The 142,059-nt window shown below is 40.0% G+C and overlaps 9 protein-coding genes and 3 long non-coding RNA genes across 30 annotated transcripts; 6 read left to right on the top strand and 6 right to left on the bottom strand.

Moving 5' to 3' along the window:
- Window positions 1-52,368: 52,368 nt before the first annotated feature.
- Window positions 52,369-68,169, top strand: LOC121984722 (serine/threonine-protein kinase TIO-like). Of its 3 annotated transcripts, none has more exons than XM_042537823.1 (24): window positions 52,369-52,703; window positions 54,500-54,642; window positions 54,753-54,827; window positions 55,994-56,086; window positions 56,168-56,242; window positions 56,390-56,482; window positions 57,373-57,436; window positions 57,869-57,953; window positions 59,161-59,233; window positions 59,322-59,390; window positions 59,482-59,562; window positions 59,647-59,682; window positions 59,767-59,830; window positions 59,947-60,078; window positions 62,520-62,658; window positions 63,327-63,498; window positions 63,688-63,786; window positions 63,861-64,391; window positions 64,771-65,907; window positions 66,006-66,242; window positions 66,561-66,704; window positions 66,799-66,879; window positions 67,391-67,579; window positions 67,705-68,169. In XM_042537823.1, the coding sequence occupies exons 2-24, from the start codon at window positions 54,553-54,555 to the stop codon at window positions 67,948-67,950; spliced, it is 4,005 nt and encodes a 1,334-aa protein (XP_042393757.1). In that variant the 5' UTR covers window positions 52,369-52,703; window positions 54,500-54,552; the 3' UTR covers window positions 67,951-68,169. The 3 variants fall into 3 exon arrangements, with proteins under 3 accessions (XP_042393757.1, XP_042393756.1, XP_042393758.1); XM_042537822.1 differs by having other exon boundaries at window positions 59,767-59,860; XM_042537824.1 differs by lacking the exon at window positions 52,369-52,703 and having other exon boundaries at window positions 54,552-54,642; window positions 54,748-54,827; window positions 59,767-59,860.
- Window positions 68,170-69,882: 1,713 nt separating this feature from the next.
- Window positions 69,883-71,518, bottom strand: LOC121984721 (cyclin-D3-2-like). The gene is made up of 3 exons (XM_042537821.1): window positions 70,558-71,518; window positions 70,362-70,471; window positions 69,883-70,264 (listed from the first exon to the last, which is right to left on the bottom strand). Exons 1-3 carry the CDS (start codon window positions 71,297-71,299, stop codon window positions 70,019-70,021), a joined length of 1,098 nt encoding a protein of 365 aa, XP_042393755.1. The 5' UTR covers window positions 71,300-71,518; the 3' UTR covers window positions 69,883-70,018.
- Window positions 71,519-73,766: 2,248 nt separating this feature from the next.
- Window positions 73,767-77,778, bottom strand: LOC121984720 (probable beta-1,4-xylosyltransferase IRX14). The gene is made up of 3 exons (XM_042537819.1): window positions 76,913-77,778; window positions 76,346-76,834; window positions 73,767-74,155 (listed from the first exon to the last, which is right to left on the bottom strand). The coding sequence occupies exons 1-3, from the start codon at window positions 77,605-77,607 to the stop codon at window positions 73,948-73,950; spliced, it is 1,392 nt and encodes a 463-aa protein (XP_042393753.1). The 5' UTR covers window positions 77,608-77,778; the 3' UTR covers window positions 73,767-73,947.
- Window positions 77,779-78,848: 1,070 nt separating this feature from the next.
- Window positions 78,849-81,155, top strand: LOC121984716 (pentatricopeptide repeat-containing protein At4g16470-like). The gene has a single exon (XM_042537816.1). It carries the CDS (start codon window positions 78,874-78,876, stop codon window positions 81,142-81,144), a length of 2,271 nt encoding a protein of 756 aa, XP_042393750.1. The 5' UTR covers window positions 78,849-78,873; the 3' UTR covers window positions 81,145-81,155.
- A 623-nt stretch (window positions 81,156-81,778) lies between these two features.
- On the bottom strand, window positions 81,779-86,287 carry LOC121984718. The gene is made up of 3 exons (XR_006112975.1): window positions 85,994-86,287; window positions 85,111-85,912; window positions 81,779-84,968 (listed from the first exon to the last, which is right to left on the bottom strand). It is a non-coding gene; the product is annotated as an uncharacterized LOC121984718 (long non-coding RNA).
- On the top strand, window positions 85,303-87,690 carry LOC121984717 (AP2-like ethylene-responsive transcription factor TOE3). 2 transcript variants are annotated; one of them, XM_042537818.1, is made up of 10 exons: window positions 85,303-85,814; window positions 85,910-85,935; window positions 86,015-86,045; window positions 86,119-86,206; window positions 86,285-86,430; window positions 86,526-86,570; window positions 86,649-86,740; window positions 86,825-86,958; window positions 87,044-87,163; window positions 87,237-87,690. In XM_042537818.1, exons 1-10 carry the CDS (start codon window positions 85,303-85,305, stop codon window positions 87,447-87,449), a joined length of 1,407 nt encoding a protein of 468 aa, XP_042393752.1. In that variant the 3' UTR covers window positions 87,450-87,690. The 2 variants fall into 2 exon arrangements, with proteins under 2 accessions (XP_042393752.1, XP_042393751.1); XM_042537817.1 differs by having other exon boundaries at window positions 86,523-86,570.
- Window positions 87,691-87,844: 154 nt separating this feature from the next.
- Window positions 87,845-89,751, bottom strand: LOC121984719. 2 transcript variants are annotated; one of them, XR_006112976.1, is made up of 3 exons: window positions 89,643-89,751; window positions 88,480-89,530; window positions 87,845-87,990 (listed from the first exon to the last, which is right to left on the bottom strand). It is a non-coding gene; the product is annotated as an uncharacterized LOC121984719 (long non-coding RNA). The 2 variants fall into 2 exon arrangements; XR_006112977.1 differs by having other exon boundaries at window positions 87,845-87,981.
- Window positions 89,752-91,756: 2,005 nt separating this feature from the next.
- Window positions 91,757-96,732, bottom strand: LOC121984715 (NF-X1-type zinc finger protein NFXL1-like). The gene has a single exon (XM_042537815.1). The coding sequence runs from the start codon at window positions 95,204-95,206 to the stop codon at window positions 91,946-91,948; it is 3,261 nt and encodes a 1,086-aa protein (XP_042393749.1). The 5' UTR covers window positions 95,207-96,732; the 3' UTR covers window positions 91,757-91,945.
- Window positions 96,733-97,538: 806 nt separating this feature from the next.
- On the bottom strand, window positions 97,539-104,999 carry LOC121984712 (ESCRT-related protein CHMP1). The gene is made up of 2 exons (XM_042537813.1): window positions 104,189-104,999; window positions 97,539-97,685 (listed from the first exon to the last, which is right to left on the bottom strand). The coding sequence occupies exon 1, from the start codon at window positions 104,812-104,814 to the stop codon at window positions 104,200-104,202; it is 615 nt and encodes a 204-aa protein (XP_042393747.1). The 5' UTR covers window positions 104,815-104,999; the 3' UTR covers window positions 97,539-97,685; window positions 104,189-104,199.
- Window positions 104,884-105,533, top strand: LOC121984713. The gene is made up of 2 exons (XR_006112974.1): window positions 104,884-105,022; window positions 105,093-105,533. It is a non-coding gene; the product is annotated as an uncharacterized LOC121984713 (long non-coding RNA).
- Window positions 105,534-106,383: 850 nt separating this feature from the next.
- LOC121984711 lies at window positions 106,384-109,112 on the top strand. Its single transcript, XM_042537812.1, has 4 exons — window positions 106,384-107,183; window positions 107,620-107,690; window positions 108,273-108,486; window positions 108,561-109,112. Exons 1-4 carry the CDS (start codon window positions 107,097-107,099, stop codon window positions 108,762-108,764), a joined length of 576 nt encoding a protein of 191 aa, XP_042393746.1. The 5' UTR covers window positions 106,384-107,096; the 3' UTR covers window positions 108,765-109,112.
- Window positions 109,113-109,332: 220 nt separating this feature from the next.
- On the top strand, window positions 109,333-115,822 carry LOC121984710 (GDSL esterase/lipase At5g45920-like). 15 transcript variants are annotated; one of them, XR_006112970.1, is made up of 12 exons: window positions 109,334-109,532; window positions 111,107-111,234; window positions 111,943-112,035; window positions 112,296-112,396; window positions 112,477-112,516; window positions 113,854-113,925; window positions 114,008-114,088; window positions 114,185-114,241; window positions 114,710-114,746; window positions 114,807-115,019; window positions 115,123-115,190; window positions 115,275-115,309. XR_006112970.1 is itself a non-coding variant. In XM_042537810.1 (10 exons), exons 6-10 carry the CDS (start codon window positions 114,642-114,644, stop codon window positions 115,664-115,666), a joined length of 639 nt encoding a protein of 212 aa, XP_042393744.1. In that variant the 5' UTR covers window positions 109,337-109,532; window positions 111,107-111,204; window positions 112,296-112,516; window positions 113,854-113,925; window positions 114,008-114,088; window positions 114,185-114,641; the 3' UTR covers window positions 115,667-115,822. The 15 variants fall into 15 exon arrangements, 6 of the variants coding, with proteins under 6 accessions (XP_042393744.1, XP_042393739.1, XP_042393740.1 ...); XR_006112966.1 differs by lacking the exon at window positions 111,943-112,035 and having other exon boundaries at window positions 111,107-111,204; XR_006112971.1 differs by lacking the exon at window positions 111,943-112,035 and having other exon boundaries at window positions 112,300-112,396.
- Window positions 115,823-142,059: the final 26,237 nt, after the last annotated feature.

The following is a 142,059-nucleotide window of genomic DNA, read 5'->3' as shown; positions in this document are numbered from 1 at the left end:
AGAGCCAACGCGCAAGTTTGTTTGCATCACTTACAAACCAGTAATGGAGACCATGGGATTTACTTAAAAATCCCTCTCCCACTTAGTTATTTATAAATGAGGAATTTTAACTATGCTAGCCTACTAAACTTGTAAACTAACATGCACACACAGCACAATATAAAAGCAATAAATAGAAAATCTAATTTTCAACTATTATGGCTTTTATCTTTAATTATCCTCCGTGTGTTGTCATCCGAAGCTGCTGCCATATTTGGCCACCGCCACCGGGTCTAACTGTCGCATCCATCTTACTCCGAGTTTCGCTGCGCCTCTGGTCCTTAGAAGGTTCCACGCTTTGCAAGATCCGATCCGCGACATAAATAGAATTTTACATTTTGATCCTATATTCCATAAAAGGAATGTACATTTATCTAGATCAAAATAAAATCCTAATAAAACTAAATACAACTCCTGCTGTATTTTAATACAATCATGCACACACATATAAATTGCCCTTGACATGTCCAAGGGTCCAATCACACACATAATTAACTAAAAGCCATAATAGTTGGATCCTGCATCCATAGAGTTAGCACATCCTACTATTAACCTGCCTAAATTATGTATGACATGTGCATAATTAAACTAAATACCAAATACACAGAGGCAAAACCCTAGCTCTGATACCAATTGTTGGTTGCTACTCGGAAAGCCTATAGGTTCCACTGTACAAAATTTTGTACAAAGGTCTGAACCTTTTCCTAGCTACCATGTGTTCTTTTAAATTAAATTTTGGATCGCCTGCGGAACTTAACACGTTTGATCCAAAACTTAATCTATTTGTTCTTTTAGGTTTTGACTTGGATCTCCTGCGGAACTTAACACGTTCGACCCAAGTCTCCTTAAGTTATTAATTCCATTAAATATTAATTTCCATAAAAGGTTCCCAGTACTGACGTGGCGAGGCACATGGCCTTCTTGGATATGGGAGCAACCACCACCGACTAGACAAAACCTTTAATAGAAAGCTAATATTTAATTTCCTAAAATAACTTTAGGTTAACCAAAGAGAACAATCAAATCACAAGGAAAAGAAAGAAACAAAAGAACACAACTTGAAAAACATATTCGAAATACTAGAGCGTAAGCCTCTTGTATTTGGTATTATTTCCATAAATAACTAGCATGATGCGGAAATAGAAATTACTAGTTATACCTTGTAGAAAAACCTCTTGATCTTCTACCGTATTCCTCTTCTAACCTCGGACGTTGTGTGGGCAACGATCTTCCAAGATGAGAAACCACCAACCACCTTCTTCTTCTCCAAGCAAGGTTCGGCCACAAAAGAAAAGCTTCACCAAGGAGAAAAACCAAAATACTAACCAAGCTCCAAGAGATGCTAGCTTTCTCTCCTTCTTCTTCTTCTTCTCCAAGTAGTATCCGCCACCACAAGAGCTCCAAGGGGGAGAGAGGTTCGGCCACCACAAGAGGAAGAGAGGAGAGGATGGCCGGCCACACCAAGGAACAAGAGAGGGAGAGGAATAATAGATGTTGTGTCTTGTGAAGGCACCCTCACCCCTTCTTTTATATTCCTTGGCCTAGGCAAATTAGGAAATTTAATTACAATAAAATTTCCTTAATTTCCTTGACATGATTTATTTGAGAAAAATAAAATAAAATTTCCCAAATAAACTCTAATGGTCGGCCACATCAAGAGGAAGCAAATTGGACAAGTTTTAATCAACAATTAAAACTTTCCTTATTTGTTTCCAGAAATTTTAAAAATAAAATTTCTCTTTAAAAATCTCTTCATGGTTAATAAAAGGAAATATCTATAATTTTAATTTTATTAACATGTGAATAATTTTAAAGAGAAAATAAAAACTCTCAATCTACAAATAAGGAAAGAGATCTAATCTCTTTCTTTAATCTTTGTAAATCTTTTACAAGAGAGATATTTTAATTTTAATTCTCTTTAAAATATATCTTCCACATAATAATAAAATCTAAAATTAAATTTCTTTTTATTTAATTATGGCGGCCCTACTAGCTTGGGTTCAAGCTAGGGCCGACCACCAAGCTTAGGCCGGCCCTAGCTTGGTTCCTAAGCTAGCTTGGCCGGCCCCTTTAGGTGGGTATAGAAGGTGGGTATATGTGGGTATAGTACTCTATAAATAAGAGGCTACGATAGGGACCGAGAGGAGGAATTGGTTTTGGTCTCCGATAAAATTAAGCATCCCGTGTTCGCCCGAACACACAACTTAACTTTATCAATGATAATTCATTACACTAGAGAACTATCATTGAACTACCGCACCAATCCCAAATTACATTTTGGGCTCCTTCTTATTATGAGTGTGTTAGTCTCCTGTGTTTAAGATATCGAATGTCCACTAATTAAGTGAGTTCTTGACAACTCATTTAATTAATATCTAAGTCCAAGAGTAGTACCACTCAACCTTATTATCATGTCGGACTAAGTCCACTGCGAGGTTTAACATGACAATCTTTATGAGCTCCTCTTGAGGACATTATCAACCTAGTATCACTAGGACACGGTTTCCTTCTATAATCAACAACACACACTATGAATGATACCATTTCCCAATTTATCGGGTTTATTGATTCATCGAACTAAATCTCACCCATTGATAAATTAAAGAAATAAATATCAAACATATGTGCTTGTTATTATATTAGGATTAAGAGCACACACTTCCATAATAACTGAGGTCTTTGTTCCTTTATAAAGTCAGTATAAAAGGAACGACCTCAAATGGTCCTACTCAATACACTCTGAGTGTACTAGTGTAATTATATAGTCAAGATAAACTAATACCTAATTACACTACGACCTTCTAATGGTTTGTTCCTTTCCATTCTGGTCGTGAGCTACTGTTTATAATTTATAAGGTACTGATAACATCATCTTCTGTATGTGACACCACATACTATGTTATCTACAATATAAATTAAATGAACAACTACAAAACAAATGTAGATAATTAGACCAAATGTGATTCTTTATTCATAATGAATGTTTACAAAGCTTAGGCTTTCAGTATACACTCCAACAAGCTCATTATAAATACATGCATAGTTTGGGCACACAGCTCATCATAAATAGCATGCATAATTTGGGCACACAGCTCATCATAAATAGCATGCATAATCTGGGCACACAGCTCATCATCATAACACACAGCATAGCATAAGGGTTACCATCATACATAGGTCATAAGTGTACATAATTAAACATAGAAGCATAGCAAGCTCTTACCACATCATAAAACATTGCATGTGAGATACATGGGAATCATATTTAGATTTCTAACCCTAATGTCATATAGTGGCCGAAACATATAGTTGGGATTTAGGTAAAAAAAACTACATACAAGCATGTAAACCCTAAACCAATATCATATCATATACCATAAGGAAACATCATGAGCATGTTTAGGTAGGGTTCTAGGTTTCTTAAGCTTATAAACTTATCATGGCCAAATCTTATCAAGCATTACATTGGGTTAAAATCATCATTCAAACATGTGAACCCTAAACCAATTTCGTAGCAAATATTACAAGGAACATCATGAGCATAATTAGGTTAGGTTCCAAGTTTCCTAGGCCCTTAAACTTGTTGTGGCCGAAACCCTTAAGGCTTAGAACTAGGTTTCAAGTGTCCTAAAAACATGGAAACCCTAAACCAATTTCATAGCAATTATTACAAGGAACATCATGAGCATAATTAGGTTAGGTTTAGGGGGCGTTTGGTTTAGGGTAATAGGGGTGGGGAATGGGAATGGGAATCATTGATTCCCATTGTTAATGTTTGGATTATAGGAATAGGAATACAAATAAGGGAATGAATCCTTGAAATTGGGTAATAACTCATTCCCATGTACCCCCCTTCAATGAGTCATTACCCTATTTTCATCAATCAAAATATTCCCTTATTCCAAAAATACCCTTGACTTAAAACTAAAATTTTCTCCATTAATATCAAATATCAAAATATATTTATTTATTTATTCTTTCATATCACTTATCTCTCCTTATTCTCTCTCATTATATTTTCTCTCTCATCATTTTATCACACACTTTCTCTCTCCTTAATCTCTCCTATCACACTCTCTTTCCTCATTTTTTCTCATTACGCTTTCTCTCTCATCATACTTTCTCTCTCCTCAATCTCTTCCATCGCATTCTCTTCCTTTTTTTCCTCATCATGCTTTCTCTCTCCTCAATCTCTCCCATCACACTCTCTTTTTTCTCATCACACTTTCTCTCTCATCATACTTTCTCTCTCCTCAATTTCTCTTATCACACTTCCTCCTTTTTTCCTCAACACACTGTCTCTCTCATCATACTTTCTCTCTCCTCTTATCTCTCTTATCACACTTACTTCTTTTTTCCTCAACACACTTTCTCTCTCATCATACTTTCTCTCTCCTCAATCTCTCTTATCACACTTACTCCTTTTTTCCTCAACACACTTTCTCTCTCATCATACTTTCTCTTTCCTCAATCTCTCCCATCATATTCACTGTTCTCTTTTTCTCTCACTATACTTTCTCTCTCCTTAATCTCTCTCATGACACACTCTCTCCTCATTTTTTCTCACTATATTTTCTCTCTCTTTATTCTCTTCTATCATACTTTCTCTCACATCATATTTTCTCTCATCATGCTCTCTCCAATCACACTCTCTTTTTTCATTTTCTCTCATCACACTTTCTCTCTCTTCATTCTTTCTTATCACACTTTCTCTCTCATAATACTTTATCTCTCATCATTCTCTTTCATCATATTTTTCTCTCACATTCATCTTTCTCTCACATCTAATTTTTTCTCTTATTTTCCTTTAAGGGTAAAAAAGGAAACTTTGATTTATTCCGATAGAAGATATACAACCAACCAAACATTGCTTTTAAGAGTGATATCCATGCTCATACCTATTCCCATTCCACAATACAATGATTCCCATTCCGATTCCTATTCCTAGGAAAGAACCAAACGCCCCCTAAATTTTCTAGGCCCTTAAACATGTTGTGGCCAAGACTTGTAAGGCTTGAATCTAGGGTTCAAGTGTCATAAAAGCATGAGAACCCTAAACAAATTTCATAGCAATTATTTCAAGGAACAACATGAGCATAATTAGGTTAGGTTCTAAGTTTCCTAGGCCCTTAAACATGTTGTGGCCGAGACTTGTAAGGCTTGAATCTAGGGTTCAAGTGTCATAAAAGCATGAGAACCCTAAACAAATTTCATAGCAATTATTTCAAGGAACAACATGAGCATAATTAGGTTAGGTGCTAAGCTTCCTAGGCCCTTAAACATGTTGTGGCCAAGACTTGTAAGACTTAAAGCTAGGGTTCAAGTGTCATAAAAGCATGAGAACCCTAAACAAATTTCATAGCAATTATTTCAAGGAACAACATGAGCATAATTAGGTTAGGTGCTAAGTTTCCTAGGCCCTTAAACATGTTGTGGCCGAGACTTGTAAGACTTAAAGCTAGGGTTCAAGTGTCATAAAAGCATGAGAACCCTAAACAAATTTCATAGCAATTATTTCAAGGAACAACATAAGCATGTCATATTAATTTCATAACTTGTCTTAAGGAGGATCATGGCATAATTAGTTTAGGTTTAACAATTTTTCTAGGCCCCTAGTCCTATCATGGCCGAATACATATGAGCATGGAATGAATTTTAATCATCATATAGGCATGAGCATATCATGTTAACAACTTCCTCATCATGAGGCACATATCATAAACAAAAATAAGAAACATGCTTGGTTTGAGTCTTAACTTACCTATTTCCTTTGTTCATGTTTGGCCGAGAGTCTAGGGGTATGACTCTAAGTTCTAACCAAACATTCTAGCATATGAACATTAGATAAATCCCTACCATAAGATACATGTTACAAGAAACATGTTGAGCATGTCAAAATTTAGGTCTTTACATTTCCTAGGTCCTTCTTTTTAGTCTTGTCTTGGCCGAAAATTTCATAAAGGTATCCTAGGTTTTTAGGCAACCAAATCTCATAAAAAAAAATACACAAGCTATTGTACCACAGGTGAGGGAAACTTACATCCTTTCGCTTGTGGTTTTTCTTAAGGAAAAAGGTATCCTAAGTGCCAAGAAAGGAGAAAGCTTCTTCTTCTTGTACCTCCTTTTGCTTCTTTTGCTTGGAAGGGATAGAACTTGAAGGCTTCTTCTCGAACTTTAGTTTTCTTGGAGAGGAACTTAGCTTAGCTTTTGGAATAAGGAGAGGGAAGGGCTCTTGGTTTCGGTGAAGAATGAGAAAGGAGAAGGAAGGAGGAAGAAAAAGATTTAATCTCTTGTTTTTTTTTCTTCTCCCAATCCAATTTATTCCTATGTAAATGAAGCATGTCTTCATTCATTCCCTCAACTCCTCTTTTCCCTCACTCCTTTAATTCCCACGAAAAATAGAGAGAGGGAGGAAAGTAGGCAATTCATCTTTTGCTTGCTTCTTTTCTTAACCAAGAGGTAAGGAAGGTGAGCAACTTGGTTTTCTCTTGCTCTTTTGCTTAGTTTTTCTTTTATTTTCTTCTCATCTTTAACTAAATTTTCATTCCTTCCTATCCATATATTATTCATTATTCTAGTGGTTATCATACATCAATTTATCTCCATTATTTGTGGGAGGTTCAAGGTTCAATCCTTGACCTCACCTCTTCTTTTTCTATTTTCCCTTTTCTCTTATCCTTTTTATTTCTATGTTCTAAAGAAAATAATACCCATATATTTATCTTATAATTTCGTGGGTGTTACATCTAAGCCGCGAGCCTTCCATGCAGTCTTGAGGGCACCTCCAACAAGATTGGAGGCGCCTTCCATTCAGAGGCGCGAGGGCGCCTCCAACTTTGTTGGAGGCACCTTCCACAAGGTAGATCTGAAGTCAGCTCCATCTCTCTCGAGCCTTCTTCTTGTGGATAATGCTCCGGTTTCCAGAATTGAGTTCACCCGAACCCAATTCTGACTTTCTCCTCGAATAGGTTTTCTCCCCAATTTCTCATCCCTCAAACATCGCGCACAACTTTCTCATCCAATGGTGTACTCTTCCGCAGTACTTCGTCCCTCGAATGCATCGAGTCCATCGACTCGCTCCCAGTGTCATCTTTCTCGCTAGCTACCTGTTCTGCTAAACTTCTTGTGCTCTTAAGTTCCTGCACACTTAGACACAAGGTCTCAAAACAGACAAGACGTAACTTAACTCGATTGACCATATCAAAACTACCATGGGGTACTTACGGGGAGATTATATTTCTAACTTAAGGTCACATTTCTAACTTCTGAAAATATTTTAATTTTTTTAAAAAAAAAATATTCTGAAAACTACTTTAGTTGTTATTTTAATTTTGATGAACTCCTAAGACACATAGAAAGTTTTCCTTGTGCAAAGGGGAGTCCGCTATACAATACTCGCTCGACTCTTGTCCGAAGGGGAGTCTGCTACCGTAACTTTGAGGATCTCAACACTGACTATGTTTGAGTCGGGGGAGTGTAGGCCCTGAAAAAGACAAGGCGATACAGTACTCGCTCGACCCTTGTGCGACAGGGGTCCGTTACTGCAACTTGAAGGATCTCGACCCCAACTATGTCCAAGTTGGAAGAGTCTTGACCATGAAAATGATGCGATGATATGATATGTGTTCGACCCTTGTATGAAGGGAAGGTTATTATCACAGTTGAGAGGATTTTGACCCCGATTATGTCCGAATCAAATGAGTTTGGGCCCTTAAAAAGACATTTACTGATGAAAATTGTTGGTCTTAAATCAAAAGAAATAGTCGGTGGTCACGATAAAGTATCTTCAAGTAAAGCTACAAGGACGAGCTAAATTTATATTTAAAGTATAGAACTAAATGTGCTCAAACCTGTTGTCCAATTTTGAGATGACCACCCCACAACTATCTGGAAGATAATAGGTCAATCTCTCGACTCCCGAATACCTGTGGAGTCAAGGAGAATATAATGAAGGGGTACAATGAACCGACCCAAGCTGTGGATTGATATTCAAGCCATGCTTTAGCACATAACCATGAATATGTATCTTCCTTAGGAGATCCCAAGTGCTTCTATCATGACTCATGCACGGAGTGTTAAGATTTGTTTCCAGAGTTTGTTGAGTTGGGCATCGATAGCAACACTGATCAGCATCTTCCAAGACACTAGATCCAAGTCGAGGGCACTATGCATGCTGGAGAACAACAGAGAGTGAATACAAACTCATCATGCAGAAAAACCATAAAATTCAGGTGATGATTAACTTGTTGCAACCAATTCACAACTTAATTGGGGCTTAGTTTTCATTAAAAAAAAACAAATAGTAGTGCCAAGGCCAGGTACTACTGAGAAAAAATAACAATGCAAGAATTTTGACAATGATTTTCATGCATCTTCCAAGATATATAGATCAACACTGGTTAGAACTTTATGCTGCTCCAGGTTAATGCAAGCGAAAGACAAATTAAGTAATTCAATTATTCTGCTAAGAGCATATCCAATAGCCGGGCAAGAAGATAATCATACTAGATATGTTTATATCGATTTGAGGAAAAATATTTCATCCACTAAATATATCAACTGTCGAGTGATGATGTTACAAAAGCTAAATAAGGTAATGCAAAAAATAAATGACTTATCTTGCCAAGGATATTCCTTGAGACTTCCATGTTGTTCAACAAGAAACAAGTTTTGACCAACAATGTGGTCTAAATCCTTCCTCAAATCCTCCAAGCTATCGGAGTTTTCTTCTCAGAATAAGGAATTTGAAATTTAGAGGAAGGCAACTTGAACGCCCCAAGACTTCAGCGATTCACAAAGCATGAGGGAGTAATGAAGAAAAATTTTAAGGGTGCGTTTGGTTAGGGGTTATCTTTGATAACCTTGGTTATCCATCCAAGGTTATCAACAAAAACCTTGTTTGGTTTAGGTAATCGATGATTCCCGAGTAATGTTTCATGCCTGACACGTCAGCAAAAGGGGCATGCAACTAGGAATCGGAAAATTCTGGAAAACTGAGGTTTTTCTTGATTCCGGGGTCATCGATTTTTTTTACCCAAAATACCCTCAGATAAAAGAAAAATGTGAAAAAAAAAATAAAATGTAAAGGAAAAAATGGGAAATATAAAAAAATAGAATAAAAAAATAACGTAAATTTTTTTTAAGAAAATAAAAAATCATTACAAATAATAAAAAAATAAAAAATGGTAAAAAAAAACTTTAAAAAAATTTAAAAAATAGAAAAAACCATTAAAAATTAAAAAAAATACAAAAAACATTAAAAAAAATAGGAAAAAATAAAAAAATAGAAAAAAACATTAAAAAATACAAAAAAAAACATAAAAAATACAAAAAAAAACGTAAAAAATTTAAAAAAAAATGTTTAAAAACATTACAAAAATTAAAAATAGAAAAATGTAAAAAACCCTAAAAAATAAAAAAGTAAAAAAAAATATAAAAAACTTAAAAAAATAAAATAAAAATAAAAATAAAAAAACATTAAAAAATAAATAAATAAATAAAAATATATATATAAATAAAAAAATATGAAAATATAGTAAACTATAATAGAGTTTAAATAATAATAATAATAATAATAATAATAATATTATTATTATTATTATTATGTATAGTTGGTTTTGTAACTAAGGGTAATCTAGTAAAATACTAAACTAGATTATTCATTAAAACCTTCAAACAAACATATTTTTGTTGCATTACCTAGATTGAACCTTCAAACAAACAACATTTAGTTATATTTAATTCCCTATAATCTTAATTATGTGATTACCTCGTAATCACATAACCAATATTATACATGACAATTTGAATCAAACACATCCTAAGAGATGATATGATCTACAGCAAGTGAGCGACGCATCCAACGTAAGTCAAATTTTCATTTGGTTCGGACTCACAAAATCTTGGAAAACAGATCATGTGCAAGAGTCCATCAAATGACGATCTAAAAACCATGACTCGTTGGACTTTTTGTGGGTAACCATCAGGATGACAAACTTTATCAGTTTTCTAGTGTTGGATCAAGAACCACAACTCGTCGCTCAACAGAAGGGGAGAAAATAGTTCTGGCAGACGCCGGCGCGACAACAAGGATTTGGGGGTGGGCGCAAAGAGCGATGTCTTGAATCACGTTAACAGGTTATGAGTACCTTTTGAATAGCACGATGTTCTTCCCTCTAAAGAATTTCATGCTGGAGAAACGAGGCACCTGTTTGGGCAGTAGAAACGGGGACAAGGATCTGGGTTTCCTGCAAAGGATGCATAGTTGGGGCAGAGATGAAGTGCTAGTTGTTGTTTGTTGTTATTATTTCGGAATAGTTTTGATGTGATTAATCGAGTTAAGTTAGTGTTAGAATTTTGGGACCATAATTATAATTATAAATGTCTAATGTCATCAATTAAAGAAGTCATAGTTTAATGTGATCTAATTTATGATTAAGTAATATGACTTAAGAGTTTAATTGTTATGAATAAATTAATGTAGATACCATGTGCAATTTCTAATTTGTTGAGGGGTCAAATTAGAAATAAGCAACTTAGGCTTCTATAAATAAGGGTTATGGTCCCAGTTTGCAGATGACGCTTTTGTTTTGTTTCCTCATCGACAAAACTCTTTGGATACTAAGGAAGATCTGCAAATTGAAGATCTTGCCCAAAATCAATTGCATACTATGGATTCTGGTACGCTTCCGTAATTTTCTGTCTCTCTAATTTATAATTTCTTAAGAATTTGAATAGAATGCATAAGATTTGTGTTGATATTTCTCAACTCAATTATTTTAACAATTGGTATCAGAGCCATCTATTTCCAATTCTTAAGCAATTATTCTGTTTTGATAAACATACGCAACTATTCTGTCTTTTCCTCGTTCAATCGTCTGCATCGATGACATTCCAAATTTTTTGGATTTTGGCCTGCCTAAATAAGGAACTTGTCGAAGGTTGATTTCCTGTGGCATACTGTGACCCTTACAGTAGCGGCCATGAGGGGACGAGTGTTTGTCGAAAACTGTAGGGTTGGAACGAGTAGTTGTCGGAAATTGCTTCTGTGATTTTCTAACAAATTAGGTGCTGGTGACGACGCGGTGGTGGTCGTTCCCTTATGGGCTGTCGTCGTAATCATTCCCTTATAAGATGTCGTTTGATTATGGTTCGGCCGGAAGGGACGACAGCGGTGGGGAATCATGGTTTAAAAAAAAAAATGCGTATGTATTTTTTGTTTTTTGGGAGACGATGAACGGTTACATGGTTTCAATAACTTACGTGGATAAACAGTGATTTCAGAAAGTGGTCACGTTCAATTTTCACAAAAATTTTTCTTTTTTTTTTTTGTGAATGTCACGTTCTGTTGTCACGTTTTGTGAATGTCACGTTCTATTCATTTTTAAATCAATACTATAAAAGCATTTAGTTAAGTAAATAAATTATTTAAATATTATTTATTTACTTAATTAAATAAACGTAACAGTTAATGCATATTTTCTTAAATTGTCTTTATTTTATCCCCTTTAATGAAATTCCATTAAATTTAATTATTTGGATAAAATAATTTAATTAAATTATTTTATAAAATTAAATTTTAATTGGTTTGTATGGATTCTATTAATATCTATTATTTTAAATTAAATTAAATTCGAATTATATGTCACCAAAGTGACCTCTATTGTTTGAATTTAATTTAACTTGAAATATTAAGATATTATTGAGGTATTAAATAAAGTGTAAATATATATATTTATGTGAGTATTAATCGGCCCAAAGGAAGATTTATACTTAACAAATTATACATTTACTTGTGATAATAAACACGTAACAATTATCGGGTTTTATTTGTTATGTTTCATGCATATAATAAATCGATCCAAAGATAGGTTTATTATTTGTCATGCATTATTGTTAGTGTTTGATTATTACAGAAAGAGTACCATTTGCAAATAATATTACTGTCCAAAGACTTGATATTGTTGCTGCACTAGGTATCTTTAGATGAGATTAATCATTTATTTTAATTGATTCAAAATGAGCATGTTATTTATGTTATAATTCTTGTGTTCTCTTTTCACCAAGTGTTGCTACTATTTCTGCTAACTTAAATTCAGTGCCGATCCTTAATGGTACAAATTTTAAGGATTGGAATGAGAACATTTTAATTGTTCTTGGCTGCATGGATCTGGATCTTGCGCTTAGGACAGAGCAACTGTAATGCCCGAAAATTCTCAAAACTATATTAGAAATATTGTATGATTTTTCTGGAATTTTTAGATATTTTTCCGGAATTTTTAGAGTAGCGGAAGTAGCAAAAACAAATAGAAAACGAAAACGGCCTAAGCGGGAATTGAACCCGAGACCTATGGTTTACGGATAATGTTAGTGACCAGTTGAACCCAGCAGGGCCGTGCTGAAAGGAAAGGGAGGCAATAATATTTAAGTTTAAGTTGGGTCGAAATACCCACTTAATATAAATAGGGAATTAATAGGTGAATAGGTGAAGAGTTATTTGGGTTAACGTGACTTTTCTCCTCCCTCACCCTAATTCCGCCGATCCCCTCTCCTCCTCCTTCTCTCGGCGCCAACCGCAAGAGGGCTTAGGGTTCCTCTCCTAGGACTCCAAGGGCACTTTCCGGCGACGACTTCGACACGAGGACGCTCCCCTCCGCGAGAAGAACACGTAGACGCGAGAGGATCGTCGAGAAGATCGTCCCCACCGGAAAACTAGAGACTAGAATCGTAAGAAATTACAAATAGGAGGTAAGAAACCCCTCACCTGCAGTATAAGTAGCTTTCGCTTGATTGCATGCCTTTAGTTTAGCTATATGCAGATTTTTCGGCACTTAGGGTGTGTTTAAACCCTCCTCGCAGATTAGGGATCTAGTTGAGCACCTCTAGATGGGCCAGACATGTTGTTCTCCTTCAGTTGGAGGCTCTAGACGTTGTCGGGTGCCTAGAGGTGGTCTCCCTATTAGAGGGGAGAGTTGGAGCACACCAAGTGTTCGACAAAATGATTAGTGTAGCTAAATACTACCTCAGATATTTTTAACAGCTCAGTTAAATGCATTAGTAGCATTTAAATCAGTATATTAGTCTAGTTTCAGCTTACATGGGACTACGGTCCAATGGGTGGGCTCCCACAGTCGCCTCTAGGTTTAGATAACCTAGCTCTAGGTTCAGATAACCTAGAAACAGCAAAATAAATTAATTAGCTATGATTCAGTATTTTATTTTCAGTTAGGGCACTGTACAGGATTAGATATCCATTGGGCTGAGCTCCCATAGTCGGTCCCTAGGTTTAGATAACCTAGTAAACCCTACTAAATGCGGAACTTGCAAACCCGAGTCTAGTTAGGGATGCGCGCACAGCAGGTACAGTTGCCGGGCCCAACAGCACATGATTATTATTTTGATCTATTATGCTATTAGTTTTCAAAACTCATAAAATCAGTTATGTTAGTTGAGTTTGATTTCAGCTTCAAGTTAGTTTCAGTTAGCTTAGTTCTCTATTATTGTTCTGTGTGATTAGCCTGCTATGCCATGCTTCAGCTTACATGTTCAGTTATTTCAGTTTATGCTTGCAACCAGAGTATGTCATGCCAGTACATGTTTTCAAATAGCATTCTTTAAAAGCATGTTTGCATCGTTGCATGTTTTAGTGAGGTAGTTGGTTTCTTACTAAGCTTTAAGCTTACAGATTCTACTTTCCTTATACTGCAGATAAAGGTAAAGGGAAAATGGACTAGCAGAGGAAGCTGGAGTTCAATGCAAAGATGGTGTGTGTGGCAGAAACTGGAATAAAAGATCCTCAGGGGTTTTAGCAAGCTTAAATATTTGAATTCTTAGTATTTCTTCTTTCATGCATTTTTAGACCTTAGAATGTTTAAACCGTGGGAGATTTATTTAGTTTGTTAGTAATTATGTTAGAATGTTGGTTAATAGTTGCTAGAATATATTCCAATTGATTTTAGAATTGTTGTGTGCGGTTTTGGCACGCCAGAGTGCTGAAATCAGAGTTCCAATGCGAAATCAGAAACTCCGATCGATCTACGAATCGATCAGAGTTGAGTTGTGCCACTGGATCGGTCAGCTGACCGATCCAGTCGCGAACAGAGAGTTAGCATCTGTTATGGATCGGTCAGCCGACCGATCCAGATGCGAACAGTGAGTACAGAGGCTCACTGATCGGTCAGCCGACCGATCAGTGAGCCACTGGATCGGTCAGCCGACCGATCAGCGTGCTCCTGAATCGGTCGGTAGACCGATCCAGCCGCATACAGAAGCGTTAGAGCCACTGGATCGGTCTACCGACCGATCAGTGTGCTCCTGGATCGGTCAGTAGACCGATCCAGCCGCATATAAAAGTTTTATGGTTTATGGATCGGTCAGCCGACCGATCCAGAGCCTTCTTCCGTGCCAATATCAAGCTGGATCGATCATGGGATCGATCCGACAGCCCAATCGATCCATGGATCGATTGAAATGCCTGATTACAGCTAGCAGGACATCCGAAAGGCATAGAATATCTCCCCTAGCATGTGTACGACTCCTAGGTACACCTAGAATATTAAGTTCAGTTTACAGTAATTAGTTTAGTAAAAATTTTAATCAATCTAGATTTTCCGCAATAGTAATTTAGCACAGCATTACGTAACGATCGGCCTCGCAGCCTAGTCAGTAGGAGGCGGGTCGTTACAGCAACCCACTGCTCCTACAGATACTAGTTCCTCTGAACAGAGAGCTAAATATGAGAAGTGGGATCGCTCTAACCACATGAGTCTTATGATCATCAAGCGTGGCATACCTGAGGCTTTTAGGGGCGCGGTGTCTAATAGTGTCACCTGTTAGAGTGTATACTAAAAGTCTAGCTTTTGGTATAAACATTTATCTAGAAATAAGAATCACATTGGTCAAATAACTACATTTATGATAAAAGTAGTTGTTCAATTAATTTATATTGTAGATAACATGGTGTGTGGTGTCACACACAGAAGATCATGTTATCAGTACCTTATAAATTATAAACAGTAGCTCACGACCAAAATGGAAAGGAACAAACCATTAGAAGGTCGTAGTGTAATTAGGTATCAGTTTATCTTGACTGTATAATTACACTAGTACACTTAGAGTGTATTGAGTAGGACCATTTGAGGTCGTTTCTTTTATACTGATTTTATAAAGAAACAAAGACCTCGGTTATTATGGAAGTGTGTACTCTTAATCCTAATATAATAACAAGCACATATATTTGATATTTATTTCTTTAATTTATCAATGGGTGAGATTTAGTTCGATGAATCAATAAGCCCGATAAGTTGGGAAATGATATCACTTATAGTGTGTGTTGTTGATTATAGAAGGAAACTGTGTCCTAGTAATCTAGGTTGAGAATGTCCCCAAGAGGAGCTCATAAGGATTGTCATGTTAAACCCTGCAGGTGGACTTAGTCAGACATGACGATGAAGTTGAGTGGTACTACTCTTGGAGCTAGATATTAATTAAGTGAGTTGTCAGTAACTTACTTAATTAGTGGACATTTGTTATCTTAAACACAGGGAGACTAACACACTCATAATAAGAAGGAGCCCAAAATGTAATTTGGGATTGGTGCGGTAGTTCAATAATAGTTCTCTAGTGGAATGAATTATTATTGATAAAATTAAGTTGTGTGTTCGGGGCGAACACGGGATGCTTAATTTTATCGGGAGACCAAAACCAATTCCTCCTCTCGGTCCCTATCGTAGCCTCTAGTATATAGAGATTTATACCCACCGCATACCCACCTTCTTACCCATCCAATGGGGCCGGCCAAGCTAGCTTGGAACCCAAGCTAGGGCCGGCCAAGACCAAGTGGATGAGTTAAGTTGGTGGCCGGCCAAAGCTTGGGTCCCAAGTTTAGGTGGCCGGCCACTAGAATATTAAAAAGGATTTTTATTAAAATGATTTCTTATGTGGATATCATGTTTTTAAAAGATAGTTTAAAAATTAAAAATTTCCTTTTATAGCTTTCTACAAAAGATTAAGAGAAGAGATTAATCTCTTTCCTTATTTGTAGTTTAAAAGGATGGTTTTAATTTTTGGTAAAAACTTTCCTTATTTGTAAATCATCTACATGTTTAAAAGAGAGTTTAAAATTTGAAATCTTTCCTTATTTGTTGATTAAAGGAGGATTTTAAATTTTAAGAAAACTTTCCTTTTAAATCATGTTCATGATTTAAAGAAAGTTTAAAATTAAATATTCTCTTTTATAAGTTTCTACAAGAGATTAAGAAAAGATTTGATATCTTTCCTTATTTGTAGATTAAAAGAGATTTTAATTTTTAGAGATAACTTTCTTTTATCCACATGTTTAAAAGAAAGATTTTAATTTATTAAATTTCCTTTTATAAACCAATCATGAAGGATAAAATTATTGAGAAATTTTTATAAATTTCCGGAAGCAAATAAGGAAGTTTTAATTGATGTTTAAAATTTTATTTGCTTGGAAATTCTATGGTGTGGCCGGCCAAATAAATTGGAGAAGGAAAATTATTTTTGATTAAATAATTTTTTCCTTTTCATGGCAAAAGAATTAAGGAAGTTTTTATTAAATTTTCCTTATTTGCCAAGACCAAGGATTATAAAAGAGGGGTAGAGGAGGCTTCAAAGCTAAAAAATCTATTCTATTTTTCCTCTCTTTTCTTCTTCTTGTGGCCGGCCCTAGCCTTTCTCCTTTCTTCTCTTTTGGTGGCCGAACCATACATCTCTTGGAGCTCTTGTTGGTGGCCGGACCTAGGAAGGAGAAGAAGAAAAGGAGGAAGCCTCATCTTGAAGATCCCTTGGAGTATTGGTGGTGATCAAGTTCTTCTTCCTTGGAGGTGGTTCTTCTTGTGGCCGAACCTTGCTTGGAGAAGAAGAAGGTGCGTGGTGGTTCTCGTCTCGGAAGATCGTCGCCCACACGACGTCCGGGATAAGAAGAGGAATACGGTAGAAGATCAAGAGGTTTTTCTACAAGGTATAACTAGTAATTTCTATTTCCGCATCATGCTAGTTATTTATGGAAATAATACCAAATACAAGAGGCTTACGTTCTAGTGTTTCGAATATGGTTTTTCGAAGTTGTGTTCTTTTGTTTCTTTCTTTTCCTTGTGATTTGATTGTTCTCTTTGGTTAACCTAAAGTTATTTTAGGAAATTAAATATTAGCTTTCTATTAAAGGTTTTGTCTAGTCGGTGGTGGTTGCTCCCATATCCAAGAAGGCCGTGTGCCTCGCCACGTCAGTACTGGGAACCTTTTATGGAAATTAATATTTAATGGAATTAATAACTTAGGGAGACTTGGGTCAAACGTGTTAAGTTCCGCAGGAGATCCAAGTCAAAACCTAAAAGAACAAATAGATTAAGTTTTGGATCAAACGTGTAAAGTTCCGCAGGCGATCCAAAATTTAATTTAAAAGAACACATGGTAGCTAGGAAAAGGTTCAGACCTTTGTACAAAATTTTATACAGTGGAACCTATAGGTTTTCCGAGTAGCAACCAACAATTGGTATCGAGCTAGGGTTTTGCCTCTGTGTATTTGGTATTAGTGTAATTATGCGCATGTCATACATAATTTAGGCAGGATAATAGTAGGATGTGCTAACTTTGTGGATGCAGGATCCAACTATTATGGCTTATAGTTATTATGTGTGTGATTGGACCCTTGGACATGTCAAGGGCATTTTATTATGTGTGCATGATTGTATTATAAAATACAGCAGGAGCTGTATTTAGTTTTATTAGGATTTTATTTTTGATCTAGATACATGTACATTCCTTTTATGGAATATAGGATCAAAAATGTAAAATTCTATTTATGTCGCGGATCGAATCTTGCAAAGCGTGGAACCTTCTAAGGACCAGAGGCGCAGCGGAACTAGGAGCAAGATGGATGCGACAACTAGACCCGGTGGCGGTGGCCAAATATGGCAGCAGCTTGGGATGACAACACACGGAAGACAACTAGAGATAAAAGCCATAATAGTTGAAAATTAGATTTTCTATTTATTGCTTTTATATTGTGTTGTGTGTGCATGTTAGTTTACAAGTTTAGTAGGTTAGCATGTGTAAAATTCCTCATTTATAAATAACTAAGTGGGAGAGGGATTTTTAAATAAATCCCATGGTCTCCATTACTGGTTTGTAAGTGATGCAAACAAGCTTGCGCGTTGGCTCTGAGTGCCTTCCTCCATAACGGATGAGCTTGTTTGTGGATCACTAGAACAGACTTCCATTTTTGGATGACTATAGGAAATTAATTAAGAGCGTGTGATCTTCCCCAACGGAAGGGGCATAATCTTATTAGTGGACTTAGTGTCAAGTAATGGTATACACTTAGACACATCTAATAGTATCCTCCCCAACGGAGTCACTATTATTATTTGTGTGACCAAATGAAACCAACTATTAATTTGTCATAAAACTAGGTTGACAAGATAATAAAATTAAAGGGTTAAAACCCCTCTTACAAATGATTGATTTTGTATACGTCCACACTAACGTGGCATACAAAATTAACGGTGTTTGAGATAATTTTATTTGTCATAAAGTTACGTTGACAAGATAGTTAATGGGTAAAACCCTCCTCTTACAAATGTTGATTTTGTATACGTCCACACTAACGTGGCATGCAAAATTCACGGTGTTTTAAGGTGTTGGTAAATTTAAATAGTATTGTTAGAGGAATCAATATTATTTTAAATTTAGAGTCTTGACCAAATATTTGATTAAAGATAGACCAACTATTAATTTTATTCGTCATAAAGTAAGGATGACGAGATAATAAAATTAAATGATAAAATTTCCTCTTTGAATTTGTATACGTCCACACTAACGTGACATACAAAATTCATGGGATTTTTAAGGAGTTGGTCTTAACCAAATATTTTTGTGATTCTTAGGATGATGGTCAATCCCTAGCTGATATACTTTAGGATAGGCTTAGTGGTCCCAATTATAATTGATTGGAAATAGGATTTGGACATTAAGGTAGACTGTCCTCTTAGAACTAAGAACAATATAGGTGAATTTTATTCATTAGTTGAAACATGTTTAGTGGAGTTATCTACCGGTACCTGGTGTGTAGATATAGGAGCCACTGATCATGTCTGTAATTCATTACAGGGTTCCAGGAAACCCGACAACTAAATGAAAATAAAAAACACCGTCCACATGGGCACTGCTGCAAAAGTAGCAGCTATTGCAGTGGGAGAGGTTTATTCTCTAAAAGGAATAAAATTTGGAAATTGTCTTTACGTACTAAGTTTAGAAAGAATCGATTTCAGTTTCTAAACTATTATAGAATAGATATTGTGTCTATTTTGATAACAAAGTCATTATCAAGAAAAATAGGAAGTTATCAATTCCGGTATGTTGGTTGACAATTTATAATCCAATAACTCCCACGATGTAATAAATGGAAATTATAACACATCTTCTAACTTTAAGAGGAAGCAACCTTCGGAGATGAACCAATTATATCTTTGGCATCTAAAGCTATGTTATATTAACTTAAGTAGGATTCATTGGTAGTTGATGAACTTTTGGGTTCATTAGTAGTGGAAATCTTTCCAACCTACGAGTCTTACTTGGAAGGAAAAATAACCAAGAAGCTTTTAAGTCAAAGGGGTATGGAGCCAAAGATATGATGGAATTGGTTCATTCTGATTTATGTGATCCTATGACTATCCAGGCAAGAGGTAGTATCGAATATTTCATCTATTTTATAGATAAGTATTCAAGATACAAATACATTTACTTAATGTGCCGCAAGACTAAGTACTTTGATTAGTTCAAAGTGTACAAGGCTGATGCGGAGAAACGTCAAAGTAAAAAGACACTACGGTGAGATCGTAGTGGCAAGTACCTCTTGGGAGAATTTAGGAGTCACTTATCAAAAGTAGGGATTCAATCCCAACTAACTACACCTGGTACACCCCTACAGAATGGTGTAGAAAAAGGAAGGTATAAAGCTCTTATGGAATAATTAGATCGATGATGAGTTATTACCAAATTTGTTTTAAGGATATACACTAGAAACAGAAGTGAACATAATACCTTCTAAAGTCAGAACTCTCTACTCCCATAGAATTACAGAATGGGCGTAAGCCTAGTCTGAAGTATATTCGGATTTGGGTGGTCTAGCACATAAGAGACACTGATAAGTTGGGCAAGAGTTCACTTGTTTGTGAGTTATCCTAGAGAAACAAAAGTAGGTTTATAGTCTTAAAAAAATCAGAAGGTCATTATCAATGACCGATTTTTAGAATAGGACTATGTAATAAACCACATGCCCATAAGTAAATTTGTTCTTAAGGAAATAATAAAGGACATGTCTAATCTAGTACCAACTGTACAAGATGAAATATCACAAGAAACTGCAACACGTATCATAAAAGATACACAATTACAGATAGTGCCTCTTCGTAGTGGGAGGGTTGTCAAGCAACCTAAGAGATTCATGTTTTAGGAGAGTCTTTGGACTTGATCCCAAATGAACATGAGCTTGATCCCGGACATATGATGAAGCACACCAAGATAAAGATTCAGCATCTTGGCAAAGAGTAATGAATAACAGAATTAGAATATATATATTCTAATAAAATCTGGAAGCTTGTAGAACCACCAGATGGTGTAAAAGCCTTTGGGTGTAAAAAGGTCTATAATAGGAAAAGAGGGATAGACAGGAAGGTAGAAACTTTCAAAAGCAAGGCTTGATGAAAAAGGAAACTTTTTCAGCCATGTTTAAGTCTATCCAGATTCTTTTATCTATTTGGCAAGTGGATGTCAAGGCAGTATTCCTTAATGGAAGTCTTGAAGATAGCATCCACATAAAGCAACCGAAGGGTTCATTATAAAGGGCTAAGAGCATCTTGTGTGAAAGCTCAATCAGTCTATGGACTGAGGCAAAGCTTCAAGGTCTTGGAACATCCGGTTTATCAAAGTAATCCAGACCTTTGGATTTAATAAACGGATAAGTCTTGTGTATACAAATGGTGTGATGGAAACGTGGTGGTGTTTCTTGTACTATACGTAGATAACAATTTTGGTAGTTGGAAACAATATCAAAATGTTGTCAGAAGTAAGGGTATGGTTGTCCAAATAATTCGATATAAAGGACTTGGGAGAATGTATATATTTTTGTGATCAAAGTAATAAGGGATCGCAAGAAAAATATATATAGATATATCCCGAGTTTAATATATCGAAAAAATCCTTACTCGTTTTTAGCATGCAAAACTCCTAGAAAGGTTTCTTACCTTTTAAGCATGGAGTGTTTTTATCTAAAGAGATGTCTTCGATGACATCAAAGGAGATTGAGGACATGTAGGCAGTTCTTTATGCTTCGGCAGTTAGACAACCTAATGTATGCTATGCACGAGATCAGAAATCTGTTTTGCCAAGGGCATAGTTAGCAGATATCAAAGTAACCCTAGACAAGGACATTGATTGCAGAAAGCATATAAGTACCTTAGAGGCACTAGAGATTATATGCTAGTTTACAAGGCAGTTATTTTGGTCCCTGTGGGTTGCATGGATTTTAACTTCCAATCGGATAGGGACAATATTAAGTCAACCTCGGGGTTTTGTGTTTACTTTAGGAGGTAAAGTCATAACTATGGAAGAGTGATAAGCATAGGTGTTTATCTGGACTCCACCATAGAAGCTTAGTATATGGCAAGCCTCTAAGGTAGCCATAAAAGCTGAATGACTCAATAACCTCAAGATAGATTTAGAGATGATTTCTGGTTTGTCCAAAGATTATTACAATTTATTGTAATAATGTTGGTGCAGTAACAAACTCGAAGAAACCATAAGTCTATAAGGCAAGTAAACACAATAGAGCGCAAGTACCACCCAATACGAGAAATCGTATAAACGAGGAGAAGTTGTTGCCGCCTAGATTGCATCAGATGATAAACTAAGGTCCTTAAGGCAAGAGTTTTTTGAAAGGCATGGGAATCAGATGTATGGCAGCAGATATGGCAGCTTAGTCTTTTAGTATAAGTGGGAGATTGTTAGAGTGTATACTAAAAGTCTAGCTTTTGGTATAAACATTTATCTAGAAATAAGAATCACATTGGTCAAATAACTACATTTATGATAAAAGTAGTTGTTCAATTAATTTATATTGTAGATAACATGGTGTGTGGTGTCACACACAGAAGATCATGTTATCAGTACCTTATAAATTATAAACAGTAGCTCACGACCAAAATGGAAAGGAACAAACCATTAGAAGGTCGTAGTGTAATTAGGTATCAGTTTATCTTGACTGTATAATTACACTAGTACACTTAGAGTGTATTGAGTAGGACCATTTGAGGTCGTTTCTTTTATACTGATTTTATAAAGAAACAAAGACCTCGGTTATTATGGAAGTGTGTACTCTTAATCCTAATATAATAACAAGCACATATATTTGATATTTATTTCTTTAATTTATCAATGGGTGAGATTTAGTTCGATGAATCAATAAGCCCGATAAGTTGGGAAATGATATCACTTATAGTGTGTGTTGTTGATTATAGAAGGAAACTGTGTCCTAGTAATCTAGGTTGAGAATGTCCCCAAGAGGAGCTCATAAGGATTGTCATGTTAAACCCTGCAGGTGGACTTAGTCCGACATGACGATGAAGTTGAGTGGTACTACTCTTGGAGCTAGATATTAATTAAGTGAGTTGTCAGTAACTTACTTAATTAGTGGACATTTGTTATCTTAAACACCGGGAGACTAACACACTCATAATAAGAAGGAGCCAAAATGTAATTTGGGATTGGTGCGGTAGTTCAATAATAGTTCTCTAGTGGAATGAATTATTATTGATAAAATTAAGTTGTGTGTTGGCGAACACGGGATGTAATTTTATCGGAGACCAAAACCAATTCCTCCTCTCGGTCCCTATCGTAGCCTCTAGTATATAGAGATTTATACCCACCGCATACCCACCTTCTTACCCATCCAATGGGGCGGCCAAGCTAGCTTGGAACCCAAGCTAGGGCCGGCCAAGACCAAGTGGATGAGTTAAGTTGGTGGCCGGCCCTTGGGTCCCAAGTTTGGGTGGCTGGCCACTAGAATATTAAAAAGGATTTTATTAAAATGATTTCTTATGTGGATATCATGTTTTTAAAAGATAGTTTAAAAATTAAAAATTTCCTTTTATAGCTTTCTACAAAAGATTAAGAGAAGAGATTAATCTCTTTCCTTATTTGTAGTTTAAAAGGATGGTTTTAATTTTTGGTAAAAACTTTCCTTATTTGTAAATCATCTACATGTTTAAAGAGAGTTTAAAATTTGAAATCTTTCCTTATTTGTTGATTAAAGGAGGATTTTAAATTTTAAGAAAACTTTCCTTTTAAATCATGTTCATGATTTAAAGAAAGTTTAAAATTAAATATTCTCTTTTATAAGTTTCTACAAGAGATTAAGAAAAGATTTGATATCTTTCCTTATTTGTAGATTAAAAGAGATTTTAATTTTTAGAGATAACTTTCTTTTATCCACATGTTTAAAAGAAAGATTTTAATTTATTAAATTTCCTTTTTATAAACCAATCATGAAGGGATAAAATTATTGAGAAATTTTTATAAATTTTCGGAAGCAAATAAGGAAGTTTTAATTGATGTTTAAAATTTTATTTGCTTGGAAATTCTATGGTGTGGCCGACCAAATAAATTGGAGAAGGAAAATTATTTTTGATTAAATAATTTTTCCTTTTCATGGCAAAAGAATTAAGGAAGTTTTTATTAAATTTTCCTTATTTGCCAAGACCAAGGATTATAAAAGAGGGGTAGAGGAGGCTTCAAAGCTAAAAATCTATTCTATTTTCTCTCTCTTTTCTTCTTCTTGTGGCCGGCACTTTCTCCTTCTTCTCTTTTGGTGGCCGAACCATACATCTCTTGGAGCTCTTGTTGGTGGCCGGACCTAGGAAGGAGAAGAAGAAAAGGAGGAAGCCTCATCTTGAAGATCCCTTGGAGTATTGGTGGTGATCAAGTTCTTCTTCCTTGGAGGTGGTTCTTCTTGTGGCCGAACCTTGCTTGGAGAAGAAGAAGGTGCGTGGTGGTTCTCGTCTCGGAAGATCGTCGCCCACACGACGTCCGGGGTAAGAAGAGGAATACGGTAGAAGATCAAGAGGTTTTTCTACAAGGTATAACTAGTAATTTCTATTTCCGCATCATGCTAGTTATTTATGGAAATAATACCAAATACAAGAGGCTTACGTTCTAGTGTTTCGAATATGGTTTTTCGAAGTTGTGTTCTTTTGTTTCTTTCTTTTCCTTGTGATTTGATTGTTCTCTTTGGTTAACCTAAAGTTATTTTAGGAAATTAAATATTAGCTTTCTATTAAAGGTTTTGTCTAGTCGGTGGTGGTTGCTCCCATATCCAAGAAGGTCGTGTGCCTCGCCACGTCAGTACTGGGAACCTTTTATGGAAATTAATATTTAATGGAATTAATAACTTAAGGAGACTTGGGTCAAACGTGTTAAGTTCCGCAGGAGATCCAAGTCAAAACCTAAAAGAACAAATAGATTAAGTTTTGGATCAAACGTGTAAAGTTCCGCAGGCGATCCAAAATTTAATTTAAAAGAACACATGGTAGCTAGGAAAAGGTTCAGACCTTTGTACAAAAATTTTGTACAGTGGAACCTATAGGTTTTCCGAGTAGCAACCAACATCACCAAAGCTAAAGAATATCTCGATGAGATTAAAAAGCGCTTTGCCAAAAGCGATAAGGCGGAAACAAGCACAATTCTGAAGAGCTTGATTTCCGTGAAGTATAAAGGCAAGGGAAATATTCAGGAATATATCATGGAAATATCCCACCTTGCATCGAAGTTGAAGGCACTTAATCTTGAATTGTCGGATGACATGCTTGTGCATTTAGTGTTTATTTCTCTTCCGAACCAGTTTAGTCAGTTCCAAATCAATTATAACTGTCAAAGGGAGAAATGAACTCTTAATGAGCTCATTTCATACTGTGTTCAAGAGGAAGAGAGGTTGAAGCAAATTTAGGCTAAAAGTGCCTATTTGGCAAGCACCCCTAAATATAAGGGCAACAAAAGAAAGAATGAAGCTACTAAAGATCCTTATGTGAAGAAACAAAAGCAAGATACAGACAAGAAAGGTTGTTTCTTCTGTAACAAGCTGATCATGTCAAGAAAGAATGTCCTAAGTACCATGCATGGCGTGCGAAAAAGGGTATATTTTTCACTTTGGTCTATTCTGAAGTAAATTTAGCTTCAGTACCTAGAAACACTTGGTGGTTAGACTCTGGTGCTACTACTAACATCAGTGTTTCAATGCAGGGTTGCCTGAGCTACCGAAAGCCAACTAATGCTGAAAGATGCATTTATGTGGGTGATGGCAAGTCGGTTGAGGTGGAAGCAATAGGGCATTTTAGATTGTTGTTAAGCACTGGTTACTATTTAGACTTAATAGATACTTTTGTTGTACCGTCATTTAGACGGAATTTGGTTTCTGTTTCTCATTTGGACAAATTAGGTTATTGTTGTTCGTTTGGAAACGGTCAATTTAGTTTATCTATTAATTCTACTGTTGTTGGAACTGGTTCACTTATGATTTATAACAATCTATATATGCTTGATATAAATGTTTCTTATATTGAAACCCTGAATGTGGAATCACGTGGTACTAAGCGTAAATTTAATAATGAAAATTCAGGTGTCTTATGGCACAAGCATTTAGGACACATCTCTAGAAATAGAGTTGAACGACTTGTATCAGATGGAATTTTACATTCCATTGATTTTTCAGACCTAAATGTTTGTATTGAATGCATTAAGGGCAAACAGACCAAAAGAAAGAAAGAGGGTGCATATAGAGCTACAGAAGTATTGGAATTAATACATACAGATGTTTGTGGACCATTTCCAACACCTTCTTGGAATGGTCAACAATATTTTGTATCATTCATTGATGATTATTCTCGATATGCATACCTATTTCTTATTTATGAGAAGGCTCAAACATTGGATGTTTTCAAATCATTTAAGGTTGAAGTTGAGAACCAACTAAACAAAAGAATTAAGAAAGTCAGATCTGATCGTGGTGGTGAATACTACGGTAGATATGACGATTCAGGTGAGCAACGTCCAGGACCTTTTGCTCAATACCTAGAGGAGTGTGGAATCGTCCCACAGTACACCATGTCAGGCTCACCAAGCATGAATGATGTAGCTGAACGACGTAATCGAACTCTTAAGGAAATGGTAAGGAGTATGATTAGTCATTCAACCTTACCAATGTCACTCTGGGGAGAAGCATTAAAGACAGCAGCTTACATTCTAAATCGAGTACCCACTAAAGCAGCTACCAAAATACCTTTTGAGCTTTGGACAAGGCGAAAGCCAAGTCTCAATCATTTTCATATTTAGGGATGTCCAGCTGAGGCTAGACCATATAGGCCACATGAAAAGAAACTGGACTCTAGAACAGTAAGTAGCTACTTTATTGGATATTCTGAGCGATCACGGGGCTATAAGTTTTATGATCCCAAAGTAAAGACCATCTTTGAGACGGGAACTGCAACGTTCTTTAAGGATATTGAGTTTGGGGGAAAGAATAAAGTAACAGATCTTGTTTTTGAGGAGGAATGTATTCCCACTACTCTTCAAGAGGAAATGGTTTATATTCCTATGATTGCTTCTAATAATGATCAGGATTTTATTCCTGTCAGTGATCAGAATGCAATACCAGAACAACAAGACATTGTTAATCAACTCCCAGAAGAACAAACTCAACAACCTCAAGAACCAGTGCATGTAGAACAAGTGCCTTTACGAAGGTCCACTAGAGAAAGGAGGAGTGCTATTTCGGATGATTACATAGTATTACTTCAAGAACATGAGGAAAATGATGGTATGGCGGAGGATGATCCATTCAACTTTCGTCAAGCCATGCAAGATTCAAATTCTCAAAAGTAGATTGAGGCAATGAATGAAGAGTATAAGTCAATGCAAGATAATAATGTTTGGGAACTTGTCCTATTACCAGAAGGTGTGAAACCCATTGGTTGTAAGTGGATTTTTAAAACCAAACGGGATTCAAATGGTAATGTGGAAAGGTATAAAGCACGTCTTGTAGCTAAAGGCTATACTCAGAAATATGGGATTGACTTTAAAGAGACCTTTTCTCCAGTTTCAACGAAGGATTCTTTAAGGACAATCATGACACTTGTCGCACACTTCGATATGGAACTTCATCAGATGGATGTCAAGACAGCTTTTCTCAATGGAGACATTGAGGAAACAATCTATATGGTGCAACCAGAATACTTTGTATTAGGAGATCCAAAGAGTATGGTTTGTAAACTTAAGAAGTCCATCTATGGGTTAAAACAAGCATCTCGTCAATGGTACCACAAATTTCATCAAATAATCATCTCATTTGATTTTGAGGTAAATGTGGTAGATGATTGTGTGTATCATAAGTTCAGTGGGAGTAAGCATATCTTCCTGGTCCTATATGTTGATGACATTTTGCTTGCCACAAACGATATAGGTATGTTAAATGATACCAAGAGATTTCTATCTAGATATTTTGAAATGAAAGATCTTGGTAACGCATCTTTTGTATTAGGAATCCAAATACATCGAGATCGTTCTCGAGGTATTCTTGGATTATCGCAAAAGAACTATATCGATAAGGTGCTTAAAAGATTTGGCATGCAAGATTGCAAGCCAGGTAATACCCCAGTCGCTAAAGGAGACAAGTTTAGTCTTAAACAATGCCCTAAAGGAAGCCTCGAGACTCAAGAAATGCAAAAGATTCCTTATGCTTCATCTGTAGGAAGTCTTATGTATGCTCAAGTTTATACGCGTACGGATATTGCGTACATTGTTGGAGTGTTGGGCAGATATTTAAGCAACCCAGGAATGGATCATTGGAAAGCAGCAAAGAGGGTAATGAGATATTTAAAGAGAACTAGTGATTACATGCTCACATATAAGAGGTCAGATACTCTTGAGATCATGGGATATTCTGACTCTGATTTTGCGGGATGCCAAGATAGCATGAGATCCACTTCAGGTTATGTTTTTCTGTTGGCCGGCGGAGCTATCTCTTGGAGAAGTGCCAAACAGGCATTGACAGCTTCTTCCACCATGACAGCAGAGTTTATAGCATGTTATGAGGCATCTAATCATGGAATATGGCTGAAAAATTTTGTCACTGGGCTGCGTATTTTGGGAAATGTTGAAAGACCACTGAAGTTATTTTGTGACAATCGATCAGCTGTATTGTATTCTAACAACAATAGGAGCTCGACAAAATCGAAGCACATCGATATCAAGTTCCTTGTTGTGAAAGAAAGAGTACAAAGTGGACAGATTTCGATAGAACACATAGGCACAAACTCCATGATTGCAGATCCTTTTACAAAGGGTTTACCACCCAATGTCTTCTATGAGCATACCACTCATATGGGTGTTATTCAGTTTGGTGAAATCTAGATCTAGTGGGAGTTTGTACTATATATGCTTTCTATATATGTTTGGTTATGTTGATGAAACATATGTATTTGGAGATTATCTGATCAGATATAAAGTTCAATGTCTACTTCATTACACTTTGTATAACTTAAGTTAAAGTTTTGATCTCACCTTGGTTATAAGGAGGACCAGTTGAAAATTGACATAAATAGATCACCTTGCATGTAATTTTCATGCCACATATTCATAATTGATCTATGTCATTTGATTATATTGATGTACGTAACCATTGATGGTTTAGCTGTGAAAGATACAACGAAGACTACATTGATCCTATGTCTATATAATTAATGGACGAGATTGTTAAGGAAACCCTACAGCTATGATGACAAAAGTTATGAGCTCATTAAGGTTAACATTTATAAGTTTACACATATGGTCCAGTGGAAGATTGTTAGAATTTTGGGACCATAATTGTAATTATAAATGTCTAATGCCATCAATTAAAGAAGTCATAGTTTAATGTGATCTAATTTATGATTAAGGAATATAACTTAAGGGTTTAATTGTTATGAATAAATTAATGTAGATACCATGTGCAATTTCTAATTTGTTGAGGGGCCAAATTAGAAATAAGCAACTTAGGCTTCTATAAATAAGGGTTATGGTCCCAGTTTGCATATGACGCTTTTGTTTTGTTTCCTCATCGACAAAACTCTTTGGATACTAAGGAAGATCTGCAAATTGAAGATCTTGCCCAAAATCAATTGCATACTATGGATTCTGGTACGCTTCCGTAATTTTCTGTCTATCTAATTTATAATTTCTTAAGAATTTGAATAGAATGCATAAAATTTGTGTTGATATTTCTCAACTCAATTATTTTAACAGTTAGGTCATGCAGATTTGATGTTTTATGTCTAAATGTACATGGACTTAGAAACACAAGAAGTTGAGCAAAAAATATAATGAACGAAAATGATAGTACAGAAAGAGAGTCGACGGATTCAGTACATCCGAAAAACGAGGAATTATGGAAAAGTACGCAGGTGGTCAAGAAAGACGCGCGTAGCGGATCCAAGGGACGAGAAGCTAGGGAGAAAGCCTACTCGAAGAGAAAGTTGAAGTTGGATTTGAATGGGCTTAATTTTGAATGACTGAAGCATCACCCAAGCAAGCGGGAAAGTGGAATGGTTAATGCTAAAATTGACCGTTCGATGAACAGACGCCTCAGATGATTCAAGGTGTCTTATATGAACAGTAGCCGAGGAGCCCTGGATTACTCAAGGCACCTTTAATCTACAAGATTAGAAAAGTGAATGTTGGTGTGGATAAATCTTTATCCACTTGGAGGTACCTCCAACTGTTCAAGACGTCTCGAGCTGTCACGTCAGCGAATGGTCATTTTTGACCAATGGGTTATAAATAGAGGACATGCTCTCTTAGTCCATAACACACTTTGAACTTCATTTCTATATTCGTTCTTTTTGAGTTTTCAAAGTCTGTAAGAGATTACTCCGCCTTCAACGAATGAGACCTTTCTAGTTGAACTTCCATTACCTTAGATTAATAACCTTCTCGATTGTAAATCAAGTAAATTCATTATATCTCTTACTTTATTTATATGTTATTATTTTAATAAATTAACTGTGTCCTTATCAAGAGTGTTCACTTTTTATTGTAAGCTATTACCCCTCTTTAGCTGGTCTATGTCGGTTCAACAAATGGTATCAGAGCTTAACCGTTTTAGAAGGACTAACCGTCAACTAAAGAGACAAGATGATGGTTGGATCAAGCATTCACCCATCGAAATTTAAGGGGGAGTTTGTACTTTGAAAGCATCGTATGGAGGTATTTTTCAAGACCGACATTGACATTCTTCTTACAATCAAATATGATTTTGTAACACTCAGAGATCACCACGGAGAAAAAAAGGAAGAACATCTCTAGAGCAAAAAGGAGCAGACTGACTTTATGGCCAACAACAAAGCATAGTTCCATCTACTGAGCATACTATCATCCCAAGAAGTCAACTGAATCGACACCTATGACTCGGCCAAAGAACTCTGTGAGAAGTTCTTAGAGCTTCACGAAGAAACATCGAAGGCCAAGCTAGCAAGACGGGACATCCTCCGAAATCAGATAACGAACCTCCGAATAGAAAAAGGAGAAACAGTAACTCAACTACACGCAAAGATTAAGGAGTTAATCATCGGATTCACTAACCTTGGAGAAACTATAACAAATCAAGACTTAATTCAATATGCACCCTTTTCGAGAACTCAAGAGTGAACATCAATAGTAGATGTCTACTACATCTCAAAAGACTTGGAGATAAGTACTTTAGAAGAATTATTTCAACTTTGGGATTACATGATTCAAGATATGTAGGTTTAAGAAAAGAAAGGGAGTCAAATCAGAACTAGCACTGAAATCCAACAAGAAGTATGAACCGGAGTCAGATTCCTCGAGTAACGAAGATGAAGAAGTATTTATGATAAGAAAGCTAAATAAGTTTTTTAAAACTAATAAATTTAATAGGACGCAGACCAAGAAGAAGTTGCTTCCGGAAAAAAGAAAAGTGAGATTCATATATCAAAGATAATTGTCCCAATTTAAAAGAAAAAGAGAAGGACAAAAGGTCAAGAAAGACCAAACAAATGAACCTCAAAGCAACGTAGGACGAGTCGTCATCAGAAGAGTCTGAACTTGAGTAGTATGCCGAACTAGCATTAATGGTAAGTCATCAAGAAGAGAGCATCGATGAAGGAGGAGCTACTTCAGAGGAAAGCAACGATGAAGAAGAAAACTCAAACTACGAGTCTAAAATGACAAGTGAGGTGCATCTTCTACCTCTTGACCAACTTTATCAATGTGTTAAACTGATGTCTAGGTCTTTATGCAAATTAAGGTCCAGTTATGTAAAATTTAAAAAGGATAACAATGATCTCAAAATTAAGTTAGCAATAGCATGTCCTTTAGAACAATTTGATAAACTTCAAATTGAAAATGAAAAATTAAAAAATCAAATAGAATTGTTAAAAAAGAAATTTTCATCCTCAAATTCAAATTCTATAAGAATTTTAAATTTTAGAAATATTGGAAGACTTAATTAATATTTGAAAAATCACAAAGATCAAATTGTAAAAATATCAAAAAAATGATATTTCATGAAAATACTTAATAAATCAGTAGGTAAAAATTTGTTTTAATACCAAAATTTATTTTGACTCATTAGATTTTTTTTGCTAAAAATAAATTTTATATGCATGTTTGAATTATTTTTGGAAAAATTAATTTTACATATTATCGGTTCTATTTTCCTATTAAGTATTTTTTTTTTTTGTGATAGACAAAAATGTTATATGTTAGCATACATATTTTTGAAAATTTTCATTCGATATATAATTCTTTATAGATTCTTTACTGAAAAATAAATGTTTAATATTAAAAAAATTTTAATATTGAATTTTGTAAAACTTAATTTTTCTATAAATAATCATTATACTTTCTATGTTAAAAAAATAGGAAGATTTTTAATAGTCCAAATTTATTTTTAAGTATTTAAATTCAAAAAATAATAATTTTTTCAAAAATATTAATTCTAGCTACTATTAAAAATTATTTTCTTTACCAAATAATTTTGATAAAAAAACACATTCTCATATAACGTGTTTACATCCCCAAGAAATATTTTCAAATATTTTTTTTCTTATTTTTCCTTATTATTTTGATATGATCAAATAGTGATCAAATAGGGACAAAAGTAAATTTAGAGGGAGGTTTTATTTAATTACAATTTAAATTAATACGTGTACTTAAATGTCATATTTAAGTTATAATTGTCTTTACAAATTTTATTTATTTTTTTGTACCCTAATCTTAACTCGGGTTGATCCACATAAAAAAGAGAGATATTGTAAGTACCTCCGGATAGTTTTGATATGATCAATCGAGTTAAGTTAGATCTTGTAGATTTGATGTTTGTGTCTAAGTGTGCAGGAATTTAGGAACATAAAAAGTCGAGCAGAAGACGCAGCGAGCGAGAAGGATGATACATGAAGAGAGTCAATGGGCTTGAACGATGGAGAGTTGTGTAAGAGTATACTGATGGATAAGAAGGATACGTGTGACGCATCCGAGTGACGAGAAGTTATGGAGGAAGCCTACTCGAGGAGAAAGTTAGAGTTAGGTTCGGCTGAGCTCAACTCTAAACGACCCGTGTAAGATATAGTAAATTTAAATAATAAGTGTTATTGGAGAAATAACTTTATTAGATTTTTCAAGAATTTTTAAATTTTTTTAGGATTTAAATAAAATCTATATGATACGTTTAAGGCGAGGAATCAATTAGACTCAAAAGAGGCCTGATTATGATACCTATTCCTGTCCGAAAGCTGAGTCGATGGGCGCTGGGGATGTGGCGCTCCCGCTGACTGGTCGAAGACAAGCATAGATCTCCCGCCGACATGGACCTGCAAGCACAATGCCGAGCCGGGGAGAGGTTCCCCGGCGATGGCCCTCCGACGCTTAAGTAAGATCTCCGACAGAAAAAAGTAGAGCAAAGGGGAAACGAGAACTGTAACTACAGTAAAGAAGTGAACATACCTCCGTCAAAGTCTGGGGGTCCTTATATAGGGCTCTCTAGAGGTGCGAGCACGCTCCCCGAGGTATGCACGCTCCTCAAAGCATACCTGGAATGGATGTGTTAGAAAAGCGTGTCTGACGCCATACCTCAATAGCACGAGCATATCCCTGATGAGACAGTAGAAACTTCCTCCGTATGATTCTCTGTCTGGTCATGCCACCGACCATGCCACCTGTCGACGACACTGGTCCCCAAGAAGATATCATCAACTGCTTCCTTTGTCCTCTACCGAGCTGAGCGGAGGGACCGTCCAGCTAGTGCTTGTCAGGCAACACTAGGGTCAGGCCGAGCGGGATCTCCGCTCGGCCAATTAGCCTATTATGTCACTAGGGTCGGACCGAGCGGCATGCTCGCTCGGCTAATCATCCTATTGTCTCGGTTCTGTCTCGCCGAGCGAAGAACCCGTATTTGCAGGAGTGAAGCTGCGCTCCTCGGTCGACCGAGCGGGGAGGTCGCTCGACCCTCGTTCCTCCTTGCTAGTCATGCTTGAGTCTTCTTAGCATCGGAAGCTCAGCATCAGGGCGAGCTGTAATGCAGAATCGAGCACACATATGTCCACTCGGTCGGATACTCACTGCGTTGACCGTTCACTTTCCATGTGTCATCGCCCCTACTTATTACCGGATCATATGCCTTCCCTTCAAGTATAGTCGAAGGAGGTCGGAGGTCCGACTGACTGGATGAAATTAGTCTAGTGCTCCGCCGGTCGCTCGGTCATGCTGCTGCAGAGGGTCCAACCGGCCTCGCTCCGTCATTCGGCGATACGTGTGTCGATACTTATGCAAAATTCACCATTTCGGGTCCTAGTCCACGGGCGGTCAAAGCTAACATCATCAGGATTTCCTTGGAATTCGCACAAAACACCTTCATTAAACCAAGCACGCGGCCATGCCCAATAATGGAGCTCATTAAATGCGCCCCTGTAGGTGAATGTCAAGTGGTGCTGCCGCCATCACCACTCAATTGATGCGTCAGAGATAATGTGATGTGCGGCGGTTCAAATTTGACGGTTGGATGCGTGCGTCGATTTTCGTGACCTAGATCGGATGACTCCGCTCGACCGAGCTTGATCTTTATAAGACCGCTTCGCCGACTTCTGTTCCATCGCTGCTGTTTTCGTGTTCGTGTGCTCCGGCGACTGCCCGCGTTCATTGCTCCGGCAATCTCTGACTTTCTACTCCAGCGCTCCCCTTTTTTGTAAGCTTCCACTTCTGTTCCTTCATTTTCCCTTCTCGCCCTTTAGCGCTTTTAGGCATTCCACCATTTTGCCCGGTGAATCTCCTGTCGATCCCGCTTTCTGGTTTTTCGGCAATTCCTTGCGCGAGTCCTTCCGCTTCTTCATTTTTCGATCATGGCCAGTTCCATCCAGCCAGTCGACCCCGTCCCTGGACTCTGGTATACCACCATGGAGATCAGGTTTGATGCGGGCGACGCGGCACACCCTATCAACGCCTTTGACATTCCGTCCGACCACGAGCTTATCCTGGCCGGACCGTCCGACCGGCCACACGACCCGCCGATCGGCACCATCTGTTTCTTTCGAGACCAGTTCGTGGCTGGTCTCCGGTTTCCTTTCCATCCATTCATAACTGAAGTTTGTAATTATTTTCAAATCTCGCTCGCCCAGCTCATCCCCAATTCCTCCCGCCTGCTGTGCGACGTGGTGGTGTTGTTCTGAGTGCACAACATCCCACTGACCCCTCGAGTTTTCCACTACTTCTACTACCCTAAACAGTCCAAGATGGGCACCTATCTATTCCAATTTTGTATTGGTCTGGTCTTCTTCGACAAGATGCTCTCCTCCAACAAACACTGGAAGGAGTACTTTTTCTATTTGAGACTTCCCGAGCGGCTCTATTTTCGAACCTAATGGCGGACTGCCCTGCCACCCCCGCCCGAGCTGAAGGGATATAAGACTCATTCGGATTACCTTCATGCTGCCAATATGTTGGTCGGGCTGAAGTTCAACATCCACAAGTTGTTGCTAGAGGGAGTGATGTACATGTTTGGGTTGAGTCTGAACCGAGTGAAGCTCCCGAGCAGTATAGGTATGAAATTTCTTAACCTTCTTCCTTTGGGTCTAACTGATTCTGTCTTTCTTTTGCAACCGACATTATGATGCGTGTCTGGGCGGCTGGTATAATGAAGGCTAAGCAGGCCGAAATTGAAGCAGCGGCCACCAAGGAGATGGAGCGACTCAGCCTGCCTCCCGTTGGCTCACAGGAAGACACAGCTGGGGAAACAGCAACTGCGGGCGACGAGACCGTTGAGCAGACGCCTAGTGCAGGAGGGCCGACCGATCCAAGATTGGTCCACGGAGCGCCTCATATCATTCCCGCTGAGGGTTCGAGCGATGAGGTACCGCTCTCTCGCAAGAGGCGTCGAACGGGCGTGCCTTCCCGATCCGCCACTTCAGCCATTCAGGCCTCTACGGGGAAAGGTGTCCCGTCTCCAGCTCTCACAACAGTGGAGGCTACTTCCTCCAATCGGACTCCATCAGTGGCCGAGCTACAAGAGCCACTCCCCATCCAGCCGATCATCTCCCTTCCTCCGGCTAGGCAGAGGATAACCCGATCCACCGTTCTTCCAGTCCCCCCTGCTCAAGCCTTCGGCCTGTCGGCCTCCGCTCAATTGGCGCCGAGCGGGAGACGATCTATCACTACCACCCTTCGCCTGCCGACTGAGGACCTTCTTGCGTCAGGCGATCAACCCAACTCTCCTCAGCATCAAGTCTACTTCCGAGGTCGGCTCGCCCGCATATGGGAAGAGGTGAGGGCAAGGATGACCATGAAAACCCCTGGCGCACTTGCTGACAACCATCTGGAGATGTCCACCAGGGTTAGTATTTTCAGTCGGATCACTTTACAAATTACCTCCAATCGGTGCTAATATTTGTTCGCAGTACTGGGTGGAGAACATCGTCATGTGCCAGCAGTTGGCACAAGTGGAGGATGAGTTGAAGAAGCTCAAACTTTTTGGAGAAGGATCCTCCTCCTAAGTACCACCGTCCTGTAAAATACCGAAAAATGGCAAATAATGATAAGGGAATTTTTCGGAATTTTTCGGAATTTTTAGAAATTTTCTGGGAATTTTTTGGAACTCGTATAGACGAGTTTACGGGGGAAAAAATAGGACCCGGGAAAGCCTGTTTAGGCTACCCCATTTAAGCGAGGAAAAGTTGGATTTACTTAATTATTTTCTTTTTCTTTTCTTTCTTCCTTGTTTTCGCCGAACGCTTCTATTTCTTCCCTGCCGCGACCCGTGCCCTAACCACCTCGCGCCGACGCCTCCTCCTTCTACTTCTTCCCCAGCCGATTTCCTCTTCCTCTCCTTCTTCCGACGCCGAGCAGCGTCGAGCCTAGCCTCTCTGCAGTCCCCAGCGCTGACCACCGCAGTGTCGCCGGCCTCTCCTCTGTAACCTAGCATCTCCGCCAACGCCACAAGTGAGTTGATCGACCGACGCCGTCCAACAACGCCAGCGTCAATTGGGTTGTGCCCTAGTGCCGCTGCCTCCCTTGCCCTATTGCGTTTTCCGGTCGCCACAGCCGATGCCGACGGACCAGAGCAACGTTGTGTCCTAGATTTGCAGCACCGCCGTCCCACTCTGCCCTAGCTATCTCCGACACTGCCCTCCTGCAGTGTCCTTCGCTCGCCACCGCCCTTATGATCTAGCGCCGGTCAGCTAGTCGTCGAGTGCCAGTAGCCACCTTGTTATCGGCTTGAGTTTCTGGCATTAGGGTTCCAGCAGCAGCCTTGTCCGGTCCTTGGTCGTTGCAAGCAGTAAAGGAAGAGGTAAAGTGCTCAGGTTATTTTGGAAATTAGGGTTGTGGTTTGATTCCTGTGGTTGATCTCAGTTCTTGATTCTTGCTTGGACAGTCGGTGGAGTTTCCTGCTTGAGCAGCAACCTCTGTCTCCAGCAAAATCTTTGGTCCAGCAACCCTAAGGTAAGGGTTTGGAGTGTGGTTGAGTTGGCACGTTCTTGATACATGTTGTTTTAGGTATGATTATTTTGGTTGTAGGTGAATTATACTGGATGGTTAGGTTGATTAGGGTTTACCCTAATTTAGCCTTAAGGATTTTAATTAGCCATTTCTTTGGATTGTAGCTAAAAAAAAATATACACATTGATATCACAGGACTTTGACGCGAGACGAGCATCTCGACGACGGATTTGGACCGATTTGGATCTTGTTATTTTGAGGCGGGTACCTCTTGACTTATCTTTTATGATATTGTCAATTGGATATGCATAGTATTTTATAGCTACATGCAATAATCATGATTGTCTTTGGTATGTCAGTTTGATATTCATAGCATGTTCTGTTTTGGCGCTTGTTAGGTATCCATGTTTATGCCTCGTGATTATTGCCATGAGTACCTTAGTTCCTAGAGTAAATGACATACCATGCTTTACTGAGGTTAGGACTAGGTTCTGGATTTTATTTCTGGCATGTGTATCTAGATTATCTGATACCTAGGTTTTTATACCATACCTGACTTGTGTACCTATATTTGTATATCATATATGATTGGTGTACCTCGACCCTTTTTCTTTGGTCGGTGCATATTGTTGGTACATATGTTATGGAGGGGGATATGTTCAAGATCTAGGTTGTTATACCATAGAGGACCTGTATACCCTAGATCAGTGGATTTGACTTACTGATACTATGGTACCCATATTATATATATATGGATATGGTTATGCTGATCAGTTTATGGCTATGCTTAGTGTCATGCATCATGATTGCATGTTGCGCGATTGTCCGTTCCACTATGGTTGAGCACATCGTCAGTTACATGTACTGCACACACCACCACTCATGGATTAGTGGTATATCAGGCAGGTGTGTGGCGGTTCTGCTGTTTGGCTCCGTTGGTCAGGTGACTCAGCGTGGTAGCCGGCAGACAGTTCCGCTCTGTTTGGCTCCGCTGGCATTTAGTGTAGCAGCGTGATAGCCGGCAGACGGTGGACTCTGTTTGGCTCCGTTGGTCAGGTGACTCAGCGTGGTAGCCGGCAGAGATACCTCCCCGTCCTCGTGTGTCGGGAGATGAGAGCATTGAGCTCCCCCATTTATGATTTGGGGTAAGAGGATAGGAGTACTCCGACAGCATCCCGTCCACTCGGTCACTCATCAGGAGCAGTGACGACAGAGTGCACGGTTGTCACAGCCCTACTCACTCGGTCTCGCCATTTGTGTGTGAGATGACTGACTGGCGTCAGGGGTGACAGGACGCATCATTAGCATCATATGCATTGATGCATTTATTTCTTGTGATTATGTTTGCTGCATTTTGGTTGGATGCATACCTTTGACCTGCATACAGGATTATTGACACTTTTAGTTTGACGACCCTTTTCTCTGGATAGGAGTTCCTGGTGAGTACAGCTTCCTCAGTTACCTTTCAGTTTTGTATATTCCCTATATATGATTAGGAAGCTGTAGTCCATGTTTATTGCTATTAGATATATCTTACTACTCATGTCCATTGGTATTCGCTGAGTTGTTGAACTCACCCCCGTTGACACTATCTTTTTCAGGTACCAAGTATTTATGGTGTCGCTTGGAGCATCCTGCCTGCTGGTCCCCACGTCACATCAGAAGACATGTCTCCGCCTTCTTGTTTATTTTATCTGGGTATATGATATGTGTGTTTTTGGCTTGGTGTGTTCCGGTTTTGTTTTCGGAGTATTGTGTCGTTGTGTGGTGTAAGCCTAGCCGGCTAGCAGTTTGTTGTTTTGTTTTGTATGAGCTTGTTTTTATGTATTTCTGCTGTGTTGGTTTTGGTTTCAGCCGAGTGGGCTGATAAAATATATATATATAACTGCGTGGTTGTGTATATATTCCAGCCGCATGTGGCTGATGTATATTGTGTCTGTAGAAATGCTTCAAATTGTCACCCGTACAGGGGAGGTGCTGCCGAAATTTCTTCGGACAGGGACATCCCCGGGGCGTGACACGTCCGCTCGGCTGAAAGCCGATCTGGAGAAGACCCAACGGCTTCTCACCGAAGAACAGTAGAAGTTGGCCGAGCAGACCAGTAGGACGGGCTAGATCAAAGCGCAATTGAAGACATATGATTATAAACTCAAGTTGGCTTTCAAAAGGAAGCAACGAGCCATCGCCGATCTGGAGGAAAAAAACAAGGAGGCCCGACAGCTAGCTGAGAAGTTGAAGAAGGTGGAGGACTTCCTGGTGGTCTAGCGGGAGAGTCATTCGGCCAAGGAGGCCGAACTTCAAGGCCAAGTGAAGCACCTTGAAGGGGAATTAGAGGCTTCGCGCGTCGTCTTGAAGACCTACCAGGAGGCTGAGCCGGGTCACTTTGCTGCCCTGAAACAACAGTACCTCCACTCGGAACCATTCTTGGAGAAGGTGACCAACCGGATTGTCCACTCATTCGAGCTGGCGATCGATGCTACGCTCCTCCAGCTCAAGACGAACGACCATATTTCTGAAGCTTTCTCCGACAAGGATGTCAATCGAGTTCAGCTTCTCGAGTCTATTCCTGATGAGGCTTTCGCATATATTGAGTGAACGAGAGGTCGATGGAGCCTGTTGTTTTTTTGTTTAAGCCTTGAATGTACCCTTGTCGTTCGGCAACGCTTATTAATGAAATCCTTTTGCGCCTCTTTCATATGACATCTGTTTGCCAAGTATTTGTCTATATAGTTCTGATCGGTTATCACCACACGTTCATATTATAATATTTGCTGGGATTTATAGTCGTCACTCAACTCTTAGATTTAACGTCGTCGCTCGACGATCTTCTAGGCGGGTTTTTTATAGTCGCCGCTCCGACTCTGGGATTTAATGTTGCCGCTCGATGGTCTTCAAGGCGGGGTTTTTATAGTCGCCTCTCTAACTGTGGGGTTTAACGTCGCCGCTCGACGGTCTTCTAGGCGGGGTTTTTATAGTTGTCGCTCCGACTCTAGGATTTAACGTCGCCGCTCGACGGTCTTCAAGGCGGGGTTTTTATAGTAGCCGCTCTAACTCTAGGGTTTAACGTCGTCGCTTGATGGTCTTTAAGGTGGAGTTTTTATAGTCGCCGCTCCGACTCTAGGATTTAACGTCGTCGTTCGACGGTCTTCAAGGCGGGGATTTTATAGTCGCCGCTCCGACTCTAGGGTTTAACGTCGCCACTCGACGGTCTTCTAGACGGGCTTTTTATAGTCGCCGCTCTAACTCTAGGGTTTAACGTCGCTGCTCGACAGTCTTCAAGGCGAGGTTTTTATAGTCACTGTTCCGACTCTAGGGTTTAACATCGCCACTTGACGGTCTTCAAGGCGGGGTTTTTATAGTTGCCGCTCCGACTCTAGGGTTTAACGTCACCGCTCGACGGTCTTCAAGGCAGGGTTTTTATAGTCGCCACTCCGACTCTAGGTTTAACGTCGCCGCTCGACGGTCTTCAAGGCGGACTGGCAGCTCGGTGATAACTTTGTAAACCTATGCTTTAGATTTTAATCTTGCAGCCGAAGGATGCAGAACAAATGAAGATTACACGGTATTAGTTACATCAGCGCACCTTTCACCCAACTCGGTATGGCTGGGGGTGGTTTGCACTCCATGGACGCTCTAGCCTTCACCCGTCCTCGTCCTCTAGGTAATAAGCACCCAACCAGAGCTTTTCCACAACCTTGAAGGGTCCGACCCAATGAGCCTCCAGCTTGGTGACATCCCCGACTAGCTTCACCTTCTTCCATACGAAGTCGCTGACCTGAAAAGATCTGGGTATTACCCGCCTGTTGTAGTTCTGGCGCATCCTCTGTCGGTAGGCCATCAGCCGGACGGATACTTTGGCGCGTGCTTCGTCCACCAAGTCCAGTTCCAGGAGTCTCCACTCAGCGTTGTCCTCGCTATACTGCTGCAGTAGATCAGATTCAACTCCGACTTTAACAGGGACGACTGCTTCACCTCCATAAACTAAGTGGAACGGTGTCACCCCCGTCCTCTCCTTTGGAGTCGTGCGGATTGCCCATAGCACGCCCAAAAGCTCGTCTGCCCAGCTGCCTCCAACGTGGTCGAGCCGAACTCGAAGAATTCACAGAATCTCCCAATTGGTGACTTCAGCCTATCCGTTGCTTTGGGGATATGCTACGGAGGTGAAAGCTTGCTGAATTCCGTACCCTTCGCACCATTCTTTGAGACATTATCCGACGAACTGTCTCCCGTTGTCGAAGACGAGCCGACGCGGAATTCCGAACCGACATATGATGTGTTGCCAGATGAATTTCTGAACCATCTGCTCGGTTATTCTTGCGAGCGGCTCAGCCTCAACCCATTTGGAGAAGTAGTCTACTACGACGAGCAGGAACTTTCGTTGGCCGGTCGCCATGGGGAAGGGCTCCACTATATCCATGCCCCACTAGTTGAACGGGCAGGACACTGCAGTGGCTCTCATTTCCTCCGCGGGTCGGTGCGAGAGGTCGTGGTACTTCTGGTAGGACAAGCAGGTGGATACTATCCGAGTGGCATCTGCTTGGAGGGTTGGCCAAAAATATCCAGTCAGCAGTACCTTTCTGGCCAATGACCGACCGCCCGGGTGTCCTCCACAAGTTCCTTGATGCACTTCCCGTAGAATGTAGTCGATGTCCTCTGGCCCGACGCATTTGAGCAGGGGTCGGGAGAAAGCTTTCTTGTATAGCTAATCCCCAATTAGCGTGAATCTTCCTGCCCTTCTTCTCAACTGGTGGGCTTCTTCCCGATCGGATGGCGTAATTCCTGATCGCAGGAACTCTATCAGCACTGTCCTCCAATCATTTGGAAAGGTGAGCCCTTCCATTCGATCGATGTGTGCTACCAGAGATACTTGCCCGATTGGTTGCGAGATAACGATCAACGATATGGAGCTGGCTAGCTTAGCCAGCTCGTCCGTCACTTGGTTTCACGCCCGGGGTATCTTCTGGATAACCACCGCCCGAAAGTCGGCCTTTAGCTTTTCAAAGGCCTCAGCGTAGAGCTTGAGTCACGTGTTGCTTATCTCGAATATCCGAGTGACTTGCTAAGTGGCTAACTGGGAATCCGAGTGAATCAAGACCTTGATCGCTCCGACATGCCGAGCGGCCTGCAGGCCTACTATAAGTGCCTCGTATTCGGCCTCGTTGTTAGTTGCCCGATATTCTAACCGAACGGACAAGTGCATCCGTTCCTCCTGGGGGGAGATCAGTAGTACATCGACTCTACTTCCTTGCCGAGTGGATGATCCGTCCACATATACCCTCCAAGTCGTTTCTGGCTCGAGATTCTGTACTTCAGTGATAAAGTCCGCCAAGGATTGTGCCTTGATGGCCATTCGGGGTTGATTCTGTATGTCGAATTAACTAAGCTCCGTTGTCCATTTGATCAGCCACTCGAACGCCTCTAGATTGAGGAGAACTCTTCCCAAAGGGTTGTTGGTCATTACCACGATCGTGTGTACGAGGAAATATGGGTGAAGCCTCCGAGCGGTGAGCACCAAAGCAAAGACGAGCTTCTCGAGACTAGTGTAGCGAGATTCAGCATCTTTTAAAATATGACTCAGGAAATACACTGGTTGTTCTTCGCTGTTAGACCGCACCAACACCGAGCCGACGACGTGCACGGTCGAGGACAAATAAATATGAAGCGGCTTGCCGGCAGCCGGCTTAGCCAATACAGGCAGAGAATTCAAATATGATTTTAATTCTTCAAACGCCATGTCGCACTCTTCGTCCCATTGGAACATGGTATCTCGGCGTAATATCTTGAAGAAAGGGAGGCTCCGGTCGGCAGACTTGGAGATAAATCGAAATAAGGCTGTTATCCGACCGGTGAGGCGCTGAGTTTCCTTCAAATTCCTTGGCAGCGGCATATCTTGCAGTGCCCTCACCTTACTATGGTTCACCTCGATGCCCCGCTTGGTGACGATATAGCCGAGGAATTTTCCACCCTTTGCGCCAAACAGACACTTGCTTGGATTCAGCTTAATTCCATATGCGCGGAGCATTTGGCAGGTTTCTTCTATGTCTGCACATAGGTCGGCAGTTTAGAGGGACTTGATGAGTATATCGTCGACATATACCTCCATGTTTCGTCCGATCTACCGCCGGAACACCTTATTCATGAGCCTTTGGTAGGTAGCCCCAGCATTCTTTAGTCCGAACGACATCACATTGTAGCAGTAGGTGTCATCCGTTGTAATGAAGCTCACCTTCTCTTAATCCTCACGGGCGAGCGGCACTTGATGATACCCCTGATATGCATCCAGCATGCATATTAGCTCGTACCCAGTCATGGAGTCCACCATCTGATCGATCCTCGGCAGTGAGTAAAAGTCCTTCGGGCAGGCCTTGTTGAAGTCTCGAAAGTCGATGCACACCCTCCACTTGTTCCCGGGCTTCGAGACCAGCACCACGTTCGTGAGCCAGCTCGGGAACTGGACTTCTCTGATGTGGCCAGCCTCCAATAGCTTCTCTACTTCAGCTTGGATGATCTGATTTTGCTCAGTGCTGAAGTCCCTTTTCCTCTGCTTTACCGGCCTAGCGCCCGGTCGGACATAAAGCTCATGCTATACTACGATCGGGGAAATGCCGAGTAGTTCATGGGTGGACCAGGCGAAGACATCATGATTTTGCTGAAGGCATCTAATCAGCTCGACCTTCTGCTCAGCTTGTAGGTCGGTCGCTATGAAAGTCATTGCCTCCAACCGGCTAAGGTGTATCTGCACCTCTTCTTTTTCTTCATAAACTAAAGTAGGAGGTTTTTCGATTATGACGTTTACCTCGAGTCAGGGAACTTTCCGAGCGGACTTAGCCTCCGCCTTCACCATCTCAACGTAGCAGTGCCGAGTAGCCAGTTGATTTCCTATAACTTCTTCGACCCGATCCTCCACGGGGAACTTGATCTTCTGGTAATAGGTAGAGACTACCACCCAGAATTCATTGAGGGTTGGTCGGCCCAGAATGACGTTATAGGCTGATGGGGCGTCAACGACGATGAAAGTGGTAGTCCTGGTCCTTCAGAGCGGCTCCTCTCCGAGTGATATGACCAACCTTGTCTAACCGATCGGCTGGACCACATTATCTGTGAACCCATACAAAGAGGTCGCCATCGGTAGCAACTCGGCCCAGTCGATCTGGAGTTGGTTGAAGGCCTTCTTGAAGATAATGTTGACTGAGCTCCCTGTGTCAATAAATATGTGATGAATAGTGTAGTTGGCGATTACCGCACGGATGATGAGGGCGTCGTTGTGCGGCACTTCAATCCCCTCAAGATCCCTAGGGCCAAAGCTGATTTCGGGTCCATTCGCCCTCTCTTGGCTGTATCCTACGGCATGGACCTCCAATCACCGAACATATGACTTTCGGGCTCGGTTGGAGTCCCTACTGGTTGGTCCCCCAGCTATGATGTTGATCTCACCCCGAGCGACGTTACTTCGGTTTTCCTCCTCTCGAGCGGAGTGTCTAACTCGCTCATGAGAGACTTGGGCACGGTCGTCATTTCTCTCTTGATGATAATGCTGCCGCTCAGGGGATCGCCTGGTCTCTTCTTGTCGCCCAGTGCTCGGCCGCCTGTATCGCATGTCGGGGGAAGGTGATCGGCGGTGATAACCCCTGGGCGTCGGCTGAACTGCCGTAGGGACTCCGCGACAGTGTCGGGTGTTGTGGGTTACCGATTGGTGAAAAACACAGAACATAGGGGTACATACCTTTCCCTTGGGTCTCGGTCGTTCGACAGTCACATGTTGGACGACGTGTGGCTTTACTTCCTGATGCGGTTGTGCCACATGGGATTGGGGCCCTCTCGGAGGCTGGTGGCTAGTCGACGACCTTCGTTCGACGTGCACCGTTGGTTCTGATGGTGCTTCCTTCCTTCGGGCCGCCTGAGCTTCCTTCACGTTGATATAATCGCTGGCCTTCTTCAGCATATGGTCATAATCGCGGGGCGACTTCCTGATGAGTGAGAGGAAGAAGTCCTCGTCGATAAGCCCTTTGGTGAAGGCATGCATCATAGTTTCAGACGAGACCGTGGGGATGTCCATGGCCGCCTAGTTAAAGCGTTGAATATAGGCTTGCAGAGTCTCTCTTGGCCCTTGCTTCATAGAGAACAGACTGACGCTAGTCTTCTGATAGTGCCTGCTGCTCGCGAAGTGGTGGAGAAGGTCGTTCGGAAGTCTTTGAAGCTCTAAATCGACCCGTCCGACAATCTTCGAAACCAACGTTGTGCCAAGCTGGATAACGTAGTGAGGAAGACTCGACACTTAACTTCATCTGTGTACTGATGAAGGGTTGCAGTGTTATCGAACGTGCCGAGATGGTCGTCTGGATCAGTCGCTCCATTGTATTCGCCGATCGCCAAGGGTGTGTAGTGCCTTAGCAAAGGATCTTGCAGAATTACCTCAGAGAATTGGCGGTTGATCCATTCAGGGGAGGAGTTAGCTCGGGGCACCTTGCCCTTTCTCGAGTCCTGAGTGGGACCTTCGTCAGAGGAAGACCGGCCTCGATTTGCTTCCGCGATTTTAGATGGCGTTTAGAACAAGGCATGATGGAATGGAATCGGGGCAGGTGGCACCTCTGCTTGCGTACCGGTCGGACCCTTGTTTTGGCCCCATATGGAGAGTTGTTCCGGTCGATCCTCGTGCGCCACTCGGCCTCCAGATGCTGAGGTTGCTTGTTGCGCCATCCGATCGGCTAGTGCCTTCTATTGCTGCTCTATTATCTTGGTCGCTCGTGCTTGTATGAGCTCGTCGAGCTCCTCTTGGGAGAGCGTCACACTGTGTTGACGTCCAGCTTCTTCCATGTCCTTGGCTCGGATTCAGGCGTGCTCCTACAGACGGTGCCAAATTTGTTCCTGTCCGAAAGCTGAGTCGATGGACGCTGGGGATGTGGCGCTCCTGCTGACTGGTCGAAGATAAGAGTAGATTTCCCGCCGACGTGGACCTGTAAGTACAATGTCGAGCCAAGGAGGGGTTCCCCGGCAATGGCCCTCCGACGCTCAAGTAAGATCTCTGGTAGAAAAAAGTAGAGCAAAGGGGAAACAAGAATTGTATTTACAGTAAAGAAGTGAGCATACCTCCGTCGAAGTCTGGGGGTCCTTATATAGGGCTCCCCAGAGGCGCGTGCACGCTCCCCGAGGCGTGCACGCTCCTCAAAGCATATATGGAATGGATATGTCAGAGAAGCGTGTCTGACGTCATACCTCAATAGCATGAGTATATCCCTGACGAGACAGTAGAAGCTTCCTCCGTACGATTCTCTATCTAACCATGCCGTCGACCATGCCACATGTCGGCGACATTGGTCCCCAAGAAGATATCATCAACTGCTTCCTTTGTCCTCTACCGGGCCGAGCGGAGGGACCGTCTGACTAGTACCTGTCAGGTGACACTAGGGTCGGGCTGAGCGGGATGTCCGCTCAGCCAATCAACCTATTGCGTCACTAGGGTCGGACCGAGCAGGATGCCCGCTCGACCAATCGTCCTATTGTCTCGGTTCTGTCTCGTCGAGCGAAAAACCCATATTTGCAGGGCCAAAGCTGCGCTCCTCGGTCGACCGAGCGGGGAGGCCGCTCGGCCCTCATTCTTCCTTACTAGTCATGCTTGAGTCTTCTTAGCGTCGGAAGCTCGGCATTAGGCTGAGCTGTAATGCAGAATCGGGCACACATAGGTCCACTCGGCCGGATACTCACTGCGTTGACCGTTGACTTTCCACATGTCATCGCCCCTACTTATTATCGGATCAGTACCCAAATTAAAGTGGGAGTTGTGGATTTGATTAACCTAAGGTTGTGATTAATTAACCTATGGTATAAAAACTAAAGCATTCCTAATTTCCTTCATTTCTCCCAATTTCCCCATCTCGCCGACACTTCTCTTCCTCCCCTTTCTCGGTCCCAATTTTGCCGATTGTCGACTGCCAGGTATCAACGCCGATGCCCATAAGGGGTCGACATCACTGCTCATGCAGCCTTTACTCCGCCACCCCGTCGAGCGCCAACGCCGAGATTCTTCTCCAGCCAAATCCCTATCTTCTTCCTAATTATTCTCCGGCTGAATCCCTTCCTTCTCCTTCGATCGCCAAAGCTCGAACCGCCGCCAATCTCTCTAAGTTTCCCTCCTTGCACGGGACTAGTTTTCAGCTAAGAGCGAGGAGGTGTCGTCGCTCCTCTCATAATCTGTTCCTGACACAAGCAGACATGGACATCAGCCACTGCGTTCACGATGCCGCACATTTAGTCGTCGCAGTGAGAGATGGGTTGAAGAAGACGACGTGAGATCATCTCCACATCCTCATCGTCGTGCACACAGATCACCGCATACTTACCCCTAGCCAATCGTGCCGGCACCACATGGTTACCGCCCTTTCCTTTGCCTTAGCTCGCCACCATCCTTCTCCGATTTACCCTCAAGACGGTGCCCTAACACTACTGTTGTCTTTTCCTCTATTTCGGTTAATCACCACAACACCACCGCGACACATAGATTTCATTCAAGAGGATGTGTGGATTTGACCTAGGGGTAAGTTGTTAGCTAAAGGTTGTGGATTATGAATTAGAATTGATTCTTAGATATGGATGTATTGATGGTGAATTGAAATGCTTGAATTGAAGGGGCAGCGGTTTCACCTTCTCCGACCATCAATACTGGCAGTGGTTTTCTCTGGCTGTGAATCATTGATTGGGACTTCAGATTTGGGTGAGTTTTAAAGTTGATTTTATTTCTATGGTGGATTGGATTAGTGTCATGATTAGTGGTGATTAATTATAGATTTGATTAATTGGGATGAATGAATTATGTAGGGTTGATGCATGATGTTTAGTAGTTGATACTAAGGGTTGAATGATGGGTGATTGATTAATTATTGGATTGATTCATGGGCTATGGATTAAGGATGGACTTATCATCTAATTGAATTTGGATCATTAGGTGAAATTAAACATGGTTACCTAATCGAATTATGATTGAGTCTTGGGTTTAGCTAGTTGTTGTACATGTGATTAGCTAAACTGTACATCATGTGATTTGTAGAACGTTGATTCGAGACATGCGTCTCAACGTGGGATTGTTTAGTATGATCGATAGATAAAGGTGGGTACTTCTTACCTTGATTTTTTAGTACTTTGACCTTAGTGCATGAGCTAGATAATTGGATAGATACTGTATTTATCTTGACTCCACTCGTATTTTTCCTAAGCTTGATACTTATCCACTTGATCTTTGAGCTGTTCGGTCTATACAGTCTCTCGTTGTCATCTATGATATTTAGTAGATACTAGAAACTATGTTTACTTTGATTGTTGTGTATTTATGTACCCTATTGAGCATACTGATTTTATTGTAGCATAGCTGATTGCTATTTATATATGTGATGACTGTTGCATTTTGCTCATCATGTCATTGCATTCATACCGATGACTATGTCTCTCTTGTGGTTGAGTGAGTCATTGGTCAGCGCCACACACTGGCCACTCATGGGTAGTGGTAGTTGGAACAGATGTCGTTTGTCTTGTCGTGCTCCACTAGGTCACTCATGGGTAGTGATAGTTGGAGTATATGTCGATTGTCTTGTCGTGCTCCCACTAGGTCACTCATGGGTAGTGCGCCTGGAGATGCGAGCAATAGGGACCCTATGCTATGTAGCTATTCAGCTACTACGCAAACTGTCCACTTGGTTGTTGGGACCTTGACGTCCGCTAGAGGGGAGGTGAATAGTGTCTCACATAAATCGATCGTTTTCTAATGTTAGTGCACATCAGAAATACAAAAATAAATCTAACAAATAGAATGTTAAATCTAGAGGTAATAACCAAGACAATCAAACCTCTAACACGTTTATGTAACGTGGTTCGGAGATCACTTACTCCTACTACACGACTATCTGTAAGGTGGACGATCCCGCTCCGTCGGTGGATGACTCCCCGGAAAACCTCCAGCTAGCTCAAGCTCCTTGTCGGTAGAGAAACCTCGCCACAAACACTTGGATACAAGCACACCGATCACACGAGGGCTTGGGAGACTCTAATAAGCTTTAACCAAGTCTATTTAGTCAACCTTAACCAAGCTTCCAATGCTTGGTTATATAGGCTACGAGTTGGAAAACCCCGCTAATCAGTCGGCTGCCAAAACCATTAGTCGACTTCCCTCTATGGAGATTCGATCGTTACAACCCAACGGCTCGATACCAGTCGATTGATACTTCCATCAGTCGACTGCTCCACACTAATCGAACGAATTGAAACATTCTGTCAGCTTCCAGTCGATTGCCCTGTCGACCGCACAGTCGACTGATGAAAACACCAATCGACTGCTACAGTGCTGCTGCAGTAATGCTACAGTAGCGCTGCAGTAAAACCCTAATCCTAGGATTTAACCCCCGAGTACATTCACTCAGCACTCGTCCTCGCCCAACCAACCTAGACCTAGCCTTTCAGCCTCCTCCATCAGCCTTGCGTCCTCGGATGTCTCCCCATCCTTCACGTCTTGCCTTTTGGAGCTTTCATTGTCCTTGTCATTGTTGTCGAGTCTTCCTTTGCCAAAAGGTAGCGCCTCCGGGACTTCATCCATTGTCAAGTCACACTTGGACTTACGTTGCCAAGACTACATGCTTGGACTTACACTACCAAGACTCATCCTTGGACTTTCCTCCTTTGCCAAGATTACCCTTGGACTTCCCTTGTTTAACCTGTATCCTGCACACTCATAATGCATATCAAATAAAACAATAAACCTAACTTAAACCTTTTCTCAAACATCAAAACCTAGGGTACCTAGATTGCTCCAACAATCGGTGACTCGAGAGTAGTGGCGGCTGGAGTGTTGTACAATTGTCATCGATCCGACCTTTTGACCATACAAGGGTCGTGGTGTAGAGGGGTGGACGGGGTGACCATCCGTGCATATACTTTTGTTATTATACTTGCTTATGTAGTTGTTTTATTATATCTATGTGATATGTTTACATATGTTGAGTTATATATCTATTGGATGTGGCTCGACACTAGCTTACTTATTGGTAGTATGTATATACCTTATATGTTACCCTTGTAGTTATGAGCAGTATTATTACAGAGCTTCACTACCTCTGACTTTCTATTACTAGCTTAGTATATGGATTCAGGTATAAACATTTATTATGATATCTTTATAGTTCATGATACTTTTCCTGATGAGACTATATACCTTTGACTCTCTAGATATATATTATGCTCATGCACTATCTGTCTATTACCCATTGAGTCTTAGTACTCACCACTCCATGAACTGATTTTCTTTTGTCAGGTAGTAGATAAAGGATTTATGAAGTCGCCTGGAGATCTTGTCCGCCAATCCCATGTCACATCAAGCGACTTCTTCTATTATTGCTTCCGTTCGTATTATTGGCAGTGGACTTGTTTATGTATATGTATCTTTTATGCGGAGTTTAGCTTTGTGGCTTCCTGTAATTATTTTGATGTGGTTGTGTCAAGCCGGGTGAGCTCGCAGTTAGTTGTTTTGTGGTTTTGCATTTGTTATTCTGTGACTTCCGCTGTGTTTACTTATAACCGTATGAGCTATTTATTATACAACTGCGTGGTTATGTTCTTTTTGTTCTAGCCGTGTGAGCTATGTATATAATTGCGTGGTTGTATGTTCCAGCCGTGTGGGCTATTGATTGTTTATGAGTAGCCTTGTAGCATTGTATACATGTTTCAATTGTCATTGTTACAGGGGAGGTACTGTCCGATTTTTGTCGGACAACCTTACCTTCGGGGTGTGACAATTTATTGATATTAGAGTCACATGTTTACGAGGCATGTTTGCTCGTGTTTTTAGATTTTAGTGATTTGTCTCCTCGATATGACTTTTTGAGTTTTAGGATCAAACAATGACGAGATTTGAACTCCTTGCAATATCAAAAATTCATAGGAACTGAAATGGATGCAATCAGAGCTCTTTAGGTCCATCAATAAGTTTCGATTGAAACACATCAATGAACTTAGAGAGCTCCGATTGCACATATTTCAGTTCCTGTGAATTTTTTAAGTTGCAAGGAGTTCAAATATGTTATTCATTATTTATTTCAAAATTTCCAAATGTATTAAAATATAATAAAGAATAATCGATAAAAATCTCTACGTTGGTACTGATATGAAATCATATCAAGTCCAACACGGATCTGATATCATTCCATATCAGACCCACGTTTGACCTGATATGATTTCATATCAGGCCAAACAACTTAATGAAATATGATATCTTAGCTCAATTATAGTTAGTTATTATGTGAAAGTATGAACTCTGCACTATAAACTTGAATGGATTATTCTATACAACCATGCATTTACAATCACAGATGAATTGTTGACAATTAAATTTGGAATTCATTAGCACTGAGCCTACCTCGTCAATAGTGAATTATTTTTTTTTACGTGTGAATTATTTAGAGGTGGAGGTGAGGAGCCTTGAATAGTTTAAGGGACGGCGTGAACATGATATGAAATCATATCAAACTCAATATTAAGTCTGACATGAATATTTTATTGATTCTTTTTCATTACATTTTAACACATTCGAAATGCCGGAATAAACAATAGATAGCATATTTGAACTCCTTGCAACCTCAGAAATCCACAAGAACTAAAATGGTGTAATGAGAGCTAATCCATTGTTTAATTTGATTTCTCAGAGGTGTTAATGTAATAAGAAAAAATCATAAATTTTTTTTACATTGGGTCTGATATTAAACCCTTATTACATTTTAATATATTTGGAGAAGCCGAAATAAACAATGTATAGCATATTTAAATTTCTTGCAACTCTAGAAATCCATGAAAATTAAAATAGGTATAATCCAAGATCTCTAAATTCCCTTCGGATGAGTCTAGTGGCTAGCGCATGAGGTGTTGTCATCATGAGGTCTAGGGTTCGAATCTCGTCAAAGCCGAGGTAAATGCTTCCTTTATGTGCTAGTCACTATTTCAAAGGCTAGTAGCCGCCCGTGATTTACCTCCTCCGTGTTGACCCTAGGACGGGTTGCTGGGGGCGAGTGTATCGCCTTTTTGCCATCATTAGTAAATTAATCAAGTCCCCTCGGATGAGTCTAGTGATTAATGCATGAGGTATTATCAATGAGATATGAGGTTCGAATCTCAACAAACCTTCCTTATGCTAATCCACAATTAGTGAATTAATCAAAATCCACTTATTAACCTATGGAGCTCCAATCCGTTTCAAATTGATTTGAATTTTGGAGTGAACGAGTAGCGAACCTATTCGGTTCACCGAAGAAATCGAGTCAATGATTTTAGTTAGGGTTTGATTGTATTTTTTTCCCGCTTAAATCCCTTCGAGACGTTCTTCTTCCTCAGTCGCTCCGATCTCCCCTCTCTCTTTTTACCCGATCGCGATATCTTCTTCTGCTCTCCGCCATCTCCCTCTCCAACAGCGAGCTCCTCTCCTGCTCCATTCTCAGATCCGAGCTGCAGTCAAGCCCCGGCACATCTCTCCTCCAGTGGTCCCTTCCGAAGTGAACGAGCGTCGTTGCCTCCTCACCGGCGTCAATATCTCCGCCGAGAACTTGAGATCTCAGTTGTCGTGGATCCTGTGATCCTGCGGGGAGAGAGCATCGGTGAGTAGTCTTCTCCCAGATTTCGGCAAGTGTCCTTTTCGATCTTTGGGGCTGGGGAGGCCGGCTGCCTATTCTCCTTGTTTCATTTTTCAAATTGTCTCTAGTAGCGGTGATTAGCCTTTTTTTTATTTTGGGTAAGTCTTCTAGATTGGTTGAAGCCTGTTTTGGTGTTGGAGCCCGTACTAGGGGTTAATTATCTGTGTATATTTTTTAGATGAGTTTTCTTTTGGCAGGATATTAGGTATTGATGGATGGGGGCTTGAGCAGTGTTGACCCATCTTACCCCTTTGCGGTTTGGGGATTGAGTTAAATTTTCCTCTGCCGACTTTAAATTTAGTTGATGTAATTTTGCAGTTCAAGGTCTGTCGTGGATTATATTTTGTAGATCTACCTTTGATGGATGTTGAGGGTGTCATTGATGCTGTTCAAGTTGGGTCGTTCTTGCTTGGTTTCTTTTTTAGCACCACTTGTGCATGATTAACATTTGTATAATCAATTAGTTTTAAGATTAAAAATTTGCTGATCTATTTTAAAAGAGGGGCTTAAAGTGATGATTTAAAGGTGGACATGGGAAATAATATGATGATCTTCTTGCCTACCTTAACGAGGTTGTAATCCTGGGAGGGGTTTACTTCAAAGATACTGTATGATTCTTGTCTATTGATACTTGCCTTTAGATTGCTTTGCCCTTTTAACTTGATCCTCGATTGATAGTCTTAATGGACTTTGGATAAAATGTTCTATAATGAATTGGTTATTTTAATAAAAACAAAATTAAGGGATAACTTAAGCAAGAGCTTGGTATTGACAAATCATGCAGGAACAATAAATGGAGCGTGACATGTTTTGAACACAAACATAACTGATAAAGTTACACCACATGGTGATTGTGGTAAAAAGAGGTTAATAATGTGAAACCTAAAACAATAGTAGTGAAAGAGCCAACCAATGAATCTAGGGCCTCACTCTCATGCATATGTCAACAAAGGGCTTTCAACCCTTATGCTCTTTAGTGCGGGTGTCAACCTATTCTTATATATATTGAAACTTCAAGGCATTGACCCATTTTTCACGTAATATGCTATGATTGGTGGAAGTGACTTTTTCATTACACCATAATAAAAATATATTAGTCGAGCACTAAATTGGACAATTGTTGCAGTATAATAATTGTTAAACTAGTAGATACTAAAACTGGGTACTGACAATAACCTTGAAATATATAAATAATGTTTAAAGATGCATGAAGTGGAGATAACTTTAATTTGCTACCTTCATTGAGTTCTTCTTAAGAGATATGATTTGTACACATGAATTTAGGATCAGCAAGGGGCTTGATTTCGGTATACCCTATAATTTCCTTCTCACGACATGATTACTTTGAACATAAATTTAGGCTCAGCAAACCAAAGTATCCAAATCTCCATGTCAAAAGCCCCCAGTTCTTTCTTCATTTATGCGTGTGAAGCAATTGGAGTAACATTAAGAGGAGTAGGTTGAGATCAATATCCCTAAAATCAGTTTTTCTTTAATTTATTGATTTAATATGCAGAGAAACCTCATTATTCTTTTTGGGGATTTCCACAAATTCTGATTTTTTGGGAAGCATGTACTCCTTTCAAAGAAAAGTCAGCTTTCTTCATTTGATTATGAATCTTTAGGTCCATATTGATTTTCATATATCATTGTCTCCGATTACTACCATTGCTCAAGTACATTTAAGTTTGGAAGAGAGTGTTTTTTTTTCTCTTTTTATATGGGGAAGTGGAGCCTTTAACATCCTTAGTTAATTTCAGTTGAGTTGGGGCAGAATTGTGATAACCACCGTGACAGCATTGGTTGATGTACTATGGGCGTGGAGGATTATCACGTGATCGAGCTCGTTGGGGAGGGTTCATTTGGAAAGGTGTATAAAGGACGACGCAAGTACACTAGACAGGTTCAATTTGGATCCTTTATCTCTCTTTTTGTGTGTGTGTGTGTGTGTGTGTGTGTGTGTGTGTGTGAAGATGATGATATTTGTAACTTTTGTTTGTTGCTTTAGTTCAGACTGTTGCCATGAAGTTTATTTTGAAGCATGGGAAAAGTGAAAAGGATATCCACAACTTGAGGCAGGAAATTGAGGTACTGTTTATAATAAGAACTAATTATTATTTCTCCATTTTTTAACATAGGCATTTCTGTCTTTTATAGTTGTTGCCTTTTACTTTCCATAGCCTCATTCAATGAGAGATAGTGCAATGCACCAATGAGGCAAGTTTGACGAAAAACTTTATCATCATATTCACCCAATTGCCAATACTCTGATCATTTATTGGAATTGATAACTCATCTGCAATCTTTAGTATATGAAATTGGCTATGGAAGATTTATCTTCAATGATGTCCTCTTAGATATTGCTTTGCAGAAAATGCAGAAAATACAGTGGCAGTAAACATTCTTGTATTCTGATAGCATATGATATTGTTGTTATTTCCTTGAGTAATCACATTTAGTTAGAAGAAGCACTATTCAAGTGCTGAACTTTGCTTTGAATAAAGATCAATGGAGTTGCTCCGCTTTAAGTGTTTTTTAATCAGAAGTCACTCCGGGATGCACTGTTGTTACATGCTGGAGCTTTGTTCTTGGTTGCTAAAAGTAAAAAAATATTTTACCAAAACATGCAGTCTTTTATCAACTCAGGAAAATATTCAGATATAGAAGCCTGCATTTAGTGCTGATATGCGTGAAGACTGATTTTGATTTTTTTTTATTTTCATGGAAAAATTATAAATGATCAAAAGAGAGCTTGCCTTGTAATGACCAAAATTAACTTGCTTCCATATCTTTCTTTGCTGGTGATTGCCTAATGCTTACATCTTTGAAGATATGATTGATATTGTATAAATACAGTAATGCCCCAGGTTAGTCCTATATTGTAAGTTGCAAACTAATTAGGGGGTTGATAATACTCTGATGAGTGAACTATGTTTAAGCATTATGTGCTGGACCTGCTGGTATTTGAGTTCGATAAGTTAATAAATTAATTCTCATATTTCAGTGTGTTATACCAAAGCAAGCCTAATTTCAGGCACAGTAAGGTGTTCCAATCTGAAACATCTGTCTTTGTTGGTGAAAGTAATAAGTTAATGAGCTAGTTCTATTTGTGTGGGATGCTTTAAATATTATCAAATGATGAAACCTACAGAAACTGATGTTCTCTAATTTATGCCTTATTTTATTGTTTATGTTTAATTATGTAGCATCATAGTGCTTTCACTAAAATGATATGTAATTTTAATTTGGAATAGATATTACGGAAGCTGAAGCATGAAAATATAATTCAAATGCTTGATTCCTTTGAGACACCTCAAGAATTTTGTGTTGTCACTGAGTTTGCACAGGTATGGATTTTCAACATAGTCTTTCATACAAAAAAAATCCATTTTGTGTTCCATGTATGTTCTAAAATTTTGTATTTTAAGGGAGAATTATTTGAGGTTCTTGAGGATGACAAGTGTCTCCCAGAAGAACAAGTTCAAGCAATAGCAAAACAATTGGTACTTTCTGCCAAGCTTTTGTTAACATAATCAGATTTATGAATTTAATTTATCTCTTTTGCTTTTCTTGCTTTTGTTAGTAAGTAATACAAGTGTCTAAATCTAATAAATAGTTACATTTGTTCATCTACATACTACACATTTTAGGTGAAAGCGCTGCACTACTTGCATACAAACCGAATCATTCATCGCGATATGAAGCCACAAAATATCCTTATAGGTGCAGGATCTACTATAAAGGTTAGTTCAGATTGGCTTATTTAATAATTCATGTTATTGTTGTACTTTATAGCTGGTCCCAAGCCCTAATAAAGGAGGAGGGTTGTGTTAGTTTGCTAGTCAGTATTAAACTATGACAAATGTTCCATGAATTGTTGTAGTTTAAATTTAATTTTTTGATGGAAAATGACACAAAACATTAATAGCTTTCTTTTTTCCCTCTGCAGCATCTGTTATTTTTCCTAGATGATTATAATCAACAATAATCTGCTATTCTTTTTCTTTGATGTTTTTCTTGTTTTTTTCTCACAAATTGGTAATTTGACATATCTACTTCTTTGTCCAGTTTGGTATTATAAATCGATATTTTAGATCTTATTGTTGTACTTTCACATAGGGGTGTTTTTTTTCTGAGATATCAATACATTCTACTATACTGTTAAATAATTACAAGTTGAATTTTTGTTGATATTTATTATGGTCCATGATAGATTAAAAGTTATGCTTCTTGTCTAAAAGCCAAGACCATCCTAGGCCTGTATTTATTTGTAGGTAATGTTTAAGAAGTCATCTTTGTATTTATACATAGTATAAATTGCATGGTGATTTGACAATCAAGTTCTACAATTGTACTTGTCCACTGTAGTAAAGTCATTTGTAAATTTCTTCATGCCTATTTAATAGTAGTTCCTTTTTCTTCCACTTGTTCTTCTTTTTGGTTGTCCTTCTATTTATATTCAAACAATGAGTTATCATTTTTATTCTCTATAAATATCATATTTTTTAAAATAAATAAAAATTTATTTATTTCTTCTATATTGAGATAAACTACCAGGAGTTTTTTTCCTCATTTCTTTAGTTTGAGTTGGTTTATGTGTTTTATGATCATTTCTAATCCCTTTTGTTGACAGCTTTGTGACTTTGGGTTTGCACGAGCGATGTCAGCAAATACTGTAGTTCTTCGTTCAATAAAAGGTAAGCTTCACTTCAGATCTTTTTTAATTTCCAACTCTTCCAGTACATGCTGCTGATATTTAGTTTGTTCCCATCTTATTCCACTTTGTGGAATATATAGCTGATTGGTTCATCCCTATTATTTGGAAAAATATTTGCACTCTTAGCTAAGGAAATCATCTTGCATGGAGGTGTTTCCTGCATAGTCAAAGGGCGAATAGAAGACACAGTCACAGTATTATCTTTTCAATTTCGTTAGGAAATTATTCAATAAATTTGGACATTCTCAATTTTGAGGAAGACATTCAACTAGTACATCAGTTGGTTAACTTTCATTACTTTACCTGAATTATTAATACATGAGGTTCATGTTTGCATTCATCTTCTGTGCTACAAGAATAGTTGATCTTCTTGAACTTGTCTCTTTCTTTCTTATGATTTGTGTATTTGTAGGTACACCACTTTATATGGCTCCAGAGTTGGTGAGGGAGCAACCATACAATCATACAGCAGATTTGTGGTCGCTTGGAGTTATTTTGTATGTCGTATTTCTATAAAACCTCTATAGTATCTTTTGCATCATGTCTCTTTTCATTTTCTAATTATGGAATTTGTGAGATCATAGCCTCAACTCTAATACTCTGGTTGCTTGAAGTAGTAACAAATGTTTGGATCAAATTGATATGCTCAAGGTGCCCATAACTTAACTCCCACTTCAATTCTTCAAATTCACCTTGATTAACTTCCAAGATTTCCATGATTAAATTCTTGGGTGTCACAATTCAGGCCGACTATACATCAACTCCCTTGATAAATTTGATCCTCACAATAAAATTGGATGTCACCTTCCTGTTATGGGTAGAAGATTTATTCTCCTGGTTGCTAATTTGATATCAGCTTTCTTGATACTTTTGATCATGTCCTCTTAGGAAGGTCTTTTAGTCTGTGGTTAGTGGAGGAAAATTGAATGAAGAAAGGGAAAAGAGAAGGGAGAGGGTGAGAGAAGGGGAGGGTTAAATAATTTTCACTTGGACAAGGAGGAAGGGGAGGTAAAAAATAGTAGATTGTGACGTGATAAATTTAATTGGCTAATTATTTATTCTAAAAACTTGAACTCTTAGGAAAGCAATCAATTTATAACGATGTGATGTTGGTTTGTGTCTTCTAATCTCTTATTCTCTCATACATTCGATTTATCACAACAGTCAGACTTCCCTCTTCCATTATGGAAACTATATCTAAGATGCTGTTGTAAGATGTCTCTTAAATTGGTGCCCTATGGCATATTCTCAGCAAGAAAATGATAGGTTATTACCTCAGTGAGTGAAATTTGATGGTTAAGCCTTGGTGTCATTATCATGCTCTATTTGCTACTTGGTATGCAGTCATGCGCTGCAGAAGTATGTTGATGCTCAAATATATACAATGATGATAAACTAGTATTTCTTTTTAAAAAGGTAGTTTGCCATAATTTAATATTTTTTAATGATGATTTTATTAATTTGCTTAGCTTTATTATCATCCGAACATGTGCTGAGGTAAATTATATTGTATATCTTATTTAAGGTGTATACAGTTCACTGTTAGGACTTTTGCTTCATCGCTATGTCAACTGAACAATGCATTCATGTTCTGTTGCTGATGTCTATTTCATTTTGTTTGAGTCAATATAAGCATCTGCCATTAGATAATTGTTGTAGACTTTTATAAATTAAATTTCCTTTTGTTTTAACATTCTGACACAGGTATGAACTTTTTGTTGGTCAGCCACCATTTTACACAAATTCTGTCTATGCATTGATTCGCCATATAGTCAAAGTCAGTGTATTTCTTTTCCTCCATTTGTTATCTTTCAAAAAATAAAGTGCATCCTTCGAACAGATATTAATTTTAAGGCTTCTACCAGGACCCAGTGAAATATCCAGAAAACATGAGCTCAAACTTCAAAAGCTTGTTGAAGGGCCTGCTTAACAAGGTCCTAGCCTCCCTGTTTTGTCAGTCTAGGCATATGATTGCCCTAGTATTTTCAGTCCGTATGCATTACACTTGTATTCTGCTGCTATCAGGTGCCACAGAATAGATTAACTTGGCCAGCTTTGCTGGAACACCCATTTGTAAAAGATGCTTCAGAGGAGCCAGAAACCAAAGTTAGTCTTCTTATTCCCACTAAAAAAAATTGAGAGATGGTCTTCCAAAAATAAAATACTCATCTCTATACTATCATATTCCAGCCAATTGTTGGTGCTGATGCAGTTAGTGGATCCAAAGTTAGTCTTCTTATTCCCACTAAAAAAAATTGAGAGTTGGTCTTCCAAAAATAAAATACTCATCTCTATACTATCATATTCCAGCCAACTGTTGGAGCTGATGCAGTTAGTGGATCTGAAGTCGGAATGCCAAATAGAGTTCACAAAGGTTCTGATTTCGTTATTGACAATTTGGAGGGTATTATTTACTTGAAAATGTTCTTCTCTACATTTCATATTGTAGTATTAGATGTCATATTAGGTATTTGATGCCCTTTATGACAGCAAAAGATAATTCTATTTCTTGGAGCAATAAAAAAGAGATTGAAAATGGCAAAAATGATAGTCCTTCACAAACAACTGACAATCAAGACAATGCATCTTCTGTGGGTGTATCAGGCCATGCTCATTCATCAGGTGTGGAAAATAATGCCATGACTTTATATTCTATACAGTTTCCATATTTGGGATTTATCAATACATAGGTAGTATATGTATGCATATACTTAGATTGTGCATTTGCATGGAGAATGTTCTTTTAAGGAACTATTGAATGGAAAGCAAACAATTATGTGCAATCTTTGATTACTTTTTTATACCATGGAGTTGGAAAATTAAATTAACCCCGATATGCTTGCTTACATTGATTGCAAAATGTTACTAAGATTTGTAAGAAAATCTTAGCATCTCTAGGAGTGGTTGTAGGCCGTACAATGGAGACTCTAAATATTTGGACGACATCTCTGTTCCCATAGCATAGAGACTTCCACACACTACTTGCATTTGATACTTCCTTGCTTTGTTAAAAGTAGGCCAAGGCTTATTTTTCACCAAGATCCTTTCTTGCATTCAATGCATCATGCGACATATCAATCTACAACAAAACAAGTTGCCCAACCTAATTATATAGGTTGTCCTTGACACATATCAGTCTGTAATATTTTAATAAATTGTTCTCCTCTGACTCAGAAATAAAAAAAAAAGTCGTAGCATATATCTTATTAACTGTTTTTATTACTGCTGCAGTGAGTGTTTTTAGTTTAAGCAAAATGTGCCTTCAACTGATCAGCACTTAGTGTTGAGATTTCGTTATTAGGTTTGTCTATCTTCCTTTTATTTAATAGACAAAGATGCATAATTTTCATTGTCATTATAGACAGCAGAAGCATATTAGGACTGTTATCCAAATAAGGAAAAGTTTGACAAATATAGGGCTACCATCGGCACGGTACTCCTTAAGGGAAGCATTTTTCTAGAATTGATAGAGTAAGCATAAGTTGTTGGTGCTATCAGCCTCCAGGGTTCCTATGATCCTACATAAGTGAGATTAGGGATTCAAATGAATATATTAAAAATCACTTAAAAGCATTACTTAACCTGATTTTTGTGAATCATTTGAATGATTTTTAGAGTAATAAATCTTTTTCCCATAACTTATGTTGCAGAACTGATCAAGGACGAAGAGGTGGAATTTAGTTTTTCAGATTCTATTCGCGAAGTATTAGAATGATTCTGTCAATTTGAAAGTCTGATATATATCATATATTCTTTGGTGTTCTGTACTAATATAGTTTCTATGGCCATTTACTAAAAGGCACACCTACAATTCAGAATTGACCAAAAGGCATCACAAACTTTGAAAATGCCCAAAAGCCACACTTTTTTCCACTTTACTCCTCTGCCCAATGGACCTTTTCTTTTCTCTCTCCTATGCATCCAACATCTCTTCTCTTCCCTCTCCTCTCTTCTTTCTTTTGCATGCATGCATAACTATTGTGGTGCTTATTTTTGAAAATCAGCACCATAAATTAATTACATTATCTTTTTCTCCGAAGGATCTAAATCGACACTACCACATGCTTGATTTCCCGAAGAGCATGACCATGTTCTAGCTGATTCTTCCAATAATATTTTAACACTTCCGGAAAAACCAAAATAAGCCATGGAGGACACCGTTAGACTCCTTGTGGCCTCAGAAATCTACCGAACTTGAATGAGTCTAATCAGACCTGTTTAGCTCCATCAGTGGGTTTCTGTTGGAGTCCAACGGTGCCCTCCGTTGCTTATTTCAGCTTCTCCGGAGGTGTTAAAATGTTAGTGAAAAAATCAATTAACGTTGACCTTGGTATGAACATATCAGCCCTAATGTTGGCTTGATATGAATCATATTAGGCACAATGCAGGCCAGATATGCACGTTGCGCCTGATATGTTCATATTAAGCCCAATGCTAGTTGATTCTTCCAATAACATTTTAACACTTCCAGAAAAGTTGAAATAAACAATGGAGGGCATCGTTGGACTCCTTACGATCTCAAAAATCCAAAGGACCAAAACCCACTGATGGGCCTAGACAGGTTTGATTGGACCCCTTTCAAATCTTGTGGATTTATGAGGCTGCAGAGAGTCCAACGGTACCTTCCATTGCTTATTTTGATTTCTCCGGAGGTGTTAAAATGTTATTGGAAGAATCAACAAGAACGTGGTCTTGGTCTCCGGCACATTAGGCCCGTGGTAGTGTCGATTCAGATCCGTAGGAGAAAAAGATTAGGAGAAAAAGATAATGTAATTAAGTTGTGGTGCTGTTTTTTTTAGAAATCAGTGCTACAATAGTTATGCATGCATGCAAAAGAGAAAGAAGAGGAGAGGTTGCATGCATAGGAAAGAGAAAGAATCAGATTTGGCAGAGGGGTAAAGCGGGACAAAAGTGCACCTTTTAGGTATTTTCAAAATTTGGGACGCCTTTTGGTCAATTCTGAACTTTGGATATGCCCTTTTGGTAAATTGCCATAGTTTCTACTACATAATAACTGTTTCTTATGTGACTTCAGAAATCCTACATTTTCTGTTTGCTTTCAGACAACCAAATTTTGGATGCTCTGGAAAAAGGTTCACGGACAGTAAAAGGTGCAAGTAATATCAGTCATGATATTGAAGCTTTATCAGTCATTTTACACCCTCTGCAAACTTGGACCAAGCGATCACCTAGTTCTCTCAGGCAAGCCCAGTCTTTTGATGTATTTTCATTTGATGTATGCTGGTTCTCTTTGAACAAAAATATTAGTTTCCATTCCTATCAAACATCATGTTTTCTATTAATATTAAGGTCTTTCAGACCTAGAAAATAATTTTATTAGGCTACAGAGCAAACTTTGATGAAGTCTAGTTAAATCTATAATTATCCGAAATACTATTAACAAGGTTAGACATGTCCTTTGGATCTTAGCTCTTTGTTAAACAGTCTTGTTCAAGAGTTTATTCTCATGTCAACACTCTTTGGCTAACTTCTCTTAACTGACACCATATTTCTGTTCTTTTATGCCTTGATCCTGCATTTTATGTTTGGTTCTATGGCATCATATGGTTTCCGAGAGTATGTTCGTTTTACAAAAAAAGATGCAATTTTTGAGCCAAAGAATCATGGCCATTTGCAGTGTATTAAAGAGCTGTTATGTCCTTCATTATTACTACAACTTATGATTTGATCAAACTTATCATGTTTTTAGCACCTTTTTTTAGTCTAGACATGGTAGTAGTTCAGTAAATTTTAAGATATAAAAATACTTTGATTATTTCATAGCATTCTTTTTAGTCACAATTCTGTGTTCTTTATAATCATAATTCTTGTTCTAATCAAACCTTTTGTGCCTTTTATTAAATTTCTAGGGATCTTAATATGGACAATGTGAGCCAGTCATTCAGAATCCTGACAAATCTAATTGCTTCTGGAACACTTCAACCGGGTACATCTTCTGACATCCTAATATGTGTGCTTCTTGAATTCACTGCTGCCCTCATTAAAGTGAAGATTGGGGATGCTCAAGGCGTATGCATTAAGGTCTTTCTGATCCTTGATAAGACATTTTTTTCATGATTAATGATAAGCTCAGTGTGGGTTTGTGACAGACAAAATTCATGTTCTATGGTTAACTATTTCTGTTTTGTCCATGCAGTTCATCACCATCAACAATTATTTCAATGTACACTGATCTTTTGGACTAAATTTTAGTATTTGATGATTCTGCAGAGCCTTTCTGTTTTGAAGAAGTTATTGGAAGTTACTGGTAGTGGAAGTCATGATTCTTTTTGTAAGCACTGGAGTGCTCTAGTGTATCTTTATTCTCAGGTGACTTCTGTTTGTCCTGCAAAACTTATTCACTGATTTTTGATTGAGAATATCATCCTATAACTCTACTGCAGATGCTGGCTTTAACTACTGATACATCTGGTAGGATCCACTATGAAGCTACTGCATCCATTGTGATTATGCTGTACCGTGCTACAAGTGAGCTAAAACAATCAATATCATATGAAGGCGCAAAGCCAATGGAAAGGTTTCTGCTTCAGATGGTTGATTGTGCTAGTGAATCTTCAATTTTCCAGCATTTGCTTGAATGTTTAACTATTTCTGGAACAAGTTTCATGTCAGGATCTTCCAATATGGTTCCAGCTGCATGTGAAGCATGCAAGGCAATTTGGTGTCTGATTAATGCAGTGGAAACAATTTTTGCAAAAGAACAAACATATGCTTTTCCGTTGGTCTATTCACGTAGGCAACTTTCATTGCAACCTGATATTATGGAATATGAGCAATCCCTAAAACTCCACAAGGAACCAGTTAAAGTTATTTCAAGACTTGTGAAATTATTTATTGAATCAAAAGCAATTCAAGTTGCTATTTATTACTCTTTTCACAATGGGTTGGAGTCTGCATTGTATGCCACTCTTCAGGTATATTATCTCTCCTTTTCAAGGGAAAAAAACTGTTTTCTTTTCACTAAAGGACTTCGATCAGTATGTTTCTTTATCTTATTTGTATCGTGATAGCACTGTTTGGGATTGGTTATATTATGCATTCAGTATTGTATTTTTTTAATTGGTGAGAGGTTCAGCCTAATATAGATATAAATAGCTTTTATATTTCTATAATCAATTCCTTTAACAATCCTTGTTGCTATAATATGAGTCAGTGCCAGATTATGTGTTAGGAATCACACTTCAAATGACATGACATTGAATTCAGGAACTTGTTATTTTAGCAAATTGAATCATTGATGTTTGGATCTGATTTTTAATATGCATCTGGCTTATCAGAGCTTTTGTTTTCCAGATTATGTCAAGGATCTGTCTTCTGAGCCCTTCTGCATGCACTGTGCTTTGTGGTTTGTTGAATCCATCAGATATTGTTGCTGAAACAGATGTGGCAACTGATGGAACTATTGTATCTGATATTTTTTCTGTATTGTCCTTGAGTGCTACTTATCTAAACAAGGATTCTGGAGAGAAGAGTACTCCAAAATGTAAGCTGTCAAATCCTCGTGGTTTGGTTGTACATTGTTGCATTACTTTGGCAACAATTGCTGATCGATTAAGATCAGTAGGAAAGTGTTCTTCGTCATTCATTCTTTCTAGTTCTCAGAAAAAGCAGTGCTCACGTCTTTCAGTTCTTGCGCACCTTTCCTTGATGGATGATTCTGTGGCAAGTTCCATTCAATCTCATTGTGCATCAGCCATGCTAGCTTTATCATCAATTTTATCTCTTGATATTGGGTCGTATGGGAACTCTATCTCTGAAAATACACTTGCTATATTACCATCTATGGCAACACTACGTAACCTACTAAAGCTTCGCTGTTCTAATGAAATTGAAACAAAGTCTAATGACATTGTCTTGAGGTGGGTAGAGCCCAATGATGGTTGTCTTGGTTTGTTGAAAATGAGGCTTTTATGGGGTGGTCCTCTATCTGTTCAGCAAGCATGTTCTAATGGAATCCCTCAGCTTCTCATTAGTTTGTTAGCAGATGGGATTGTAGAGGATCCTGTCGATGGAAAAGATTGCAGAATTGTTAGATTAGGGCTGTCTCCTGCTGGACTAATTTGGGCACTTTCTTCCTTGTGTTGTTGTCTTAGTGGTGGATTGCTTCATGAGTTCTTTTTCAAAAAAGAGCATGTGAAGCTAATAACTGACTTATTGTCAGATCAACACTTAATTTCACTGAGCACTTGGGAAGGTCATGCTAGTGGTCATCCTGGAAATAGAGATTTAGTGAATACAATTGTGGATATTGTGGCATTTCCCTTTGTTGCAGTACAGAGTGCCCCCAACATGCCATCAACATCAGCATCAATTAACAGTGGCTTCCTCTTAAATAATGGCTTGCCTGGTGGCAGACTTGCAATTGAAAATAAAGAATTAGTTAAAGCTATTGGAAACAATATGCCTTATTATATTCAAATTCTTTCAGAGGTAAAATTAGGCGGTTTCTGTTGCTCTATCATGCTGTTTGCTATCATGCTATTTGCCATTTAGAATTGTCGTCTTTGTTTTTTTTTTTTCACTTGCAGGTCAATTTTCCTGGTCGCATACTTTGCAGCTTGGACTATCTTGACTTGGAAGATGTGTCGAGGCCTATTGCTATGGTTGCAAAAATGGTTGGATATCGACCTTTAGCACTGCAACTTGTTAAGGAAGGTCTTTTATCTCCAAACAGAGTACAAAAGCTGTTGGGCGGCCAATCAATCCCTAAAGATGCTATGCTGGATTTTCTAATGATTATTTCTGACCTTGCCCGGATGTCAAAGGTACAGTATTAATGAAACATTACTTGGCGATCTTAATTTATATGAGCAAGGTTTAGATTTATTCTAGAATACTTGGTTGTAACATTTTCTTCTGTCGAAGGAAAGTATATTGGGCGATCTCAATTTATATGAGCATGATTAAGTAGATTTATTCTAGCATATTTTGGTTATAACATTTTCTTCTGTTGATTATATGTAAGATTCACACTTTCCTCTATGATAATTGAGGTTGTATTGTGCAATCTATTCAGCAGGACCAGGCTTTATATCTCATTATCTTCACTTTATCATTTTTATCTTGAAAATGCTTTGGCGCAGGATTTCTATGAAGCCATTGACCAAGCTGGTATGTTGCAATTTCTCATGGACTTCCTTAATAGTGATTCTGCTGATGTGCGTGCAAAAGCTTGCAGTGCCATTGGTAATATGTGTCGGCACAGTTCCTACTTCTACAACTCACTTGTAAGATATATGATTAAGTTCATATTCCCTCAGTTTCTCCCTATAAGTTTTCTAATTATATAACATTTGATATAAATATATATATATTTTGCAGGCAAATCATAAGGTCATTGATATTTTGATTGATAGGTGTGCTGACCCAGACAGACGTACTAGGAAATTTGCTTGTTTTGCTGTAAGTTGTAAAACTTGCAATTCATTTCTTGTATTTATAGAATTTTCTTTACAATAGTTGAGATAAAAGGCTAAAGAGATGAAGTGGGACGTTAATTTGGGCTCGCAAGAGGGCTTATTATGTTTTATTGAAGCTGAGGTATCATATTTGTGCTAAGCTTGATGCATTAAATAGAAAAAAAGGGATCAAAGTGCTTTTGTACAAAAGGAAGAGGGTGGCTGGTGGAGCAATAGAAGAGGGTTGGCGAGGCATTAAGTTGGAAGGAGAAGAGGGGATCGTGGATTAGCGGAACCTCAGCCGTGTTGAACTCTAGCAACAGTAGTGTGTGGATTTAAACCTGGTTGAGTTGATAAATTAAAAGAAACAGGACTATATTTTTGTGAGGATGTTGTTGGAAGTTGGTGGTGGACATTGTTCACATAATTGAGTACATTTGCAAACCGTTGGGTGAGCTTATATGAAGGAGACATTTGTGTTTTTGTCATTCTAAGTCCAACTCTTCTATGATCAGGTTGGGAATGCTGCATACCACAATGATGATCTGTATGAAGAGCTCCGGAGATGCATTCCTCAACTAACAATGCTTCTACTCGCAGCCGAAGAAGATAAAACAAAACTCAATGCTGCTGGTGCACTTAGCAATCTTGTTCGAAATTCAAGTGCTCTATGTGAAGATATTGTGTCTAAGGGTGCCATGCAGGTTTGTTAACGATACAATTACACATTTTGAACTCAGGATCCAGTATACATCCCACTTAGTTTCTCATAGCATGTATTGTCCATATACATTCTTATCATGGTTTTAAATTTCCTTGGTTTTGCCAGGCGTTGTTGGAGATGGTTTGTAACTATTCACAGAATGCATTGAGCCCGAGTCGAGGAAGAACTCAAAATGAATCTCCCCTTAAGATTGTTCTATTTGCTTTGCGTAAGATGTGTGACCATGCTGTTTGCAGATCCTTCCTTCGATCTTCTGCATTATTTCCGGTCTTTTCTCAGCTGAAGAGGTCACCGGATCAAACCATTGTGGAATATGCATCAGTTATAGCGAGCAGGGCTACTCAAGTTTGAGTATTAGTTAGTCTTATCCTCGAATCCATTCCACATTCAATATGCATTTCTGACGAGGAAGCCATGCGATGTAGCATTCATCTTTGTTGGTTGTATATTAAAACATGGACGTTGACATAATGCACTGCGTGCATTTGGATGTAATACGAGCTCAACTGCCTTTGATGAGCTTGAACACAAGTTACTACGAATGGAGAGAAATTATTTAAAAAACTGTTAATGAGATTTATAAATTCCACATGGATAAACAAATAAGAAAAACATATTTTGATATTATTACAAGTGAAATAAGCTTGTAACAAGACACCCAGAGAACAATGTAGCTTCCCGTCTATTGAAAATAAGCTTGCAAAACAAGAGTCCCTAATCATGTACAATGTTTAACGGAATCCCAAAACCGAGAGGCTGCACCAGCAACTTCCAAGGAAGAACCTCAGATCCACTTGTGCTACCAATAGAAGTTATTATCTCTTTAATACGCAAATAAAAGTACGATAAAAATTGAATAGATAAATATTTTTTTCTAAACTTTTCTAGTAACATTGATGGAGCAAAGTTAAAAAAAAAATAATTCTCTAATTTTCTCGTCTATTTTTTTTTTTTACTCTCTGAACTCATTACCTCTCCATGAAACAGTAAGAAAAGTAGTGTAAGTGGAATGGAGTGGAGCAGGTCCTCTTCAACATTTACTCGACAATAATTGTGGGGGCCAATACGGGTAGCCTTTTGATGCTTCTACAAGACAAAAAAGATATCTTGTGCTCTAAAAGGAAGAAGGTGGACGAGCTATTGGAGCCAGAACAAAGCTGAAACAAAAAATAAAAAATAAAAATGGACAGTTTTCTCTCAGTCAGCCCTCACATCACTCTCCATTCAACTCATCTACATGTTCAAGATTCAAGAGTTAATCACTAGACATAAAATAGCTCAAACCATTATTTTCAGAGTTTAGGTTTAAAGGCAGCAGTAAAGGCTGTAACGAATCTGTTTGCAGTACTGGAAACTAAGATTTCTGTACTGAAATGAACCTAAAAAAGACCTGGATTTCCAGGTCAAACTGACTGTCCTTGGATTAGGTTGTTTCATAAACACACAGAAGAGTTGTTTGATTAGATTGGATGAAAGAAAGCCTTGTCGAGAAATGCTCTTAAAAATGACAAGATCATTTATTTCAAGCAGCCAACTCATCATCATTCTCGATTCAGATAGCAAAATAAAAATGACGGCAGAAAGATTAACAGTTTATTTTGAATGATTTAACAATTGATGAAGAAGTCCAAACTCAAGATTTTTGGTTGATAAAAGCTCAACCAGAGGAGAGGAAAGCTTCGTCCTCTGTTCGGGTCTGGTGGACTTCTTCTGCCGACTCCGGTCGCCTCCAAATAAACGCCAATTGAAAAAAGAAAAAGAAAGGGAAAGAACGCACCATTCGAGGCACGCCCCTTTCTCTTTCTCGTCCTCTTTTCTCTCTCTTCTTCGATCATCAACTGCGTATGATCCATTTATAATCCAACAAAAGAAGCTTTTTTTCACTTTAAACGCCAACTGCTTCGCTGTAATCGACGCCGCAAAAGGAGGCGATTGATGCCTCGGAACGAGTAATGACAAGCATATCATTCAAAACGGAGCAGAGGTTGCAAGGAGGAGGGACGATTAAGGACACAGATTCGGGTTTATTAAACTAATCGATGGATTCGGAAGTCCACGCTTGGTATCTTTGATGTAAAATCCCCGTTATTCTGAAGAGATCAAAGCATGAATAATTAATGCTCTCCGACAGGTAAGCAAAGGTCCTTATTCTTCTCGCTTTACTTTCTTCTTCTTCTTTATTGTTTTCCCTCCATTTGCAGACAAGTCATCGACGCCATCGTTGTGGCTGTTGAAGCTTTCTGTTTTTTCTAGTCACAGAAGATTTTGATGGCGATGAGAATTGAGAAGGAAGTAATGCATTGATTAGAACTTGAAGACAAGATTTTTTTTTTTAGTTTTTCAGATTAATTGAACAAGGGCAGGCATTTGTCTCTGCTTTTTTTAATCTTCTTCGCGAGATTAAGCAGCGAATCGGCAGTCAAAATTGCTCCTTTTTGCACTTTTTCTGCTTGAGGGGAGGAGCAGCCGCCGCCTCCGGCGGGCGCGAAACAGGGGAAGGCCACAGCGGCCATGAATCGCAAGAGCTCTCGCCGCTGAAGCAGGAGCTGATCACTCCACATGGACTCGGCGGCGATGAGTGGGAAGAATGCTTGCGCTTGTGGTCGATCGCAGTGGTGGCGCTCATAGATTCCCTCATTAGCTGGTAGCATCGTTCCAGGTTTTCCTGTGGAATGGAGTGTGAGACGGTGTTAGCCATTAGCAATGAGAAGTACAATAATGGAGCGATGAGGGACGAGCGGGAAGCGACTAAAAAATTCAACCTTGGAGGGTTTCAGGAGGGAAATGAGTCGGTGAGCCTCTTGCGGCTCCGTCGCAAGGAGCAACGCCGCCGCCGCCCACACCGATGCAGGATATCGAACCCATTTCCAATCTTCGATAAATAGGGAAAAAGATTCATTAGATTGGTGCGGAAAGATTGAGGTTTGATGGAAAGGAAGCTTTCTGAAGATAACCCACCGGAAATTACAGAGAGAAGCGCCACTTCTGATCGCCTGGCCAACTCCCGGATACGGGCAGCAATGCCACCGCCACCGCTGCCGGAACAGAGACGGGGGAGAAGGTGGTGGATGAAGGAGAGAGGGGTGACAGGATTCATCCTCCAGCCGAGAGAGGAGAGCACCAGGAGCTCCATCCTCCGTACGGTCTTCGGCTCGAACAAGTAGCCGCCTTCCTCGACCGGCGACGGTGGCGGCGGAACCTGGAGGTCGAACAGCAGAGGGACGCGGGTCTCCTCCACCTTCGCCGCTAGGGACAGGCACGCCACGGCTGCAAGCCGCCCCATCCAGGGCTTGTCGTCCTGGAGATGCAGCGGCCCGCGGCCGCCGCCGGCGCACGGGAGGAAGCACCGGTCGAAGTAGCTCATGGCGAGCAGCGTCGTGAGCGCTGAGAACCCGTGGCCAGCGGCGGCGAGTACTACCCACTCCGCTACCTTCTCCCTCGCCCGGCGGAGGTGTAAATCGGCGCCTTCCCCATCAGCGACGAGCTGCGACAGAGCCTCCGATTCCCTGGCGGCCAGAGAAGACATCACCGCCTCCCAATCTTCCCCGGTGGCAGCCTCCACGACCGAGAGGACACGGCTCTCGCTCTCGTAGTCTTCTCCGAGTGGAAACACCACTTCCTCTTCCTCTTCTCCTCCTTCCTCCATCTCCAAGCTCTCTTCTTGGCAATACAGATGATCAAAAAGAGGTAAAAAAGCCATCTTTTTCTCCTCCAAACAACCGGAAGAAGAAATGCTAGATTTTTCTCACATTAAAGTGTCGAAACAACAAACAAAAAGAGGATAGCGCGACGTTCTGGCGCTCATCTTCGCCATGATTCTTCTCTTCCTCGGAGTTCTGTGGAAGAGGACGCTGAGGAGGGTTAAAGTAGCGCGTTACAAGTAAATAAACGCACATTGTTACATGAGAGTGTTACATCCAATGTTAAGAGTCACTAGCCGTTGTCACTGTTATATTGGCAAGCATCTGCAGGAATAAGACCACAGAAAAATTCTAAATCAAAATTAATTTTATTAAATTAGAAATATTATTATGGCAAATTTATGGAGTGTTATAAACAATATAGATATAGTAGATCTTGAAGAATAATTGAGATCAATTATGAAACAAAATAGATTTTAGTTTTTTTTTAAATCAAAATAATTTTTTTTCACCCTTTCTTGTCTTTGCTAAAGTGGATTCTGTAACCTTTTTCAGCAGAAAAACAAACAAAAGAAAAGAAAATTAATTTCTTTCTACATTTCTTTAGATTCTCAAAACTAATTTCTTTTTTATTATTATTATTTTAAATTTATCAAAAGACATTTCATCCCATCAACTCTCCTGTAAAATAACATAGTTATTTTTTTAAGTATACTATTTAGTATTACATATTAACTCTTGAATTAGGTGAATTTTATGAATATGATACATTCACGTTATAACAATTATAATTTCATATATATGATACCATACAAATTTATTTTGTTCAACAATAATCACATTGTACAATTATAAAATTATCACAAAGATAGCAGTTACGAAAATCATAACTACTGAATGTAGTCTTTTTTTTATTAAATATCCAAATCTTACCGTCTAATTAATCATCGATTAGTTTATGATTTAATGAGTGTGATAGGTATATTTGAGAGCAGTGGATTAATTTTAAGGTTTAGGGAGGATCTTTTAATTTTTCTCATTTTTTTTTCTTTTAAAAGAATTATAAAAGGTTAAAGATTCGAGTGACCCATCAAACGACTGATGGGACGCCTGATATCAATTATATTGAAGTGGACACTACTGCAAAATAAGATGAGCAATTTTTTTTTCTAAAAAAACTTCTAATACATTTTTCCATATAAAAGGCGTTGTAAGTTTATAATTAAATCTTATGCTGAAAAAATATTTACTAAATGCTATAACATTAAAGTTTTTTTTAAAAAATCTTTATTAAAAATGATTCTTCCATCGTGAAATACCTAATTAATTTTTTGTCTGTTAAAAAACTAGATGAGTTGATTCTAGAATTTATGATAATCAAATTGATTATCATATGATAAATTTATAGAATTGAGCAAAAGTCAAATTTAGTAAAAAACCGAGGAATTATGCTCACATGTGATGACTAATTTTGATTTTCTAATTTACTCTCTCTCAATTGTATGAGACAATCATGGTGACGACTAAGGTGACTGATTTCACCTTTTACAGAATAAATGAGTTGATTCGATGCCTCCAGAGCTATGTTACAGTGAAAGAGTATTAATTTATCTTGACAATTGATAGAAAATTTTCGTAAAATTGAATCGGTTGTCCCATGTCCGGTATTATCTAATTTAATATATTTTTTTAGATGAGTTGATTCCATGATCAATATTTTTTTTTTTCAAAAGCGTGCAAGAGTTAGATGGTCAGAAAGAACAAATTGTTGGGTGAAGAAAGAAGCTTTCTCACTAATTCTGCTTCATCAGTTGCACTCACCCTTAAAACTATCACAACCCCAAGAAAAACCATGAACACAGCTGAATCTACACTTAACTCATAAAAAAGCTTTCAAAAATTCATCCATCAATGCCACAGAACAGTGTCAGATTCCACACAAGGCCAACCAACCAAAACATCAAAAGATTTTATTTGGAAGATGTTTTGATTTTATTTGGAAGATGAATGGAGGGCTCAGCCTATGCATGCATCAGAATGGGTGCAGAAGAGTGGCTTTAAGTTGTTGCAGTGAGACACTTGCACCAGTGGATTGCCATTCTTGTGAAAACCATGCACTGCATTTGTATCTGTCGTCATCATTTCCCAAGAACATTTGTATCTGTTGGACAAAGGACAAGTGACTGCACTTACTCGGCTTCCCATACCTTCCTTACTCTTGATGCTTCTTTCTCTCAATGTTTTGGTCAAACAGATCTTTATACGAGTCCTGCAAGGAAAGGCAAAACAGTTTGGGTAACAATAAACAGGCAAAGTTTCAGCAGCATTGAGTAAATGAACATCACCTGCTTCAGGAATGCCATCTTGTTAAACAGAATTTTTCCTGATACTTTATTTCCATTCTTAGCTAGAAACTTCAACTGAGAAATCAATGTACAGGAAGATGCTCCAGTTAGACGACAAAGGCATGAGAATGTTTTGGCAAATTAAAGAATTCAGATGCCTAGCAGCATTCTGTGAAAGCTCTAGTATATCAATCACTGGCATGTCTTATTTAAGGATTCAGTTTATAATACAAGAATGCACATTCAACATATTAAAATTAACTAACACATCCATAAGTTGTATGCTGAACTTCAAATTGAAGCCAAATGATTTGTGATAAAGCTATTTGCAATGAAGTTACAGCATTAGTATGCTTGTCTGGTCAGAAACTTGTTTCCAAGCGCATTTGTTTCTTTTTGTTGCGAGAGCTGCGTTTAGACCTGGAGGACGACCTTCCTTTTTTTGAAACATGTTTTTCGGCACTGCCTTCGTCGATCAGTGTCTGTTGAAGTGGAAGAGCAGGAGGTGTTCCAGGCCATGGAGTTTGCTTTGCAGGGGCAACAACTTCTAAAGGAGGACCTATCATCCACCTGCATGGAAGCATAAGCCTTCAATCTGATATGGATGTTAAGTTTCACTGATACAGAAAAATAATATGATCATCCAAGAAACTACTTTGAAGTAAACTGTTGGATGAAATGGCACCAAGCATAATCTTTCTTTACCAGGACTTCAACTACAATGGCAACAACATTGTTAAGAATTTAAAACATATGCAAACTCAGCAAAATTCAAATAGTTGACTTCAACAGTTCACAATACACTAAAATTCCCAGAGCATAATCCTTTTACCATCACCTTCATTTGCAATGCAGCTGCTCAGCGATAACGTAACCCTAGATAGAATATTTGGTTGTTGCTAAGAAAATATTCTCAAATGCCTTAAATTTGTGGGATAAGTGATCACCAATTGGAAGGGAGACAGGAGGTATGTCCAAAAAATTTACATCCCTCAATTAGCTTGTTGACCTTTGTCATTTCCTCTTGTCAATCACTTTTTCAGCTTTGTGAATGATCTCATGTTGTTCTATTTTAGCTGACCCCTACCCAGCCCTCAGTTTGATACTCCAGCACCATGTAGAATATGGGATAAGGTGAATTATCAATTGACACAAAGTCTGTAGATCAAATTCCAATAGTAGTCTGAAGATTCTCCAAGAGCGTATGCAAAACTTCTGTATATCTCTTTTTCTTTTTCCAATACTCATTGGTGGACTATCATTTAGTACTTATCTATTTTTGATAATCTTGGCCTATAAGCTTCTGTAGAGTATGGAATAAGCACTTGAGTTATTCACAGACTATGTCTTGAGACAATAGTCCCCCGGTTGAAAGCTTTATAACCAGCTCCTAGGTAGCTCATTCACTATCTAAGCAATCACACATCATCAAAATCATGATGCCCAAAAGCAAAAACCAAAGATGATCCACCTTACCACCCATCATCTCTCGTAACTCTCATGCTTTTAGATCTCTAACTCTCTCGATCTAGACCACCAAGCCATCGAGCATCTACCACCCGATCCTTGCTCCATACTCTTGAGTCTTCTACGATCTTTGCAATTGCAACAACAACCATTCAGTGCTTTCCTTCAAAGCTCCATCACTCGTTCCAAGCAGTTGAGCCATTAAGTTTTCCACAATCTCCCCAATCACAATAACAACCATGCAATGCTTCATGCCTTAGAGTTCTCCAAGATTCTCCAAAGCTTCATAATTCATTTCAAGTCGTTGAGCCAGTGAGTTTTCCACGACACCTTGATCCAAGCCTCAGCTCCTAGACAACGAGCACCTCATACCATGTGCACTATTTAAGTCCCTACTCTCTTGATGTATTTACCAAACCACAATTAACACCTAATTTAAAGTCCATTGCCATCTCATCAAAACAATGTGGTCGAACCCAAACACTGAAAGTCTAGGATCACATACACAAATTTATAGAATTGTTATCTAGGGAAGACATTAACACAACTACAACCCTCAGAATGTTGAAATGGAGATGGCAATCATAATAATAAAAAAAATACAATCTATTTTACTTTTATGGTAACTTTTTTCTCTGTATTGACATTACTTGCAATTTTTTTCCTTATTTTATGTTGTATTACAGAGAAAGGAAGGAACAATTCTGTGGTATTGCAAGTGGATGTAGCATGAGCTGTTGCCCCATTAATCCATAGAGAGAGTTGTTTAAGTTAGCTATATAATGAAGCGAAGAGATGCAATCAACCATGATAGTTGACTAATAATATTTGGTTTAAGATGGCGGCTTCGCCTACTGAGGAGCCATTTTTCATTGATTGTTGACTATTCTCCCCTCCATCTTTCTTTGATTGTTGTCGTTCATCCTCTTGAACCTAAATCAAATGGTCTTTTTATGGGAATATGAGGAGCCATTTTCCCTTATAAGTAGCTATAAAATCATCAGATTTTTAGGCATAGTAACTGTTTTATGACAAACAAACTAGAAAAGACCGACAAGCTTGTGTTTTTGTTTGCAGCTATTGCTAAAGGGATGCTGTGCAACAATTATGGATTCTTAATGCTATAAAGAAGCTGATCATCAGTCAAAATCTGGATGCATTTATCTGTTAAAACAAGATTATCCTTATGATGAAAACCATCATGCATAAATCCTAGATTTAATCATTAGGAATTGATAGACAAATAAGTCCAATGTTGAATTAAGGATCATTGAGCATAGTCATGAAACTGACCCAGCAGGAAACTTGCTGTCATAGTGTGCTTCAGCCCTAATCCACCATAAAAGAACCTTCTTTCCACAGTTGCCAAGCGGCTGCACCAATGATGCATCCTTCAACAAATAGAAGGGGCTCACCATCTCCGTCCCGCCACCTTCCATGTCGTCAAGGTCCCGAACCCAATCCGGCTTCCCATCCCCCTCCTTCCATAACAATCTCGAGTTGATCACAAACCCAGCCCACTCCAGCCTCTCCGGCACCTCAGCTACCTCATTGTCGACAATGGTGTGCCACCCGATCAGTTGGCCGGAGGAATTGCACGCCGGGCCTTCTACCAGCGACGGTGAGTCCTGATTCTCGGTGGCCGGTAAATGTGAAAGGATTTCCACAGACATCGCACCCATCCACTCCACTTTTTGGATTTCTTCGAAAAGCTCCGTGCTGTGGACATTGCTCTCGTCAGCGAACACCACGAGCCCTTCCAACCGCCGCTCTCTGATCACTCTGTTTCCGAGGACACAGGTCAGCAATGGAGGCGAAAAAGATCAAATCTTTGATCGGAGCAAGGAATAAATCCCAGACCTGAGGGCGTGGAGGCGCATCCGGGCCTCGAAGCGGTGTCGGTCACCCCAAATCACGGGCATCTTCTCATGGAAGGGGAGGTGGATCACGCGAAGGCGCGAGGGGGCCAGTAGGGCGGCGGTCTCGTGTGACACTCCGCCAGCCTCGACAACGATCCACGTGATGGGAAACCTCACGAGCATCAGCGAGTGGGCGAGGGCGGTGAGGTGGAGCGCCTGGAAGGTGCGGGCGTAGGTCGGAGTAACGACGAGGACGGGGCGGGGGTCCTTGACGCCGCACTGTACGCGCTGCTCTTCCTGCACTCTGGAGAGGATCTCATTGGCCCGGGCGACCTCGACGGGGTCCGGGTGCGGCCAGGGCCGCACGCGGATGCCGTGCCGGCCGGCGACAACGCGACTTGTTGCGGCGACCGCGGGAGGGGGAGGGAGGACGACAGTGGGGACGAAGAGTTGAGGCAGAGTTGAAGATGAAGGAGGGGCGGGGGAGAGGAAGACGACGAGGCGGGAGACGCGGAAGCCTGCGGCGGCGCAGAGGAGGCAGCAGAAGAGGTGGAGGACGGGGGAGAAGAGGATGGCGGGGTGCTTGAAACCCTCGACAGCAGCGGCGGCGCCCTCGTCGGCGGTGGATGGGCGGAAGGCGGCGGCGGGGCTGTAGGTGCGGCGGTTGGGGAGCTGCACCTCCGGCAGCTGCTTCATCCTCCGATCTCTTCAACTATCAATTTAGTCCGATCCCACATTATCTCCGGCCATCGCCGGAGTATCTGCCCGTCAAAGGCGATACCTTTAAGTGGGAGACAAACAAGCCGTGACCGACGGGGCGAAGCGAGTAGAAAAATTTGGAATTGGACAGTGAGAGCTGCCACTGCTTGCTTCGCTTTATTTTAAAATAAGTTTTAATATTTTAATAATGTTAAAATAGTTAATTCTTTAAAAAAAAACAAATTTACTCAAAAATATTCCTCTCTAATATTAAAGAGGATCATAAACGTTAAGATAAAAATATAAAAATTGACGGCATTTTTTTTGAAAATATTATAATAACTTGTTTGATTATTTTATTAGATTGGTTGGATTAAAAAGAAAAATTAGTAAAAAATATATGTCTTTCATTAAAAATATTAGATGAATAATTCGTACAAGGAAGAATTATTCACAATCATGGATTATATTAAAAAAAATCACGTGCCAATGCCCTTTAATAATATATTTGTCGTGAATAATTAGGATGAGAACTAACCATGTTCTTTATGGTCGGCAAAAATTAATTAAACTTTTTTTTTTCATTATTACTAGTGTTGGGTGTTAAAATAATATTTTATCTTAATTTTCATCTAAAAATATCATTATAATAATTTTATCTAAAATTATTTAAATTTAATCAAAATTATTTTTACCTTAATTAAAAGTATTTAACAATTTTGACTAAAATTATTATAATGTGAGATTATTTTAATTTAAATTTGGTACAATTAATTTTCTTTATCAACAAAGATAATCTACCTTTGAAATGAGTGAGGAAAAAGCAAACTTTTGAATTATCTTTGAATTATAAGAATAAAAATTGATCAACTATGTCAATCCATGAGGCGTGAAAATTTCAATTATGATGCTTAATGGTGTGACTTGGCACGCAATAATACTCATTAAGAAAAAGTTGTTGGTAATTAGTAATCATCATAAACAACTTTAATAATTCTCCATCATTGTTTAATGCATGATTGATTATTTTTCAACCTAGCCCTAATAATTAAAAGCCAACCTAATCTAAGCAAACTAATTATGGATTAAAAAGTCATGCTAACAACACTTTATTAAGTTTAAAAATTATTTTAATGACCGTTACTAATTATTTTAATATTATTATTTACATTTTAGATAATTGTCAACGAAGATAATTGCTAGATTTATATTTAGAGATCCGTTTAAGTAAACAGGGTCAGATTGGTAATTCACGCAAAAGCGATGAACGCCGCCGCGCTCTCTTTCACCGCCGGCGCCGCGCCATTGGCCGCCGCCCTCGACCGCCATCCAACTACGCTCTCCCTCCGTCAGATCCAGGGCCGCTTCGTTCGCTTCGGCCTCACATCCGATCCCCGCCTCTCCGCCCATTGTCGCGCCGGCGCCGGCGCCGGCGCCGGCGCCGGCGCCGCCAGCACCACCCTCCTGAACGCTATCCCCCACCGCGCTCGCTCCCTCCTGGAATACAACCACCTCATCCGCGACTACGCCTCCTCTGCCCTCGCCGACCTCGCCCTCGACCTCTTCTTTGAGATGCTGGACGCGGGATTCTTCCCCAACGAGTTCACCTTCCCCTTCGTCCTCAAGTCCTGCGCCCTCCTCGGCCTCTTCGATCTCGTCCAGCAGATCCACGCAGCTCTAGTAAAAACTGGTCTTTTAGCCTCCAACGTCTTCTGCGCCGGCGCCCTCTTGGATGTCTACGTCAAGAATTCATCTTTTGGCGATGCGTGTCAGTTGTTCGATAGAATGCCGCACAGAAATGAAGTCACTTGGAATGCCATGTTGACTGCTTGCGCCCAAAATGGATTCTTGGACAGGTGCTTGGAGATGTTGGACGCCATGGTAGAGTCTAGAGTGGAAGTTGGGATCGTCAGCTGGAATTCTATTGTTGCTGGTTGTGTTCGACATGGCGATCTCGAATTTGCCTTGGAGTCTCTCAGCATTATGCTTTATTTAGGCTCATTCAAGCCCAATGTAGCCACCTTCAATACCCTTCTCCCATTAATCCCCACAATCCCATCTCTAGACAGACTCAAGGAGTTACATGTACTTTTTTACAGGAATATCGTCGACAGGATTGATAACGATCCAATCAGTGCCGATCGGGTGTGGTCAGCTATGGCAGCTGGATATGCCTTCCACAGGTGCATGGAATATGCTACTTGCTTATTTGAGAAAGTCAGGTTGAAAACTTGCTATCTATGGAATTCAATGATCTCAGGGTTTCTAGCCTATGGGCAAATCGACAAAGCATTCCATGTTTTCCGGGAGATGGCCTTACAATGTGGCTTTGAAGCACAAACACTTTCTCAAGTTTCATTGACCTTAATCCTTCCAGAATGTGGTCGGCCATGGAAATCTGGATTGGAGATCCATGCCCATGCTTTTAGAAGTGGGATTGAATCGAGCACAGCGGTGAGCAATGCTCTGATAGCCATGTATGCTAAGCGAGGAGACACCTTTGCGGCTGAGAAGATTTTTCGAATGATAAAAGCAAAGGATGTCGTCTCTTGGAATACAACGGTTGCGATGTATGTGATGGTTCATGATGTAGATCGTGCATTCAAGCTATTCCAACAGATGGTCACAGAGGGCGTCCAGCCTGATGAGTACTCATTCAGTTCTGCCCTTAATGCCTGTGCATATTCCTCATGTCTCAGACAGGGGATGGCACTACATGGACGTATGGTTAAGAGTGGGTTCTGCAGCTCATGTCCGATTGTTCAGAATTCTCTCATGGATGCTTATGGGAAATGTGGGTGTGTAGAAGATGCTCAAAGTGTCTTTGAGGAGGTGCACCACAAAGATGTCATCTCATGGAATACGATAATATCATGTTATGGCTTCAGTGCGCGTCCTCAAGAAGCCATCTTACTTTTCAATAGGATGAAAGACGAAGGTTGGAAGCCCAATCGTGTGACCTACATTGCACTTTTGTCAGCTTGTAATCACGCGGGACTGATTGATGAGGGCTTGCATTACTTTGAAACAATGGTCAGTGAGCATGGGATTGTACCTGATGTGGATCACTATACTTGCATTGTAGATAGCTTAGGAAAAGCAGGTCTGCTTAAGAAAGCCTACCAGTTCATAAAAGACATGCCGGTTGAGCCAGATGACTACATCTGGGGTGCATTACTTAGCTGCTGTAGGATTCATGGGGATGTTCAACTAGCTGAAGTCGCAGCTAAGCATCTGATTGAATTGGACCCTCAGCACTCTGGTTACTGGGTGTTGCTATCTAACATATATGCCGATGCATCTAGGTGGGGTGATGTCTCGGAGGTTCGAGCAGCCATGAATGGTGCCGGCGTTAACAAGTGCCCAGGCTTCAGTTGGGTTGAGGTAGGTGGCAGGGAAGTACACAGGTTTCTAACTGCTGATAAGCTCCATGAACAATGTGATGATATATATTTAGCTCTTGATGGTCTAACAAAGCAACTGAAAGATGAAGGATATGCCCCACTTGTGAATCCTAAAGGCCCTTTATCCTGAATGAAGAATAAGCATTAAGTGACCAAAGAAGTGAAGTAAACTCAATGAGTGACCTATATACATGGTGTTTACTTGAGAAGAAGGGTCAGATAGAGTGAAGGGAGGAGGGAAATTGCCATTTTCCTTGACCACTTCAATAGATTTAGTAGAAGAACAAGAATCAAGGGAAAAATAAAAGTAGCAATAGGAGCTTCTTTTCTCACTTTTGGTTCCATCTAAAAGTGGATAGAAGAGGAAAGAAAAAAGAGAAATGGAAACACTGGTTTAACCTTGCATATCTTGGGAATGATCAAATCAAAAGATTTATGCTGTCGTGTTATCTGATTTTCTCTTTTACACATTATTTTCATGTAAATAAAAGAAAGAATCTCTTTTCTTCCCTTCCCCAATATTCTCTTTTCCTCTCAAACTTCAGTTTACTCTTGGGTAGAATTCAAAGCAAGGAAAGGAACTTCAAATTGCTTCTTTTCTTTTCTTTTCTACCCAAGTAGACAAGGGAATCTAATTGGTTTTCTTTTCCTTCTACTTTGATTCTCTTTCCATCAAGTAGATACACTCTTGGTGTACACAACTTTATCCTTGTACAGCAACAAGTTGGTTGCTCTTCTTCATAACATCCTGGAATCCTAGGTCATGATGGAGCAATCTTACCTATGTATTAGCAGTTAGGACCTCCCTTGGTATTGCACAAGGCTAATATATGATCGTAGGTTAAATGACATACACATTTCGGAAACATTGAATTCATCAGATGACTACTGAGGAAAGGTTTCTTGCTGATGTGAACAGATAGGTGAATGAAGCTTATACGACAATGGCAGTTGATTAATTAAAAATATGACAATGCATCCATCGATTTGCTAGAGGTAATTAGCAAAAGTTTACAGGCTTTAAAACATCTAGTGGAGTACCCAACTAATGGAAGTATTTCATGATCAGCTTTGCGGAATAGTTTGCACCCTGAAAGCAAGCTACTGAGTACTGAAACTTTTCTGCACTTCAGTCAGAAAATAATGTAAAAAGCCTTCAACATAAGGTAGCACATCTCAAAGGCATCACAGAGTCATGAGAACTTGGTACTTGAATCAAGGTAACTTCACATGATTTAATTTGTAAGTGGTAAGGATTCTATGAATACAAAAAATATTTTGTTCTAAAGACAGGAAAATGAACAGCAAGACTGTCAGTGGTGTATCATACTTCAGCTTTGTTTGCAAAGGGTAGGAAAATTTTACCTCCCATGTATTTATCATTCACAAGTTGAAGTTTCTAGCAAGTAAATATTGGAGTTCCTTTATGAGAACCTGCATATACATATGTATATTGTAGCATAAAATGATGTGTTTAACTAGCATATAGTAACTGTAGGCACTAATGCATGTACATTGCAGTAAGTACTAGTAATGTTACTTTGAAACTACATGCAATATTATTCGACTTTCTTGGTTGTTGGAACTATTTGCTAGTATTATCTCACAAATTCAGCTTAGGAGATCATAGGAGTTAAATTTGAAGCACAACGATTGGAATCAGTCTGCAGAAATAGTTTTCTTATTATGTCGACAAGTTATTGTTTGATAAAGATGAAAGAGTCTCATTAGATTAGAAGGAAAGTGCTTCAAAATTTTATGTCCTTTCCTCTTATCTCTCAAGTTGCTGGGAGTAAGCACAATTTTAAGATAGCAAGAAATGCATTGAATAATAGTTGAAGGAGCTACAAGAGGAGCATGCGAAAGAAATTTAGATCTGTGATTCAATGAAAGTCAAAGAACCCTAAACATAACACAGAATACATTTAATCATACTGCAGTGAACTACAGTAGGGGATATGCATAAATTTAGATGCTCAGTGACCGCAAAGACAACCTCAAGATGGATGACAGAAACATGAATATTGTGTTTACCTACTGTAACATCTCAAATATTTTATCTATACTTTTACCATTGGCTCCATTATAGATTGATAATTAGACGTTGTCTGGTGCTGGTACCATTTCAGTTTTTAGGACCTGACATTGTTGGAGATTATATAGACCATTTTCTGAACCTGCATCAGTGTTTCTTCCATTCTTAGTCAAACACATCTTGAATAATCACTGGAGTCTCAGTTTTCATGCCTTCACTGACCCAAAAGACAGATTCAGAAAACATTGTTGAAAAGATACCTCCACCATGCCTTTCCTCTCCAGTGACCAGTTATTTCAATGCATTGCATTATTGATTCAGAAATTCTGGAGCTTACATAAGCTATGCTGATACAAACATTCAATGAAATCCAGAAGTTGTTCTTTAAGCGTTATGTATTTTTTCAAAACCTCCTAATATAATAAAATGAGTTTTTCCCAGCAATATTATCTTCCTTCAAAACCCCTCCAAGAGCTAAATCAGGCTTTTGAAATTTGATAATTTTGACAAGTATCTAGCAGAACATGCAAGGCTTTCCTGTGTCCAAAAATGTTAATTTTGATGACAAATCCGATCATAAGCTGACTTCACTAGTTCATCTGTAATGACAAGCAACTCAAGTTTTCTGGCCGAATCAGGGCGCAATATAACTTGCAAATCAACTTATGCCCGCTCTATTCCTGAACAGAGTGCTCGATTTGGTAAATAGTGGTAAGACCAGAGGCACGCAGTGTTCAGAGAAAACGACAGATCAAATAGCAACACAGTAATAAATTCAATCTTCCAAGGCATGTTAGTGAAAGCTCAAAGTGAATTGAAGTTTCAGATTTGTGTTGTTCGGCTGCAGTCAAATAGCAATATAGTCAGTCAATAAGCAATGCAGGTAAAACAGTAAACTTCTGGTGCAGTTTTTCTCTGTGACAACCACTGCATTACATGCATCCATCATGTGGCTCTTGGTCTGTTTTCCCATGTCGGAGAAAAGGGTATAAGTCATCTAATACCTCTGTGTGATATATACACTAAGTCAATCCTTACTGCACGAACTTGAAGCCTTACTTTCTTCTCTCTGTTCATCAACTCTTGTCTTTGCATTGAAGAGTGCAGGGCCAAGTGACAGTGAAGAGTACAGTTCACTCCAAGCAGATATGTCAGTTTTCTCCCAGTTATGGCAATGTCATATGTTGGTCATGCAATTAATTATCAACAGCTGACATGCTATTCAATTTTCTGTGTAGGTTTTACAGCCATTTATTACTTGCATTTGCAGTTGTTTGCCATGCTGCTCCCAGTGATGATTCAAAGCTGCAAACGCGCGGCTGTTAGGTTACTCATTGTATCTGGGGATATACATCGACATGTACAAAGAACAATACTCTCGAGCCTCTTCGTAATCAGCTAGGAGAATTCTACAAGGAGTTCCTCCTCTATAGGATCTATTTGTCTGTTCCAAGGAAATAGTAGAAATCCAGTGGGTTGAGTAGGTTAGGTGACAAGTTGGTCCAAGTTGAGGCATGTTGCTGATTCCTAAACTGAGTCATGCAGAGGACCACAAACTGGCACCAGATCACTAGCTGGACACTTTTGATGAATATTATAAAAAGCTTCTTCAGATGCTTCTTGGCCATTCGACTTCCACTTGTTCAAGAATGGACAGGTTGCTACTCGGACGCCCTCCTCTTGCATACCGTCAGCGCCATCTCCACGTATAGCTTTTAAGTCAATCTCACCTTCATCACCTATAACATTATTTACTTAATTTCCAAATTTCAGTAAGTCACTAATCATATCGGCACGTCAGAGAGGGGCTCTGTACTGTGTCTGTGTTTTCGACAGTAAATAACATGAGTAAGCGTTGTGATACTGATGCAGATGGCACAGCGAGGGTTTCTGTCTTTTCCCTTGTTCTACAGTTCGACCTGCAGGATAAAAATGGCATTGAGTGGATGAATTGGATTGGATCAAGTAGGAACGTGTGATAAGTAGAGGTCCAAGTGGAGGAGACCACCATGGCTGCCTCCTCAAAGGAAAACTCCTTTTCCATTTTAACTTTTAACTTACACTTTGGTGAAAGACGAATCCTTTTTTGATGTATGCATGGTGTGTGTTCCTTTCTTCCTGCTGCTTTGCTTTGAGTGGCACAAGTTTGGTAAAGCGGCTGCTGCTACTGACGCCGCCTTTAAATCGATTGTTTTGAGAAGAAAGATTGGAGTTTGAGGGTGGAAAGGAGATAAAGGAGGGATTTTTAGGTGGATGAAAGGGTCTTGGGATCTTAATAGTGTTGCCTCGTTGGAGGAGGATGACGATGGCGACCTGGTGGAGGCGTCGTCTCCCGGCGGAGAGGAGGATAAGAGCAATCCGGCCAGGGACGTCTCCGCCGACGTCGAGATCAATGAGTCCAACGCCGGAGGATCTGTCGGGGACGAGGGCGAGGCGTGTTGCTGCGCCGGTAAGATCTTCGGGTTTCCCATCTCCCACTGCGGCGAGGAGAGCGAACCTCCGGCCGTCGTCACTCGGCAGTTCTTTCCTTCGGTCGGCGGCGATGGGGGCGGCGGCGGCCGTACTCTGCCTACGCCGCCGCCCCCTGGCGCTCAATGGGCCGGCGCTCTGAGGTTTTGCCACTCGACGGAGCGGGTGGTGGTCGGACAGCCGACGGAAGTGCCGCAGCCAGTGAAGAAGAGCCGCCGCGGGCCACGGTCGAGGAGCTCCCAGTACCGCGGCGTCACCTTCTACCGGCGGACCGGCCGGTGGGAATCCCACATATGGTCAGCTTTCTTTCTCCCAAACCATAAAAATTGGATCTTTTTCCTGGTCTTGTGAGCTTCTTCATTCATCTCTGTTTCTCCATTTTACTCTGCAGGGACTGTGGAAAACAAATCTATTTGGGTAAGTAATGGAAGTTCAAATAAAAAAATACTGAATTCTGATAATCTAAAGCAACAACTTTTTGGATCTTCATCTACAGGCGGTTTCGACACTGCTCATGCTGCTGCAAGGTAAGACTATCTCCTCCCCCAAACTATAACTCCAGTTTCCATTCCAGCATTTGACACAATAATTTCATCGCAGAGCATACGACCGAGCAGCAATCAAGTTCCGTGGTGTCGATGCAGATATAAACTTCGACTTGGAGGATTACGAGGAAGATCTGAAACAGGTGCGCGATTGAAAATATCCTCCACCTTTCGCTCTAACTTTCCTCAGTTCATCAAATGCCTGAATGACTTGGTTGCAGATGGGCAATCTCACAAAGGAGGAGTTTGTTCATCTTCTTCGACGACAAAGCACTGCTTTCCCGAGAGGCAACTCCAAGTACATTGGCGTTACCCTGCACAAATGTGGGAGATGGGAAGCTCGAATTGGACAATACATGGCGAAGAAGTAAGTAATAGTATTTCCTCCAATGTGCTTTATTTCATGTTGCCTTGTTTCTCTATTGTAATCTAGCAATGATTTGGCTATCCATTTGTTAGCAGGTATGTTTACCTTGGCCTCTTTGACACTGAAATTGAAGCTGCTAGGTAAGTGAAGGTTCTGCATCTTACTTCCTCCACAAACGTCAAAGCCCTAAAGCCACTGGTTCATTTTTGTTGTTTTAGAGCTTACGACAAGGCCGCGATCAAGTGCAGTGGCAAGGACGCGGTGACGAACTTCGATCCAAGCTTCTACTCGAACGAGCTCAATCCCCAGAGTGAGTTTCCAATAACGATGTCGTTCCCTCTCGTTATTGATCTGCTCAGGGTTCTAAAGTTTGCACGCATCCCAAACTTGTTAGCTGCTTCTGTTCAGCACAGTCTCAGCTTGAGCTTGGGGAGCTCGAGATCCAAAAGGGATGAAGACGCAATCGGGATGGACCAAGGAGTTTCACTCGGCCTCGAGCCTGAATGGAGTCGCAACACCAGATTAAAGGTTCATCACCTGTCATTCAAACTGCGCCTGTTGCTTCTGCTAAAATTAAAATAGCCTCTAATTTCCATGCCCGTGGACTGCATAGTTTCCTGAGAGCGAAAGCAGAAGCCTCCATTCTCCAATGCTCATCGGTGCTGACGAAATGTGCAAGTACTCGCAGCTTATGATCATTCCTCCGCAATTCGCTGCCCCTAGATTTCATCAGGTGGGTGTCCTCATTCCTTAGCTTCAACTAGAGCTTAGCCTCGTGGATGAATACAGTTTCTGGCACGATGCAGTATGTGAGCAGCACAAATGGAGGTGGTGATCAACGGCGCACGAATTTCGGTTGGGGGAACGACAGTGGAACTTGGCCGTCAGCGGCTGCACCATCGACTCACTTGTTCTCGGCCACCAATTCTGCAGCATCATCAGGATTCCCACCACAAATACCAGCATTGCCTTTCACTTGGCAACAGAAGAACGAGTACCAGTCCATTAGGCCAAGCTGAATGAAAGCATAGTTTGTTGCCTCTGCTGTCAAAGGAGCAAACAATTAGGAGAAGACAGTCAACATTGAATGAGTGAATGACATAGTGGCCATGTATCTAATGGAAGAGTGGAGTGAGTTGCTGTAGAGCACAGCAAAGACTAGTGAAGCTGTTCTACCTTGTTATTTAAGGAAACTAATCTCCTACTGCATAGTTCAGCTTGTTTGATCTAGCTCTTGCAATCTAAAACTACTTTTGACCACTGGGCGCAGTCATGCCGTCACAGTCAATTCTGTGTTACTGCCTGTTATATTCTTACCTGTGTCAATTCTGTCTCACTGTGCCATGTTTACTGCTTCAACAGTAGCAGTTATGTATGAAGAAGCCATTCAATGTACTGTGCTCAAACATTTTATCTTAGTATACTTCCGAAAAGACTGTCTTTACTTCATATCTCCTACAATTGATGACCATGAGCCCTAGTTTTGGATAAGCATTACGGGAAACTCTTGAATTATAATGCAATGAATATAGTCTTTGTCCCGATGTGTACCTGAGAAAACTGATTGATAACTGATTAAAATGAGTGCGAAAAATAACATCTGCAATTAGGAGCTTTCACTTTCATTCCTTTTCAATTCCTATAACTCTCACTTGGACTTCAAACCTAATCTTAACTAGCACTTAACTCAAGGGTGCATTAATGAAGGTGGAAAAGGAAAGAGGGAAAAATAATATTTAAAAGTAAGAAATGAAGATCTCTCTTTTTCTATGACAATAAATGAAATCGTCATATTGAGTGTGCAGTTCTATTACTTTTTAGAAGAAAATAAATCACGGAAGATTACCATGACCTGGGGTAAAGATTCCTCTTTTTGTTAGAGCAAAAGTGAAATTGTTCACTTCAAACGATCTAAATAAATATTTTACTATAATATAACGGCCCTCTGCATCAAAAAAAAAATCTCTCTTCTTGTCCAGCTGGGAAGAAGAGAGAGGCGTCGGGGAAATAGAAAGGGGGAAATGCCAAACGAGTAGTAAGTGATAGTACCTCCGCTCTGGTCCTTTCTTTGTCCTCCTTCTGTTTCGCCTTACAACATGGCCGTCCCTCAGAATGGTAAACTATGGCCAAGCACAGCATGGCCAGAGATGAGCATCTCTGCACACAACACAGACAATGTGAAAATCAAGACATCAGTGCAGCAATATGCATTAACTAATCATATTCACAGACAATTAATGTATCCTCAAGCTTAAGAGTAAAAGCATTACTGAATACGCAGCAATTTTGGTAAATTGAATACAAATTATAATAAAGTGACAATAAAATGCAACATAGAAGTTGCTGTTTTTGGTTATTGTCAAAGATGAACGAAAATGGAGGCATATTCCATACAGAGAGTAACAATGGACATCTCCAATTAGCATAACGATAGTTGGATTCTTTCCTCCACCCACCCTAGACAACAGAAACTTGCATAAAAAACCTCAATCATTCACTCATCAACTGAGGTCCCATTTGTCAGTGTTGTTTCCTCTCTCCTTGCATCTTATCATCAATTGGATGGCTTAAAAGATGAATGGGACTTGCAACCAAAATAAGAGTGGCCTATGTTGAGCACATCAACCATCGCCAGTCCAATCAAATAATTGCAGATAGCTATGGCACTGGAGGCACCGTCCTGACTTTATTTGAGCAAATAAGCAAGTGCTAAAAGGGAGAAAAAAAATTAGGAAAAACATAAAAACCAGCATCTTTTTTATTAAAAGGAATGAAAAGAAAACACTTTTCTTCCCTCGTTTCACTGCTGCTGACGGCGGTATCAGCAGTTGGACAAGCACCAGGGAGCAAGCAACAAGTAGCTTTTCTAGGAACAGTAAGGCTGCTCCTAACTTCTCAGCATCCACCAAAACCTTGTGTCCATTTTCATCACTTTCTTCTTGTCTGATTCCACTCTTTCTTTCTCTGCCTCTTCCATCTCAATCTCTCTTTCTTTCTATCTCTGAGTGCGTGCAGGGAAAGAGAAGACAAGAGGGCCATGGCATGTGATTGCATACCAGATGCTGTATGAGCACTCATTGCTGCTTTTTTGCTGTGTCATCTGAGTGGACCACGAGGTGGCAACAAACGAGGAAGAAGGAAGAAAAAAAATGAGACCTTAAAAGTTTGATCGGCACTGTGCTGAATAAGTGGACTGGAAAGAGGAGACATACCAGTTTCCCCTACAGGCCTCACCATTATCAGTGCTTTGGAAACCACAGTTGAACCAGTCAGCTTTTGACTAGAGTCAAGATTTTTTCAAGTTACTGAATCTAATTTCAGTCCAAGAAAAAGGTTTCCGTTCGATTTTAAAGAACGCAGACCATTATTTGAGACATGTTGCAATATAAATTTACACTAAGGAATTCGTTTTTACAAGAAGCAATCAGTATAAATCACGAATAAAGATCATATTAAATCATCAACAAATATATAAAAAACTCATTTAACTTATCAAAAATTTTGGGAGGAACTCATTTAACTTATTAAATCATCAACAAATATATAAAGAACGCAGACCATTTTTTTTTTTTTTTTCCTTTTTGTTATCTTCAGTTTTATGCACCACCAAATTACCTTTTGGTTTGCAAACTAACAGGCTGAACCAGCTGATTTAATCCTGTCCTGAAAAAAGAGGAATCTGTCTATTGAAAATTATTTATGGAACTTTTAGGTGTTTACAACTTTATCATTATTCTTTCCAGTATAAATGGCTGGGAATCCGTGTAAATTATTTTCGTTTTTATTTTTTGTGTGAGCTATGTAGATTGTGGTAAAGAAAGCATGTTGAATTCTTGGGCTAGTAGAGCCTAAAAACTAACGGCAAGTCTTGCACAATTAACTGGCTGGAGAGCTGATTACAACAGAAAAGATGACAAAATGTAAATGATCCCTTCAGAGGAGATCCTGAAATTATTAAGTTGAAGGTTTCATTTTTTGACTTGTATATTATTAGAATATTATAAGCTTGAAAATGGGTCAAACTATATAAATGCATTGGATATTAGACCTATATAAGTTTATCCAAATTCAAATAGAATGTCAGTTCACACTGCTCTAATAATGTATTGTACAAATACATTGCTCTTTATAAATCTAAATCTTCCTCTATATGTGATCATGCACTTACAGGTCTGCCTCCAATACACAGTTGTCAAATATTAGTTAATATTACCTTACATATTTGGTGCATATTCAATACGTACCTTCTTTTGAAGCAACATTAGTTAATATTACCAGCATATAACACCTTCTGCCAAGAAAACATGTGAGTTTCCATCTGGTTTATGATATAAGTGTACATCTATTATATAATATATCAAATTAATTAACCTAAACAATCAAAAAGTAAAGCACATAAAACCCTCTTGAATGTTAAACTGATTTATCAAATCAACATTAACTTGGACATCACTTAATTTTAGCACCATGGATTGGTTTAGCATGCATACGCTTTATGCATCAACCAACAGGGGCCGCAGGTGTAAAAAGCCTATGACACCCAACTTATGTGAAGGCTTTCCAAAACAATCACCATTTAATTATTTGGATCAAATTTATGCAGATGGAGATTCATGTGCATTGTTAGCATTTTTTTTACCAATTCTAAATACTAATACAAAAGGAAACAAAATTAACATTCTTCTGTGTGCGCAAAGATTCAAAACAAACACACAGATCGCATGCATAGAAAGACTACTAAAAATTCATTTTACTTGCATATCAGCTTACCTCCAGAATGCCATAGATAAAGTTCACACATGATCTGGAGCTATGTAAGAAGTCCAAAGTTCATAACAATGAGCACGTACAGCTCCAGACTTTGGCAGTAACATGTTTAAGACCAGAAAGAAATATAAATTTTTAGATAAACCATGAGAAATGAGAGGAATGTTCAAAAGCATAGATGCTACAAGTGAATTTTCTGGTATAAAACTGAAAACATAATTAATGCTTTTCGTACCAAAAAAAAAAAAACAGGTGGAATGAGAAAAGAAGATTCAACCTGAAATAGCATGCAGTCACTCAATTGCTCAACCATGCAATAAAGAGGCAACAGTTATCCGTTTAGATTCACTGATAAAATTGCAATTCTGATAATGAAATTGTTCCAATTAACAATTTAGTTCATACTAGAAGATAATTGCATTCTCTTTGATGATTTCTCACACGAATAAGAGGATCACCTGTAGTTCTCCCATGGTTTCCACAACAACTGAACTTGCACAAGACGTTCTTCACTCTAGCAACTGACTAATTAGTGTTTAGGCCCCCCCAAAAAAACACAAAAAAGGAATTGCTCAAGCAGTATTCTGTATTGCCAGAAACAACAAAAATAAGATGAGCAACAATAAGTCTGCATCGAGGAGTATAAATTTCTCATCGACATAATGGATTTACATAAATTGGCTGCAAAAGTAAAACAAAGGTTCAACAACATTCAAAGGGAAGCAACTCAGACAAGTCAAAAGAGGCTTCATGCATACGCTTCTTCCCAGTCGTCCACCTCTTTTATCTCTGTCTCGTCAACAGCAACACCCTGACTCACAGAGATCACATCACCACCTGTATCAGGTTCCACAGTAGGGCTACATTCACCACTGGAATCAAAAGGATGATCTGATGATTCAGCAGGCAATGAATTCATAGTTGCATCAGAATCAAGAACATTCCATGGATTTGTTGATGCCGAGATTGGTGCAGCCTCTATTGGCCTCCAAGCAGGTGCTGCGGCACTAACCCCAGAAGAAGACCAATCCCCTCCCCAAGAATCTGATTCAGGGGCAACAACCTTATTCCATGGATTGCTAACCTTTGAGGAAACTCCATCCTCTTTAGGCCTCGTTCCCCATGCATTACTCACAGCAGAACTTGAAACTATCACTGCTCCCTGGTATACTGATCCATGATCTAACCTCCTCAAAGCTGTGGCAGCCCTTGCTGGGTCATTAAAAATTGCTAAAGCGTTCTTGTCATTTAACCATACCAGTTCACATTCCCCACCAAATCTTAGCACCAAGGCACTGATATCTGCATCACGAGGCATGTCTAGCATTGAAACAACATGTCGAGGATCCATATCAATTAGAGGATCGAATGGTGGAGGAAGTGGAGCAGCTAGCGGTACTCCTGGCTTCGAGCCCAATATACGAGGTGGAGGTCTTGACTTGGGGGTAGCATGAACCACTAGGAATCGCTTTGGCTCCCAACCTGCAGCTTGGACTGTTAGTTTCCATCTTTCTGCTAAGTGCCGAACAGCATCCCTCTTTTCTTTCAACATAGAACAAAAGACATGTACTTTGATGCCACCTCCTTTTGTCTTTCCCAGCACCAAGAACTTAAACCTATCCTCCACAGACAAAACCCATTTAGGTTCCCTCCTAAAGAGATCAGCAAGAAGATCAGATGATGCTAAGTTTTCACCAAGATGCAAAGCATCCAAATTGGGAGGGGTTATGTCGAATGCATCTGCAAGGACACGTTTCCTCTCCAGCTTAGCACACTCTTCATCACAAGAGAGCTTCCTCTGCCCGAGAGGGACCTTCTTTTCATTGGCTTCCACGGGAAGCAATGAAGTTGGAAGCCTCTGAAGAATGGATGCTTCTAATACAGTATCAACATGGAATTCATTGGTGGTTCCTCCAGCACTGCAAGGAACACTTGCAGTAATTCGACCACAAGAACAAGTTATCATGACAAGCACTCCACACCTAAGATCAGGACAGGTCTCTGAGGGATGACATGGTGCACTACAAGTGTGCTTGCAATCCCTTCTAGGTGCACCGCAGACCTGTCCGCATGAAGACTTCCCACTCACATCAGATGCAGATGTTGAAGCAGAAGAAGCATCACATGGAAGAGGATGGCAAGTCCTAGTACAGGCATGTATCCCGCATCGGCGAGTCTTACCACAGAGTTGATTGCACCTGATATCCTTGGATCCACAAGGTATATTCCTTAACAACACATGGCTTCCAATGCATTCCTTCACAACTGGCACAGAACATGGTGGGCAATCTCCAAAATGGCAAGTGTGGGAAGCCGAGTGACCACATGGTTGGGAAACCAAACAAGGGTGGGGGCAGGACGGTCTTGGAGTACCACAAGGAAGTGGCGGTGGAATTGATGTCTTTCCACAGGCACATGTCAAATCTGTGAATATAGTCTCAAGACAAGGTGGGCAGTAACCACTGTGGCAAAGCAGTTGGCAAGAGTGTTGCCCACATCTGAGCTTCTTTCCACAAGGTATGGAGCACAGATGAGGATCCCAATCACTGTTCGAAATCGCTCCAGCAATTTTAGAGAGAGGACAGCAACGTTCAGTGCACCGGTGCCTGCCACAGTTCTTTTTTTTACCACAGGACTTGTCACAGAGAAAATTTTTGCTTTCTTCAGAGGCCTTGTAGCATTCCACTTTTCTGTTTGAAGAGAGGCATCGACATTTCTGGTCAACCAGCACCAAACAAGGTGGGCAATCTCCCTCATGACAGGTCTCCTTGCACCTATGAATTCCGCAAGGAAGGACTCTTTCACAAGTTTCAGAACAAGTTGGAATCGGATCCAGGCAACTCTTCCTTACATATTCCAGTTTGTTCTTTCCACAGTGGCAACTTGTTATCCTATCTGGTTGCAACTCGCACTCTCCGCAAGACCCAGGATGGCATTTTTCTCGGCAGAAATGGTTCCCACACGAAAGAATATTACCACAGGCAGAATTGCACGAGAAGACCCCATCTTGAATACCTTCTACGTTTCCCTTCACCGCCATATCACCACAAAGAACAACCTCAGTCTTCTTCTTACAAAAGCAAACAGTAGTAACAAGTACTCGGCAGTGGCTACACGAACCAGTGTGACAAATCAATTCACACCGGTGGCGGCCGCAAGAAAGGAGACGATTGCACTGCTGCCCGCACGAGAAGGGACTATTTTGATCAGAGCATCGTCGGACAATCATCGTCTTGCCACATGGGCAAGGCCGGTCTGGAGCAAAGGCCTTGCACGGTGGGCACGGCCCAGGGTGGCACTGGAGGACGCAGACATGGGGACAATGGTAACCACCATCATCATCCGACGCCAACTTATTGGGCGCAGTCCGATCAAGTGATTTTCGGCATGGTTCTCCACAGGAGTGGGGAGTGAGGTAAAGATCATTCGAAGGATCCCGTCGGCTACCACAGAAGCAAGTATAAGATAGCTCCTTGGCAGATATGGATTGCACCGATTGGCACCCAGGACACCGCCATCCCGCGCTGCCGCCATCCCCCCCGCCGGCGGACGGGACATCAGAGGACGTAGGCGAACGGGCCCACTTGCGGATGCAGTGAAGGTGGAAGATTGAGTAGCAGCTGGAGCACGACCAGATCGCGGCCGATCGCCGCACCATGTCATAGCAAATCATGCACTCCACCGTCCCATTCGCCAGCTTGTCTTGAATCTCCTGCACCAACTGCGGCATCGAGAGGTCCGGCCCGTATTCCGACGTCGGCTTCTCCGCCGCAGAAGCCGGTGGAGACGGCCGAGGCTGGCGGTGCCAATGTCGGTAGGCGGGTTCGGGTTCGAAGACTGCCGGTGGCGGCGGAGTAGGAAGGATAGAAGCGGAGGCGGATCCGCGGGGAACCCATTCCTGGCGATCACCAGAGGCATAAGGAGGTCGGTGATGTGGGCGAGGCCTCCGGTCGTTGCGATGCTGCTGCTGCTGCTGCTGCTGGCTTCTCTCGGCGGTGGTCGGCCTCATACTGGACGAGACAAATCCTTCGATTTGGGATCCGGTAGCCGTGAGATTGGGGAAGATAAAGGCAAACCCTAGGAGACGATAGAGAAGAGGGCGAATCCTCTCTTGCGATGGAAAGGAGAACTTGACGACGCCTTTTATTACCAGAAAGCCACGGCGTTAAATGCTTTCAAATCATTCGGCCTTTAGTTTATAAAAAATAATAATAATATATATATCGAGAACCGTCTTCCCCATGATATTACTTGGAGGACACGAAAAAATTTCAATGGATAAAAAAAATAAAAGAATAATACGAAAAAAAGCCAACGGCATATGAATAAATTTCACAATCCTCATTTCTTAAATGGGCCCTTGAGCGGCCCAATAAGATCAAACCCAACCTTTCTATTGACTCAACGACGTCAAAATTATTCAATTTATCTCTCGGATTACATTATTATTATATATAAATTCAAAACATAAATCGGTGCTATTCGGATGAAGATTTTCTGGTAAAAATAAAATTACCAGAAGTGATATGAAAAAAATATGCTGATGAAGTAGATTTATAAGTCAGTAATCAAATACAACGTATATTGTTCAGAATAATACACTTTAGTGTTTCTAAAACACATGATTATCTCATATAATTAATTAAGCTTTAACACCATAAAAAAAGATATCTAAATTATTATTTTTTAAGAAAAATAAAAATAGCCAGACTTGATATCTCATCATGAAGAGCATCATCTTTCCTTGCATGATGAGGGAGGACCAGGTGCCCACTCCAAAAATTTGTAGAAAATAAATCAATTGGAATTAATATCTGAACAATTTTCAGCTTTTTAAAAAGTAGAAAAGGAAACAACTGAATTCAGAAATCTTCATGCCATGTGAAGTATTCTGGGGAGGAAAAAACTGGTCTCGAGAAGTAATTAGACAGCTAAATTGATGCAAGAGAGGATAAAATTAAACTGCTCGACCATCTCTGTGATTTCCCACAGCTTCATTGAACTGCAACCGGACTCATAAATGTATCTGCAAGCATGCAGTTCAAGAAAGCTGTGGAAGACAACAGAGAGAGCCCATGTATTCACACAAGAAGTGTAACACAGAAGAAAATTGAATGGATATTGAGGAGAGGAGAAAGGCATATATAGAGGAGAGGAGAGGAGAGAAGTGTAAACCTCAACTTTTTCTTTCTTTCTTTTGTTTTTTTTCTCTTCTGGTTATACTGTTGCAGAACGCAGAGTACAAAAATTCACATCGGAGATCATTAAAAGCTGGAATGCCTTTTGAGGCCAATCTATGGGATGAATGAGTGAGCATTAATTTCTTGTGTGTGTTTTTTTTGAAATCATATTGGCAGATTGCTGATGAAGATGTATGGGACTAACTGTGTCCGTAAATTAAGTGGCGTGCATGGAAATGCATGAAGAATTTAACGAAGAGACGAAGTTTTGTCGGGTGGAAATGGCAGGCACCCAGCGCAATCCGCGCCCGACCCGACAAAGCCAGGCAGGCACACCCGTCAAGGCCGCTGTCTGCTCTGGGCTCTCAGGTTTGCTTCTTCGCCTCCTTCAGGCATTTCAACAAACACTCTGGATGTTCTTCTTTTACTGCCAAAAATAACACAAAAATGGGAAACTAAATAAACTCATTCGATCACAATCTTATATTCATAATGTCAGTGTGATTTTTTGATTCAATCAATGAGGTAGCATAATCAACCACACAATAACACAAAAGCAAAAAAAAGTCATTAAAAACAAATAGATTAAGCCAAAACGATAATCATCTTAAAAGGCTTCTGTTTTTATCCAATTATTTGAGGGACAAGAATGACTATTGCTAGTCAAATTAGAGCCCTTTATCAAAAGGTGATGAAGATAATTAGACTATTTCCCTTTATTTAATCCTTGTCTCCATGCAAAAGTAAATTGCTCACATTTGTTGGCTTCCTAATGGACATGAACCAGTTAATGGTGGTGAGATCAGCATAGGTTGGTGCTGTCAAGTCATGGATGGTGGCTGGATCAACCAATTAGGACATAAATTACATCACCAACCAACCTCATAATTTAACTTGATTTAACACTTATTTCAATTTAAGGCAATTAGGAACTCAAAGAGCAAGTTTTTACAGTCATCCTCTAAACCACTGATCAAACTGATTTGATATCCTACTTATTCATGCAGCAAGCAACAAAAGCACTTCACCATTGTTGAATCTCAAGTGTCGTTAAGTTGGTCTGGAGAAAGCACCAAGGATTCAATCAATTTGGTGGACCCACCACAAGTTTCAACAAGTGTATTATAGATCCATCATAAGCTCTGAAAACAGTCTGTTTGATTTTCCCAGTTCAAATATGTAATGGAATTGATAATTGATTGTTGTTACACATGTATGCTACACGGCTATGAAGCATTATTGACAGACACCAAGAATAATAGCATAGACGATGCACTTATAGTGGTTTCAACAAGATTTCTCCGACACCTGAAATGAAAGAAAAAGAAATCAATAAAGTGTCTCGCAAATAAGACAGACAAAGCTCATGAAAACAATGGAAATAATAATCACTTTAGCAATTTATAGCAAAGAATATGCAATGCCCATAAAAGTAGAATACTCTAAATAACAATAAAAACGAAGATGGATAGAACTTAACCCGAATTTGTAGGGCAAGTAATATGAAAGCTGAATTGACATATCTGCATCAGAGCGACGAAAGGATCTTGAAACTTGTACTAACTAACTAACACATCTATGCCAAATACATCATTATCTTCATACTTAAACTAACTGCTTTATGTTTAACCTCTGTGACATGAAGCTCCTCCGAGGGTAAACATAATTTAATAGATTGGTTTGTTGTTAGTGAAAAGGATTAGCTCGTGGTTAAGGATAATTGTCAAGGGACCTGTTTGCAATCTTTTCAATAAACTAGCAGAAGAGCAGTTTGTTGAAGAATTCATCTGAAGAACACAACTAAAAATAGAATAGAAATCTGTATAGTCAGAGAAAAATCGCGAGATTTTATATTTCTCTACTCGCTAAAGAACAAGCCCAGATCCAATTAATTCTGCCTCTCAATAGTGACTTGCATGACATTTTGACCCCACTCACTAAATATGTTACTAGAACTTTGGCACAAGTATCTAATCATTGGATCTAAGTGTCTGATAAGATTATTTCAGAAAACTTATACAAATAGAGGTGTCAAGTGTCCACTGCAAGTATTGCTGTTGAAATATCAATGTCCTACAAGCTATTGCTCCCTTGTTTTCTCTCTTTCTTTTCAAGGCAATATTTTTAAAGGTCACTTGAGTAATTGCTTGTGTGTGCGCCTAGGAAAGACTAGGTGCAGCCTGAACACCACCACACCTAGGTAGGTCGGCACTATTAGACATGCACCACCTGTCTAAGTGTTTAATACCAGGTGCTGCAAAATCAAGTGCATACCAAGGAAAATGGGAAAAAACACTCAGAATATTAAAAATAATAATAATTGTCCTAAAATTTCTCTACAAAAACTACAGGCTCCTCTCCAAGCAAACTCCTCAACAAAGAAGCAAACTCATTCGCGAAACACTTCTATGCAAACTCCTCTCCTGCACAAACTTCTATCTCAAGCTACACACTCTACAGGCAACAATTGTATAGAGTGGAAAACTTTACAAATTGAGCTGTCATGCATTAGGCAACAATAAAGTTGTTTTTGCGCAAACAGCAGCAAAATTGGCAGTGAGGTGGGCAAGAGCAAATTGAGTGTGACGCCAGCAACAATGGAGATATTTCAAATTAATAGGATATCAAATGATAATGGTTTAATCATTGAGATGTAACTATTAGTAGTATGTCACTAAGTAAATGTAGGTAAAAGCATTCGTTGATATGATAATTCCTAGTAAAGTTTCAAAAAATCTTGAAGATCAACCTAACTCATCTACATCAGCCTTCAATTATCATAGAATTCAATACAGGTTGCAAGGGAAGTCACCATAAGTTGCTCTATATAGGCAGCTAAGTATCATATTTGTTACAAATTAAAGTGATGTTGGCCACGTGGTGATAAGATTTCTTTATTTTCTTAGGATCAAGTTAGTAGTATGAGTCATCCCTATTTACATGGTTAGTGGTACGAGTCATTCCTACTTACATGGTTTAGTGGGATTAGTGTGGGATTAGTATAATGTTATCTTTATCTCTTGTAGTGTATTTAAAGGGTCGATGGTGTAAGTGTTTAGCAAGCAAGAAAAATAAAACAGTATTTTCAAGTCTCTCCTCTCTTCTAATATTCTTCTTCACGGTTCGATCATCGAGGTCTTCCTTCAGGGTGGCTTCGTTTTTCTTTACATGGTATCAGAGCCAAGTTGCATTCGTGAAGAAGGTATCGCTTTTAAGATGGAAGGTGGTGGTCGTATTGCGGGACTTGGTATGATACTCTTGAATCAGTCCAACTATCGGATTTGGAAAACCTGTATGGAATCGTATCTTGTTGGTGAAGATCTATGGGATGTCGTCGTCATCAATGGTGTAGTTGCTCCGGAGGACGCCCCCGCTAATGCGGAAGCGCTCAAGAATTGGAAGCAACGTAATGCGAAGGCAGAGTTTGTTTTAAAGAGGTCTATTTCACATGAGATCTTCGAGCATATAATGGGATGTGCGTCGGCTCGAGAGATTTGGGATACGCTTGATCGTTTGTTCAACAAGAAGAATGAAGCTCGACTACAATTACTCGAGAATGAGTTGGCGGTTGCAAAGCAAGATGGAATGTCATGTTCAGAATTTTTTCTGAAAGTGAAGAACTTGTGTTCGGAAATCTCTCTTCTAAATCCCGAAGAAAAGATCTCGATTGCTCGGTTGAAGCGGTATATCATTCGTGGACTTCGGCCGGAGTACACTCCATTTGTCACCTCAATTCAAGGGTGGGCTCAACAACCGTCGCTTGAAGAGTTTGAGAATCTTCTCTCCTCGCAAGAGTTGTTGGCTAGACAAATGGCCGGAACGCGCATCAAGGAAGAAACAAGCAATGCCTTGTTCACAAAGAAAGGTGACTCGATGAAAGATGAAAGTAAACCGGAAAGAGAATCTTCGAAGCTACCGAAGAAAAGTTTCAAGTGTTATCGTTGCGGCAAACTCGGCCATATCAAGAGGAATTGTCGAGTTAAGTTGAAGGCAGGGAATTATGCGGATGTTGCGGAGAAACGAGAAGAACAAAAGGAAGAAGATTGGAGTCATTGTTTTCTCGCAGACTCAATCATCGAAGACTCACAGTGGGTGCCTTGCTTGATGACTGAAGGAAGTTTAAACGAGAAAATTTCTACCAACAAAGAGTGGATCGTGGATTCCGGATGTGGTCACCACATTACCGGAGATGAGTCCATCCTCTCGCATTCTTGGACACACGACGGTAGGAGTGGGATCTTGACCGCAGATAATACTGTTCATAAAATTCGAAAGGAAGGCACGGTTGTCGTCGATAATGACCATGGGGAATCAATCACTCTCAATAGTGTGTATCATGTACCAGGGATACAAAAGAACCTCTTCTCCGTTGCAAATGCGGTGGATGCTGGAAATTTCGTGCTCTTCGGGCCGCGAGATGTGAAGTTTCTTCGGAACGTCAAGGAAATCAAGGCCGATGTTGTTCATACAGGTACGAGGGTGAAAGATCTATTTGTCTTGTCGACGTCAAATTCTTATATCGAGAAGATGAGGAGCAATGATACATCTTCCTTGTGGCATGCGAGACTTGGTCATATAAATATGACAAAATGAGGGCCATTATCTAAAAGAAGTTGGTGGAAGGGTTGCCTGATTCCATGAAGATTGACAATGAAGGAGTTTGTGAAGGGTGCCAATTCGGAAAGTCACATCGACTTACTTTTGAGAACTCAACCTCTCGATGCACGACTCCTTTAGAACGGATCCATAGTGACTTGATGGGTCCAACAAAAACTACATCCTACTCTGAAGGTAATTATATGTTGTTGTTCGTAGATGATTATTCTCGGTTCATGTGGGTTTATTTTGTGAAGCATAAGTCAGAGACATTCTCTATTTTTCTTGACTTCAAGAAAATCGTCGAAGGGGAATTAGGCAGAAAAATTAAGACGTTGCGGACAGACAATGGAGGCGAGTTTTGTTCAAATGAGTTTCTCTCCTTCTGCTGAGACAATGGTATTAAAAGGGAGTTGTCATGTCCGGATACACCACAGCAAAACGGAGTTGCGGAGAGGAAAATCAGACATCTTGTGGAGACTTGTAAGAGTTGGTTGCACGCGAAGAAATTGCCCAAGGAGCTGTGGGCGGAGGGAATGAATTGTGCAGCCCATGTGATCAATCGGACGCCCCTTAGTTCGACAAATAACAAGGCACCATATGAATTGTTGTATGGTGTTAAACCAAACGTGAAGCATTTTCGAGTATTTGGATCTCTTTGCTATGTTCATTTGCAGAATTCTCAAAGGAGTAAGTTGGATGCAAAAGCAGTTAAATGCGTTTTCGTCGGCTACGATGAACGAAGAAAGGGTTGGAGATGTTTGGATCCTACAACAAATAAATGTGTTGTGTCTCACAACGTCATCTTCGACGAGATTTCCTCCTATCACTTTGAAGAGCCACCTAGAGAAGAGACTGACATGGTTACCTTGCCGCTGTCTCGCTTTCCAGAAAATTCTTCTCTAGAAACTCAAGAAGAAAGGGGGAGTGTGGACCAAGGCGAGAATGTTCAAAACAATCAACGGCCAAGAAGAAATGTTGATCGACCTTCTCGTTATAGAGATGAAAATTTCGTCACTACTTTTTCATGCTTTCTTGCTAATCAAATTGATGATGAAGAACCCTCTTCATATGAAGAAGCCAAAGGAGTAAAGGAGTGGAAGGTTGCCATGAAGGAAGAAATGGATGCATTGCTGAAAAATGAAACATGGGACTTAGTTCCGAAGCCTCCCGGAGTGCAGCCGGTCTCATGTAAATGGGTATTTCGCATTAAAAGGAAGGCTGACGGGAGCATAGATCGGTTCAAAGCAAGGTTGGTCGCTCGGGGATTCTCACAAAAATATGGAGAAGACTACGAGGAAACCTTCAGTCCAGTAGCGAAAATGACTTCGGTACGCACCATTCTTGCCTTAGCAGCTAATTTCGGGTGAAAACTATGGCAACTAGATGTCAAAAATGCATTCTTATATGGAGAGCTTGATAGACATATATATATGGAGTAGCCAATCGGATTTGAATCCGAAAGTGATCCGGATTTTGCATGCAAGCTGAAGAAGGCACTTTATGGATTAAAGCAAGCCCCGCGAGCCTGGTTCGGAAAAATTGCAGAATTTTTACAATTTTGTGGTTATGTGGTATCCGACTCGGATTCAAGTCTGTTCGTCAAGAAAAGCCAAGGATTTTTTGTGGTTGTTCTACTATACGTTGACGATATTATATTAACGGGCAGCAATCATTTAGAAGTTGCTCGACTTCAAGAAGAACTATCCTTGCGCTTTGACATGAAGAAGCTAGGCGAGGTGAGTAACTTTCTCGGAATACAAATTGAAAATTTGGATGATGGGATTTTTGTGTCTCAATCCAGCTACGCCAAGAAGCTCGTTGAGAAGTTTGGAATGATAAACGGGAAGAAGCGGTCAACGCCACTCGATGTAGGTACGAAGCTTCGTCGTGACGAAGGAACACAACTATCGGATCTCCATCTCTATCGTGTCCTTGTGGGAAGCCTGATTTATTTGACAATAACAAGACCAAATATTGCCTTCTCTGTTGGCGTTGTTAGCCGATATATGGAAGCGCCGAGGAAGCCACACCTCGAGGAGGCAAAGAATATATTGAAGTACGTTAATTCCACTCTTGACATGGACTTATTTTACAAGAAGGGTGCAAAATTCTCTTTGGAAGGATTTGTGGATGCTGATTTTGGTGGAGATTTAGATGATCGAAGATCAACATCCAGATTCGTTTTTTTATGCGGAAAAACAAGTATTTCATGGTGCAGCAAAAAGCAAAGTTCGGTGTCACTGTCCACCACCGAAGCCGAGTATAAAGCTTCGGCCCATGCCGCTCAAGAATGTGTTTGGCTTCGTAGACTTTTTGAAGATCTCCAAGAACCCATTGATGGATCGGTTCCTATTCATGGAGATAACTTAAGTGCGATCAAGCTTACATCAAATCCCGTCTTCCACGCAAGGACGAAACATATTGAACTTGAGCATCACTTCATCCGTGAAAAAGTGCTTAGCGGGATTATCGACATGGTTGCTGTTCGAAGTGAAGATAACATCGCTGACATTTTTACAAAGCCCCTTTCAAAGGGTCCATTCGAAGACCTACGTTCTAAACTTGGGCTGATTCGGAAGACATCACTTTAAGGGGGAGTGTTACAAATTAAAGTGATGTTGGCCACGTGGTGATAAGATTTCTTTATTTTCTTAGGATCAAGTTAGTAGTATGAGTCATCCCTATTTACATGGTTAGTGGTACGAGTCATTCCTACTTACATGGTTTAGTGGGATTAGTATAATGTTATCTTTATCTCTTGTAGTGTATTTAAAGGGTCGATGGTGTAAGTGTTTAGCAAGCAAGAAAAATAAAACAGTATTTTCAAGTCTCTCCTCTCTTCTAATATTCTTCTTCACGGTTCGATCATCGAGGTCTTCCTTCTGGGTGGCTTCGTTTTTCTTTACAATATTAGCATAAATTAAATGTGAGAAACTAGATTGACTGAGATAACCATCTTCAACCGCTAATTAAGGAAGCTGACTCGACTCTTTCTTTCAACCTCCAGATACAGGTCCTATGGAACTGGGCATTAACAGCAACATGACAATTGTTTATTGTAATCTTACACTAATTATAAAATGGTCAATTGAACAAAATATATAGTATAGCAAGCATTGGGAAACAATGTTCATTCCTCAATATAGATCCCCTGTTTTGACTTTCGTTGACAAATAAGGAGAAAGATAAATTATACAAAATCAAAGAGTCACCTTGAGAGGAGCTAACCCCTCGCCTTCAGCTCTGCCAAGCGCCTCGAAAGATCGTCCTCATTCACCGGTTCCTTCTCCTTGGCAGAAGGGATGGCATGCGACGCAGCTTGAGGGAGACCTACGGAAACCTCAAGACCGTAGTCATCAGCAACCTGCTGCATGAGGCTGTTGACCTCTGACTCGGGAGTGGAGAGACTGGTAGAGCCAGCCATGGCGCCCTCCATGAACTCAGCCTGGACCTCCATGTTGACGAACTGGCGCTCGAACTGGTCCATGGTCTCGGACATCTTCTGTAGGTTTCCGGAGGCAAGGGAGGAGTCAAGCGCCTTGACGATCGACCCCATCGACTTCCCGATGACCTGCATCTTGGCCTGCGTATCGAGCCGTGCGACCACGGCGTCAAGCCGGGATGAGAGTCGGAGGTAATTCATCTGCTCCGTGCGCTTCCGGATGGCATTCTCCGCGTAGATCCTGGCGCCGTCCATGTTCCCCTTCTCGATCGCCTTCTTCACCTTGAGCTTCTCGGACTTCTCCTCCTTCTCGCACTTGCGCGCCTGCCTCTGCAGACTCTTGGAGGTGAACTTGAGCTCAAAGATCTGGTTCATCAGCTTCTCCGTGTTCCCCATGGCGCCGACGAAGGCGGCTTAGGGCTAGCGAAGATGGCCGGAGACGGAGAAAAGGAATTCCTATTGTTAACGACTTTATTTGGGCTTTATTGAGGCCTAATATAGTGGCCCAATAAGTTGTTAAAGGCTTTGATCTCTCGTTCGTGCCTCAAGTCGTCCTCGACAACCATCAATGCAGAGCCTCAACGCAATACTCCTCTGTTGAATGGTAAAATTCCCTTTCTTTCTAAGATAAAATTATTTACTGTACCAAAAATCAACTGAGTCTCCTTGGTCAGTGATAATTTGCAGCCTGCTCACGTCCCTTTCATCTTTATGTCTTCCTGTGCGGAATGCCGAAGCCAACTGCAATTCCCAGAGGAGAATGCAAAATGCCAGGCTTGATCCACAAGCAGGAGAAGGAGGAGGAGGGTGGAAGGCTTCTCCAATGGCCAGGTCAAGAAAGCGAGAGAAAGAATAGGAAAACAAGGTAGGGACAGGGAGTGGAGCTTGAGGTGGAAGAAGAAAAAAAGCCAAAGCATTTATGTAGGCGGACAGCGACTTGAAACAGAGACAATAAAGAAGGGCATTTCGGTGAATTCACACGGACAAATGGAATCCAAGAGATCGCGGAGAAACTCTTATTAAACCTCTTGTACTTTACTTATTTTCATTTTGCCCCCCAGAGATCAAAGTATTAATACTATTTTACTTAATCACTTAATTGAGTTTCACTGTTACCCAATTTTTTTTTTCAAATACCCCTCATCTTTTCTCTACAAGAAGCTCAACCAATTTCGTCTAAAATTGATTTAAAAAATTTCGAATCATTTTAAATTAAAATCAACTTATAAACTTTTTTGATATATTTATATTCTCGGATTTAAATTTGATAACGTAAATTGAAAACACATCTTTAAAATTTTATTCTATTAATTTAAAAATCCACTACTTTTAATTTATACTATTAAATTCATATATGACAATATAAACATATTAAGAAAGTTTTTATGAATATATTGATTTTAATTTTGAAATGATTCATAGTTTTTTAAACTTATCAATCAATTTAAGATAAAAATGACTGAACCTTTATCATTTAAAAATTTAAAAGTTTATAACAAGTGATGTTGATTAGTGAATATTATTATCCTAAATCTTATAATGAGTTTGTGATAAATTTTATAAGACTTTAGAAATTTAAAAATTTAGTGTTCTGAAGTTACACTATCAAATTTTTATCCAAAGACATAAATAAATACATTAAAGAGATTTTTAAGATTATATTGATTTTTGTTTGAAATGATTTGAAATTTGAAATTAACGGATGAACCTAGGGCGAAAGAGAGAGGTATTTTAAAAATATGATACATGATTTGAATAATATGAAAGTTGGATATGTGATTTAGATAATACCGAAATTTACTTGCACAATTCAGTAAAATGTTGAACTATAACGAAAGGAATATATGTCTGGATATAAAATTTTAAATTCTAAGGGGGGAATAGAACTGTGGGGAAAATTGTAGGATTAGAATGTAATGTGGGGAAAATGATATTATATTCCATCATCTCCACCACAAATGGCGATGGGCATGTACGATTTCAGGCAGTAGCAGAGCAGGCAGTAGCGGACAGCTGCAACATCGCAGCACAGACGCCGCTCATTCATAGCTTCTCCATCCACCCGTCTTCCTTCCTTCTCTGTCAACCATGCCAAAGAAGAAAATCAAAAGGAATCTCCACCCTCCGAGAACAAGTCCATTCCATCCATGTCTTTGTTCCTGTCTTCCTGATGATGGCCCATCTGGACCAGGAGCGAGTCATATGAGGGTAGGGTGGAGGAAAACCAAGGCGAGACCGAGACCGAGGCCAAAAGAAAAGGAGCATCAGTAAGACGAGGTGGTCATGGTGAGAAATCAAAAAAGGGAGAAATAGGAGGAGGAGAAGTGAGTGTCCTCAGATATGCATCACCATTCACCCAACCAAACCTCTCTCTTTCTCTCTCTCACACAAGACTACTGCTCCGAGCTTGCCAGATTTGCCCCTCTGAGCCCCAGAAAACCCTCCATCCATCTCCACCGAGCAGGAAATTGCCAGCCCTCCTCCTGTTCCTGTGCGCAATTTATTTGGGCCTTTCGGTCATGGTCAGACCGCAGAAAACTGAGGGAGGAGGAAACCCCACATCTGCTTCGGCTTCCCCGTCGCTACTTGCAAAGGGGGAACCTTTTCCCATCTGCTGCCTGCTTGCTAGGGTTTCGCTTCGCTTCCACCTCCAAAGGTGAGATTTTGGCGCCGCTGCGATGGGGAAAGGCAAGAAATTGAGCGAGGAAGCCAAGGCAAAGTTCAGGCATCAGAGTCTCCTGCAGGATTATGGAGATCTGGTTAAGGTGAGATATTCCCCTTTCTTTCGCTCTTCGGATCTTGATCTGGAAATTTATTGTGTTTTATGCTAGAATTTCCAATCTAAGAATTCGAGACCTGACTTTCTTCTAAGAACCCTAATTTTCCAGCATCATGCTTACAAGATGATGATTGGTGTGCTACATGTCACTTATTGTTGTGCTTAACATTATTATTTGACATATATCGACCTAATGGTTCTGGATATCAGATTTTTTTGTTCCCCCCTAACAATTTGCCTCCTTGGATCTCTGTTCTAGATTCATCAAGAACTATGAGTTTTTTTTTTTCAGTTCTTGTATTAATTTAGGCATCTCAAACATCACTGTTAATTTCATGAGCACTGTTAATCTTGTAAACGTACTCATCCCATAGATAGCAATTTGTTTCTTTAAGAATCTCTTACACAGCAATCTGTCACAGGAAACTGAGGCAAAGAGGATGAAACTGCAGATGGCCAAACAGAAGAAACTTAAACTTCTTGCTGAAGTGAAGTTAGTATCTACATATTCTAGTTCTTTACATAGGGGAAAGAAATTATTTATGGAACTTGAGCCCTGAAATTATTTGCAATCTTTAGTTTTATGGCCATGACAATTTTATTAATAAAACTTGATAAACACAATAAATCATATGCCTTTTTTTTAAAAAAAAAATGTTTAAAAGTGAATTAAAGTGTGGTTTGATTTTGAGAGGCAATCAGATAAAACTAGCTGAAGGGTCTTTAGGGTTATTCCGAATGGTGGGGGAAAGCTACAATGAAGGTGGCCTCCCCCTTTATGCCTTGGGGCATTCACGAACACCTCGGATCACATGGCTCTACGCGAAAAGGCCCTGTCATTATAGTTTTTTCTGCCATGTAGAATTCCCTATATACTCCTCTCGAAGAACTCTCTCAAATATAAGGAATATGTGTACTTTTGTTTAGGTAGAAGGAAGACATAGTTTAACTATACATTATGTTGAATGGTTGAGAAGGTATGAGAGTTAGGGTGGAAAAATTGTAGTTGTAAATCAAAACCATCGTAGAATGTTTACTATTTCGATAATCCTCTCCTTTATTTTCAATGCTATAGATTCTTGCAAAAGAGATACAAAAGCCTAATGCAGAATCCATCTGGAGCCAAACAATTTAGACTGAAAAAGAAACCGCAGAGTCAGCCCTTCATTTGTCAACCTTCAAATGCTAATGCATTTTCTCAGCTCCCTGCTAAAGAACAAAGAGTAAAACTGAGAGATTTTGCTGCTCCAACCACTTCAGTGATCGACTTGAACCAGGTTTTGTCGCCGGTAACTACTGCAATCTCATACTGCAAAGAGATCATGTATTTTGTACTGACAATGGATGTTCTCGTGGTATATAGATTGGTGAGGATACGGACGAGTATCCATTAAGCTTCGACTCAGAGCCTGCCAAGGCTGATAAACCGAGGAAGAGCTTAGCGGAAAGCAATACTGCTGCTAATGATCTCAACCTTTCGATCTGTCGAGATGTTGTGCATGAACCATCAAACAAGGTGGCCAACAGAAAGATTACATGGCAAGATCAGTTAGCTTTGCGGGTGTAGGTTATTCTTCTATCGCATAAAGGGCGAAGAATCTGTGCCCTTGACTGATTGAATTTATGCTTGATGGAAATATTTGTGTAAAGGAAGGCTGGAGGCAGACAATTGATCTTATACATGGCACTTTTTAGAACTCTGGAATGATGTTTTTGTCATTCCTTTCGTAGAATGTTTGATGGATTGAGTTAAACAATCTGTGCTGATAGAACAAGTGTTCTCAGGATTAGCTGAGATCGATGATGATAACTACTAATTAAGAATTAAGAGGCATACTTTTGTTGTGGAAAGACAATGTAGAAAAGAAATTGTTTTGCTGTTGATTTCAAAATACTATTGCAGTGTTTATTTTCAGATTGTGGTTGTTTAAATTTTAAGCTGTCTGTTGCTTAATTTTTGTGGATTCAAATACTATAAAAGATTATTAATTTGAATAACTATTCCATAAATCAAAATTATAGAGAAATTTGAATAACTACTAATTGATAAATTTATACTATGTTGTCCGGTCCGGCCCGGCCCGACCCGGCCCGGTCTATTTAGAGTCGACGCCCCGTTTAAAGTCGCTATGCGACTCCGGTACATCGCCGTCTCCTCATCCATAGTGTTTCTATCCTCGTTGATTTCTCGATACCGTCGCTTCCCTCACTTTCCTCCGTCTCGTTTTCTCCCTCCACTCTTTAGGGGCTGCTTCTTGCTCTCCAATGGCTCCCAGGAGTGCTGTTAGTGGCCATTTGTTGAGTGCGCTGACGCCACGTTTGCAGAAATCCTCACGTGAGTAAAGGTTTTAGCTTTTTCTGGTTTCTTCATTTGGGTTCTGTGATTCGCCCGCCAGATGTTTTCGATCCTATTTGTTTATTGTATGATTTCAACTTTTTGGGTATTCGCTTGTTTGATAGGTGTAGATCAAAGCCATCTAATAATTTATTGCAACTACGGAAAATTGGTGTGCTAAATTTTGACCTTTTATTTTTATTTTCTTGTTTTTCTGGGTCATTTTGGTTTTCTTTTTCGCATCTTTATGCTTTTTATTTCTTATTGCGCGTCTAGAATTTCTTGCATATATTTCCTTAAGATTGACTTGCAATGAGGACAAGATGTGTTTTTTTTTTCTCCAATATATTTCAGACCCTACTCAATCTGCATGCTTCATGAATTTCCCAGTTGTTTTGCAAATTCATAGCTAGATAATATTCAGAGACATCCTAACGTGGTTTCTGTAAGACAGTATATATTTAAGTTCTAGGAAGTAATGGAAGAATCCAGGATCTTTAGATGTAAGCTTTAGTATTGATGGAGAAGTCATCTCAAGTTCAGTGACCTCTGACCTTAGAGAATAACTTTGGCCAGAAATGACCAAATTTGATGGGAGAAATCAAAGCTGAATCCATTCTTTTTTTATTATTATTTTTTATACTAACTGGTCCAAATTCGAGGCAATCGGAATTGGTGATGAACCATTTTGCTCAGCAATTCGATTAGTTAAATATTTTTGGAGGGAACAATGACTCCTTGTTATTTTTATTTATAAGAACTAATTGAACAAGTGAAATATTTATGAGGGAACAGTGCACCTTGGTTGTTTTTGTGTAGAAAAACCAGTTGAACAAGTAGCACATACAGTAACCTAAGCCACGGATGCTGAATGAAACTAAATTCTCAGGGAAGCCTAGTTTTCTGTGAGATGGTGTAACAGAATTCTGATGGATTTCATTCATATTCCTAGCATAGATTATTGTATGTGCTACCTTGTGATGATGTAGAGGTGTGATTGATTGTACACGGGCATTAACTTTTTCCTGTAAAAAACAGAGCAAATAGCATCATTTGTTTTGCTGATGCAGTAAAAATCTGATGGATTATAAATTATACTATATATTTAAAGTTTGGCAAATTTCCCAAACTCACTGTTAGTCATATACACTAGAGAAACTGAAGGAAACTAAATTCTCATCTTTTGGCAACCTGATCTTTGAGCTTGCTGATAGAAGATCATGATATAAATATATCTGGTCGAAACATTTTCATTTTCACCTCATAAAGACATGAATTGCAATACCTGTGGTTTTTTGACTGATCTCTATGTCAATTTTAGACTTGCATTTTTCAAGTTAATTTTATTTCAAATAATCTCTATGTCTTCATTTCAAACTTGCATTTTTCTTTTTCTTTTCAGTAAATCCAACAAGTATATGCAATGAATTCGATTGTATAAGAGCATGCCTTCACAGGCAGTCTAATCTTGAGCTGTTAATTTTCTTAGGCACACATCTATGAAATATTCTACATCCTTGAGCACTATATTTGATGTTCTTATGATCATATCAACATGATTACCTATTTTTCAGGCTGCCTATCAAATGAAAGTTTTGCCAATGTTTATCATGGACTTCTAGCAGAAGAGAACAAAAAATGAGGCCCCTGCATGCATATGGTTTATTTGGGGGTAAAAAGGACAAGAATGAATGAAAATGAGGTCACTGGATTGTTGTGTTAATGTTGCTGTATTTGAGAAATTTAAAAGGCGGTTGTCATATTGTCTGCTCAACCATTAATTTTAATTTTCAAGGATTCAATCATATGCATTTACTGCTTAGTTACACTCAAGTTATAGTTTAAGCTCTCCAACTTAAATTAACTCATACAAGTTTTGAAAATAATAAATGCAATGCTTAATGAATTGAAGGAAAAAATCAGGACACGACAGTGAAAAATCTCCTGTCTTTTATGGTTTTTCTTTACCTCTTGGACACAATAGTGAACATGTCTAGTTATAATTTTCCTTTCCTCTTCACACTAGTGAGTTTGGGTTAAGCCTCTTCTCTCAACTTTTTGGAGACAATCTGGAACCGTCACAGTAATTCTTGTGCTTTGATAAGCAGGGGATCATCGTGGTCAATGGCATTCTACTGTTCAATGATTTGGCTATGCTATTGCTCTTGATATCTGCCATCAAACAGGGCTATGCTTATGCTCTTCCTTCTCCTTGTCTTCTTTTGAATGGATTGTAATGATATGTTACTTTGGAATCCATGTACACCATCATCTTTGATTGCCTACCAGGAAATTATCCTGGCTGTTGCAACAATGTTAGCTGTGGCAACTTCCTTGACTTATGTAATCATTGCTCATCAAGATAGCAAGTGGCATTAAAATTCTTCTCTCATTTTTGTTGCTGATCCAGGCTATATCTTTGTTCTAAATTTCCTGCCATGTCATCCCATGCCATCTGGGTCTTCCCATAGTCCAAGCGAGGCCAACCATCTGGAAAACCTTGGTCAGTCTTGACCTAAGCAAGTGAGGTCTTGTTTCTAAGGTTCTGTATTACATTCTTACTTTCCAAAATTAGGAGTGGATCCTCTATTGTTTCTAGCACTCATTTGCAATATTTTTAGCACAATCAGAAACCTGCTTGTTCTTTTGTAACTCTTCCTTTCTCATTTACTCTTTCTATATTTTCCCTTGTATCTCATTGTAAATATGTTGTGAACTTGAAGAGTGTGTCTGGTTCAACTTGACATTGTATTTGTATTATAGGCAGGTATTCTGGGAAACATGCAGAATTTGTTTGAGACTGTTAAGAAAGCACAAATGGTAGCTCAAGTAGAAGCCGTTCAAGTACAGAACGAGCTTGAAGCGTATGAACCATCTACTACTTTCCCTAGTTTTCTGTTTTCTTGTGAGCTTTTACGCTTGTCCTTTCCCATTTCTTTTGTAGAGCGGAATTTGATGGCTATTGTGAAGGTGAGTTAATAAAGGTATGTTTTGCTGGTTGTCATTTTCTTCCTAGCAAATTCTCATGTGCACTGATATATTTGACAGCATTTTCCCAATTGTCTTGACTATAATTTCTAAACTAAACATTGTGGCTGGTTAGAATTGTTGTGGTTTAAGGTCATTCTGGCACCACTTAATGGAATCAACACTTGATAATCTTCCTCAGAGTTCTAATAAATGCTCTAATTTGCTGTTTCAAATCACCTATAATACATTGTGACTGGTGCTGCTGGAATATGGAAGTAATCTCAGTGAAGAGATGCTATCTGAGATCTTTGTTCTGTGGGAGTCTGACAATTACATTGTTGGCACAATAAAAGAGACAAATATAGACACACAAAAAAAGGACGAAGTGTTAGAGATGCCTTGGCCAAGTGTTATAGACACAGGATCAAGTTGCATTTGCATGTGTAACTTTCATTTATGGGTATCGGTCAAAACACTAAATCTCCTTGGATTTGTTGAGAAAAGAGAACTCACAGTCATATCCTCTTCAAGAGTCAGTAAAGGATAAGAGAGACTAAAGGAAAAGAAATTATAAATGATCGAACTTGCTTGATTCCTTAAAACCTTACACATGCAAATAGTCAACTCTAAAATTTCATCCTATAAACTTAACCTGCAAGAATTTTTATTTGAATTGCTCCAATAACATAATCCATTCTAATATCCATGGTGTATCGACTTTTGATCAAAACTAATTACAATATTTACATGAGTAATCCTTCAAATAAAACTCAAAATATCTCTAAATTAGATATATTTATTTACTCTTAATAACTGGTTATGAGGTATCCCAGTTAATCATTGACGTGATAGAGATTTAACATCAATACCAAAGGATGTTTAATAGACTTGCAAGGATGGTTTGAGCTTGATTGGCTGAGAAGATATCATTGAAATATGCTTTGACTGAGAACATTTGACCACTGTCCCTATCAGTTTGATTCCTCGATTGCTTATTAAATTCCATGGTGGAGCTCCAGAGGTATCTTATTAGTTATTACTTTCAGCGAGCGAACAATATAATACCATGGGTCATCATACACCACTGTGGCTCATACCTTCCTAGGATCTCAAATTTCAGGATGGCAAGCCCAATGTCATAGTTGACTGCAACCACACATTTTAATGAACTGTGAGGCAACAAGTTAGACATATAGTTTCGAATTACTTGGCAATGTGAATGATAAAGGCAATTGGAGAACCACCAATTAAATATTTATTTTATGCTTTTTTTACTGTTTGTTTGCTCCCTTTAACATTCATTTCTGCAGTTGGAGGCTACAATTCACAAATTATTGCTTTGATATACCAGGCAACACTTTCTGGGAATCAGCAACCAATATGCATTGAAATCACAGAGACTGCCATGGAGTTTGGGCCTGAAGTAAGTCACTTTTTTTTTTTTGCTACTAATCGAGTGTGATTGTTTCGGTTCGTCTGTTCTATGACAACTTCAATAATTGAAGGTTTTCAAACTTGGAGAAAGCTGCTTGTTCTGGGTTTCAATTATTGCATTCTTCATGTTTCTTGAACCTCATGATCTTAGTGTAAGGTTATCCATGATATGCTGTTCCTCTCGAGTTGACATCGAACTACATAACCCCGTTCTTATGTGTCTTTTCACTATGTACATAAATCTGCAGGAGCTCTCCTTGTTGGTGACAGAAGCATACATGGCCGCCCATTGGAAAAGCGTTCAGGTTTTCTATTTTCTTAGCTTTAGTATGCAATTTTGAATTCAATATCTGGCAAATTATCCAAATTAAAAGATAGATCCTTTCTAAATGAAGGGCTACAACAGTGAGAGGAAGTACGTTAATTTAAACTTTGTTAATTAGCAATTAAAATTTGTTTCGATGGTTAATTAGAAAAAATCTATAATAATGCAATTTAATTTGAAGAAATTGAATTTCATTTTTTTTTTTGAAAAAAAATTGTAGCACAAATAAAGCGTTATGATTTCTCTCAAATATCTGTTTCGATTAATTCTAACTATTCGCTACTGTAATTTCTATAAATACTGCCCTGGCTTGTCTTGTATTTCCATGTTCTCTCCTTCAACCAAAATCAACGGTAAGGTACAGAAGGTGGCAATAGTTGATGTTGTCGCGTTCGGAGGTGGTTTTGTTTGGCGATTCCCTCACGCAAGGCTCGTTTCGTGATGGCAGATGGGGCGCCGCTCTCTCCCACCACCTCTCTCCTTCGGTAAGTCTCCTCTTTTTTCATGATGCGATCGATCTAGATCTAATTCTGCATCTTGTCCAGGCGGATGTGGTGGCTCGAGGTTACAGCGGCTACAACACGCGGCAGGCGCTGATGGTGATCCATCGGGCCATGGAAGGCGTCGATTCTCCAGCCGCCTTTACCGTCTTCTTCGGCGCGAACGATGCGGCTCTCCCAGATCGGAGCGCAGCTTCCGTGCACGTGCCCCTCTTTGAGTACACCAATAACCTGCGTGCCATCTGCGCTTTCATAAAGGTACGTTGATTACCCGATCTCGAAATCTCAAAGGGGTTTCCTAATTTGCTTTGCCTAAATCTGAGCTACCAGTTAGAAATCATGATCATTGATGCTGTTTCAGGCAAAATGGCCTTCGACTTTGGTGATTCTTATCACACCGCCGCCGATCGACGAAGAAGGTCGTCTCCGGTGAGTACTGTATATTCTACATCTACAATATCAAACTATTTATCTTTTTAAATTTCTGCAATAACATCGGGCGATTTTATGCAGATTCCCTTACGGAAACAGATCAGGATTACCGGAAAGAACCAACTTGGCCGCGGGAACTTACGCAGGAGCGTGCATTTACGTCGCCAAACAACTTGGCCTCCCCGTCATCGACATATGGACGAAGATGCAACAATTTTCAAACTGGGAGAAGGCATTTCTGTGGTAATTACAATTCATCTCATTCCTCAAATTTTTATAACGGACGGCCTCCATCGTGTTTAAGCTATTACTTAATTTCCACTTTCGATTCAGAATGTTATAAAAAGATTAACTCGATTGAATTGCCATGTTTAATTTGCAGGGACGGATTGCACTTCACCGATCTTGGAAACCATTTTCTGTTTCAGGAGGTGGTTAAGGCACTCAGGGACCATGGAGTTGTTGATTATTGACTTACTTTGGTTAACTCATTTTTATATTTTGAGACTTGTTTTCATCCGTAGATTGTGTTGATCGAAGATCAAGTGTATATATATTACAAAAGTGATGAACGGTAATTGCTACAATGCATTGTTATCAATGTTAATCAAAATTGAAGTGTTAATGCATTCATCTATTGTCAATTGTTTGAGACTAAGACTATACAATTCGAGTAAAAATTTTCCCTTTAATTTATTTATTTATTATCTAGAAGAAAAATCCATTAAAAGTTGTGTCATGCCCATTCTGTTTTAGAAATTAATCCAAAATTAATTGATCCCAACCCTCTTATATTTTTCTTGTCCTTTTTAACAAATTATGAAGGTGGTGTGTCACCCAGCAAAAGACGAATATGTTTATCCTCAGTGTCTCTATCAATCCGTCTCAGAGTCAACATGGAGGAGGTAAATCACGGGCGGCTGCTAGCCTTTGGAATAGTGACTAGCATATAAGGGAGACATTTACCTTAGTTTTGTCGAGATTCAAACCCCAGACCTCATGATGATAATACCTTATGCACTAGCCACTAGATTCATCCGAGAAGATTGATGTGTTACCCACATGAACTTAGAAAGCGATAAATGCACATGTCATGCTCATTCAACACCAAGTTACACCATGTTAAAGCAATATCTATCGTCACCTTTTGATATGAATGATTCTCATTAAAATTCTAATAATTTAATAAATTTGATTTATAATTTATAGATTATCTATCTGTATATATGAATTTATATTTTATAGATTTTAAGGCGGCTAGAAAAATATTTTTATTTATATTGTTTCATCTTGCCTGAGAATGTCGATAAATGAGTCACCGGTGGATTTGCATGGTTGCTAACTTTGTTGTCGTTCCTCTTGGCACAGTGAGGACTAGTGGAGAGATCCACCGACGCCTGGAGAGAGAGAGTACTAGAAAGAGACAGTAAGAATAACTGTTGGGGGTTCCTAGTGCAGCTACTCCAACACTCAAGTAAAGATATTATAAAGACGGAGAAGATGAACAGTAGTATAGGATTTTAGATACGTATTTGTGCGTATATGTGCCAGTAGGAGCAAGCTGTGTTTTATAGAGTTGCGACGGTACTCCATGTCTCCCAAGATTCATGCTAGCGTTACCTACATCTCCTGAAATAAATGACTACGTTGCCCACTTCTCCCGGACTAAACGACAGTGTTTTCTACGTTCTCTAGGGATAACGGCTACGTTGTCCCTATTTGATGCAGCGGATAACTATTGATTCCATTTATTTATGCATGAATATCGAAAATGACTATCAAATATGTTGATTTATGCATAAATATCGGAAGTAATCTTCTAAACCGGTTGATTTGAAGAAGAATACCAATAAATAGAAAACTAATAGTTCTGCCAAAAATAGCATTAATCAAAACATATCTCAAATATTAACTAAATAGACAGAAAATAAATATCAATATATATATCTCAATTCCTAACTTATAAAGAAATTAAAGGAATTCTACCAAAAAAAGGGGAAAAAATTAATAATCCTAATATCTCTAAACAAACTCAAAATATAAAAAATATAAAAGATAAAATAATCAAAAAATATCCTAAATACTAAACTTGACAATAATAAGAAAATGATTAAAATTGCTTTCTTATTTTGCTCTTTTGTTGCATCATTAAAATTATTTTCTTGATTTTCTCTTTTTCCAGTGTCATTAAAATTGCTTTCGGCAATTTACCAAAAGGCGTACTACAGTTAATGTATTTACCAAAAAGTACATCACGGTTTTGTATTTACCAAAAGGCGCAGGTAAGTGATGTATATTACCGAATATAACCCTACCGCCAACCAACACCTCTGATCAGTCATCAATTCCCAGGCATCCGAACCACATTTTTAAAAAACTTAGATATATTTTTTAAAAAAAACGATCATTAGGGTACCTCCCTCCTTCGTGACATGCGAGTGCAGCTCGGTCTTGTGAACCCCTAGTTTAGTGTTCGTGAGCCATCAGTTCGAGTTTTTCTCAAGCGCCATCTAGCTAGCATTTCAGTTTAATTAAAAACCAGGAGTGTTCGTGAGCCATCAGTGAAGGATTCTAGGGTTTACATTACATTAATCAGCTAGTATCATAATGGCGCAAAGACGTCGATCGGGTGAATCATCATCCTCTCCACATCAATTAGCTGTAAAGGTTATCATTTTACAAACTCTGTGATATTGAGAAGCTGAACTAGTATGATTTAAATTTTTTTATTTTTATAAAGTATAGGGTTCAGTTGATGTTGGACAGAAACTGCATTGGAACAGTGTCCTTGGTCACTTTAAAAGTTTTTTTCAACCATTCACGAAGAAAGGAACGCATGGAGGCGGTGTTATTTTACATGACCGACACATAGTGCTGATCAAACAGTCACCCTTTCGTATTTTTTTGGACATAGAAGATATGCAGCACATCCGTGGGATTTTGGTAAATATATTTGAAAATTGGGATTCAAGTAGTCAAACCTTTAGATTCTCAGGTACAATTTATAAATTTGTATTTTAATTACAAAGTAGTTGTATGGTAAAATTTAAGCTTTTGCTAAACGTGGGGCTGATACGGCATCGTATCAGGCCCAACGTGGGCTTGATACGGCATCGTATCAGGCCCAACGTGGGCCTGATACGGCATCTTATCAGGCCCAACGTGGGCCTGATACGATGGAGTATCAGTGGTTGATATGACATTGTATCATGTCCACGGTGTTCCTAATACTTTTGTATGTGTTGGTAGAATTCTAATAATAATTTAACTTGGTCAGATGTTCCGGTTTGCTTCACAAGAGGAGACGTTTCATTGCTGCTCGGTATTGCAGACCGAGGAGCTTCAATTCCGATTGATTCAGCTAAAGCATCCAGTGACCTTTTTCTAACTTACTTCTCAAACAAAAAAGAAGCTACTAGATCAAGAATTGAGGAGTTGCTTAAATTTTATGGCAATCGCGTTGAAGACGAAGATGATGTTTTATTATTTTGCAAATTCTATATTTTGTATATATTTGTTTGTGTCTTATTTTCTTCTAGTACATATAAGGTCCCGTTAAGTCTTATAGATATAGTAGATGATTTTGAGAATCTTGATAGATTCAACTGGGTTGAATCAATCCATGAATTTATGGCTCCACAATTACCTAAGATTGGGGACATATTTTCATCAACTGAGACAAAACATGCTAACACCAACCTCCCTTACCTAAAGGGATTTGCTGGTCTTTTGGCAGTAAGTGTTTAATTTGTGTGAAAATTTTTAATATTTTGCGAACAATTATAAAATAGTTAACCCTTGTCATGGTGAATCAGGCATGGTTTTTGGAGCATGTTCCAATCCAAAAACCATACAAAATAAAAGGAGCCAGAATAAATAAGTGGAGGAATATTCCTTCACATATTAGTAAGGTGAGAGAAATGATTAACCAAGTTTCATCTGAAGAGGTAAATTTAGAATACTTTGACTATAGTTTGGTTAAAAAGAATGGTTTTAACATGTGGTTTAATATTCTTACAGGTTGTGATTGACCTAATCCCTAACCAAGATGAAAGATCATTGGTTGAGAACCTTGCTGGCGTTCATGACAGTCCACATGCAATGGAGGCATCACAAATTGAAGTGAGTGTAGGAGGAAGGCAGATTAATAAGGATTGTTGTAATTGCATTATTCAAGCAAACATAAATAAAGAGCTAACAATAGAGAACATGCAATTGAAGGAGAGGGTGAAAGAGTTACTTAAAATAGTTGAAAAAAAGGCATGGAATCTCAATATAGCGAGCCTGTAGACGATCCTCAAATTGAACCTGTAGGTGTTACAACAAGAAGTAGGAGAGGACGTGACAGAAGTCGCTATAATTAAAGGGATACTCCAATTGATAGTCCATTGTGGCTCAAAACTTTACCTAAGAGGCAGCGTAGAAATATACATATAAGTGAGCCTGCGGAAAAAGTTACAAGTATAGGAGAAGGAAAAAAATTTGTCAAAGAATATGTTGTTGTGGGCAAGGGGAAAGGAAAAATAGGTTTGGATGAAATGGAAGAAGAAATTAATATTGTACAAATGATGGAAGACAAATATGATGAAGAGGCAGACAAGGATGTAGAAATGTTTGCCAAATATAACAAAATGAGGAAACAAGCAATTGCTGTAAGACGATATATGCAAATTTCTTTGCAATTTGTTAGATATAATGGATTATCTAATTGCCTTTTTTGTTTGTATGCATAGTATGTGAAGAAGCAATTTAAGTCTTCCAAGAAAAAAAAATAAGACGAAGAGGTGGCGTACTTGTTAAAAGCCTTGGAGGAAATAAAGTATGTAAATTAAATAGTTGAATAGTAAAGTATAATATATGCATATCTGATTACATATTTTGGCTAAGGTTATCAAAAAGAAATTTGTAAAAATAATCTGTGATTTGTATACTTTGTAGGTTTACAAATGATATAGTTTGGGAGGAACCACCCTTTTGTTTAAATTTATATTCCCTTTTATCTGGTGTGAATGGAGAAATGTTGACAAGAGGGGATGTAATCGACACGTATTGTAAAATTTTATTTAGGGGGCATTCCCGTCTGGAAGCACATACAACAAGTCAATATATTGTTCAACATTCTTCACAGTAAGGAATTGATTTGATTATAGTAAAAAATAGAATTCTTTTTATTAGTTGGTTATGTATGTATGACTTTGCATATTTGTAGTCATTAATGAAATCGTCAAGTAAGTTTGCCTTCCAACACATGATAAAGACGGATAGACGAGATGAAGAGGTAAGGTATATATTTATACCTTTGTGCAGTGATAATGCACACTTCCACTTGCTGGTGGTGGACACCAAATCAATGACGTTCAATCAGTACAATTCTCTTGCAAGTGGAAGTAAATACAAATATGAATTTGAAGCAGCGGTGAGCATCTAATAATAATGATATTGTTTGTATTTTAATATAAATGCTAGTTGATGGAAAATGGAAATTTCCTCTTCAATCTTCAGGTATCAGATTTTAAATTATATAGTCGTGAGCACGTTGCTGCTATTCATCCAAACTTGGAAAGGCATTATCCGTTTGATAGATGGGTCTCTCGCACAATTGAATGTCCACAACAACAAGCAAGGTAAATCGAGCACAACATGTGAATATAAATAATTGATAAAAAAATATTGACAATTAAAATGCTGTTGTTCTTTACAGCGTTGACTGTGGCTTCTTTGTGATGCAATACATTCGATGTCTCCTATATGATATGAAGATGGACTTTAAAAAAGGAGACATGAAAAAGATTAGAATTGATGTAATGGTAGCAATTTTGAGGGATAAATATTTTCAAACATTGGATTAAATATCCAGTCTTGTAAGGCAAAAACTTGTATAGAATGTAAATGCAATTATTACGTAGTGTAGGACTTTTAATATCTTTGTATGTAGTCTTTGTTGTATAATACGGTGGTATGTAGTGTATGAGAAGATTAGAAACTGTCACTGGAATATTAATAATATTGCATAGTGATTAGTCAGAAATATAAATCACAATATACAAAATGCAATGCTGGTGCTTATCAGTGGAAAGAGACAATGTATATAAGTTGTAATGCACACCATTTCTATCTTCTCAAAACTGAAAACATGGTAACGGTTGGGATTGTTTAAAAAATCAAATAGGCTCGGACCAACAGTCGGTTTCCAGAGCACGTCACTAGGTTCCGTGCCAATTGCCACGGAGCAATACCTTATTAGAAATGGGGTATAAATACGTTTTGACACCAGATATACCATCTTCCCAGTTAGAACTTCACAGGGAACATGATTTCAGGTAGAACCAAGTAGGGGAGGGCCATCAGTGGGTTTTGGTCAAAACCCACTGATGGACCTTGACACTTCTAATTGGACCCATTTCAGCTCTAGTGGTATTCTGGAGTTGCAAGGACTCAGAAGATGGTGGAAAATCATTATTTATATATATATATGTGCTGGGAAAAAATAATATAAAATCAGCCTTCGTTGGGCCTGATATGCTTGGATATCAGGCCCAACGTGGGCCTGATATGAGGGCATATCAGGCCCAACGTGGGCCTGATATGAGTATCAATTAATAAAGCATTATTCTTTCTCCCCCTAATATAAACTCCAAGCATGCTAACAGGGGCCTGTTCAAAATAATAAAATAACATCAATTTTAAAAGTCACTTTCCATACGGTAGAAAAGAAAAGCTGTGCAGTGTTCCGTGCCAATTGGCACGGAGCCATACCTTCTAATCCATGGTGTATAAATTATGGTTTACACCATATATACCATATCCCCACCAAGACCTTCACAGGGGAATTGATTTCTATTATATCCAAATAGGGGAGGGGCATCAGTGAGTTTTGGTCAAAACCCACAGATGGACCTAGACACCTCGGATTGGACCGATTTTAGTTCTAGTGGTATTCTGGAGTTTCAAGGACTCCATATTTGGTGGCAAATCATTATTTAAATTTCTAAAGGTGCTGGGAGAAAATTAAAATACAATCAGCCTCCGTTGGGCCTGATATGCTTGTATATCAGGCCCAACGTGGGCCTGATATGAGTGCATATCAGGCCCAACGTGGGCCTGATATCCAAGCATATCAGGCCCAAAGTGGCCCTGGCACGTCTAAATCGCAACTGGCACGTAGCCATATTTCGTAATCCATGGTGTATAAATTATGTTTGACACCATAAATACCATCTCCCCAGCAAGACCTTCACTGGGGACATGATTTCATGAAAATCCAAGTAGGGGAGGCCCATCAGTGGGTTTTGGTCAAAACCCACTGATGGACCTAGACACCTGTGATTGGACCCATTTCAGTTCTAGTGGTTTTATGGAGTTGCAAGGACTCAGAATCTGGTGGCAAATAATTATTTAAATATCTATAGGAGCTGGGAAAAATTTAAAATACAATCAGCCTCCGTTGGGCCTGATATGAGTGGATATCAGGCCCAACGTGGGCCTGATATCCAAGCATATCAGGCCCAAAGTGGTCTTGGTATGGTATCCTTTCTTATAAATTTAGCAAGAATCTCCCCTTTTCTATAAACTCAAAATGTGCTACCATGCTTCTTATGAAAAAATAAATTGCAACTGGCACGGAGCCATACTTCGTAATACATGGTGTATAAATTATGTTTGACACCATAAATACCATCTCCCCAGCAAGACCTTCACTGGGGACTTGATTTCATGAAAATCCAAGTAGGGGAGGCCCATCAGTGGGTTTTGGTCAAAACCCACTGATGGACCTAGACACATCGGATTGAACACATTTCAGCTCTAGTGGTATTCTGGACTTGCAAGGAATCAGAATCTGGTGGAAAATCATTATTTAAATATTTATAGGTACTGGGAAAAATTTAAAATACAATCAGCCTCCGTTGGGCCTGATATGCTTGAATATTAGGCCCAACGTGGGCCTGATATGAGTGCATATCAGGCCCAACGTGGGCCTGATATCCAAGCATATCAGGCCCAAAGTGGCCTTGGCACTGTTCCGTGCCAACTGGCACGGAGCCATAATTCGTAATCCATGGTGTATAAATTATGTTTGACACCATAAATACTATCTCCCCACCAAGACCTTCACAGGGGACTTGATTTCATGAAAATCCAAGTAGGGGAGGGCCATCAGTGGGTTTTGGGTCAAAACCCACACATCGGATTGAACCCATTTCAGCTCTAGTGGTATTCTGGAGTTGCAAGGACTCAGAATCTGGTGGCAAATAATTGTTTAAATATTTATAGGTGCTGGGAAAAATTTAAAATATAATCAGCCTCCGTTGGGCCTGATATGCTTGGATATCAGGCCCAACGTGGGCCTGATATGAGTGCAAATCAGGCCCAACGTGGGCCTGATATGAATATCATTTAATAAAGCAGTATTCTATCTCCCCCTAATATAAACTCCAAGCATTCTTACAGGGGCCTGATCAAAATAATAAAATAACATCAATTTTAATAGTCACCTTCCATAGGGTAGAAAAGAAAAGGTTTGCACTGTTCCATGGCAACTGGCACGGAGCCATACTTCGTAATCCATGGTGTATAAATTATGTTTGACACCATAACTACTATCTCCCCACCAAGACCTTCACAGGGGACTTGATTTCATGAAAATCCAAGTAGGGGAGGGCCATCAGTGGGTTTTGGTCAAAACCCACTGATGGACCTAGACACATCGGATTGGACCCATTTCAGCTCTAGTGGTATTCTGGAGTTGCAAGGACTCAGAATCTGGTGGCAAATAATTGTTTAAATATTTATAGGTGCTGGGAAAAATTTAAAATACAATCAGCCTCCGTTGGGCCTGATATGAGTGCATATCAGGCCCAACGTGGGCCTGATATCCAAGCATATCAGGCCCAAAGTGGCCTTGGTATGGTATCCTTTCTTATAAATTTATACTATCTCCCCTTTTCTATAAACTCAAAATGTGCTACCATGCTCCTTATGAAAAAATAAATGGCAACTGGCACGGAGCCATACTTCGTAATCCATGGTGTATAAATTATGTTTGACACAATAAATACCATCTCCCCACCAAGACCTTCACAGGGGACTTGATTTCATGAAAATCAAAGTAGGGGAGGGCCATCAGTGAGTTTTGGTCAAAACCCACTGATGGACCTAGACACATCGGATTGAACCCATTTCAGCTCTAGTGGTATTCTGGAGTTGCAAGGACTCAGAATCTGGTGGCAAATAATTGTTTAAATATTTATAGGTGCTGGGAAAAATTTAAAATACAATCAGCCTCCGTTCGGCCTGATATGCTTGAATATCAGGCCCAACGTGGGCCTGATATCCAAGCATATCAGGCCCAAAGTGGCCTTGGCACTGTTCCGTGCCAACTGGCACTGTTCCGTGCCAACTGGCACGGAGCCATACTTCGTAATCCATGGTGTATAAATTATGTTTGACACCATAAATACTATCTCCCCACCAAGACCTTCACAGGGGACTTGATTTCATGAAAATCCAAGTAGGGGAGGGCCATCAGTGGGTTTTGGTCAAAACCCACTGATGGACCTAGACACATCGGATTGGACCCATTTCAGCTCTAGTGGTATTCTGGAGTTGCAAGGACTCAGAATCTGGTGGCAAATAATTGTTTAAATATTTATAGGTGCTGGAAAAAATTTAAAATACAATCAACCTCCGTTGGGCCTGATATGCTTGGATATCAGACCCAACGTGGGCCTGTTATGAGTGCATATCAGGCCCAACGTGGGCCTGATATCCAAACATATCGGGCCCAAAGTGGCCTTGGTATGGTATCCTTTCTTATAAATTTAATTTACAATAATTTTTTTCACCATAAATTTTAGTTACACAAACAGTAAATCATTACTACAATAAATTATTACAATTGTTCACTATTTCTATAGTTTAAAGTTTTTGTCAGACATGATTTTGTGTCCAAGTCTAAATCTATAAGCTCTCATATCAGCTTGTACAAAGTCTGTAGATCTCTGGAACATCAAACTCTCTGCATAGCGCATTATAAAAAAAGCACAATCCAACCTACAAAACAAAAGCACAATCCATCATAAAAAAGCCAAATCGAATTATTATGGAACATACACAAATACTTACGATTTGCTTTGTGTGGGGCCAATAACTTGCATCGTTTTATACTCTCTCCCGGAGAATGGTTCTAAACCTTTATGCCATATGTGATAGTATGACCAGTTCAGCTCCTTAAAAAACAACACCTACAAATATCAAACCATAGTAATTAATACATAAACAATGATTATTGGATATAAGAAATTTGTTACTTACAGTTTGATTAAAAACAGAAGTGTAATTTTCTGTGGTGCCAAGAGAGTTATAATGAATTATTTGTCGTTCCTCCAGGTCCATGACCATTAGATGCCAATGATCATCTTGGTTATGTAGAGGACAAAAAATATATCTAATGTCCTTGTCATCATCAATTTTTGCAGTTTGTTTCAATGCATCCACGTGCATCATTCCGAACAAGTCCTATGCAAATAATAGAGCTATTATGGTGACTGCATCCAATATATAATGTAAACAATTTACAATGAGATAAGGGACATACTGGGAATCCAACCCCATAAAATATGGATGGGTGGTATGGTGAGTTAGAGTGTTTGGCTTCATTAGCAAGAATATTCCAATAAACATTTATGCAATCCCCATTGGTATATTGTGTCCAATCAAATATTGTCATAAAAGATTGCATATCTAAGGAGAAATTATCATTTGCCCATATTGGTTGCACCGTCACCCTACACACAAGTATACAGTCAATGGTATTTAATAAATTGAAAATAAAAAAATTATCATTAAACTCCAATAATAATCCTTTGTTGACATGTGGGTTAAGAATTTAGGTTGGCAACTACGTTACCTTAACTGACTGAGCTTCAACAATGCATCGGCTATCACATCATCTTTGCTCTTTTTAAAAAATGTTTTTGCTTGCTGAGATAATTAAAATAATACTATGTCATTAAGGATTATAAAATAACAACTTCCCTACTCTCGAACGTACCTTCAATATTTTGGTTTTGACCTTGTTAATTTCATGACATTATGTTTCTATCTGTGATGAACTTGTATTTTCTGTCTTTGATGGTGCAGGAGCATCTGGTTCGACACTAAGAACAACCTGTTTGCCTTTTTTTTGGTGCATTGGGATATAAACCTTCTCTGGGTTCTCTTTCCTTTGGGGCCTACCCAAAAATTAGTTGGTAATATAGGCAGATTAGGGTCTATGCCTTCTGATGCTGGGTCTATGCCTTCTGATGCTCTTGGCTCCCCTGATATGCTTTGTATGACTTGTTGGAGCTCTTTAATCTTATTTTCGGCATCGGCTATGATTTTGTCTTTTACAGTTAAAATTCTGTTATCCACGTCAGAATTTATAGTGTCAGCCTTGTTGCCACTCGTATCCCGTTCTTTACGCAGTTCACTTATTTGTTGATCCTTTTCTTTAAGCATAGCTTCCATATCAGCAATCACAATATCCTTTGCTGCTACTAGATTATCTTTTTCTTCTATCACCGTTGCCAGGTTTTTATTAGCTTCCTCCAAACTTTGAGAAGCTTTATGTAATTCTTGCTTTAAACTCTCAATTTTGTTATCCTTTTCCTTGCACAAACTACAATCTACGGTATCGTCACACTGGAGTTGGCCTTCTTCGGCTTGTTGTAAAGATCCTTGGCCAACCAACTCAAGATACTCAGATGGCTGAGGCCGTTTTGGTAGTAAATTAAACTTTGATTCTGTCAGAATTAAATGTAATGCCCGAAAATTCTCAAAACTATTTTATAAATATTCTACGATTTTTCTGGAATTTTAGGATATTTTTACAGAAATTTTAGAGTAGCGGAGGTAGCAAAAACAAATAGAAAACGAAAACGGCCTAAGCGGGGAATTGAACCCGAGACCTATGGTTTGCGGATAATGTTAGTAACCAGTTGAACCCAGCAGGGCCGTGCTGAAAGGAAAGAGAGGCAATTAAATTTATATTAGAGTTGGGCGAATTAATCCTTTAATATAAATAGGGAGGAATTAAGTGAAGAGTTATTTTTTTTGGATCGTAACTTTTCTCTCCTCAAGCCCTCACCGCCGACTCCCCCTTCTCCTCTCCTTCTCTCGGCGCCAACCACAAGCAAGGTTAGGGTTCCGTCCAAGGGCACTTTCCGGCGACGACTTCGACACGAGGACGCTCCCCTCCGCGAGAAGAACGCTTAGACGCAAGAAGATCGTCGAAAGGATCGTCTCCTCCGGAAATCTAGCGATTAGAATCGTAAGAAAATCCGAACAGGAGGTAAGAAACCCCTCACCTGCAGTATAAGTAGCTTTTCGTACGATTGAATGTTTTTAAATTAGCTATATGTAGACTTTTCGACGCATAGGGTGTATTTAACCCTCCTTTTCATGTTTAGGGATCTAGTTGAGCACCTCTAGATGGGCCAGACACGTTTTCTCCTTTCAGTTGGAGATTCTAGACGTTGTCGGGTGCCTAGAAGTGGTCTCCCTAATAGAGAGGAGAGTTGGAGCACACCAAGTGTTCGATAAAATGCTTAGCTCAGTAAAATGCTACAGTAGACATTTCTAATAGCTCAGTAAATGCAATAGAAGCATTTAAATAGTTTAGTTAGTCTTGCTACAGCTTATATGGGGCTACGGTCCAATGGGTGGGTGATGATGGGTATTTTTTTGTATTATTTTGGCTCTTATACTTAGCATTTTATACCTTTTCGCATACTTAATATTGTGTTTATATCATGATTTGCGAATATGGACTCATTTTGGACTTAATTGTAAATTTCCTGCAACTTATAGAATTTAATTTTATATTTTTATGTGATTTTGTAGGAAATTCAAAGAGTCATGGATTAGGGTTGAACTAGATCAAATTTGGCTTGATTTGGAGGTCAAATGAGGAAGATCAAGTTGAATTAATGTGGACCGTTGATCAAGATCCAGTGAGATCCTATCCTTTCAGTCAGATCAAGTCATCCAGCCATTCATCCAAGCTTAAAGTTATCTGGACCGTCCATAGAATCCAAGGGCTCATGTTATTCCAAGTTGAATCAAGGAGAACCAAATCCAAACACAACCCATTCTTTAAGCCCAATTCTAAAAGCCCAACTCCACTTCTCTTATTGGATCCGGATCTTCTCATTAACCCAAACCCGAAACCCAAAATCCATTAAGAAACTTACCTCTTTCTTTTCCTTTCACGCACGGAACAGAACCCCCTCTCCTCTTCTACTCGCGCGTTTTCTTCCCCACGGGCTAGGGCACGCAGCTCTCCCCACCGCCGGTTTTCTTTTCTTTCTCTCCGGCCGGCGGCCTTTATTCCTTTGCTTGCACTGCCGCCGGCCGGCCAACCACAGCCCACTTCTCCTTCTCAGTTTCCAGCGGCAACGGCAGTGAGCATAGTGGCGGCAGCAGCGAACTTCGGCGACGATTCCGGTCATCCACCTCACCGGAGGGGTTCTCCGATGAGATCCTTCACCTTCCGACTTCTCTGGCTTTCTGGGGTTCGGACGGGCAGAGGAAGAAGAAGGCGGCAGCAGGTATTCCATCGTTTCCAGCCATTTCCAGCCGAGGGTTCTCTGTTGGAAGATCCGTTCATCCTCGTCGGTGTCGAAGCTAGCAGCAAGTCCATCAGAGTGCTACTGTTCACTGGCCTTGGGGGTTCCGGAGCCGGGTCCTTGTGTGACGGCAAGGGTAGTCATTGGTAATCGGAAGTGAAGTGTGAATTGTGGTTGGATTAGTTTAGTTTTCTTAGTTTAATTCTGCATTGTGTTAATTTACTTGTGTTGAAGTTTGTTTCATTGAATATTTGTATTGAACTAGATTTTCATGTTTAAATTGCACTTACTATGCTTGATTAGTTTCACGCACACAACGTGTTCGATGAAATGCTTCAACCAATAGTTAGGTTCAATTTAATATATTTTAGTTTATTGAATTCTTGCTTTGTCTTGTACTTTCAATTTTGTTAGGTTTTAGCTTTGATTTAATGCAATTAGGTTAGATTAGTTTAGACTTTCATTACATGCTTTAGGTTTCATTGCATTCTTAGTTTCGTTAATGTTTTACTTCATGTTATGCCCATTGATAGATAATCTTGTATCGTAGTGTGACAATGCGATGTAGGAAAATCGTCAATGGTTAGATAGAGATTTCTTTACTTGCAATGTATTTTATTCATTAGGGTTAGTTTCATTACTTGTATTGTCTTTCATTATTTAGGTTAGATTTTATTTGATGCTTCGCTATTTCATTCCCTAGATTAATCGTGTTGATAATTAACCCATAGCGTAGAGTGACAATGCGTTGTGGATTAATTATTTGCACCTTGTTAGATTTAGTTCCGCATTAGAGTAATTTCTTATTTGTCTTGCTTTTAATTTGTTACATTTAGAATTAAAATCCAAAACCCCAAATTTCATATTGAAAATTCCAAAAATAGAAATAACATACGATCGTAAGTTTACCATCCTATCGTTACTTTCGTTGGCGGACGACCCGAGTCATTCCTATGCTACATTAGTGTAGGAGGGGTTTGGTATACATCATTTGATGCCCAATTCGCGACAAAATTGGGCCGTAATCAGTGGGCACCAACAGTCGCCTCTAGGTTCAGATAACCTAGTAAAAGCAAGATAAATTAATTAGCTATGATTCAGTATTTTATTTTCAGTAGGGGCACTGTACAGGATTAGATATCCATTGGGCTGGGCTCCCATAGTCAGTCCCTAGGTTTAGATAACCTAGTAAACCCTACTAAATGCGGGACTTGCAAACCCGGGTCTAGCTAGGGATGCGCGCACAGCAAGTACAAGCAGCATGATTACTATTTTCACTTATTATGATAATAGCTTTCAAACTCGTAATCTAGTTATGTGAATATAGTGTTAGCTCAGTTTTAGTTTCAGTTTCAGTTTAGTTCTCCTAGTTGATACCATGAAATAGCTCCATGCTTAGATTTTATTATGCATGCCATGTTCCAGTATTTATGCCATGTAACTTCAGTATGCCATGCTTTAACAAATTCAGTGCATGTTTTTAAATAGCATTCTTTAAAAACATGTTTGCATCGTTGCATGTTTTAGTGAGGTAGTTGGTTTCTTACTAAGCTTAAAGCTTACCGATACTATTTTCCCTTATACTGCAGATAAAGGTAAAGGGAAGATGGACTAGCAGAGGAAGCTGGAGGTCAATGTAGAGATGGTGTGTGTGGAAGGAACCTGGTACGAAGATCCTTAGGGAGTTTAGCAAATTAAGAACTTAGTTTCTTTTCTTAAGATACCTTTATGCATTTCTAGTGGCTTAAATGCTATAAATTAATAAACCTCGCACTATATCATGTTAGAATGCTAGTTGATAGATATTAGAACGTTTTCCATGCATTATATAGTTGTTGTGTGAGATTTTGGCATGAACAAGTGCTGAAATCCGGTTCGATTCGAAATCGAAACCGATCGATCTACGATCGATCGATTGGGTTAGCATCGGATCGGCCACCGATCCGATCGTAACAGAGTTAGCAGAGAATAGAAGCCACCGATCGGTCATCCGATCCGATCGGTGAGTTAATCGATCGGCCTACCGACCGATCGGTGTACTCGGATCGGTCAGACCGATCCACCGCATACAAAAGTAATGTAGCTCATGGATCGGTCAGCCGACCGATCCATTTTCTCTCCGGTCATCAAGTCGATCGATCTTGGATCGATCCGACAGCCCCAATCGATTCATGGATCGATTGAAATGCTTGATTACGGCCATGACATCCGAGAGGCATAGATTATCTTCCCTAGCATGTGTACAACTCCTAGGTACACCTAGAATATTAAGTTCAGATTTTACAGTAATCAGTTTAGTAAAATTTTAATCAATCCAGATTTCCGCAATAGTAATTTAGCACAGCATAATGTAGTGATCGGCCTCACAGCCTAGTCAGTAGAAGGCGGGTCGTTATAGAGTGGTATCAGAGCAGTTTCCATACTTCCTACACACACATCAGCATTGAACCTGCAGCTTCCAAGTAAGAATACCTCTCACTTTATATGTTTATTGCTTTTCTATTATGGATAACTAAAGCATGCTTGATTATGATAGTAGTTAACATGATAACAATAGTTTCTCTATTATGCTTGTGTTAGTCATGTATGTCCTGCATGTCTTTAGAAATGGCACGAGGACGCCCAGCTAGAAGGGCACCAGCCACTGAGCCCCAGCATGAGGCAGGCAGTTTAGTGCCTCCCCCAGACCTTACAGCACTAGTGGCTCAGTTACAGCAGCAGCTAGCTGAACAACAACAGGAAATAGCCACCTTAAAGGCTAGTCAGCAGAACATTCCCACTGTCACCTCGGAGCCTAACTTAGCGACACCAGTGGTCTTAGAGGTTCCACCAGTCTAGCCTACGACACCAGTAGCCCCAGCAGCAGGAACGCAGAGAGAAGCCTATCTGATCCAGTGGCAGAGAGTCAAGACAGAGAATTTCTCAAGCAGCAATGAACCATGGGATGCTCAGGCATGGTTCAAAACACTGGAAAGTACGATGGAGCTTCTGGACTGGCCAGAACATGAGAAGGTGAAGTGCGCCTCCTTCTGTTTGACAGGAGATGCACGTATGTGGTGGGAGAGAATCAGAGTGAAGCGCCCAGTGAACCAGATGACATGGGCTGACTTCGAGAAGGAATTCTTTGAGGAGTTCTTTCACATGCGGGTCACCAACCGTCACTACGACGAGTTCACTGAGTTTCGTCAGGGCAACCTATCAGTTGAGGAAGCCGTGAAGAAATTCAACAGGTTGGCTCGTCTATGCCCTGAATTAGTCAACACAGAAAGGGAACGAATTCGGTTGATGTTCAAGATGCTGAGGCCAGAAATAGCAATAAACGTGGCTGGTGGCGTTCATAGGCCACAAACCACGGAAGAATTAGTGAGCAGTGCTCTAATCACTGAGCATTACCGGAATAGCATCAAGCAGCAGAAGCAAGTCCTCTCAGAAGCTAAAGGTCAAGGAGGCTCAGGCACTCAGAAACAGTAGGGCCACAGCTCCCATGGCTCTAACTGGAAAGGGAACTCCAGCAACAAGCGTAAACCAGGGAGTTACCCAAAAGGAGGGCCAGCCATCAAGCAGCCCAGTTATCCAAAGTGTGCTACTTGTGGGAAATTCCATCCGGGAGTTTGTCGTAAGGGCACACGAGGATGCTTTGAATGCGGACAGGAAGGGCATATGGCCAAGCAGTGTCCAAACAAGACCAGTCTTCCTCAGCCACAGCCGATTCAGTATGGAGGCCAGCCAGCTCAGTTACATCAGATGCAGGCCGCTTTAGATGGTCCACATATCAGCCAGGGCAGATTAGAAGCCCCTCCAGCTACGACCAATGCGAGGATCTACTCACTCACCAGAGAGGACGCAGCAAATGCCTCGACAGTTGTTACAGGTCAGATTAGTATTTTACAGCAAAGTACAACTGTCTTATTCGATACTGGGGCAACCCATTCATACATATCCAGGGCATTTGCTGAGAAGTTAGCAGTACCTCCAGAGGTACTCAGTAGCCAGTTCCTTACGACGTTACCCTCAGGAGAAATCATGGCGTCTACGCACTGGCTCAGAGCAGTGCCGATCACTATAGCAGACAGAGAGCTCTTTTGCGATCTGATAGTGATTAATATGACTGACTACGACGTCATCTTCGGGATGGACTTCTTGATCAAATACGGTGCCTCCATCGAGTGCTATAAACAGAAAGTCATATTCCAACCTGAAGTGGAAGCACAGTTCGAATTCGTCAGAGAACCCAGGAGAAAGGCCAAGAAGTTTCTCTCAGCTATGAAGGCACAGAGGTTGATGGATTCAGGATGTACGGGGTTCTTAGCACACGTAGTCAAGACCAGACAAGGACCAACAAGCAGAGGTCCGAGTCGATGTGACTACCAGCCTTCCCTCAAGAGTTACCGTGCCTAGCACCGCAGTGGAGATCGAATTTGAGATAGAGCTCATTCCGGTACAAATCCTATCTCCAAAGCACCTTACCGCATGGCTCCAACAGAAATGAAGGAACTTCATGAGCAACTCGAGCTGCTTGACAAGGGCTTCATCCGTCCTAGTCACTCACCATGGGAGCACCTGTATTGTTCGTGAAGAAGAAAGACGGGAGCATGCACTGTGTATCTACCAGGCACCGAACCAAGTCACAATCAAGAAGGTATCTTCTTCCTAGAATAGATGACCTGTTTGATCACTAAAGGGAGCAGAAGTGTTCTCTAAAATATACCTCGGATCAGGTTATCATCGGTGAAGGTTAAAGAAGGGGACATACCCAAGACGAGATTCGGGACTAGATACGGACATTACGAGTTCGTAGTCATGCCCTTTAGCGTGACAAATGCTCCACTACTTTCATGGACCTTATGAACATGGTATTCAGAGAATATTTAGATAGGTTCGTTATCGTGTTCATCGATGACATCCTTATCTATTCGAACTCGGGAAGAACACGTAGAGCACCGAAAACAAGATGTGCACCCTTGACAGATCACCAGACGCCAAGTTCACCAAAGTGAGAATCTAGATGGGCTGTGTCCTTTCACATCATCTCAAAGGATGGTATCATGAGAGTAAAAAGTAGAAGTCTGAAATCAAATCTAAAAGAAGAAGGATCATTGAAAGCGAAAGAAAATTACAGATTACTTCTTAAATCATGCACAAAATTTCAAAGGATGAATGGAAGAGGAGAATTAATAATGAAAAGGAGATTGACAGGCACCTATTCTGACTCTACCAGAGAACGCAGATAGCTTTGACATATATAGTGATGCCTCGAAGTTGAGACTAGGAGCAGTGCTGATGCAAGATGGCAAGGTGATCGCCTATGCCTCCAGACAACTTAAGGATTATGAGAAGAACTATCCTACTCATGACCTTGAGCTTGCAGCAGTGGTGTTCGCTCTCAAGATTTGGAGACATTACTTGTATGGAGCTCAGTGCAGAGTGTATACAGATCATCAGAGTCTGAAGTACTTCTTCACTCAAAAGGATCTGAATATGCGACAGCGCAGATGGCTAGAACTGGTCAAAGACAGCGAATAGGGTAGCAGATGCCCTCAGCAGGAAGTCCAGCGCTACCCTATTATCTCTAGCAGCCATGTCACCGCCCCTACAGAAGGAGATCTCAGATTTCGGTCTCGAGCTCATAGTCGGACAGCTCTCTACTATGACATTAGAGTCTACCTTGCTCGGTGACATCCAGACAGCTCAGGAGCAGGATCCTGAAATTCAGAGAATCAAGCAAGGTTTAGCAGAATCAGAAGGTGGAGAGTTCAGAATATCAGATAGCGGGGTGTTGTATTTTGGTGACAGGCTATGTGTTCCGGATCAGGAGGAACTACAGAGGAAAATCCTAGACGAGGCTCACAAGACTCCCTATGCGATGCATCCTGGCTCCACCAAAATGTACCAGGACATGAAGAAACGTTTTTGGTGGCCTGGAATGAAGAGAGACATCGTTCGATATGTCAGCACATGCCTAACCTGTCAGAGGGTTAAGGCAGAACATCAGAGACCAGGGGGAGTTTTGCAGCCCATACAGATACTAGAATGGAAGTGGGAAGATATTTCTATGGATTTTATAGTGGGATTACCCAGAACCACGAATGGTTTTGATACCATCTGGGTAATAGTCGACAGATTGACTAAATCAGCCCACTTCTTAGCTATCAGGATATCCTACTCCATGGAACAGCTAGCTCAGTTGTATCTCAAGGAGATCGTTAGATTACATGGAGTCCCACGAACTATTATTTCAGACAGAGACAGCAGGTTCACGTCACACTTCTGGGAGTGTGTACAGACAGCTTTGGGCACGAAGTTAAAGTTTAGCACAGCCTTCCATCCGTAGACAGATGGACAGACGGAGCGAGTAAATCAGGTACTCGAGGATATGCTCTGAGCATGTGCCCTAGATTTCAAAGGAAGTTGGTGCAAATATCTGAGTCTAGCAGAATTTGCATACAACAACAGCTATCAGGCCACTATCGGCATGGCACCTTACGAGGCTCTCTATGGGCGAAGGTGTAGATCTCCAATCTGCTGGTATGAGAGTGGTGAACAGAAAGAGCTAGAACTTCAGACAGATCTAGTGGCAGATACCACAGCAGCTATACAGCAGATCCGCCAGAGGATAGAGACAGCTCAGAGCCGCCAGAAAAGCTATGCTGATACACGGCGCAGACCTTTAGAGTTCTCGGTTGGGGATTCAGTGTTCCTCAGAGTAGCTCTCATGAAAGGAGTGATGCGGTTTGGGAAAAAGGGCAAGCTAAGTCCCAGATATGTGGGACCATACCTTATCAGCAGAAGAGTGGGCAAGGTAGCATATGAGCTAGAGCTACCCCAGGAAATGTCAGCTGTCCACAATGTATTTCATGTCTCTATGCTGAAGAAGCATACCCCAGATGCCACCCAGGTGATTGAGCCCCAGTCGGTACAGAGCTATGACAGTCGGCCTATTCAGATAATAGACCGAGCAGTTAAGAAATTGCGGAACAAGGAAGTACCATTAGTCAAGGTTATTTGACACAGTCACACAGTAGAAGAGGCAACTTGGGAGACAGAAGCCAGCATGAGACAGAAGTACCCAGAATTATTCTAAGTTCGAGGACAAACTTTTTATAAGGTATGGGGGATTGTAACGCCCGAAAATTCTCAAAACTATTTTATAAATATTCTACGATTTTTCTGGAATTTTAGGATATTTTTACATAATTTTTAGAGTAGCGGAGGTAGCAAAAATAAATAGAAAATGAAAACGGCCTAAGCGGGGAATTGAACCCGAGACCTATGGTTTACGGATAATGTTAGTAACCAGTTGAACCCAGCAGGGCCATGCTGAAAGGAAAGGGAGGCAATTAAATTTATATTAGAGTTGGGCGAATTAATCCTTTAATATAAATAGGGAGGAATTAAGTGAAGAGTTATTTTTTTTGGATCGTAACTTTTCTCTCCTCAAACCCTCACCGCCGACTCCCCCTTCTCCTCTCCTTCTCTCGGCGCCAACCACAAGCAAGGTTAGGGTTCCGTCCAAGGGCACTTTCCGATGACGACTTCGACACGAGGACGCTCCCCTCCGCGAGAAGAACGCTTAGACGCGAGAAGATCGTCGAAAGGATCGTCTCCTCCGGAAATCTAGCGATTAGAATCGTAAGAAAATCCGAACAGGAGGTAAGAAACCCCTCACCTGCAGTATAAGTAGCTTTTCGTACGATTGAATGTTTTTAAATTAGCTATATGTAGACTTTTCGACGCATAGGGTGTATTTAACCCTCCTTTTCAGGTTTAGGGATCTAGTTGAACACCTCTAGATGGGCCAGACATGTTTTCTCCTTTCAATTGGAGATTCTAGACGTTGTCGGGTGCCTAGAGGTGGTCTCCCTAATAGAGAGGAGAGTTGGAGCACACCAAGTGTTCGATAAAATGCTTAGCTCAGTAAAATGCTACAGTAGACATTTCTAATAGCTCAGTAAATGCAATAGAAGCATTTAAATAGTTTAGTTAGTCTTGCTACAGCTTATATGGGGCTACGGTCCAATGGGTGGGCACCCACAGTCGCCTCTAGGTTCAGATAACCTAGTAAAAGCAAGATAAATTAATTAGCTATGATTCAGTATTTTATTTTCAGTAGGGGCACTGTACAGGATTAGATATCCATTGGGCTGGGCTCCCATAGTCGGTCCCTAGGTTTAGATAACCTAGTAAACCCTACTAAATGCGGGACTTGCAAACCCGGGTCTAGCTAGGGATGCGCGCACAGCAAGTACAATTGAAGCAGCATGATTACTATTTTCACTTATTATGATAATAGCTTTCAAACTCGTAATCTAGTTATGTGAATATAGTGTTAGCTCAGTTTTAGTTTCAGTTTCAGTTTAGTTCTCCTAGTTGATACCATGAAATAGCTCCATGCTTAGATTTTATTATGCATGCCATGTTTCAGTATTTATGCCATGTAACTTCAGTATGCCATGCTTTAACAAATTCAGTGCATGTTTTTAAATAGCATTCTTTAAAAATATGTTTGCATCGTTGCATGTTTTAGTGAGGTAGTTGGTTTCTTACTAAGCTTAAAGCTTACAGATACTATTTTCCCTTATACTGCAGATAAAGGTAAAGGGAAGATGGACTAGCAGAGGAAGCTGGAGGTCAATGCAGAGATGGTGTGTGTGGCAGGAACGTGGAACGAAGATCCTTAGGGAGTTTAGCAAATTAAGAACTTAGTTTCTTTTCTTAAGATACCTTTATGATTTCTAGTGGCTTAAATGCTATAAATTAATAAACCTCGCACTATATCATGTTAGAATGCTAGTTGATAGATATTAGAACGTTTTCCATGTATTATATAGTTGTTGTGTGAGATTTTGGCATGAAGAAGTGATGAAATCCGGGGTTCTGATTCGAAATCAGAAACCAGATCGATCTACAGATCGATCAGAATTGGGTTGTGCCACTGGATCGGTCAGCTGACCGATCCAATCGCGAACAGAGAGTTAGCAGAGAGTACAGAAGCTCACTGATCGATCAGCCGACCGATCAGTGAGCCACTGGATCGGTCTACCGACCGATCCAGCCGCATACAGAAGTAATGTAGCTCATGGATCGGTCAGCCGACCGATCCATGTTAGGATCTCTCGTACGGAGGCTAGAGAGGGGGGTGTGAATAGCCGACCCCAAATCGTCGCGTTTCTACAAACTAGGGTTAGCGCAGCGGAAAATAACACGTATAAACGAAGGAAAAGAAGACAAACCTCAAACAAACCGATGTAACGAGGTTCGGAGATTAGGGCTCCTACTCCTCGGCGTGTCCGTAAGGTGGACGAGTCCAGTCAATCCGTCGGTGGATGAGTCCCCAGAAAACCGGCTAATATGAACTCCTTCTGGGTGGAGAAACCTCGCCACAAAACTTGCAACAACAAGAAGGAGTACAAGAAATACAAATAGAAAGACAAGAACAATGTACAAACACTAACTCGCCTTCTCGTCGACTGCCTGTGAAGCAACAACTTCTCGGACAACAGCAGCAGCTGACCGTCGACTGGAAGCTCACACGAAGCTTACTGGGGAGAGCTCAACAAAGCTCAGATCGCAAGCAGCAGCAAGCTCGAAGAAGGAGTAGTCAAAGAAGACTTTTTGGCTCGCAGCAGCAGCCCTCCTTTTATAACCTGCGAAGAAAGCGAAGAAACACAGAAGAAATCTAGCCGTTGCGACGCAACGGCTAGTGCCTGGATCGGTCTGTGGACCGATCAGGCTCCATGTGGATCGGTCCACAGACCGATCCTATTCCCTAGCCTTCACTTCTGTTCCGTCTCTGATCGGTCCATGGACCGATCAGGCAACCTCCAGATCGGTCTGGGGACCGATCAGGCTTTGTGCTGATCGGTCCCTTGACCGATCAGCCCCTCTTGCGCCTCGCTCCTGTTCGGCTTCTGATCGACTCCTGATCGGTCACCAGACCGATCAGTTATCACACAGTATACTACTGATGTGTTACTGATCGGTCACCAGACCGATCAGAATATTCGCGGTATCACTGGATCGATCACCAGATCGATCCAGCTCATGGTTTTCGCCCAAACCAAGTCCAAACCAACATCCGGTCAATCTCGACCTGTTGGTACATTGCGCCTAGCATCCGGTCACTCCCTTGACCTGCTAGGACTCCCCGCTAAGTGTCCGGTCAATTCCTTTGACCCACTTAGACTTTTCTCTCCGTACCAAGTATCCGGTCACTCCTATGACCTACTTGGACTTCCCATCACCAGATGTCCGATCACCCTTGATCCATCCGGATTTTCCTGCCCGCTTCACTTACCAGAATTTCACCGCTTCACTCACCGTGATTTCCACCGCCTAACATCCCGCTTGGGACTTTCACCGCTCAGCTTCACTCATCGTGACTTTCCAACCGCCTAACATCCAGCTTAGGACTTTCCCATCGCTGGCTTCACTCACGGACTTTCCACCGCCTAACATCACAGCTTAGACTTTCCCACCGCTTCACTCACCATGACTTTCCACACTGCCTAACATCCCAGTTAGGACTTTCCCACTGCCTGGCTTCACTCACCAGGACTTTCCACCTGCCTAACATCCCAGTTAGGACTTCACCTCGTGCCAAGCTCCCTGCTTGGACTTCTCCGTGCCAAGTCTCCATACTTGGACTTTTCCAGTGCCAAGTCTCCATACTTGGACTTTTCCCGTGCCAAGTCTCCGTACTTGGACTTTTCCAGTGCCAAGTTTCCATACTTGGACTTTTCGCGTGCCAAGCTCCCTGCTTGGACTTTTCCCAGTGCCAAGTCTCCGTACTTGGACTTTTCCAGTGCCAAGTCTCCATACTTGGGCTTTTCGCGTGCCAAGCTCCCTGCTTGGACTTTTCCAGTGCCAAGTCTCCATACTTGGGCTTTTCGCGTGCCAAGCTCCCTGCTTGGACTTTTCCCGAATCAGGTCAACCAGGTCAACCTTGACCTAAGGTTGCACATACAATCTCCCAAACACCTATTCTTGTCAAACATCAAGAATACAACTCTCTTCTCGTCAACCATCGTCAAACATCAAAACACAACTCGAGTCAGGTCAACTCGAGTCAGGTCAACCAAGTCAACCTTGACCTAAGGTTGCACCAACAATCCAGAGTTTTTCTCCGTGCCGATATCAAGCTGGATCGATCACTGGATCGATCCGACAGCCCAATCGATTCATGGATCGATTGAAATGCCTGATTACAGCTAGCAGGACATCTGAGAGGCATAGATTATCTTCCCTAGCATGTGTACAACTCCTAGGTACACCTAGAATATTAAGTTCAGATTTTACAGTAATCAGTTTAGTAAAATTTTAATCAATTCAGATTTTCGCAATAGTAATTTAGCACAGCATAATGTAGCGATCGGCCTCACAGCCTAGTCAGTAATGTTGGTTGCTACTCGGAAAGCCTATAGGTTCCACTGTACAAAAATTTTGTACAAAGGTCTGAACCTTTTCCTAGCTACCATGTGTTCTTTTAAATTAAATTTTGGATCGCCTGCGGAACTTAACACGTTTGATCCAAAACTTAATCTATATGTTCTTTTAGGTTTTGACTTGGATCTCCTGCGGAACTTAACACGTTCGACCCAAGTCTCCTTAAGTTATTAATTCCATTAAATATTAATTTTCATAATTGGTTCCCAGTACTGACGTGGCGAGGCACATGGCCTTCTTGGATATGGGAGCAACCACCACAGACTAGACAAAACCTTTTATAGAAAGATAATATTTAATTTCCTAAAATAACTTTAGGTTAACCAAAGAGAACAATCAAATCACAAGGAAAAGAAAAAACAAAAGAACACAACATCGAAAAACATATTCGAAATTCTAGAACGTAAGCATCTTGTATTTGGTATTATTTCCATAAATAACTAGCATGATGCGGAAAGAAAAATTACTAGTTATAGCTTGTAGAAAAACCTCTTGATCTTCTACCGTATTCCTCTTCTAACCTCGGACGTTGTGTGTGCAACGATCTTCCGAGACGAGAAACCACCAATCACCTTCTTCTCCTCCTAGCTAGGTTTGGCCAACAAAGAGGAAGCTTCACCAAGGAAGAAAATCAAAACACTAACCAAGCTCCAAGAGATGCTAGCTTTCTCTCCTTCTTCTTCTTCTTCTCCGAGTAGTATCCGGCCACCACAAGAGCTCCAATGGAAGAAGGAGATGTTGGTGCAACCTTAGGTCAAGGTTGACCTGGTTGACCCGACTCGAGGTGACTTGACTCGAGTTGTATTTTGATGTTTGACTTGGGAAGATTGTTGGTGCATCCTTAGGTCAAGGTTGACCTAGTTGAGTTGCATGTTAATGTTTGACACTCGCAAGAGAAGTTCTATTCTTGATATGAGACAAGAATAGATGTTTGGGAGATTATTGGTGCAACCGTAGGTCAAGGTTGACCTGGTTGACCTGATTCGGGAAAGAGTCCAAGTATGGAGCCTTGGCACTGGAAAAGTCCAAGTATGGAGACTTGGCACTGGAAAAGTCCAAGTATGGAGACTTGGCAACGGAAAAGTCCAAGTATGGAGACTTGGAAAGTCCAAGCAGGGAGCTTAGCATGCTAAAAGTCCAAGTATGGAGACTTGGCACGGAAAAGTCCAAGAATGGAGACTTGACACTAGAAAAGTCCAAGTATGGAGACTTGGCAACGAGAAGTCCAAGCAGGAGCTTGGCACGAGGGAAAGTCCTAACTGGATGTTAGGCAAATGGAAAGTCCCGTGAGTGAAGCGGCAAGGGAAAGTCCTAACTGGATGTTAGGCATTGGAAAGTCCTGACTTGAAGGAGAAAGTCCTAACTGGATGTTAGGCAGTTGGAAAGTCCTGGTGAGGAAGCTCTGGGAAAGTCCTAATCGATATTAGGAGGAAGCCCTGAGTGAAGATTAGGAGAAAGTCCTAACTGGATGTTAGGCAGGTAAGAAATCTACCTAGTGACTTGTCGAAAGTAAGGTTAGGTAACGGAAAGTCCTGATTGGAAGATAGGCAAGGGGAAATCCTAATTGGAGGTTGGCAAGTGAGAAGTCTATCGAGTGACTAGTTCTATTTGAGGTTAAGTCAGCGAAAAGTCCTCACTGAAGGTTAGGTAATGGGAAGTTCTAATTAGAGGTTATACATGTGAGAAGTCTACCAAGTGGCTAGTCCTAATCAGAGGTTAGGTAAGAGAATTCCAGTGGAAAAGAGCACCGATCGTCCAGGACCGATCAGGTGTATCGATCGGTCTCACGACCGATCAGGAGACGCCACGGCTGGGAG

The sequence above is a fragment of the Zingiber officinale genome, chromosome 5B (assembly GCF_018446385.1).
Source record: "Zingiber officinale cultivar Zhangliang chromosome 5B, Zo_v1.1, whole genome shotgun sequence".
Taxonomy (NCBI): Eukaryota; Viridiplantae; Streptophyta; class Magnoliopsida; order Zingiberales; family Zingiberaceae; genus Zingiber; species Zingiber officinale.
Note: the sequence above shows the minus strand (reverse complement) of the source record. Positions and strands in the feature narration are given on the sequence as shown.

What these genes read in the sequence shown, in the direction of transcription:
- LOC121984720 (XM_042537819.1), bottom strand. Translation starts at nt 77,607, where the DNA reads ATGAAGCAGCTGCCGGAGGTGCAGCTCCCCAACCGCCGCACCTACAGC. An exon ending in ATGCGCCTCCACGCCCTCAG is followed by an intron (nt 76,835 to 76,912) that starts GTCTGGGATTTA and finishes CCTCGGAAACAG; the next exon opens with AGTGATCAGAGAGCGGCGGT. An exon ending in GACAGCAAGTTTCCTGCTGG is followed by an intron (nt 74,156 to 76,345) that starts GTCAGTTTCATG and finishes GCTTCCATGCAG; the next exon opens with GTGGATGATAGGTCCTCCTT.
- LOC121984715 (XM_042537815.1), bottom strand. Translation starts at nt 95,206, where the DNA reads ATGAGGCCGACCACCGCCGAGAGAAGCCAGCAGCAGCAGCAGCAGCAG.
- LOC121984711 (XM_042537812.1), top strand. Translation starts at nt 107,097, where the DNA reads ATGGGGAAAGGCAAGAAATTGAGCGAGGAAGCCAAGGCAAAGTTCAGG. An exon ending in ATTATGGAGATCTGGTTAAG is followed by an intron (nt 107,184 to 107,619) that starts GTGAGATATTCC and finishes AATCTGTCACAG; the next exon opens with GAAACTGAGGCAAAGAGGAT. An exon ending in AAACTTCTTGCTGAAGTGAA is followed by an intron (nt 107,691 to 108,272) that starts GTTAGTATCTAC and finishes TCAATGCTATAG; the next exon opens with ATTCTTGCAAAAGAGATACA.
- LOC121984712 (XM_042537813.1), bottom strand. Translation starts at nt 104,814, where the DNA reads ATGGGGAACACGGAGAAGCTGATGAACCAGATCTTTGAGCTCAAGTTC.
- LOC121984710 (XM_042537810.1), top strand. Translation starts at nt 114,642, where the DNA reads ATGTTGTCGCGTTCGGAGGTGGTTTTGTTTGGCGATTCCCTCACGCAA. An exon ending in CCCACCACCTCTCTCCTTCG is followed by an intron (nt 114,747 to 114,806) that starts GTAAGTCTCCTC and finishes CATCTTGTCCAG; the next exon opens with GCGGATGTGGTGGCTCGAGG. An exon ending in CCATCTGCGCTTTCATAAAG is followed by an intron (nt 115,020 to 115,122) that starts GTACGTTGATTA and finishes ATGCTGTTTCAG; the next exon opens with GCAAAATGGCCTTCGACTTT.
- LOC121984716 (XM_042537816.1), top strand. Translation starts at nt 78,874, where the DNA reads ATGAACGCCGCCGCGCTCTCTTTCACCGCCGGCGCCGCGCCATTGGCC.
- LOC121984722 (XM_042537822.1), top strand. Translation starts at nt 54,553, where the DNA reads ATGGGCGTGGAGGATTATCACGTGATCGAGCTCGTTGGGGAGGGTTCA. An exon ending in TGGTCGCTTGGAGTTATTTT is followed by an intron (nt 57,954 to 59,160) that starts GTATGTCGTATT and finishes ATTCTGACACAG; the next exon opens with GTATGAACTTTTTGTTGGTC. An exon ending in CTCAAGGCGTATGCATTAAG is followed by an intron (nt 63,499 to 63,687) that starts GTCTTTCTGATC and finishes ATGATTCTGCAG; the next exon opens with AGCCTTTCTGTTTTGAAGAA.
- LOC121984717 (XM_042537817.1), top strand. Translation starts at nt 85,303, where the DNA reads ATGAAAGGGTCTTGGGATCTTAATAGTGTTGCCTCGTTGGAGGAGGAT. An exon ending in TGGAAAACAAATCTATTTGG is followed by an intron (nt 85,936 to 86,014) that starts GTAAGTAATGGA and finishes CTTCATCTACAG; the next exon opens with GCGGTTTCGACACTGCTCAT. An exon ending in GAACGAGCTCAATCCCCAGA is followed by an intron (nt 86,741 to 86,824) that starts GTGAGTTTCCAA and finishes CAAACTTGTTAG; the next exon opens with CTGCTTCTGTTCAGCACAGT.
- LOC121984721 (XM_042537821.1), bottom strand. Translation starts at nt 71,299, where the DNA reads ATGGCTTTTTTACCTCTTTTTGATCATCTGTATTGCCAAGAAGAGAGC. An exon ending in GCTTCTCTCTGTAATTTCCG is followed by an intron (nt 70,472 to 70,557) that starts GTGGGTTATCTT and finishes TATTTATCGAAG; the next exon opens with ATTGGAAATGGGTTCGATAT. An exon ending in CCCTCCTGAAACCCTCCAAG is followed by an intron (nt 70,265 to 70,361) that starts GTTGAATTTTTT and finishes TCCATTCCACAG; the next exon opens with GAAAACCTGGAACGATGCTA.